General features: G+C 40.3%; 2 protein-coding genes across 3 annotated transcripts; both read right to left on the bottom strand.

The window, feature by feature from the left end:
* Nucleotides 1-13,401: 13,401 nt before the first annotated feature.
* On the bottom strand, nucleotides 13,402-49,146 carry IL6ST (interleukin 6 cytokine family signal transducer). 2 transcript variants are annotated; one of them, XM_074855471.1, is made up of 16 exons: nucleotides 49,046-49,146; nucleotides 42,106-42,186; nucleotides 40,704-41,015; nucleotides 38,713-38,845; nucleotides 37,286-37,446; nucleotides 36,806-36,957; nucleotides 34,293-34,452; nucleotides 29,090-29,172; nucleotides 27,784-28,003; nucleotides 26,512-26,688; nucleotides 25,711-25,812; nucleotides 25,038-25,184; nucleotides 23,987-24,127; nucleotides 21,800-21,896; nucleotides 20,351-20,432; nucleotides 13,402-19,516 (listed from the first exon to the last, which is right to left on the bottom strand). In XM_074855471.1, the coding sequence occupies exons 2-16, from the start codon at nucleotides 42,170-42,172 to the stop codon at nucleotides 18,791-18,793; spliced, it is 2,760 nt and encodes a 919-aa protein (XP_074711572.1). In that variant the 5' UTR covers nucleotides 42,173-42,186; nucleotides 49,046-49,146; the 3' UTR covers nucleotides 13,402-18,790. The 2 variants fall into 2 exon arrangements, with proteins under 2 accessions (XP_074711572.1, XP_074711573.1); XM_074855472.1 differs by lacking the exon at nucleotides 13,402-19,516 and adding an exon at nucleotides 19,875-20,076.
* A 28,907-nt stretch (nucleotides 49,147-78,053) lies between these two features.
* Nucleotides 78,054-127,473, bottom strand: ANKRD55 (ankyrin repeat domain 55). Its single transcript, XM_074855953.1, has 11 exons — nucleotides 127,144-127,473; nucleotides 120,423-120,545; nucleotides 118,474-118,604; nucleotides 116,264-116,373; nucleotides 112,808-112,868; nucleotides 109,081-109,209; nucleotides 97,216-97,400; nucleotides 95,333-95,500; nucleotides 92,938-93,602; nucleotides 85,995-86,096; nucleotides 78,054-78,811 (listed from the first exon to the last, which is right to left on the bottom strand). Exons 1-11 carry the CDS (start codon nucleotides 127,181-127,183, stop codon nucleotides 78,543-78,545), a joined length of 1,983 nt encoding a protein of 660 aa, XP_074712054.1. The 5' UTR covers nucleotides 127,184-127,473; the 3' UTR covers nucleotides 78,054-78,542.
* Between the last annotated feature and the right edge of the window lie 7,358 nt (nucleotides 127,474-134,831).

Raw genomic sequence — 134,831 nt, 5'->3', positions numbered from 1 at the left:
TGATGCATCTTAACAGTTGTCATTCTTCTGTCCATCATACAAATAATTCCTTTCTGACCTTAAGGCTTATGCCCTGCAAATTATTAATAAGTCATGTTTTTCACTTACCAGATTTTTAGCTAAATTAGATGTTCAGTCTATTGTTATGTGAGTTAAACTTCCCAGAATTTTGAAGTCTTTGAACAGGAATCCCACCAACTCTATGGTGTAACAGAGTAACCTATTATAGGCAAATTTTCCATACTACATAGCCGATCATATTTCTGTGTTCCTCGTGCCCTTTGCAATTGCCCAGACAGGGGGAAAACATATGTTAGTGGTTAATGCAGTGGAGAAGGAAGCTTTGTTCCTCCAGTTAGCACTCACTTGGTCAGTGAATGCTCCTCCATAGATGATGTGGTTTGCTGCTGAACAGCTACCGCAGACAGACTGCCAAGGCGTCTGACCTAGCTGGTGCTATTCAGTGTTTATCTGGCCACAATGCGTATTTCATTACAGATAACATGTTGTCTTTTCCTATTCCTGAAGGATTGATTATAATAAATAGATGTGTCTCTTTAAGATAGTTGATGGCTTCTCAAGATAGATGTTTCAACTTCTGTTCACAAGTGAGAACTTACTTAGAAGAGTTGCATTGCTAGTCCGAGTTTGGTATCTCATATAGCAGAGGTAAATGTTTGCTTTCCACAGAGCCCTAATCTGAGCACAGAGTGTGTCTGGGACGTGCAGCTTCTATTCTTGCTCAGCAAATAGGTTCATACCAGCTTTGCAGTCATTGCAGCAGTCCTGCTACAATTCCTTTTTACCAGTTTTGCACAGTGATGCCATAGGCTTTGTATTTGTATTTTGCTTTGAGACTTAACAAAGGAGTCCAAGAAGGCTGGACATTCTTCAAGAACAAAATCTTAAAGGCGCAGGAACAGGCCATCACAATGTGCTGAAAGACAAGCCAGCAGGGAAGACAACCTGCCTGGCTGAAAAGATTTGGCTGGAACTCAGGGAAAAAAAAAAAAAGAGTTTATGGCCTTCGGAAGAAGGAGCAGACAACTCAGGAGGACTACAAGAATGTCATGAGGTTATGCAGGGAGAAAATTAGAAGGGCCAAAACTCAACTAGAAATTAATCTGGCTCCTGCCGTAAAAGACAATAAAAAATGTTTCTATAAATACATTAACAACAAAAACGGGGGTAAGGAGAATCTCCATCCTTTACTGGATGTGGGAGGAAACACAGTGACAAAGGATGAGGAAGAGGCTGAGGTACTTAATGCCTTCTTTGCCTCAGTCTTTAATAGTAAGACCAGTTGTTCTCAGGGTACGAAACCCCCTGATCTGGAAGACAGAGACAGGGAGCAGAATGAAGCCCCCATAATCCAAGGGGATAATGGTCAGCGACCTGCTGCACCACTGAGATGCACACAGGTCTATGGGGCTGGATGGGATCCAGCCAAGGCTACTGAGGGAGCTGGTGGAAGTGCTCACCAAGCCACTTTCCATCCTTTATCAGCAGTCCTGGCTAACTGGGGAGGTCCCAGTTGACTGGAGGTTAGCAAATGTGACGCCCATCTACAAGAAGGGGCGGAAGGAAGATCTGGGGAACTACAGACCTGTCAGTCTGACCTCGATGCTGGGGAAGTTTATGGAGCAGATCATCCTGAGTCCCATCATGTAGCGTATACAGGACAAGGTGATCAGGCCCAGCCAGCATGGGTTTATGAAAGGCAGGTCCTGCTTGAGCAATCTGATCTCCTCCTATGGCAAGGTGACCAGCTTAGTGGATGAGGGAGGGACTTTGGATATTATCTACCTAGACTTTAGTAAAGCCTTTGACACTGTTTCCCACAGCATTCTCCTCAAGAAACTGGCTGATCATGACTTGGATGAGCATACTCTTCACTGGGTAACAAACTGGCTGGATGACTGGGTCCAAAGAGTGATGGTGAATGTAGTTAAATCCAGCTGGTGGCCAGTCACAAGCGGTGTTCCCCAGGGCTCAGTTCTGTTTAATATCTTTATCAATGATTTGGACTAGGGGATCAAGAGCAACCTCTGTAAGGTTGCAGATGACATCAAGTTGGGCGGGAGTGTTGATGTGCTTGAGGGTAAAAAGACCTTACAGAGGGATCTGGACAGGCTGGATTGATGGGCTGAGGCCAACTGTATGAGGTCCAACAAGGCCGAGTGCCAGGTCCTGCACCTGGGTCACAACAACCCCATGTAACACTACAAGCTTGAGGAAGAGTGGCTGGAAAGCTGTCCAGCAGGAAAGGACCTGGGGTGTTGGTTGACAGCCACCTGAATATGAGCCAGCAGTGTGCCCAGGTGGCCAAGAAGGTCAACAGCATCCTGGCTTGTATCAGAAGTAGTGTGGCCAGCAGGACTAGGGGAGTGATCATCCCCCTGTTCTCAGTACTGGTGAGGCCGCACCTCAAATACTGTTGTTTAGTTTTGGGCCCCTCACTACAAGAAAGACATTGAGATGCTGGAGCATGTCCAAAGAAGGGTAACAGAACTGGTGAAGGGTCTAGAGAACAAGTCTTATGAGGAGCAGCTGAGGGAACTGGGATTGTTTAGTCTGGAGAAGAGGAGGCTGAGGGGAGACCTTATTGCTCTTTACAACTGCCTGAAAGGAGGTTGCAGCGAGGTGGGTGTTGGTCTCTCCTCCCAGGTAACAAGGGATAGGATAAAAGGAAATGGCCTCAAGTTGTGCCAGGGGAGGTTTAGATTGGATATTAGGGAAAATTTCTTCACTGAAAGTGTTGTCAAGCCTTGGAACAGGCTGCCCAGGGAAGTGGTTGAGTCACCATCCCTGGAGGTATTCAGAAGACATGTAGATGTGGTGCTTAGGGACATGGTTTAGTGGTGGACTTAACAATGTTAGGTTTACAGTTGGACTCAATGATCTTAAAGGTCTCTTCCAACCCAAATGATTGTGATTCTACAAGGTGCATGCTAGATATAATCCACTCTGTTGATATTACTTATTTCCTAGGGCAGACAGGAGCTCAGAACTTAATAAGCTCTGAAATTTAATCCTGTTATAGACTTTTTGTAAGTACACCCATGCATACCGGTCCTGAACACAAAAATGACTTTAAAATTATCTTAATGCTTTTTAATCTACTTGACACACTCATGTCTTCCTTGTTCTGAGCTTCTTGCCAGCTAGTCTTAAATTACTTGCAGGGGCATTTTGATTTCTCCCCCAACCCCTTAGTTGTCTCCCTAATGGTTGTTAGACTTTACGTGAAGATGTGTTCAGAGTTACCACGTTATGCATATAGGCTTGTCTTTGGCCTGTATGAGAAAACTTAAGTATCCTTACATAGGTAATGGAAAGCATATTGTGCTGTTTTTGTGCACAGTATGATTTTTCCAGTGTGATAGACAGTCACAGATAAGGAAAGTGCAAATGTTACATTCATTGTTTGCTTCCTTCAGGGTTTGTGCAAGCAGAGTATCTTTAGATGTAAATTTTAAAGAGAAGAGGAGGTGGCCCTGTTGCTGCTGCAAGTTGGTGTAGATTCAGCAGAAGTGATGCAGTTATGCAGAGCTGTATCATCTGTGTAACTACACTGATTCCTTTGAGAAACTGCCTGTTGAAGTGTTTGTGCATGTGTGTGCCTGAGCCGAGGCACAGTGATGTATCATAATTAATCTAGAGTTTGTGCAGCAATATCTGCACAGAATGAAGTTATTTATGTAATTTATAGTGCTGCTCGGTCTCATTCATCAGCATAGATGAGATTGCAAGCTGCTTCACTGCTGGGGTTTTCTGTTTTATGTAGTGCATGGAGTCTATCATAAGAGCCCACAAGATACTGGCCCTTGACCAGAAATCCTAACCTATGTTTTTACTGTCTTTGTTGCTGTGCTTTCAAATTGACACTTCTTGTTTTAGTCTGTGCATTGCCTTCATGTTTGAGTTTCCCATGTGAGGAGGTGACTGGCTCCCTCCACTCACAGTTCAGTGCAAACCAGCACTTAAGCAGTCTGGATGATCAAGAAGCTTGAGACACAGGCAGGCTCAAGTCCAGGACTACAGTGACAGTGTAGGTATATCTTCCAGTGCTCCCATGGTACAGATAATTACTATGATCAATAGTAAGATAATAAGTTTAAATGCCTAGGGATTGCATCCATGATATACAAGGCAACTGTCATGGATAGATATGGATAGATGGATAGATATAGCAGATATCTGCAGAAACAAAGATCTTGAGGTATTAATGTTGGGCTATGTTTCGTACATTTCAAAATGACACTGAAAGGCTGGGTGGAACAAATCATAGAATGGTTTGGGTTGGAAGGGACCTTAAAAATCATCTAGTTCCAACCCCCCTGCCATGGGCAGGGTCACCTTCCACTACATCAGGTTGCTCAAAGCCCCGTCCAACCTGGCCTTGAACACTGCCAGGGAGGGGGCAGCCACAGCTTCTCTGGGAAAACTGTTCCAGTGTCTCACCACTCTCACAGTAAAGAATTTCTTCCTTTTATCTAATCTACCCTCTTTCAGTTTAAAACCGTTATCCCTCATCCTATCCCTACACCCCCTGATAAAGAGTCACTCCCCATCTTTCCTGTAGGCCCCTTGAAGTACTGGAAGGCCACTCTAAGGTCTCCCTGGAGCCTTCTCTTCTCCAGGCTGAACAACCCCAACTCTCTCAACCCGTCCTCATAAGGGAGGTGCTCCATCCCCCTGATCATCTTTGTGGCCTCCTCTGGACCTGCTCGAGCAGGTCCATGTCCTCTGTATGTTGGTGGCCCCAGAGCTGGACACAGCACTGCAGGTGGGGTCTCACAAGAGCCGAGTAGAGGAGTAGAATCACCTCCCTTGACCTGCTGGCCACACTTCTCTTGATGCAGCCAGGATATGGTTGTTTTTCTGGGCTGCAAGCACACATTGCTGGCTCATATTCAGTTTTCCATCCACTAATACCCCCAAGTCCTTCTCCACAGGGCTGCTCTCAATCTGCTCATTGCCCAGACTGTATTTGTGCTTGGGATTGCCCCCACCCATGTGCAGGACCTTGCACTTGGCCTTGTTGAACTTCATGAGGTTTGCACAGGCCCACCTCTCCAGCCTGTCCAGGTCCCTCTGGATGGCACATCCCTTCCCTCCAGCATGTCGACCGCACCACACAGCTTGGTGTTGTCAGCGAACTTCCTGAGGGTGCGCTCGATCCCACTGTCCATGTCTCTAACAAAGACGTTAAACAGTTCTGGTCCCAACACCGACCCCCGAGGCACGCCACTTGTCACTGCTCTCCATTTGGACATTGAGCCATTGACTGCAACTCTTTGAGTGTGACCATCCAGTCAATTCCTTATCCACCGAGTGATCCATCCATTAAATCCATGCCTCTCCAATTTAGGATGTTGTGCGGGACAGTGTCAAATGCTTTGCACAGGTCCAGGTAGATGATGTCAGCTGCTCTTCCTTTATCCACCAACACTGTAACCCCGTTGTCGGGGGCCACCAAATTTGTCAGGCATGATTTGCCCTTAGTGAAGCCATGCTGGCTCTCACCAATCACCTCCTTGTTTTCCATGTGCCCTAGCATCGTTTCCAGAAGGATACACTCCATGATCTTGCTGGGCACAGAGGTGAAGCTGACTGGCCTGTAGTTCCTGGGTCCTCTTTATTGCCCTTTTTAGAATGGGGGTTATGTTTCCCCTTTTCCAGTCAGTGGGAACTTCACTGGACTGCCACGATTTCTCAAATATGATGCATAGTGGCTTAGCCACAGAGATCATGCTATCTCCAGCCTCAGACAAACTGTGGTGCATGCAGTGTGGTATGGTCATGGAAGTGAGGTTTCAGCTGGTAGTTTTTGCAGTTGAATGGTACCAAATCCTTTGGCCTTATGTTGTCAGAGATTAGAAGTATTACAAGAAAAGATAATGAATCAACTGTGATGCTCTATTTCAAAGAAATCTCATTTTAATTTTGAAATCTCCCTTGATTAATTTGAGTAAGAGGGCTTTGTTATAACAGGGGTTTCAGGTATTAGGTTGTAATGTTTTAACTTTGCTAATTTGGATGTAAAGAATATGAAATATTGAAAATTCAACAGCACAATGTTTATGTAAGAAGCAATGCAACTCTAAGTCTCAGTGGTCATGCAAAACAGTGTTTTTAATAACAAATGGCACACTCCATAGGAGTATAAGAGGTAATTTGTGAATATTTATTCAATACCTTTATATTCTACTAGCAGCTATTCTGAAATACTCAGGTAAGATACTCTGCCAAAGGTTACTGGGCAATAACACATAGAGTTTATACAGCATAAATGATTTGAGACTATGTAAAACTTGTTTGTAAACAGGTGAAATGTGTATTAATTTGAGTTCCAAGTTGTTTCACTCTGGTTTCAAATCTACTGCAAAGATAGCGAAAGACTTGTTTTGCTGCTCTGTGTTAATGTTTCTCATATTGATAGCGGGAAGCGAGGCCATTCTCAGTGTAGGTAAGGCTTGAGCCCATAAGTATATGGACTTACGGCAAGTTTAGGTAGTTGTTAATAGCAACCTCTTCTGCCTCCTGGCAAGACAGAAGTAAAATACACAGTGGTCTTATGGTGTGTTTGTAGCAGGGCTATTTATCAGAAAATGTGCTATCCTTGGCTCAAAAATAGAGCACACCTAAAGCAATTGTTTTGTCCTGTATATGAAGGATAGCATTTGTAAATGGAGCTGAAAGAAAAAACATTAAGCATTCTTTTTGTAGTACAAACTATTCTTAGTCATGTTTATTAGGCATATTTATTACAAAATACTAACTGTATCCTTTTTGTGTATGTGTTATGCTTCCTAGTCTGATAACTTAGGAGAGAGGCTCTAAGCAAAATATTGTCTTTTTAATCCTTTATGTCTTTCAGTTTTCTTCACAATTTTCCTACTTAGCAGAAATTCTTTTTTCAGGATTTGACAAAAATGTAATTACTGTAGTGACCTTGGATTAATTTGCCTGCTTTTTTCCTGGGCTTCCGTATGATTATTTTGTTTGCCCTTTTTTCCAAATGTAAATAATAATTTCATTGCCACCTTGCTACTTAATTCAAACTATTGTTTTATCTACATCTTTTGAACTCAGAACATGAACATGAAGAGTGACAATCCAAAAGCTGGAACAGATGTTTGACTAACATGTTCTTCTGTGAAATGAGATTTTTCTGTAATAGAATATCAAAACGTGAACAGAAACAAATGTGTATATGTATAGTGTAGATTTGTTCTCCTAACTCTGTTTAAAAACAGGATACTTGACAAGTGAGCAAAGTGATTTTTCACGATCCCCATTTCTATGCTTTACTTTCTTCTGCTCTTAAAAGACAATGCATGTGTTGAAAATGGTCTCCCCAGATGGAAGGGAGAATAGTTTCAAACCAGTCACGTATCTAAGTTTGTCTGAGAGATTAGTACTTCTGGGCACAGGCTGCCCTGAGCTGCCCCACCTATAGCTTAATAATGTCTGTTCCCAGAGTCCTGAGTTATTCAGGTTACTCAGGTGAGCTTTGGGAGCAAGGTGGAGGGTGGGGGATTACCCTGCTGCTCATTTGCTGCAAGATGAGGATGCTAGGAGAGTTGCTGCAGCCCAGTGGGTCCTCATTAACAGAATAGTCCATCTAAGCCTGGAGTGGGGTTGCGTTTCCCAATTCAAGTGGCCAAAGAAACTATGCTATAATATGGTGTTTTATATTTCAAAAGTGAAAAGTGCTTTTTTAATATTGACTAGTCCTTTTGAGTAATGAAGTCAACACTTTCAAGTTTGAATGTCCACCGCCAGCATTTTTCTTGAGCTCTTAGATTTTCAGGCATTGCTCAGCCCCACACTGATGAGCTAAAAGTGCTTTATAATTGCTGAAAGCCTGCTGAGGCAACTTGTATATTATCTAGATTTCAGTGTCGGACTTGACAGAACTGAAGTTTTGAAGGGAGTACTTATTCCTCAGAAAAGCAGCCTTATTTAGATTTCCTGGCTCTGTCATTGCTATCCTCAGAGTGCAGTGCTGACCTAGCCAAGGGTAATGTCTGCAGAATTTTCACCATTACATGAGAGCAACTGTATGTCTAATAGAGTTCGATGAAGAAGCATGTTTCACAATCATGGAAAGATTACACAATAGTATTCAGGGATGCCAGAAACAATGAGCATAAGATTATAATCAGGGTAAATGCTCTGGAATGCCCACTTTGAACATCACTGAACTAAAACCAACTCTTTATTCTGAAAAAAAAAAAAGAGCTTGAAAGGCTCTCTAAAATGCTACTACAGGAAATTATGCCCTAATGTAAGAGGATGCAAGACACTTCTCCTTAATTCTACCAAATGAGCACAGCACACTTCTGAAATGAATCTTCTCATAATGTCTGCTAAGTCTGAGCATGGCCTCTAGGTTGTATTTCTGTCACTGTCTTTAACTCAAGCTAGGGGATTTTTGAGCTGGGAGGGGTTTTAGTTTTTGCTTCCTTTTCCTGTTTTTTTGTGTGGGGTTGTTGGGTTGTTTTTTTTTTTTTTTTCCCCTTCTAGGAGTAGGAATTTATGCTAGCATTGTTTATGAGCTACAGACATTTTTATTTACAAAATGTGTTTAAAAATCCTCTGAACACAGGAAGTATTAAGCGCAGGGGACAGTGTCTTTGCTTTTAATGTAAAGCTTTTTCATAACTAGCATACTGCCCAGAAATGGTTCTATCCAGCTGCCTTCATGGCTTGCTGCCTTTGCTGTCTGCTTCTCTCTCCCATGAGCTTACAACTCCTTCAAACACGCTCCCTGCATTTGCTTTCAACTCCAGTGATTTTTTTTACAGTTTTATAACTTGGCTCATGAATAGACCCTGAGTTTTACTTGTCTTTAGGGACTGCATCTCTCTTCTGCTTTTGCTTTTATTTTCAGAATGGCTTAATTGCTTTTACACTTCTGATGAAGGGTATCTGCAGCTAACAAGCTTTCACGTCACCTGAGCTGTGAAATGAAGGAAGCAGGGAAGTGTTATATAATTTTGGGTGAAAATGGGCACACAGGAGCTTAGATTTTGCTAATTTTCACCTTTCTTCCAGCACACAGGGCTGGTTCTCTGTCTGTAAGTACTGTCTTTATAAAGCAAAGGATAATACTGGTTATAAGCTGTGCATTATGTCTCCTGATATACTGGGGTGGGAGGGAGAGGAGATGCATGATCTTGAATAGAGATGACCTTGTCCTTTTACCCCATCCCTCTTCACCCTCCCTATGCACATTCCTACTTTCCCAGGCCCATGTCCCTAGGGACATATAAATTTTTTGTGCCATAGGTTTGTGAGGCTATCTCAATGCAAAACTACTGAACAAGTTTCTGCAAAGTTACCTAAGCTTTGGATTTACTAGTGGATCTGATAGTCTGTAGAAATGGCCCAGGTTCCTGATCTGAGTTTAAGGTAAGAGCAAGGTAGCTCATTTCTCAGTGAAAGTGAGCTGGCAATGCTGCATCTAATATGGGATATGAGCGTAGGTGTGTGTGGAAAATGCTTCATGTCCCCCTGCTTGTTTTGTGGTGAGTGTTTTTTGTTGCCATGTCCTCAGATAAATAATTGGATGCATTGTCTTCAGCTTGTAGTTGTTCTGGTCCCACCACTGAGGTTTAGTCTTGTAAGGACTGATTTTTTTTCTTTAATGATAGGGCTGGCTAACTTGAATTTCTCTCTGGGCAGAAACACATGTCATGTGAAGTATCTCTATTTACTCCAGCTTCTGTGGATAAGTCTTAGTTTCACTGCCTTTAAAGGAGTTTGTGCTCTGGCAGTGTTTGTTTATTTTTGGTGTTTCTATTTTGACATTTTTATTTAAATTACTCCACATGTTGCAGTCTCACAGAGTCTTGACCTTTTTCTTGCATTGCATGCAGGCTAATTTTAAAGGCTGATATGAGTTCCTTTATTTTTTCATACTTACATAATGATTCAATTTAATTTACAGATGTGTATCTATGCATTATCTATTTAAATGTTATTAATTTATATTAATAAGTAAAATGGAAAGGCTCTCTGACCCAGACAGACAGGAGTGTTACTGGTTTCACTTAAAGAGGAAGATACCCAGCAGACAGGTGAGTAAAAATGCATGCAGCAAGTGGAGCATAATAGGGGCTTGCTGAAAGAGCTGTGCCCTGAGCACTCTGGAGGCATCTGCTTTTGTCTTGGGGCTAGCAGCAAGTGCTTGTCTAGAAAATGTCTGGGAGGGAAGGAGGGAGCCTCTTCAGGTGTCTCTGACTCAACACAGGGTAAGCTTCACATAATCCATGATACATGGCAGCTGGAATATGTGTTAGTGGTTATTATTACAGTTCCCCTATCTAGGAAAATTTGTCTTAGTACCCAAATAGTGTCCTCACCTTGTCCATAACCGAGTCCTGCACTGGTGGTGGAGAGGGGCAGTGTGCACGGTGGGGCAGTGCCCATGGCTCTTCGCTGCACACACAGCCGTGCATGCTCTTTCTCCAATGCTGAATCTCCTCAAAACGGAAAAAAGCTGCATCCGTTCAAGCAGGAAGAGTTTTGCTGCCATAGGTCTGGTCCAGAAATGGTATTCAAGAGCCCCGTGTTTGTTCCTAAAGTGCATGGGAATGTACACTGGTAACAAATGAAGGTCAGTGGGGATTACTTATCTGGATGGTGCAGTGCAGTGATTCAGGCTGTTGCAATGCATGAGAAGAGGCTTCCTATTAGCAAATCCCAGCATGTTTTAGTCAGCCCCTGGGGACAAGGAGCCAGTAATCTGGGCCTGTTTCGTGTGGATGGGCTATTGTGTGGCCCCGACCGACGGGACTGTGAGCCAGAGGGCACTGGGAGGCTGACCTGCCTGGCAGCGTGCAGGCCCTGAGCCTGCCCATGGGTCTGGATTTAATGTCCCACTCAGGACTGCGGGTGATGGAAGCACGAAACATGGAGCAGAGCTTTTGCTGATGAAGGGAGAGGCAGGAGAGAAGCCAAGGGGTCTTGCTAAACCATCAGAAAAGAAATATTAAAAAAACTACATGAGTAATTTGGCCGCGGGTAGGAGCTGGGGCTGTGTAGGAGCAGCCTGTCCGCCTGTTGAAGGTGACATGCTGCTGCCATCTCCTGGCATAGCCCCGCTGGTCTGAACGGGCTCTGGGGTGCTGGGGCCAGGCTGGGCTGCCCAGGACCTGCCAGAAACGCCCCTGGAAGGCCAGGAGTGGGGCCATGCTGTGCTGCTGAGAGCCGCGGATCCGTAGTGCTCTGGGTCCCCAGATGATGTCCAGGCTCCCGCCCACAGCCCCAGCGTCCTCCCTCACTGGTCCCAGTTATCTTTGCTGGCATGTGTCTACTGCTCAGTTGCATCCTGGAGGTAATGAGTGCCCCAGGCACTCACAGCCTTGAAGAGCGTTTTCTGAGGAGCTTTCTTTGGGATTTTGGTGCCCAGAACCTGCTGCATGACAGTGTGTGCTCAGCGTAATGGGCTGTGCCAGCAGCTGCCGAGGACCAGTTGAGTGCTGGTGGATATGGGTGGATGGTTTCTACTGAGTTGTGCCCTTGCTGAAACCTGTCACTGGCCCCTGACCCAGCTCAGTACCCAAGTCCGCAGTGTGACTTCTGTGTTAGCTTATGTGTTATTGTAAAAAGAAAGCCAGTGTGATGCCTAGCACATCAATGCACAGTATGTTTCCATTTTGCAGGCGAGACTGGAGTCAGATTACTCACTTTTGAGTTTCATCCTGTACCTCCTGGTTGGGTCATTTGTGCTCAGAGTCTCCCTGGCTGAGCCAGAAATTTCCTAGCACTTTGTAGGGGGTGGGGGGGATAGTTTGGCTCTGCTAGGGTTCATGATAGTTGGAGACTACTGGGAAGATGAGAAGGTGCTGGATTGCTCTACCATGAACAGCACAAATGTCTGGAAAATACATGGAAGATGCTTTTGCAGAGAGGTTCAATATTAATAACAATGATCAAATCAAAGCTGTAATGCCCCAGCAGCCCTCCAAATGCATCGCCCCGAGGTGCACAGGGCTAAGCAGGGCTCCTGAACAAGCGCTCTGTTGCTCCGGGGCTGCTGTGCTGTGTTGCTGCCCAGTGGCCATCCTGGCTGGCCAAACCACGGCTGCCCCAGGGCTCGCCTGTGGTTAGGCACATCCCCAGCTCCTCTGCCGGTTCCTCTGGTCCCCAGCCACGGGGCTGCACAGCTGTTCCCAGGAACCTGCTACCTTCTGGTGTGTACCCTGCACAAGTACATGCTTCCTGTAGAAAGCAGGGCATTCCCGACATTCAGTGTCCAGCCCTATTTCCTTTTAACAGTGACAGGAAGCAATCTTGCTCTGCAGTGGGGCAGTCTATAAAGACAAAGCTGCTGCCTCCTCTCCTGCATGCAGTTCACCCCACAGCTGTGAAGCACAGCTGCACTGATGCTCAGCAGCCATGAGCTCAGGTGAGGAGGACATGCAAAAACCCCCTGCTCCTGTAGAAACTTCAGGGGCCTTATGTGAAACAGTGGTAAGTGAACTACTGTGCAATGAACTAAATTAGGTAGAAATAGAACACTGTTAACTGGTGTGACATGTCTGGGATGGCTCTTCTGTCTGTGGCAGTGACTGGAATGATTTTTGGTGCTGGAGGTGACACATAATGTAACACCCCCCTTCCCACCCCCCTCCCTTTTACATGGGTCTGAGTCTGCCTATACAAATCAGAACTTTAGCCAGGAGGGAGAAACCGCTTTTCCTTGGGTGCCACCCTTGAAGCCTTTTGCAGATGTGACCATCCTTTGAAGATCTGTGCTTTTTCAGTGCCAAGATGCAAACTCACTAAAGGCCTGTGAAGGTCCTCCACCTATTAGAAACAGAAGAACCAAACCCAGGTGAAACTAAGGGCAACATCAGCTGTAGCCAGGTCTGTGACTCCTTTCTTGGACATGAGTCTGTGTGAGTAGACAGCATCAGACCCTGCTCCTCACTCCCTCAGTGGTCCTCAGAACCAGATTCTTGGACACTACTCTTCCCCTTTTCAACAGGCCTAAACAGGCCTGCTGGAGCATCAGTCCTATAGGCATCTTCAGTGCAGGGAGCAGCAGGCAGGCACAGGCAGCCCTTCCCTGACAGGACATGCCCATGGCCAGCAGTGGGAATGCAGCCAGGGCCCTGGACCAGGACCTGTCTCACTGCCAAGGTCAGGCAGTCACAGCCAACACCTACAGACAGGAGCAGTTACAAAGGAAGGACTAAAGAGCGTTCACCTGCTGATGAACTCACCCACATACCCAGCTATGTTGTCTTTTGTCCTGGCATACCACAGTCATGTCTCTATCTGGGAGTCTCTCTCCACTTCTTATTAGGTACTGCCCACTCTTCTCCTTCTGTGGTTACTACTCAAGTCAGCCTTACAAAACACCAACTCCAGCACACAAGGTAAGTATGGAATTCTATTTTGTTTTCTTTTTGTATATTATGTACCAGACAAATGCAACATTCAGGCTCAGTTGGGTAACAAAGAGGAAAACATTCAAAACTGACCAGTGAATTGTAGAAAGCAGAGTTTATATGACAATAAACATGCAGCTTGCAAAAGAATGAAGATAGTGTACTGGTATTAAAACACATTACTATATAGAGACAGCTTATGCAGCAATTTACAAGTTTAACCTTGGGCCAGAGTATGCAAGCCCTTTAAAGCTGGCATTCAAATTACCAGTAGCTTAAACAGCCATACTTAAAGTACATAGTAAAATCTGACTTAGTATTTACATTCACTAGCCATCCAATCCAGTATCAAGGCACTTTCCTTGTTAGTATGTCTGTCCCTGTGTACCATGCATCTGCTTATCTAGATGCATGTATTGGCACAGCAACATTCGGTGACCAGTGACCTTGACCATAGGACTCCTTAACCCCAAATAAAACTCCTTAATCCCAAATAAAAGCACTTGGTTACTAGACAATCCATCGCTGTATTGAAGTGTCAGGCTATACGTGACACTGTAAACAAGACTGGTATGTTAAAAAAACAGCAAGTTGACTGGATCCATTAACAAATGTGCTTTGATATGAAGAAAAGCGATAGGTGTTACCAGTTTCAACGCTGCAGCGAATGCTCATCAACCCCACCTGCACTCCCCAAAGAAGAACAGCCACTGCAGGGTGCAGAAGATGCTTCAGTCTGAGCAGAAGGATGTCCTGTCAACAGTTGTGCCATGCGTGTTTTTCATCTATTGTTACAGAAGTGTGCTTCTGCAGAGTATGAATGACTATTGCGTTTATCCCCTTCAAGGTTGTCTTTGCAAACAAACACAAATACTGGCTAAAGCTGCATTCCGGGAGGTACTTACTGCCCACCCTCCCTCTGCATTAAAATTAAGAGGGGCAGGGGGAAGTGGAGAATTGTTGAGATCTGGCCCTTAGTCATTAATTTTAAATTTGTATCAAATCTTGTGGCCTTAAAATGCATCCTTGTGCATTAAGTCAGCACTGCTGTCATTTTCAGGAATGGCTCAGATAGCACAAGTACTACAAAGAAAACAACAGTGAAAGCAAACACATATGCATTTTAGCGTCATCCTTTTTTTTTTTTTAAACTGACGCTTTCACTTTTAAGAAAGAGAAATGGGAATTTGTAAGTCCAACACAAGATAATTTTACCCTTCTCCAGACTTTTGCACTTACAGCTCCACTTACTGCACTTCTCTGGATCAAGAGTTGAGCTGAAGACTGTAGGGTTGGCTGTAATTCCTAGACAGGTGTTTCATGACAAAAGACAACATTTCTGTTATAGACTGCTTCCAAGTAACATTAAAAGTGACTCTTTGAATTTTTTAAAATGGCTATATGCATCCATCCTAGCAAATAGACAAGAGGTTACAGGGGATTAATAAAGTTTCATAATGTCTTAGTGAGGAGAACTTTTTAACATAAATGAATGTATCCAAATAACAGTTAATCTCAGTTACAACAACTGTCTTAGGGAAAATAAACCAGTATATTTAGTCCCATTTAATGCACATAAATTGTAATTTAAAATGGGTATATCCTGGAGTGGAGCTGACTATTAACAATTTGACAGTTTTTGGAGTTTCAGATCCCACTGTGAAGTCAATACCGTAGCAGCATATATTGACATGGGTCTTGGATATTCAAGACCTGGCACTAATTAAACAAGTTCAGTTACTGAAGTTAAATCAGCGTGGGGATTCCCACATACTGGGCACGCTAATGTGAGTTTTAACCATCTGGTGGTGCTCATGAGTTACAGTCAAAGCTGAAGCTGCAAACCCCATTCCAGGCCATGGGGCTTCTCCAGTGCCCAAGAACAGGACTCAGCCTTCACATGAAAACTCCTTCCTCCTCCCAGACCAAAGTTTTTTCCAGTCCTGGTAATTAGCATTTTGCCAGGCTGCTGTAGCACAGATAGGCACACACTTGGTCACAGACACTCCACAATGAAGTTGAGAAAAATTTTTGCTCTGCTGTGCTTTGCGTTGTCAGGTTAAGGCTTAACAGGCAGTTTAGTTTACTACAGTAGGGCATATGAAACCATCCCCAGACTTTCACTTCAGTGGAGGAGGATATTCCCAGACCAAGTGCCCTGAAAGTGAGCCAATACAACCCAGGAACAACCTCAACAACCTCCTGTTCTAACAGAACTACACAGATAAATTCACTTCTCTTGTAAACAGAGGAGCAGATAGCCAGCCTGCACTTAAGAAGTGTTTCAAACATGCTAATACAGGAAAAATACTTATTTCTACTAGCCTCCCTTCCCTGCCACCAAAGTAACAAGATCTTTACAGCTGTTCTCCCACCCCTACCTGAAAAATTCCAGTCCATGAAATCAAGATGGACATGAAAATGTCAATAGTGAAGTGTGATTTTATTTTAATAATGCCTTTATTTTGTAAAGTGCACCACAGTTACTGGGGGGGGGGGACAGGGAAGCTTTAATTACTATGTTAGGGCCAAGTTAAGAGAATTTCAGTGGACTACTATAATTATGTTACAGACACTCTAAAAACCTGTATGCAACTGTTTGATACAATTAGATTGTTATGATCCAAAGTACAAAATCAAGTTAACCCTGAACACTGCATGATATAATATTTGGCACATAGGTTTATGAACAAGCTGTAAACCTGTTATTTATATGTATTGTGGCTTCTACAACCTGCTCATCCACCAGTATCTCCTGCTTAGTCCTGAGTATTTTAGCCCTAGATAAATGCACAAGCATGAAAGATGGAATATAACTGTCAGACTGACAGAATTTTCTCTAGGATCTGCTCCTGTACAATTCTGTGAGTTTATTACCACTGGCCCATAAACACAAAGAAAGAAAGATGCCAGAAGTGACAGGCCAGAAGTCTTGTTAGCACAGACCTTTAAAAATGAGAATCTCTTGATGCTGTTTAACGTTGGAAATGGTCCATAATTAACAGCAACTGAGAACCAAATGCCTTCCCTTTACACAACAGAAAGGCAAATAGTAACTTCAGGAATAACTGAAGTCCCTCAAATATGACATATGCTATCAAAAGTTAGTATCGCTGGATCACAAAAAACAATTTTAAAAAAAAGGAAAGAAATCATCAATATGTTTTTGACACAATGTTCAGAGTAAGTCGTCAGGTTGTGGCTCACAATATTTCAGAGATGAGCAGGAGGTGGATTAGATACACATGGCTGCAGGGCAGTTCTAAGAGGCACTGCACTGCTCAGCAGACTTTCCCTCTTACATGGGGTTTCTACAGTCACAGAGATGCCTACATAGAGAAGACAACCCATCCCCCAATAAAGAAACTGCTATTACTTTCCCAGAATAGTGTGTTCTAATGAAGGAACACTCCTTCAACCTTTGAAAAAATGGAAGATGGTCTCCACTGTCTCATGACAGCATAGTTTTCATTATACCTCTGCCGTCTGGGAAGGAGTCTGACGGTGCTGAGGTGGAGTAGGGAGAAAAGGAAGTGGACTGGTTTGAAGAAAGGTCTAGTTATAGTAAGCTGCAACACACCCTTTTAGTTTAAAAGGGCCCAGATACAAAAAAATACTGTTGTGAGAAAGGTATGGAATACTGAAATACTAAAGAGTCTGCATTCTTTATCGCTTTTAAATAGTCCAGACTTCAAGAGGCAATCTTATGAATTTACTCTAGCATTGAAGTTGTTTGTAACAAAAGTGGAAGACACATGAAATTTATATGTATACCTGTCCTTCCATGCAAGCCGGCAGACAAGGACAGGGGAAGGTGAAATGATACTGACACCTGCCTTTCCAGGGTCATTAGCAAGTGCTTTGCAGAACAGCAGTGCCACAGGTCACAGCACAAAAGGTTTCCCGTTGTCTTAAATACATAGTTCTTTTGCTGAAGGAGAAATAAAACCCTTGTTTTATTCTCACAACACAGTATTTAGTGTTTTGAATGAAGGTTTTATTAGTGTCAGATTAGAAACCTGACTAGACTAAGTTAAGGTTAAAAAAAATCTGCAAGAGTGCCATAAAACTTCTAGTTATCATTAAAGAAGGGGTTTATCTTAGTGTAACTTCATTTTTCTTTAAACCCTGGTAGAGACAGTCCCCAAGAAATGTATCTTCTTCAATAGAATGCAAACTGTATAAACAGGGAAAAAGTGAGACATAAGAAAAAAGGAATTTTAACAGCCATGTGTGTTATTTGTGGCTCATGATTGCTAATACATACATACTACCAGTAACGTTCAAATTCAGGGTACAGGTTTTGTATTTTCTTTTGAGAGTTTCAATGACTTCAGTGCTTTGGTTTTTGCCACTTTCAGTTTCAAGGAGGTCCTGTGGCATTAGCAGTGGGGTTACAGCACACTAATCACTGTAGTCAATCAGGAAGGTCATATTCCCTTTCTCCCGAGCAGTTAGAAAAATAGTAAAAACTTACAGCTTGTTACTTGCCTCTTAAGCTGTATACAGGAAAGGTGCACTTACTAAACAAAGGCAATTTGTATGACCAGAGAGGTGTGGTATAATCAGTGATCTGGGTACAAAACATTTAACTAACTGTTAATCTGTGTTTTCATCTGGATTTTTAAACTTTTGAACACGAGACTGAATTGCTGTGCGTCAAGTTGCAAGGCACATTTTTAGGCCAAATTATTATATAGTTCATGTGCACGCATATCTAAATGTAAGCAGAATATCAATTACTATAGTAGCATTCAGAGTCAAGCAATCACGGTGTTTTCTTATTAGCACACCATAGCAAGTTCTATTTAAATTTTTATAATTTTTAAATGGGGTTGAACATGATTTGCATGTCTGGTGAGATGGAAACTGGAGACACTGGGCCAAATCAAAATTCAGAAAGTCAATCAAGCTATTGAAAAGTATATGACACAAGTATCCTTCCACATTAGAATACTAAGCTTCAGCCTTACTCTTGCACAAAGATGCTCCCAACAACTACAGCCAGCTTTTTAGGCTTGTACACTGTCACAAATCAATTTCTTCTGGGAGGTCTACTGGCTGATGTGATTAACTGAAACTTGCCATTTTCAATCACATGTAAGTCTGCTATGACAAGACACAAAATCCCCAATGTAGCACAAAGGCTTGTTCAGCTATCCAGACATAAGATTTTATGTAGTGCATAAAAGTGTAGGTCTGGACTGCAAATTTTTCACAAACACACAGTCCTTATTGTACTTTGTCAAATTAGTTGTCACTTAATTTCAATATTTCTATCTGCATTCAGATAAAAATACCTAGCTTAATTTATCAGAAACACAGGAGAAAGTGTGAACAGGCACTAATGAAGGCCTAAACAGAGCCAGTCTCTTCTCTCACTGAGGCATATAGCCCCCTTGTCTCACAGTCTGCGGGAGGTAACTTTTTGGCATTTCATCAACCAACATTGGATTTCCTTCCACTGTTTCAGATCTCACAGTTTGTCCTTCAGTACTTTCCTGTAACACATCTGATAGAGCAGCTTCCTGGGTATTTTTTTCCAGCCCAAGGCCCAACGGCTGTGAACTCTGACCTGAGATCTGCAACTGTGCAAATCCAACAAGATCCCCCTCATTAGCATGAATAATTTGCTTTGTTCTTTCAAAGCATGGCCTGTCTGTGTTGGTTTCATCCTGACCACCATTTTGTTTGAAATAATGCTGCCTCTGTGTTGTACTGTCACCTCCTCCAGCTTGATCCTCTGATCTCTCTTCTGAATCTAGTAGTGGCTGAGTTGACTCAGACCTTGAAAAGACTTGTACAGGTGTTTGGTCTCTGTAGCCATTAAGTACTACAGTTGAATACTGTACAGTGCTTGAAGTGTTTTGTGTAGTTTCACCTTCGTCGCTGTCAGAGACGCTTTGCCTAGGAGAAGACATGCACGAGGATCCTCCAATACCACTGCTGTGCCCTTCTGAAGTACTTTTTTCCTTTTTAAGCAAGTCAAATGGTTTTAGATCTTGTTCTGAAAAAGACTTCTTGTCATCAGCTTCTATTTCTACAACGCTTACATCTGTAAAGCTGCCTTCTGGGTACATCTGATCTTTGGAACTAAAGTTATGCTGAAAGAAAGAGATGAATGTTGCCTAAGAGGAAGGTTATTTAAAAATCAAACCCCCCATTAAATACAGGAATTTTTATTCTGTAATTGTTTCAAGTTTCTTAATATAAGTTTTCTCCTTACTAAGTTTGGCAGTATGTCCAAATTATCTGTTACAAAATGAAGAATGTATTTTTGTTCCCAAAACACAGTCTTAATTATGCAGCTATTCTAAAACCATAGTGGGTGTGCAAGCTTTGTTCTAACTGTAATTATTCTTTAAAGCTGTAAACATAGAACCATTTGCTGTGTAGCACAGGAACATTCTTTGAGGCCATACATACATTACTTCCAATAATGTATTCAACATCACAGCAGTTCTTTATAGAAGTTAGCCACAGTTTATTGCACAGAATTTGCTATGTCATTCACCCCACATGGGGCAGAAATCTTGCTGCCATCTCCTCATCCATGAGGAACTCTTAGAACTTTCTCTCTCATTCATGACATAACTGTGCAAACAAGTCACTTCAGGGTTTTAAGAATGGGAATCATGAATACTGTTTACTTAATCCTGATTTCCTGTAAATGAGTAACATAATTAGGACATGACCCTTCCAACTGGTAAACTGAATATAATTCACAATGCTCTATGCTGTGAACTTGTGCTAAGGGCCATGCATTTCTAATCTATTGATACAATAAAGTTTTCTAACCATATCATAATCGCAATGTCATGAAACTTAACACTGGGTTTTTTTCCCTTGAAATCCATGTGTGCTAGAAGACAGAAGACTCCCACTGGCTAGTCTGAGATGTTTATATGGCTTATATAGTTTATAAAGATGAGCATTACCTTAGCTGGAACTTGAGGAGACCACTGAGCAATGTTACTCTTGGATGGATCAGGGACAATAGGCCAGATATGCTTTTTAATTCTGTAAAGGATTAAAAACAGAGTAACATTACAAGATGAACTTCCCAAATTCCTATGTTGATAGCAAGTACTGCATAATCCAGAACACCACTCCCTTACACAGCAATTTTGCAAGAGTATTTATTTCCAAATAGGAATTCTTCCTGCACTTCTTTACATCTTTGTATGAAGCTGTACTACTTAGCAAAACACAGCACTGCACTTGTGACTCTTTCACACATTAGATATAGCCATCCAACACAAAGCAAATCAATAAATGTAACAGTTAGTGAGGGATTTTCAAATTTACAGCACTCTAGAATCTACAGAGCAATTATTTATCTAAAGTTTATGATGCAGGTCAGTATAAAAATACACTGTTGCTTATTTAAAATAACGATGAATACCACAGCTGTCAAAATCTAAGCCAGCTTCACAGCTAAAAATAAAGTGAAAGTATTTGAAGAAAAACTTGCTTGGTCTTTTGTAACTCTAAACTCTAAGAATGTAACAACTGTTACTTAACAATAAAAGTTTCTGTAGAGAAATCACCCCCAACCAATCTAACTTTGAAACGGATGTATCTCTCCTGCTCTCTTATAAACAGGCTCAACAACAGATCCTCTGTAGTAGAACTCTGAAGAACATTGCAAGATGGGCTTTTCAACTGATTAAGAACAGATTTTAGGAGCAGCAGGGAGGTCAGAAGGAAAAGAGCACAAAATGCCATCTTTAATTAGAAATTAAAGATAGTTCAATGGGGACATGGGAGAGGTGATACTCCTTACCAGGGAAAACACTTCAGCAGTAAGCTCTCAGCTAAAGCCACAGACAAGATCTCTGGGGTAGAGGGAGCAGGAGGAGGCAGGATGTTTCCCAGCAGATAGTAAACAGACACACAGTTTGACTGAGGTTATGCAAAGCAGGTAAATAAGATGTCTGCCTACTTTTTTTGGCTGTAAAGCTTGCTAACACTGTAAAATTAAATAGCTCAAATACAGCCAGAAAACAGATCTTCTGTGCTTCACAAACTAGAGACCATCATTCCACTCTCATATGATGACTAAGAAAACACCACAGACAGTATATCCTGATCAAAACCTAACAAACCTAATCCTGACCAAATCTAGCAAGAAAAGCAGCAATTTCCTCGCAGGACTGAGTCATGGAACATTTAGTTTGCATGTCAATAGTTAACAGTAAGAAATTAGTATCAAAAGAGGCCCTGACTTCTCAAGGAAAACAAGAAATACACCAATCAATGTATGCATCTTTTACCTTCTTTTTCTGATCTAACTGTAGATTATTTACTTGTTTGTATTGCATTATGGCCACCTGTTATGCCCAGAAATATCATAAGTATAAGAGAAAAACCTCATTTATACTTACAAGTCACGTTTGTTGAAGCAGAACAAAACTCCAAGGAGCACAATCAACAGGAATGCTAGACACACAGGTACAACTATGGCTTCAATTTCTCCTTTCCCTGAAGAAAACAAAGAGAAACAGTTATAGCCCATTTTGGCATCTAAGGAAAGCAGCAGCACACATTCCCAAAGGGACAAGGAGAATCTGGAACTGAATACAGCTGCAGCACTCAGTTTTAAGCTTCACCTTCCAATGCATCTTTTCACTATATAAAAATAACCTGTCGGTAAAAACATGAAAAACTGTTGCAACAATCTAATGCCTTGCATCAATAAAAAACACAGATTGCTTTAGAAGCTGTAATACTGATGGAGTAAGTAACTTTACAGTCTGAGCAGATATGACAATAACATCTATGTGAATTCATGTCTGGTCCAGGTGTTTCAGTGGCCTACTGGTTGCCGTAACAATATCACATTCAAATAAGTAATGTCACTAGTCATCCATCAGTTTATTCTGCACATGAAAATATCCTTTGCCTGCAAACACTTAAGGTTGCATTACTGTTATTTATTTCTTCCAATGTTATACACATTGCCATGGTTTGGGCCCAGTCAGCCTAAGCACCACACTGCCACTTGCTTACTCCTCCCTGTGGTGGGATGGGGCAGAGGAAGTATAACAAAAGGCTCTTGGGTTGAGACAACAACAGGGAGGGCTCACTCAACAATTATGGTCACAGGCAAAACAGACTCAACATCAATTTAATTTGTTACCAATCAAATGAGAGTAGGACAATAAGACATAAACCCAAATCTTAAGAACTTCTTGCCCCCACCCCTCCCTTTTCCTAGACTCAGCTTTGCTCCCAATTTCTCGACCTCCTCCCTCCCCAGCAGCACAGGGGACAGGGAATGGGGGTTGTGGTCAGTTCATTACCCATTGTCTCTGCTGCTTCTTCCTCCTCAAGGGGAGGACTCCTCACACTCTTCCCCTGCTCCAGCATGGGGTTCCTTCCCACAGGACACAGTCCTGCACAAACTGCTCCAGTGTGGGTCCCTTCCACAGGATGCAGTCCTTCAGGAACAGACTGCTCCAGCACAGGCTTCCCATGGAATCACACTGTTCTTTGGACACATCCACCTGTTCTGAGTGGGGTCCTCCAGGGGCTGCAGGTGGAGATCTGCTCCCCCGTGGACCTCCATGGGCTGCAGCAGCACAGCCTACCTCACCATGGGCTGCACCAGGGGCTGCAGGGGAATCTCTGCTCCAATGCCTGGAGCAACTCCTGCCCCCTCCTTCTCCACTGACCTTGGTGTCTGCAGAGTTGTTCCTCTCATATCTCACTCCTCTCTCCACTGCAGCTTTTCCCCTCTTAAATATGTTACCACAGAGGTGCTACCACCATTGTTGATTGACTTGGCCTTGGCCAGAGGTGGGTTTGACTTGGAGATGGGGAAGTGTCCAGCAGCTTCCCACAGGAGTCACCTCTGTAGCCCCTCCCTTGCTACTAAAACCCTGCCACACAAACCGAATTCTTAATTAAACCTTACAGAATGCTTAGGGAAGAGCAACACTATACAGCAAAAAAATATAAAAACCTGCTAAATCTAAAGTGCTTTGCACAACTAAGTTCGGTTAATGCTGTTGCTTTTACCATTACAAATAGGAAGCTGAGCATACAATACATTTAATTATTCAAAATGAGTCTCTGCAGAGAACTGTAGCAAACTAATAGTGGTATGAATGAGAATGCAGAAGCTGAGGAAGGGTTTTAAGAATGGCATGTGCTGACTGGCACCTAGATTAGCAGATCAAGATCCCAGCACACCTCTGCATCTTCTCAGGACACCTGTATCAGGATAATAGAGGCCAACCTACCTTCAGATTAAAAAAAAGACTCTGTACTCTTTGAGACCAGGGTAGGAGCTATCAGACACCAGAACAGATGACAAAGGCACTGTCCTAATGACTTTACACAAAGTTGGGGCAAAAGAATACTGCAACCTAAAGTATACACAAAACATCCAAAACCACCATGTTTGCCAACATAAAAGAACAATCCAGGAGACCTGCAGAGGACAGCTTGTCCTCTGTACAATCAGAAGAATAAAAGCACCTTCCCCTCCAATCAGATCTTGCACAGAGCCTTGTTATACTGCTGTAACATTACTTCCTATTTCTACTAATTGTGCTGCTCTTCCTTACCAAATTTTTGTGTAGTAAATGTAAAATCAGGGCCACTCCTGCCTCCTTCATCTGTGTATGCCATCATCCGCACAGTATACAGTGTGTCACTGGTTAGAGAAGAAAGGGTATACTCTGTCTTGGAAGGATCCACTGTCACAGCTAAAGAGAGGAAAAAATTTATACTAGTTTTCTGCACAATTTATTACATCTCCACAAACACAGTAACATTAGAACATCATGTCTTCAGATGTGCAAGAAGTTTTAGTAGAACGCATGGCTGTATGGAACATACAGTACACAGAAAGACCACAAACTTACAAACTTGTACAAGAAATGCTGAAATTTGGGTTTTTTTCTGCTCAAGTGTTTGAATTTAGTCTCTTTCTTGATGATATTTTACATGTTAATTTCCTGGGGTTCTTTTTCCCTCAGAATGCAGCTAAAAACTAAGCTAGTAGTAAAGTTAAGGCCTAAAGGTCTCTAATAAGCAGACTACATGGCTAACCAGAAAAAACCATGGTTAACTAGAAATTACAAGTAGGGTAGGCACTTCCAATTTAAGCAAATCTAAAAAGAAAACTTTTGATAGGTCTAGCTCTCTGTTAAAAGCCTGCAGGTCATACACATTACTGTGGACTAAAATGCACTTCAAACAAGATGTTTTATACCAGTAATATATTGATCTAGACTTCCAGGAGGATTAAAAATCCCCCCCTTTTTTAAGGCTTTATCATAGGTAAATGCAGTCAACTCCTTTACATCTTGAACAGTCTTGCTATACCAACTCATCCTGTATTTAGAAAGAAAGATGGAAACACAATACCCACAAATCAGCTTTCATAAACTAAACTCAGTACCCTGTTATACACAGACCGCATGGTGTGAATTCTTTGTTAGGGACTTTTTATGTTCAGTATGGAGGAGAGCTATGCCTCAGACATCAGCCTGATGTCATCAGAACAGACTGGCATCCATGCTCGATTATGTATCTTGTTTTCCAGGAACATGTATTAGGAAGGAGACAGATGGAATACTCAATACCACAAAGCACTTCTCTGCTTTCTGTTACCTGTTTCGTTTCCATCGACAGTTTTGTAAAATATGGTGTAACTTCTGATAAATCCATTTTGTTCATCCACTGTGAGATGGTTCCATGTCAGAACAGCTTCAGCTTTTCCTACTTTTTTGGTCTGAACAGTTGGTCCCTTTGAAGGACCTGTAATGGGGAGATGAAGAACAGTTTCTGTTGGGCACCCTCACATCCAGAGCAGCAGTGTATTAATGAGCACTGAATTGCTACTGCATAAGAACTTCAATGGAATAGCTGGACTAACTCATCTGCAAAGCACTATTTTCAGACAACTTTAAAAGAGAAACTTCCAGGAAAAAAAAGATATGAAAGACAGTAATCAGACCAATTGAAGTTAACTAGTCTTGGCTTCGTGCTTGCAATTTAAAATAAATCAGCACAGAAATTACTATACTGATAACATAAAAACTCATGCCAAACTACCTGATAAAGGTTGGAAAAATGGGAAGAGCCAGTCACAGATATCTGTTTAACTCCTAAATACTGTTAATAAGCAGAATGGATGTTAATAGAAGGGACAAGATGAATTATATCAGATGACCCTCAAGAGCAGGAGCAATTTTCATTACACAGTCACATTAAAGCAAAGGTCTCATTATGTTTAGTCAAGAAAGTCAGTTTATGTGCTCCAAGATGAGTATTTTGTACTTACGATCCTGCTGAAGATAAGCCTTCACAGACTGTCCACTTCCCTGACCATCAGCGTATAGAGGGTACACAGTTATCAAGTAACACTTGAATGGCTTTATATCACCTAATAAAGGGAATTTAAAATGTGTTGTTTCACAGACAGTCAAATTCCTCACCATCCTTCTCATTCACTTCAGATACAGGGTTCTGGGTTTTGGCTGTTTATCATTAGATGCACTTGCACCTAGTGCAGCTGACTATTTTTCACAGAGCTTATTGACATACTGCTCTAAAATATTAGCTACAGTAACAATATAATGGTTCACATTCAAATGTTGAATTTAATAAAGAGACTTCATACAAATATGTTTTTTTCTGATTTATTTTAAATAAAAAGCCTTTGTCTGCAGCACTGAACCCCAAATTTATTGATCTAAGCTACTGATCATAATCTGAAAAGAACTGTAAAGCTGATCAAGTTCCATTGTTTGAACTGAAAGAGGGATCAGAGAATTTGATTTTGAAGGAACTCAGCCTTCTCACTATTTTAATGGTTTCCAAGAACGAGAAGACTAAAAATAAAATGCAGATAAAACCCTTGCTGTTACATAATAAAAGTTTCAAAATACAAGATACAGTTTTGTACTTGCCAAAAATATACAGATACTTTGACACGATAAACTAAGAGAAACTCTTGTCGTTATCCCAGGATACTGTTCTACAACACAATTCTAGTCAGCAAGAGGACGTTCCTCACTTTGAGAATACTTAATAGGTCTTTAGAGTGTTCTACAAAGTATTTGTAAACTTATAAGCTAAATACCTTTTAAGTATGTTCCTTGAACATTTCCTGGTTCATTCTGCCATTCTATGATGCAGTCTGAGCTGTTGGACACCAGACACCATTCAATCACATATTTAAGAACATAACTGTTAGGAGCAGTCCACCCTACCCACAACTTGCCATCTTTAGGTAGTGTTCTAACACTCTTCACAGGAGCTGTGATGAAAGAAAACAGAAAAGTGATATATATTGACAATTTCTCCACTAGATATTCATAATAATAGCTAGTTTTTCAAACACGGATACTTTTTGGTTATTGTAATAGTGACAATTTTACAGAACCTAAGTAATTTTCTAAACTCTGGAAGCTTACATCTGAATCTTTATATCAGAGATCCAAAATAAGTAGTATTAGGCTGTTTAAAAACTGGAAATTAGACTCAGCTTCTCTGTTCTCGAACACAGTAAGCTGACTTAGTAAAGAGACATTACGTTGCTTGCAAAAGAAAGGTTCTATTTCAGAGAGAAATCAAACCTTGAGACACTTCTAAATTCCCATTCTAATCCTCACACTCATGTACCTTACCAAGTACTTCTGGCTGCACTGCTACTGTGTTTGAATTAGTTCACCTAATAGTTTTAGAACCTGTGGTTCTCCCTTGGTGTTTACATTAAAAGCAGCATCTGTCCATATACTTATTTTTTGCTTCCTGTCCTGGTAGTGTTTGGATTGTCTAAGAGGAGGCTGGAAGTAAGGAGAAACCACAGCCTGTAGTTACTACTACTGAGCAATGAAAGGAACATAATAAAAAGGAACATGAACAGTAGGGAACAGTGGAAGCAGGTAACAAAGCAACCAGGAAAGATATTGAAAATGTGGGAGAGTGAGACTGGGACAAGAACAAAAAAGGGGCAGGGAGGAGATCGAAAGCAGAAGGAGAACAATGGTAAGATGGTACATACATGAAGTAAAGGATGCTTGCTTCCCCAACCCTTTCATTTTTTAAAAAAGAAAATAAAAACGCCTGCTATGTTAAGAACAAAACAACAGGTAATATACTGCACAGTAGCTCCAAGGATCAAAAAGAACAGCAAAATAGCAGCCACAGCTTCACATGAACCTGTGAATACATAAATTCGCACACTCCCTAGTTTACAAATGGTAGTATAATTATAAGGCGTAAGACTGTAGATACATTCAGTAATACTTTAATTATGTGTCCATGTAAAAAGCTACCATTTTGCAATACTAAAGATTTATAACAAAAGCCATGCAGATGCATTTGAAAGCAACATTACTAGGACACTAACCTTTTGAATTACTTGCTGGGATAAGTAAAACTGATGGAGGGGATGCCCCAACTCTGTTATGGGCAATCACAGTCACTTCATAAGTTCCATTTGGCAGCTTTAAGGTAAGGTTGGTGGTATTAACATTGTATTTCTCTGCTAGACTGGAGAGAGGTGATTTAGATCTGACAGTTACTTCATACTGGAAGATTACTCCATTGGCTTCAAACGGCTCCAATGCCTGTTAGAAACAAATCTTTGATTAGACTGATACTGAACAAACGTGACTTCACCTTTAATGTCTTTGATGCACAATTTAAAAATCTGAGAGCAAGACAAGTTACATAGACCAAACAGCTGCATATTTAAGGAAAATGCAAATAACCTGTGTTCCATTTCTGTGAAGCAGTAACGTCCAGAACTATTTCTCGTTTATGTGACTTTACAACACAGTGACATAAGAACACAAATGCAAAACAGCCAGTTTAGTTTTATTATACGTGGAAAAAATACTGTTTCTGTGTTATCTAATAACACAGAAAAATACTATGTTTTTCTGTAACATAGTTTTCTGTTAACTGTAACTTAAGAGAAAATTGTTGAAACTGTAAAGTAACACCAGTTTTCCAATTCTAAGCTAAATAATGTCAGAATTGGCATGTGGCATATGAGTTACATAAGAAAATGATGCTGCATCAATATACATGTAACTTCACACAAGCCATGTAGTAATAGGGAGAAAGTAATAATAAAGAGACAGCTAGATCAAATGTGACAAAGTTCACAGACCAAAAGAAAGCAGGAGATGGGGACTGACCGTAATTGCATTCACTTTCTCAGCTTGGGACTAATCAGGCAACTAGACACAGCAGACTACTGCATGCAAACATGCAGTGCTGTATTTAATAAGTCTGGCCTCTGGAATTTCCCTAGGCTTGATGGATTTTGCAGCTGGAGTATCCCTGTCCAGACAGTGTTACAGAAGTTTCAGGATACAGCAGAAGGCATAACATGAAGGTTTACTTTGTTCCAAGTGAAAGTTTCTAATTCCACAGACTGCTTCAGGACAGCAAGCCAGGAATCTGAAAGTGGATTCTGTATACACTGGATCACAGATATGTGTCAGTTAACTGACAGCTTTTACATCTGTACTTTTAATTTTTCATAACTATTTATTTTAATAGTACTACTAAAGTAATTTCTCCTATCAATATAACCAGTACTGTCCCAGCTACCTACTCAAGTTTGTGAGGTAAATTTTGCCACTTAAAAAAAATCATGTTTTTAAAAGAATGCTCAATTCCTGCAACTTATCATGTTGCTTTACCTTCCACATCAGATGCACAGTCCAGAAAGCTGGTGAGTGACATGCAGCAATGCTCCTCCATATAGGTGGTCCTTTAGATGGCTCTGATGAAAGAAACAACAGTTAATAGTAGAAATATTTTTATTTAATCTGTTTGAATTCATAAACTGACTATCATTAGATGCTTACTGCTTTTTTTTTTAATAAAAGCATGTACAAGCAGTGTTTCCTTAGTTCCTCAAAGAAAATAAGACTTGGTATATTAAGTGGAACACATGCATGGAAAGACTTCCTGAAGGGATAAGCAAAACACCAGTTCTGCTTTAAGTGTACAGTTTCAATATAACTGAGAGTCACCATGCTGACCATCTGCAACAACAGGCTTACGATGACAGTGCTGAATGAGGTATGACCAAACCTACACCATGCAGCCTGTGTCCAGAGGCTCAGCCCTGCACATCTGTATACTGCAAGCATCGTTACGGTCTGTAGCTGCAACTCTCCCTACCCCTCAGTATCAAGTCACCTAAAAAAGGAAAGTGCAGAACAAGGAGACAAATTTCTCCTGCCAGAATTCCCCAAGTTTCCTATATCCTTTATACTAAAAAGGGTAACAGAACTGCAGTACCTTTGTGCAGTACTACAATACCTTCTGGCATCAGTACTGTAAAAATTTCAAGTGGTATGTCCACTATAAATTTCATTTCGATGTAGAATGAATCAATCTATTACAGTGCATAAAGCAATAAGAAGTGGCCAATCCTTTGAGAGGGCCTTAGCCCTAATAGAAAGATGATCTTAAAATGCATTTACATTTATAATCTTGCTAGACTGTTATCTTCTCTGAGAGTTCTTTTATTTCATATCAGTCATGAGTTTTTGTCTGTTTTACCTCCTAAAAACATTATCAAGTCTACAGTGTGTATCTTGTCTCTTACGCTTTACTTTAGGAGGGGAGGAGAAGTGGAAATTGAGGCAAAGGGAGCTCTTAACCTCATTGGAGTATCCTGATTTGATTCATGTGAAACAGAAGCAATTGTACATCTTGCTGAATATAGATGACAAATGCAACATGATCGGCCTCATGTTCATTTCCTACTATAACACCTTTGTTCTGAGACTAAAATAAAACACAGGTACTTAATCGCTCTAGCAGTGTTTTTGCAAAGCCAGCCATCACAGCAGAACAGCACCACAGTCTAAACAGGCAGGCAGTCCCGAAATCCTCATTGCTAATATTGAGATAGTAACCACAGAAAACAAAACCATAATTAGGAGTTGAAAAGAAGTGACTAAAATATTGAAAGAATATTTTAAAGTATCTCCCCTAGAGAAAGTGAATTTTGTGTAGAGCAGAAGAAATAGCATTATGCACACATAAATTCCATTTTGTTTAAATAAGTAGGGTATACACTACAATCTTTTTCTTACTTCTACAATATAAGATGACATGTGAATTCAATCAAAACTCATTGTTGGAAACTCAATTAGGGTAAATACGGAAGGATTTCTGATCTAGCATGCTTAGTTAAAGCTCCAAGCATAATGTGGTGTTTTGACAATGAAACCTCTATTGGTTTAACTCTGTTTCAAGATATGCACTGAAATGCTGCACTAAACAGACTGTGTAAGAACAGGGCACCCTGGAATGCATTAAGAAACAGACAGGATGTTACAGAAAGGAATGCAAGCAGTAAAGGCTAAAGCACATTTAAAAAACCAACAAAACCAATGAGGCTGACTTAGAAGCTAAACAGATATCACAATGTATTTGTAGTAGTCAGAGGGAATAACAGATTCCCTATTGGGTATCAAGCACACAACCAGAAGGTCCATTCATTGGTTCCATATGGGGTAGGATCAGTACTGGCCAGAAACAAAGTCAGTCTTGCAGGCTATCAAAGTAGAAATGAAAGTAGAAATGAAATGGAAAAAGGCCCAAGCTAAAGTAGTTTCACTTCTCACGATACTAGAATTGGAAGAATTTCTAACTGATAATAACCAAGTTCCTGGAAAAACAAGACATAAAATCCCCACATCATTTAAATCTCTTTAAAGTCAGAAACTGGCAAGTGATTCCCAATGTTGCTGCTACTGATGATTCAGGAGGAAACCAAACAAGCTTTTAAAATCAAATCCTTAATCACTATTTGGAGGTACAAAGTAGATGTTTCCTGATAAGGATTATGTATTAGAACAATTGCCAAAAGATTTCAAAACTGCCAGAATGTTTACATTTCTCTTCAGCATCATGACTGTACAGTTTCTGCCTTTGCATTTAAGGATTCCGTTGAAACTTCACTTGATAGTTACAGTACTTAACACTTGGAAACATAACACTTGGATAAAACCGAATGGAAATACAGAAGTATACCTTCCTGAATACAGTACTGGTAAATACACCTGTATCTTGGTAGCTTGCTAATGAGACAAACACCAAATCTTTTGAATGCAAGCAGATGTGGAATCTCCCAGGATATAGGTCCAACAGTCTTAGACAAAGCACAACATCTGAAAGTTTTATAATTTGATTGAGGGCAATAACAATGGTATAAGTGTCCAGTGTCTGCTTGTTCAACTTAACCTTTGCAATAGGCAACTGTACAGCAAAAAACATGACTAAAATTTTGGTACAGGTTTTGCCAAAATTGCAACCTGAAGTCCCTTGTCTGAGCCTGACACTTTGTAGAAAACAGATCAGAGAACTATGGACCTTATGAGCTCCTTTCCTACTTCAGTTATCCCACTATTCTATGAATTTGCAAGTGTATCTAGGCACTGACAGCAAGACGTGACCACACCTAAACAAACTTAGCATAGCAAATTATTTTACTGTCAACTTATAGCTACAATAGCAAAAAAATGCTAACTGATTAGCAAGCAATGCAGAAAAAGTATGACTATCCTGTTATCATTAGGAAAGGTAGCTACAAGAATTTGTTAAAACGCTGTTCTACCAGCAGAAACCAGATTGTATTTACATTTGCAGTGTATCACAACCATGGCACAGGTATTCATCAACAGCTTATTGCACACTGAAATTCGTTCATTTTAGTTTTAGCAGGAAGCAAGACACTAATGTAGGGTGTTCTGACACCAGCAGAGGTTCATATTCAAAAAGATACCAGTTAGCACTTCTCAAGCATCTATTTTAAGATGTTAAATTAATTTCAGTTCGTCTAAGTGGGCTTTTTATATCAATGACAAAAGAAAAATTGACTCCAGAAATGTAAGTTATACAGCAAAGCCTGGGGCTTTTATTTAGAGAGCAAATTAAAGGGCCAAATGCACAGGTCTTAGTTGTGTTTTTATATATACGGCATGTATTTTTGTTTTGTTAATGTAAGAATCCACTATTTGAGAACAGGATTTTTCATACTCTAACAAATGCAGGCAGGGGTGTGATTCTAATGTTAGTGTTCCAACAGTTACTGCTCAGTTACTGTTGCATAACTTCATTCTGTGCAAGTTTACAGTTGCTGCAACACTTGCTAAGTCATGAAATGCTGCAAAACAAAAACAATAAAACAAAGTAAAAATCAGTAACAGAACACACTAAACATACTCAACTCATGGTTTTGGCACAACTCTGGCAGAATAACTGTACTTAAGAACAAACCTGCAGAAGAGCCTCTCCAGTGGAGAAATACTGCAATGACTTCCATGAGCTGTGAAGTGTATTAAATTCATAACACAGAGTTGTAGCTACTTTAATGTCACAGCATATTTCAAGCAATGCATGTGCTCATGAGCAACTGGAAGCAATCAATAAAGTTAAAAAACATGCTGTGGAATGCAGTGGACAAGACACTAACTGCAGAAGCAGTCTCAGTGCCAGTGGCCTGAAGGAATATGAATGAGTCCAGGGCGATACAGCACACCTGCAGAACATCGAGTTCAATGTAATAACAGCTGACTGGAACTTCATAAGGAATTGAAAGGCCAGCCAAGTTGATGAGCTGGCTGTGGTGTGAACACATTTGGTGCATGTCAGCAACTTTGCAATACTGAGGATTTGTTCTACAAAGCAGTGAAGGCTGACACTTCACTGATGCTCTTGAACATTTGTTTTTTCCAAGGCTGTGAACTTAAAGCTTAACCTAGTGGTTTGCTATCTTTTGTGTGTCTTAAATAGTAAGTTTATACTTTGAAGTTGCATACAACCTGCTTGCAAAGTCCTTTTGTGCAAAACTAAACACAATCCAAATACTGCCCCTGAAGAGCTGATGCCGGTAAGAAGTTTTCCTCCTTAGATCATGACAGCAGCAATTCAGTGTTCACCTGACTGCAAAGGGACAGGATATTACAAGTCCAGATCTACAAGACAACAACCCCAATGATTATGTCATCAAGAAGGGAAATTGTAAGGAAACAAGTGATTTTTGTGGTTAAATATAGCCTAAATAAAACCATTTTCCACACAGACTCAATCCTGTATAAAATCAGAGGTTTATAGATGGCATTCTCTTTCTTACTCCTCCTCCACTGACAACCATTCAGTGATAAGCAGCAAGACTCTTGACTACTGTGTGCAGAATATTGTAAACAAGTGGGTACAAGACAGTGCAGAGGCTTGTCAGCCACTTAAAGCTGCAAAAAAATGTTGTAGATGCAGAATACCTTGGGAAAAGGTAAGAGTAAACCAGTGTTTTATTTAGAAGCCTTGTTGCATAGAAGGCTACACTTCCCATATGCACCAAATTTTTATCATTGCAGTAATAATTTTGTGAAGAAGTCAATGTACCCTATATGACTGAAGTCTTCTGTTCCACACTTATGTTTGTTCACCTATGAGTTTATCCAACGGCCTCCTAAATACCAAATTGTTCATAAACTAAGGTAGGCAGTCTGTCTACCAAAAAACTTTCACACAGGCAGAATAGCTTGTTACAGAAGATAACCTTCAGAACAAAAAAAAGCATAAAGCCTACATCTCTTCCAAAAGACTTTGGGAATAAAACTTTCTGTGAAGAAAGCTTTTCTTCCTTACCTCCCATTTTAGCTATTTTCAGGGAGCACCTCCCTTCCTTTATGGGAAGCTATTCTCATGTTACTTGGAACACATGGGTCAAGTTGGTCAGTACTGAAGGTAACTCAGGAGATCCTTGTTGCATGTATAAACAAATAGTTCAAACGAGGATACAGAGTTTCAGCTGGCTATGGCCAAGCTGCTGAGCACTCACACATTCTGAAAGTCGGCAATCTACTTTCACATATTACTTACTATCTTCAGTGGTGACCCCAGTTTTCTCTTCACTCCAGTCACTCCAGTAGCCCACTCCATCTTCCTTCATGCAACGAATTGAAAAGACATACTCTGTGTACGGTCTGAGCCCTTGAACACTGAATGAAGTTCTTGGTGAAGCTGTATCTTCAGGAGGAACCTGTAAATGGGAGAAAGATTTTAGAGGCACTGATCAAAAATTGTAAAGCTGAGTTCTCTGTTACTACAGCTCCCATCCAAGAGGGCTCCCCACTGCATACACACCCAATACAAACAACGTAGTTTTTCTCCCCTCTTATTTCCAAGAGTTTCAATCCTCAACTGTAGTTTGGTACAAGTCAGTCATAGTTGTGTGTATTTACCAGGTATAATACAATACATACACTAGAATAGGTAAGCAGTTATCTCAGGACAATCTCTCATTCTCTTTTTTAACTAGTTTATGTCTACCTCTCCTTCCTTCCCATATAATTCCTCAACTTATTGATCCATAATATCCCACCTCACATTTCAGAAGTTTGCTAGGTTATCTGCTTGATTACTGATTGCAAAATACCTGTGCTAGAAGCCTCTTACAAAGCTAGAGAATCCAGGATCATTGCTTCCACTGATACAGAACAGTTTTTCTTAACTGTCATTGGAAATAGTTTGTTAATAAATGAGTTTATTTTTAAAAGCTCTTTCCTTTATCTTAGATGAACAACTGAATGCCAGAAAATATTCCTACTGCATAGGTACAGAAACAGATATGTGATGTAGATAATAGATATACATAGGTACACACACACACTGACTCCATCATGCATTATTCCACTTGCAACTAACGGGTTTTTATAGTGAGCAACTCTGCAAAAGGAATGACTGCAGATTAAACACACATGCAGGACACTCAAGAAGTTAATCCTGAATGCAAACATTTGCCAAAGTAGTCAAATTTTACCACAGCTAAGCAAGCTCCGTTGTTTTGAAAGTTACTATTTCAACGGTCTTGTGCACATGTTAGATGGGCAAGACAAGTTAAAAGGACTTAACAGGAGTGCTCTTTAAAATATCAATACAGATGACCTTAGTTATTAATCTCTGCATCTGGAGCTCAAAAAGTTCTTCCAAAGGAATACACTACATTAGTCACAAGCATCTGTGTTATGCTACCTGCTTCAAACACCCTATTTTGGTAAGTCAGAAGCAGCCTTCCTTTCAACAAATCATGAATTTCAGAATACTTTTACACCTCTGTACTGAAACAAAAGATGGGAAGATCTTGATGAGAAGAGGGTTTCTGGTATACTGCTGCTCAGAGAAGGCTTAAGAAAGGCAAAACTGAGAAGCTATTGAAAATATGTCCACAGACTGATGTAGAAGACAACACCCACAACTCTTGATGATGGGAACATACTATAGTGCACTACAGGTAAGATCAAGTCCAACCATGAACTAACACCGCCAAGTTCACCACTAAACCATGTACCTAAGCGCCACATCTACACATCTTTTCAATACCTCAAGGAATGGTGACACAACCACTTCCCTGGGCAGCCTGTTCCAGTATTTGATAACACTTTCAGTGAAGAAATGTTTCCCAATATCCAGTCTAAACCTTCCCTGGCACAACTTGAGGCCATTCCCTCTTGTCCTATCACTTGTTACTTGGTTAAAGAGGCTCATCCCCAGGTCTCTGCAACCTCCTGTCAGGTAGTTGTAGAGGGTGATGAGGTCTCCCCTCAGCCTCCTCTTCTCCAGACTAAACAATCCCAGTTCCCTCAGCTGCTCCTCATAAGACCTGTGCTCCAGACCCTTCACCAGCTTCGTTGCCCTTCTCTGGACATGCTGCAGTACCTCAATGTCTTTCTTGTAGTGAGGGCCCCAAAACCAAACACAGTATTCAAGGTGCAGCCTCACCAGTGCTGAGTACAGGGGGACAATCACTTCCCCAGTGCTGCTTGCCACACTATTTCTGATACAGGATGCTACTGGCCGCCTTGGGCACACTACTGACTCATATTCAGGCAGCTGTTGACCAACATCCCCTGTCCTTTTCCATCAGGCAGCTTTCCAGCCACCCTTCCCCAAGCTTCCAGCATTGCATGGGGTTGTGACCCACGTGTAGGTACAGCAAGTTCAAAAAAAGCACCCCAGCACTGAACAGTGTTTTCTCAAGCTTTAAATGATGTTTAGATCAGAGGTTTTGCAACTGCACAGGAAGATGAAAGTTCATGAATGTTTTAGATGTTGCACGTACAGAATAAAAATTCAAAATAAACATATTGCAACATGATGAGGAAGACAGCAGAGAGCCCACAAAGAGAAGATAAGGTCACTGTAGTCTAGATTGTGCCAAAAAACCCTAGATCAGAGCCTTCAGGAACAGACCAGATAAACTTACCTTGGGAGGCCACATAAGGCCTAAGGATAATAAAGTGAATCTTCTGAACTGCAGCAGTGAGGGTACTTCTGCAGTTTGACAAATGGCTGAGTTACAGCAGAAGACTGACAAGGGACATTAGTGGTATTACCTGCATCCAGTTTGTTTCACCAATGATCCTATAACGAATATTGAATTTCAGCTTCATCACAGCTACTGAAATCCGATTCTCCCAGGAAAGCTTCAGAACAGTAGGCAGTATTCCTGAGTTGACTGATAAGTTGTGTGGAGACAGAGGTTTAACTAGAAGAGAAGGAGTTAGAGTCAACTCTACAGTTGTATTTTATCATGCCTCTAGCAGTTGCTACACTATGCTGTAACACTATCATTAAAGCCTTTCACAAGCTCAAATGGCTGCAACTTCACACCAGTTTCTAAAGTGGACTACTCAACAAGAACTTGCTATCTGAATTGTGATCAAGTGTCTCACCTTCCCTACCTTTGTTCAGCACAGTTCAATATTCTGACAGCATTATTTTTTAGTGACACAACATTAACATACCAACTGAACAATATGCACAAAAGCAGCAGTTATGCACCACTGAAGTTTTATTAAGAAGAACATAGTTACCAATCTCAATGGGATCAAGTACAAGAGGATCAGATTCAGCCTTCCCAAGAGCATTTTCTGCTTCTACCCAGACCTCCAGGTTAACAAAGAACTGAACATCAGTAATCATACAAGAATTGTTTACATCTTTTGGTATACAGTCAGGAAAATTCTCTTGTGGCCTAAATAAAAGAGAAGGAAAAACAAGGTATAAAGCAGTAAGTTTGGTTTCCTTTAGAGAATCTTTTTAAGTAGATCAGAGCGATCAATCAGTTTAGCAAGTATGTTTCCCCTCTGCCATTATCTTTGTAAGCGGGAAGAAAAGGTGAAGAGGTTAGAATGGCTTTTTCAGCCACAAATGCGTGATTGCATTCGAATAGAAACTAGAATAAAATCTCTTGAATTCAAGTCACATATCTTCAAGAGCACAAACCATGGGATTGTATTATAAAGTTTTATAAAACCTGCCTTAGCTTAAAAAATAAAGATCAAGAATCAATACATTTAATCAAAAGCAATATGGCTAGTATATAGAAACATATTAATGCATTAAAAGACGTAGTCAGTGTTATCTGCATACCTGTCAAGAATACAGTGTTACAGCTGCAAAACAATAATTTCTGTTTGGAATCTTCTGCTACACTAACAGCAGATAGTTCTAGGGCATCAGGAGATTTACAAAACATTAAGGTTTTCTATCTATCCATGCTTTCTGCTACCCTTGTTACCAAAACACTAGTGGAATGGGGTAGATGGAAAGCTGTAGGCAGTCATTCCTGTTTCCAGAGCAGAGCAACAATTCTGTCTACTCTATTTTAAGATGTCTACAAGAGACCATCCGAAGAGTTTGAAAAAATACTTAAGTTAATTTGCTTTCACAGGAGAAATACTTTGGCTGAAGCTTTCATGTTATGATTAATCATGGACGAACACCATTCTGAGTTCTTAAGAAATACAGAGTAGATAATACCTCTACAGAATCCAGTTGCTATATGTTGGTTTCTCTACTTAGAATCATGGAATAGTTTGGGTTGGAAGGGACCTTTTAAAGGTCATCTAGTCTGACCCTCCTGCAGTAAGCAGGGACATCTACTTCTTTAGAATGGGATAGAACAGTCACCACAGAAAAATGTCAAGTATATAATTTGGGTACAGTCATGTAACGATTAGGTGTACTGTACTCAAGCCACACTAATCATGTATTTGAAGAATGGAAAAATATGAGATAGCTGTTATTCCAAAACAAGTGCAGCAACAAAATTTCAAGTCTGACTTAGAATTACTTTAAATGTGAACTTCTTTAAGTCTTCCCTTCACCCCAAAAATAGACAGCAATGATTCAGAAAACTTAAGAACTCTTCCAAAGTATCAAGGAATTTTAAGGAAGTTTGGTTTAGCCTACAAGTATTCTTCAACGTTATTTAGATCTTCTATAGAGGGCTACTTACCATCTGTACTTCAACCTGAAGTGAGTGTCCAGGAACGTAGGCCTTCCAGGGTTCCAGGTACAAGTCATAGGATATGCAAGTTTTGACACCTGACGCACAATGCAGCTTAAATTCTTGGGCTTTTCTGGGGGCACTGTACAGAAAGAGTTAGCAATAATTATTCTATACACACATTTAGATCAAGTAAGACTCATGCTAAGTGTCCCAACAGAGCAATTTCAGTGAACATCGTAAGTATTTATAGTCAGATTTGTTTCTAGAGGAGGGGGCAAAATGTGCTAGATACCATCCAGCAATGGCATTCAAGCAGCTTAATCAGCTGCTCTGTGAAACAGTAGGCTGTATAAGGAATAAGGATCTGACAGTATGGAACAGCACAGAAGATTTCTCATTCTTTGAGGAGAAACCCTGATATCTACCATCCCTCATCTAAATCTACTTTAATTCACACAGAAAAAATGCTAATGAGCACTACAGCTGAATTGGCATATGTTGACTTTGCAAATAACCCGAGCCCTAAGGCAACTGGGATAGGTCTTCACTCCCCCACCTGAGCCACAAAAGAAGGATGCTTCAGCTGCAAACACCCCCAAGACAGATAAGGGCTCTTCATCAATGCACTTTAGTATTGTGTAAGAAACTTTTTTAGAGTCCAGCTGAAAAATTTTTTCCTTCTTAAATTCAAACCATAGTATACAAAGAGTTTGTTTCTTGCTTTTAGAATATCACTTTTTGTAAGAGTATAATGTACCTGAAGAATCTTATTTCCTTTCAAGCAGAATGCTATTTCCAACAGAACTACCTTATATTTTTGTAAGTAAAAACCTAGTTTTGTTCCTGAATAGCTGTATTCTTCTCAAACCTGTTGTTCTTCTGTTGTTCTTATTGTTTACAGAATTTTTCTTGAATTAATAGTATGAGAATACAGTAGCTTTAAATACAAATGCATCTCAAGATTCATATGTGAACTGCAACTCTAGAATGTTATCTGTACTGTCATTCAGTTTATCATCTTAGGTTATTATATTTGTCCTCACCTTTCCATGTATTTTGCCTGTCACATCTTTTCTGGTAAGAAATTTACTCCATAGAACTTTAAATAGAAATACTGTTTGTGAAAGCATTTTGTAACTTATGCTTCTTAGAAACACATTAATTTGAATTGCGAACTCCAGCTAGCCTTCTGTACAGACCACACAACAATTACAATACCTTTTGCCAACACTAGGAGGAAACAATCAGCCATTCATACTCCGATATTAGGACACTTGAACAGTTATTTTATAAACAGTCCACCAACTAATTAAGTAGTAGTATATTAAGTTATCCATGTTACTTATTCATGTTACTTTTTCAAGATCTCAGTCGTCTCAAAGAGCACTTGCTCAGAACTATGCAAGTGTGATCATGCTTGAACAAGGGAAGTTTATTAGTTAAAAGTATTTTCTTATGCATAGAGGTAGAGTAATCCAAATAGTATGTTCCATCCTTATGGCAGTTCAGGTTAGTTTTAGTGATACAGATGGACTAAATACTTCTCAGTCCATTAATGAAGGAAATCTTAATTTCACAGCATTACTATGAAAGCAGGACATATGACCTTACTGTACTTCCTTGAATGCTGAAACAGAAGAAAGAAGTAAGGAAAAGTTAGTTTATCTCCTAGGATCTATTTCAGTTAAATTCACATCATCTTCCTGTAACTCAATTCCTCCTGCTTCAACATTTTTCTGTTGTTCTGTTTTCTTCTTATTTCAACACTGAAATACTCCAGGATATTTTCTATTTTGTAGAGAACTTTATTCTGTGCATATTTACCAGCTTTGATGGTATGTAATTTGACAATGTTTTTATACAGTTATCCAGGAATTTAGTGAATGGAAACAAGTGTCTCAAGATGGGCACACTTCCTATTGTTTGCATTCTCTTCCCTGTTTCTCAGAAGCAATTTTCTTAAGACCAGAATAAAAGGCAAGAAAAATGGTACTTACAGCCTACTGTAACTGTAATTCCATAAATGTTCTGCTCAATCTGTCCATCTGCTAAAATGTTGCATGTCAGAGGATTAGCTAGTGAAGAAGTGTCATTAAATGTGACACTGGAAACTGTTCTGTTTATTTCACGATACTGTTCTTTGGGTACCACTCTATTTTTAGTTTTCCAGATAATTTGATTAGCATAGATATTGCCAAAGTCAAGACAACTCTCATTCAAAATGCATAATGCTGTGAAACTGGAACCAAGGGTCAATACAGGAGACTCTGGGATGATGTGACCACATGACTGCACAAGTCCACCTGAAACTAAACAGAATTGCATCTTTATTAAAAACTACAGAACATTCCATAATCAGTACTGCTGATTATACATGAGTGTAATGTTAAAAATACTACATGTGTCTATGCAGGAAATGAATTAGTTACTTGACAGTTATAAAACTGAAACGCATTAGTGGACCACCAAGCAGATTTAAGGGGCAAAACCAATGTAGTGTTCCCTAGGCTTTGCAAAAGCCATTTTCCCAAGCAAGAAAAGCTCTATTAGTAAACAGGGGCCTTTAGAAAGAGGAGAGTCAAGGACTGAATGCTTAGTATGTTTTGAAGGAGGAAGGTAATATACTTGAGGCTACCCTTGCAGTTAAAAAGGTATTTTCTGTTGAGAAAGTTAACAAAAAATTGGGATAAGCACACACTTTTGTTGTGGTGGACTAGTTTTAGAAGAACTACATGCAAACAGTTAAATACTTGAGTTGTCCACTTCAAAAGCTTCAGTGTGTATACCATAAGCATATTTGGGAATTACAGTGAACACCGCACATTTGATAGTTCTTTTTACAAAAGAACATAAACACAACAAAATTGTGACTATTGCTACAGAGGCACATAATGAGAAAAGTGGCAAGTTTTGAAGATGAAATAGGTAACTTAAATACTGCCTTGAAACAACAGTCATACTAAACATCTTGAGGATAATCATTTGCTACACAATAGCAGTGGCTCACAGCTCTAACTTGATCATAGAGTCTACTACACTAGTTCATTGGTAGCTTACTGCTTTAACAGCGTTTAGTCTAACCAAGACATGCTTTTGGCATATGTGATATTAAACTCAGTTTGCTACAGTGACCAGCTCCAGTGATGTCAGTGGAACCAAAGCAACCTTCCACTGACTGAGGTTGCTCTTCACTATCTCTGTACGCAGATGAGCCATGAATAGAATTATTGGTTTAACATGCATTATTTTACCATGGTATTAAGAGCATAGACTAGGTCTTTCTATCCTAATACACCTTGCTTTCTGCCCCCACCCTGCAGTATTTAGACAAGAAGCATGTGCTTCAAGCATCTGATTAAAGATGTTCTACAAGTCTCATGTCTGAGACACAAGTCTTACCTCCAAGAGAACAAATATTCCAGAGCAGATACAAGCCATGGGCCACCCAGTTCCACCCAGAAAACATGCTGCACAGAATTCCTGTAACAGAGAAAGATACTTGCACTGATATAAATGCTTCGCACAAGGTTCAGAACAACTCACCATAAAACCATGTGTCTCATTCACAAGAATGACTGAAAATACATTTAAGACTTATGAAGCACAATGCTTCCACATCAAGAACTGTTGACTACTACAGAAAAAGTATTAACTCGCTCTTCAAAACCTTACAAGGGAGGTTGTAATTCCTCAAAAGCTGGAAAGTTTAACATCTTGTGTTCTTTATTTCTGTCTTGCAGCAGACTTCACTTGTTCTCTGTTTTGACAATTCTGCAAAACAGTTTAGAGAAACTGAAGCATTCACAGAGTAGCTTCCACTCCAGTTGTTTTGAAGCTACAAAGTCTCTTCTGTATTTCTCAACTTGCAGTTATAAAGCAGCCTTGAATCACTAAAAGCAAGTGATCATTCTCTACTACGCATATGAGCTATATTATTTTTAGTTACATTCATGCATCTTTACAGGAATAGCTAGACTGGCTTAGTCAAATAGGGCATTTAGTCCACAGCCTGATTTCTAGAAGTAGACTTCATACTGTTCTTATAGCTAGAAACTAAACACAGAATTTCTAGGTTTACTAAGGTTTGAGATGAGATTTCCTGTAGCAAGCCTGCTTCTGAAGTTTTATTTTCACTGACCTGATGAAACTTCTTTGGAAATTGGTATTCTGAGCTTTACCACTACTAAAGACAACTTAAGAAGTTTAAAGGAATTCCACATTATTCCCTAGAAAGGGAAATTTAAAAGCTACATTTACTATTATCAGAAGGAAAAGAAACTGCAATTTATCACAGGAAATACTCATTTGCTTTGACTGCATGTAGTTTAGAATAATGACAGGAAGACACAAGTCATTTCACATAGATCAATAAAACTAGACAAGACATTTAAGCATTGATATATCAATACCAAGCTAGAACCTCATTCCTTAAGCATCAGCACATTTAAGCCATTCTTTTTATCAAATCAAGGTAACTAGCATAGTGTAAAGAAAAATCTCTATTCACAAGAATTAGAACCCAACAACTAAATGAAAGCCAATCTCAAACCTTTACAGCAGAGTCTTTATAGGGCTCACCAATGTAGTCAGTTAGGACTAAAATAGCCATCAGAATCACTCAGCAGGATCTTTATTTGCATCTATACTTGCGAGTTCATTACTCAAAGCCCACCAAAATTTCCTATATAGAAATTTTATAGTAGAAATATTGCTGATTAGAAGACTTGACAGTTATGTTAACAAACATTTATATTTGTCATTAGAGATTATTTTGTGTTTTTTTAACTAAATAACAAGATTTATTTATAATCAGATTGTAGCAGCATGGAGCTGAGAATTAAAAAGCTACTCATTTCTTCTATGTTACACTCAAGTACTCTCACTGGGCTGGATATGAAAACCATCATACAGTTTTAAGTGCAACACATCTTTAGATATTTATTAAAAGCGTACAGTAAGAGGACTAAACCCACTGATTCTTCCTTATTGTGGATGTCAAGTCTTCCAATATTTGAAAAATAAGGTTTCTACCCACCCACACCTTTCTGCATTTTAAAATCCCAACTGGTTTCACAAATTTTAATTAATTCATATGGTGAATACAATCAAACTCAGAAGATTACTTTTGATTTAGGTCTTTAGGACACTGAATAAAAACAGCACACAGGAATTTATTTTAGTGTCTTGACTTTAACATCTATCAGAAATACTGCTTGCTACCTAAAGCCTGTTGTGCTCTATTAAGGATAGAACTTAAGGTTTGTTATTTTAAGCAAGATCCATTTAAAGCTATTTAAGTTGAACAATTTGAGTTGCAGAAGATCTGAAACCCATGAGAACCCTGAGGGCAACTACAAGCTAGGTGGAAAAAAGCAGCAAGCCTCACTTGCCTGCTTATTGCCAAAAGCTGCAGAACAGCAGAACCAGCTTCCAGACTGAAGAGGAAAGAGTGAAGCAGGTGTAAAAAGGCAAAAAGGAAAGTTGTTTAAAGAATGTTCAATATAGTATTTCTCTTCCACATGGTATCACAATTGGGGCCACATTAGAATAACGGCAGTGTCAGGTAAATTAAGTATTACACCACTACAAAGTTACTGGTTTTCTTTTAGGTAATGATTTATTTCAGGATGAACAATATTTCCACTAAACTATTCAAGAACTGCTGGTGTTAAAATCATATGAAGTCATATTAAGTATGGCTCAGGTTAATAAAAAAAAAATACTGTGAAGCACCTGAAGAAACATAAAAGCCAACACTTAAAAATCAATAACCAACTCAACAGAAGTAAATGATAATATAGAATTATAATGTATTTTGCTCTAAAATAGAATGTTTTTTTGTAAGAAATCAAACTGAGATGACTTAATCTTTTTAAATAAATGCCATTTCTACATTCAACTGTCTTCCAGACTTGGAATGCAACATTTTAGTTGTCCTGAGCAGATTCATTTACACATGGGAAGCTGAAGTACAGATCTCTACTACTTTGCACTTTGGAAAATTTAGTATCTGTTTTGAGGGAGCAGAGAAACCCTCCACAGTTTATAACACTTATGCCACTGCACACAGCTCCTGGAAGGCAGGCGAACTGAGACTCATGATCCATCACCTGCAACAGAAATTAAAGTGGAAAGCCCACCCATCTATAGTACAGGAAACAAGCCGTTGTGACTGTAGTGTCAAAATCATGCTACAGTTCAGCACTGATCGGCTTTTAGGCTGTTCTGATGTATTTTACTTTTCCCCCAGCTAATCAGTGCAGTTTGAAGATGACTGAAGCTACACATCTCTGAACTCATAAAGGGGCTATTGCAATCCCTTCTAATGTGCGCTGGTTTTGAAAACATTAGTCTCTCTGGCTTTTAAAAGACTGATTCTTAATTGAAATTTAGTTCTATGGGAAAGAACCAGAGTTACAATAAGCACCTCCATCCATCTTGCCTAGATGAAAACTGTAAAAAGAAAAGAAATAATATGGTGGGGTTTACAACTTACAAAACAAGGAGCCATACTTCAGATTAGGTTAAGGAAAATACTTATATGGAAACTAGTGTTTCCTAATCTGAGCAAAGACATTCAGGTGCATAAACCCTGCATACAAGCCGTACGAAAACTTTAAAACATAGTTCCATCATTCAAAAGAAATGCTGCTAAACACCAGTTGTTCACCATTTAACTACTTTAAGTCTGAATAAATTGCAAGCCTGCACAACAGAAAACTCAGTAGTTTCGGCGATTATGCAGCACAGCCCGAAGTCTTGCATTTTACAAACTGGTGTAGGGTATTAGGAATCCACAGTGAAAGTTCAACCTGATGCTGAACTAACACTGAAGTAGCTAATTGGTTCAGAAGCTTTTTTTTTTCTTAAAAAAAGTCAAATCAACATTTTATTTATACTACATAGTTGCTGTGGACCACTAAGTGAAGAGGAAAGGGAGACACAGAAAGAAACTGATCGTAGAAGTCTGTCAGGTTACTTTCATAGTTAAGTCTGTCAAATAGCAAAGGACCAAAGTCCATCAAAATACTACACAGTAAAAACATGGTCAATTTAGAACTGCAGCTGGTGACAGTCGTTAATTCACAGAACGTAAGATACCTTCAAGAAGAAAAAAAAGCCTGTTAAAATGCCACCATTACTTCAGTAAAGACAGGCATATAAAACTCATATGCCATGAGACCACATCATTTAATCTCTAAATCATATGGGATTTCTATTATTCTTCATATTCTGCTACCGTTTTGAAAGGAAAGCAGTAAGTCTTCATGTCTGAACCTTACACTGATGCTTCAGGCAGTGTCCTATGAAAAACTAATAATGACCCTGAAGTCAAGCTTTATATGCACAAAGTAGCAACAGCATTGAGTTTTATGACTAATCTGTGGATAACAGTTTTTGAAGAAATGTCAGGCATTCATGTGAAACAGAAATCATTACTTATTCTGAGCAACAGAGAGAAGTCTTACAAAATCTTATTTCATAAATCATGAGAACTACCCCAACATGAATACAGGTATATGTCATATGATGAGTTATCACCTCTCCATTTCAGAGAGGTGACAATTACTGTTCAAGTGACCTATAAATGACACTTTCAGTTTAAGAGACTACAGCCAAATAACAGGTTCTTGCCAGCAAAGCCAGCTTGCAAGTGAGGAAGTATAGATAACACCACGATCACCACTGGAAGGTGTTAGGTCTATTAAGGCTCATCATCATATCAATCACAAAAGCCCAAAGATTGCTGGCAAACAGATTTCTAGAAATGCCTCAAACAAATTAAGAGCTGAATTTACAGCTTCAAGTGGTAATCTCACTAAGAATCCACATACCTCAAGCAGATACAGCCAGGAACCAGCACATAAATTGATACTGCACACAGCTGCTACTGATTGAGGTTTTACAAGCAAGGTAGTACGTAAAGTCCATCTAAAAGCTGTAACTATCCTCAAGGAATTTTGATTACTCAAACTGTAACTGCTTTCTAATTAGGAGTAATTCATCTGCAAGCTTCCTTCCTTCCTCCAAGCTTACTTCCTTCTTCGAAGTATTTATGAGACTCAAAAAACCCCATGCACCTCTAAGAAAATCACTTGAAAAGTCTTAAATAACATTATATGCAAGAATATTTTGAAATAATTTTCATATTTAAAATACCTATACACAAATGATATCTCTATTCCTTTCAACAAATAGACAAGTCATTTCTCCACATTACTCATTCCTTTGCCTCTAGGAGGAGGCTTCTCCCTACCTCTGAGGTTTTAGTATAGCACTCAGAATAAAAAACCCAAAGAGGCACAGATCAAAATGATCAAAATACCTCATCAGAGGTACGAAATATTTTGCTTTCAAGAATTAAGTTCTTTCTGTATCTTCTTAAACTGCAGATCACTTTCTCTGGAACACTTCAGATTATTTTTGAAGCTAGCAAGCGGTTTTAGTCTAAAAAGCAAATGAATTGATACAAAATAATCTTAGTATTCCATGCTCTCACCCTGAAGTCAAACCTTCAACACTGACAACCACCAATACTGATTGTTAAATTTAGACAGTTCTTGCTAATGTAAAAACTTGTCCAAGAGGTTTATTTATTTTCATACAACTGTGCTACTGCTAATCCTCCACAGAAGCAGCATGGGAGACACTGTATCTCCATTTCGTGTACAGTCCCCACCTCCCCCTCCTCCCCAAATATATAGGCTTTACTTGAAGAGATCACATTTCTAGACGTGTAAACAAGATCCAAATATTTATTATTCATGCTTAACTTGTAGGAAGTAATCCCAATTTTTCATCATCCTCTCCTACTTTCCTATTGTGATACACCAACATATAGAAGTTTGTTAAGTTCAGAAGTTTGATGCTTTCAACAGATACCTTTTACACATCACTATTCCTCCAAAAGTAACAGTATTTAGAATGACAAGTATAAATTTTATGTTCCGTAAAGGAAAAGAGGATGAAAGAAAAAAGCCCTAACTCCTCAAAGTATCTAACCTCTTCAGGTTGTGGATGTCTTTTTTTTTTCCTCCCCTTCTCAGTGACAGGACAGATCAGCAATGACAAAACTATAACCCCACATAATTCTATTACCAGGTTTCTCCTTTAGAAATGCCTCAGAAGTAATGAGCAGTTGCCAGCTGGCAATCACCTACTCTGCCTAAAACAAGGATGAAAACTGAGACTGGGATTTATTCTCCTCTGCACTGCCAGAACACTTGGCAGACCTCTTTCCTTTGTGCCTCAGTTTCATCATCTGCAAGATGAAAATCATGACACCGTTTTTCTTTAGGAAGAGCGTCAGAGACCCACTGCAAGGATGACTAAAGCTCTGGAGCACATCGGAAGTTAGCAGACAACCCAGACTGCTCCCTGTACCCGCTTCTCCCCAATTTCTCACGGAATCCCTCCGGTAGTTGAACCAGGTGTAAAACAAATTGTGCCTTTATTTCAAGACCAGCACCCTTCCACCTTCTGGTCTACAGCCAACAGGAACAGACCACTTGTGGTGAAGGCAACAAAACACAACGCTTTTCGACAAGAAACCGCCTTCCGATAATATGGTCAAGCTTATCGGAGAGTTGAAAAAGCCCGAAAGACACGTGTCCAGTGAGGGTCGCAGCACCTTTATTAATTACGACTGTCAGTATTAACAACCACGGCACCAGAGGAAAAACCCGGATATCTTCACTCTTAGCCTCCGCGCCACGCCAGCAGGTCAGTAAAACCGCATCAAGACAGGGGAAGGGCTGTGGATGGGGCATCGCCAGCAGCTGGTACTGCGCACACCGGCAAGAAAAGGGACTCGACAGCACTCAGACCCCATACCGAGGAGGCCCCAGGCGCCCCGGCAGCGGGCAAGGCCATATTGCATTTAAGCGCCACCGCCGGGCCCAACTCCGTCAGCGCCCGCCGAGGGGAGGGGAGGCGAGATGCCGCTGCGGGGAGCGGGTGGCGGCACCCGCGTCCCCTCAGGGCCCGCCGGGCCGGGCCCGGACCCGCTCGGGAATGACTGCTCACGGCCGCGGAAGGCTGCAGCCAGACGCCCCCGCCGCCGGGGGGAGGGCGAAGAAGGATCGACTCGAGAAGCGAGTGGCGCAGCGCTGCCGTCCGCCCGCCCTGTCTCCCAGTCAGACCTGGCCGAGCGCCCACCCTCCCTCCCCGGCTAGCGGCGCACGGCCCGGCCCGCCGAGCCCAGCTACGGCCCGGAGGAGAGGAACGGGCCAACGCGGCCCCCGCCGGCGGACGCCTCTCAGGGAGAGGGGAGGGTAGCACAGGGGCGCTTAGGAGAAGGGGGAAAACCACCTACGGCCGCAAACCTCCCAGCCCTTACCTGCTGCTGCGGCGCTGCCGCCGCCGCCTCACGGCGCCCCACCGACAGCCCCTAAATAACGGCCCCGCTGCGCCGCGCCATCGCGCCGCCGTCCCGCACGCGCGGCCCCACGCCCGGTCACGCTGTCCCCCGCCCCCCGCCCCAAGCCCTTCCCTCCTAGAGTCGCGCCGCCATTGGCGCGCGGGGGGGGTGACGCCGCCGAAATGGGGCGGGGGGAGGAGCTTCCCGTAACGCGCCGGCCGGTGCCAGGATCTCGGGCGCGAGGGGCGCGGGCGGCGGGCGGCGGGCGGGGGGGCGGGAAGGGCGGCGGCCGTCTGTGAGGGGAGGCGGGTGCCCCCCCCCCCCGGCCGCCGCCATCTGCCCGGCGCTCCTCCCCCTGCCCCGGCGGTGGCTGGGCCCCTCCCTTCCCCCGGAGAAACGCTCCCCGCAGGGTTTTCCCCTCAAGGTGTGCTTCAGGCTGCGTGCGAACAGACTAGGGGTTGGAGAGTCCCCGCTTCCCTGGGCGCGGTGCGGGAGCGCGGTCTGTTGCTCCCCCCGCGGCTCTTACCTGCGGGTCGGCGGCAGCCGCGGGACCCCGAGCTGAGGCGAGCCAGCCCCTGCCCGAGCCGCCGCCGGCGAGGCCTCTGGAAGATTCTCCCGGCCCTTAGCCGGCCGGGCCTGCTCTACCTGCGCGGTGGTGGAGTCCTCTCGGGCAGGCCTGATTGCAAGGCTCCACTGGGAGCACGGGCGGCTGGGGAATTTATTAACAGCAGGGTTGCTGGCAAAACGCTGTTATCGAGAGCAGTACCTAGAAAAGGTGTTTGTGGAAGGCTGGGTTGCTAGGACATGGTCCTTAATATAGATCTTTCATGTGATCAGGAGCTAGGGAAGGGTCTGGGTTCCTTTGACGGTTATCCTTGTATGTTCGTTCATTCAGTAACCCTGAAAAACTACTTTTGTAAATGAAACTGTCATATGCTCTAAGATGACCTCTTCAATTCCATATTTTTTCCCGTTCATGAGTGAAAAGGAACACATTTCAGTGCCACATCCACAAATTTATACTGTGCTAAGAGTGTCAAAAGTAGGCTGTTTCTAGTCAGGAAAGTACCAGACATCACTGATGCGTGCCAAAGTTGCTTCTTGCTGTGAGTTTTAAGCCTTTGCCCATTTGCTTCTTACATTATCTTTGGGCTTGAGTGGGATATGAGATACATTATATTTTTAGTCACATCTTTAGGGGAATAGGCAGATTGTCTAGACAAATAGGGCTTCTACTCCAGTATCTTGTTTCAAACACTGCCTGGCATGAGCTGCTAATGAGAAAAGATTCAGAACTTTGGAAAAGACAGTGGAACATAACCTATTTCTCACGTGTTTAGCACCAGTCTCTGATTATGTTTGGTGTACTTTCTGAGATGGCTTAATATCGCCAACAAAAATATTGTTGTTACTAAGTCTGTTGTGTATTTTATACATAACAAGAATAAAGTGCGTGGGCACTTCAGAGGTCATTTAAGTTCCTCTGCTTTCCTCAAGACAAAACTGACTATACTTAAATAGTTTCTGATAACTATTTATGTAACCTGCAGATGAAATTTATTACTTCATGTCCCTACTCAGAGCTGATGCTCCTTCTAGCAACCTTAGATACTTGTAGTGTTGCTGTTTCTCCCACTGGTGATCTCTACACTTGATGGACCTGGTCCTTTCCATCTTCAACGAGTTTTTAATATTCAAACCCTTCTTAATGTATCAGGACAACTGACATCTGGGGTATAAGTTTCACAGTTTTTTCATTATGAAAAAAGTACTTAAGCATTACAGTTTGACACTTTTGCCTTCTCTTCAGATTATGGTTGGTGTGTTTGTGCTTATATTGATGTAGGATTACTGTTTGAGAATCATGTAATTGGTAGATTTTCAGTCTGTGCAGATACCCCTACTTCAGTATCCTCAAAAAAATCGGGGTCTGGCAACAGGTTAAGTGGAAACAGGCTACAACTAGAGGGACTGCAAAAATAATGTGGTTTTCCTCCCCCTCCCCCCCCCGACCTGTTTTAGCTTATCTTCTGTGTCCTGTAAGATCTTTAAAGTTCTGCTGCTAAATAGACATTCCAGGACTAGAGGCTCAACTCTCCCCCCTCCCCCCAGCCAACAGAAAGCGTCTTGTGACATTCTCATTCCGAAATCCGATAGCCTGAAGCTATTCCTGGTTTATTGCCAGAACTTGTAGAACAACACCCCCCCTTTCAAAACCAATCCTGTCTCAGGCCTCACTTACGTATGACATGTATTGTAACTCTTCAAATAAGCAAAGCTCTTGTATTTCACAGGCTATTTATAGATATAATGTAAAACTATTTCCACATAGCTGAAGTTGCACAGAACAAAACAATTTGTTTGCAATTATACTTAATTTTCCTGTATTGACACAAAATATCATTGATATTGATGTATTCGGTATTGTTTGAGCTCTTCTAAAATGATTTGTTTTCCCAAAGATTTTCTGCAGGTTTGGAAAGTGATGATAGCATGCTTGCCTATATACCTTCTCTCCCCTTCAGAACATTTGACAAACTCTAGATGCATGGAAAGATATCTCAAAAGTATAAAGAAAAAGCCTTATGGACAGACTGAGTCCCATTTCTCTATGGTACCAGTCAGCAGGCACAAGACAGTCCTGTATTTTCCACCAACCATAACTGGCAGCAGTGACATGGATGGTGTGTTAGCCACTCTTTGTGGGTGACCTGAAGACAGTTCTAATAGCCTCTGTTGATCACTTTGTTGATCTTGTTGATCTTGTTAGTTCAGTAATTCTTAGTCAGGGCTGCTGTTTGGCTTGCCTTATGCTACTCAGAGGGAATAATTTGACATCCACGTTGCAAATGGAAGTAAGTGGAATTAAATGTGGTAAGATATATTTTTATTAAATGATCACCATCTACCCCAAATGTGATTTGTATTATTCTTTTCCTTCTTTCACAGGCATGACAATATTTTTGGCAATTATGCTACATCACTCAATGGGTTGAGTTTTGTTTTTATTATGAAACCTAGGGTTTTAATCTGACAGGAGGATTGTTCATGTTGCAGTGATTTCTAGTTCTGTGTCAACATCTTCTCTAGTAATAAATGCTTCGTTTTGAGTATTGTTGGTGAAGGTGAAACTCAACTGTGGTTAGAAACACTGGGCCAAAACCTCTGCTGGCATAAACAACATGGTCCATGGGAGCTGTAAATGCTTACATTCTGGCACAGGGTCTTGTAGCCTGGAGTATAAAATAAATTGTCTGGACTGTGGCCTTTTAAAATACACAGACTGTACTTTCAATATCACACAAAAAATCTGACTGTTCTTATATATCATTAGAGATTTTCTGGTGCAAGCAGCTAAAAACAAGTTAATAACGTTATGACTGCAATTTGATAGAATCAGGACATTTGGAATCCAGGTAAATAAAACAATTAAGCGCTTCAAGCACATTGTGAAGTGCCTTTTCTGCACATGGACAATTTCCTGAAAGACTCTTTAGTTTGATTTATTGCATTATATTCCTGCCAACTGATGCACATTATACTGCTCTATACTGTACTGTATATGCAGTATAGTACTGATATATAGGTAATATAAACATTGAATTATGCATTATATGAAATAAGTTAATCTATTGAATTCACTAAATATGAGGCAAAAATAAAATTAAGTTAATTGTCAGGAATTGGAGAGTCTTTGAGATGAATTATCTATCTGCTCATTTGCACTGCAATTTGTGTCCTAACACAGTGCTCACATCAGTGCTATATAGGACATTTCCAAACTCCCATGATCCACAGCTAGGGTGTAAGTAGGTGGAGCATGCCTTCACACCCTCTGTTTTTTCAACTGCTGGAAGAAGGGGATAGCCTGGGAATATGGGCAGTAACAGCTGGAAAACATTCAGTGATTGGCAGAGGTTTCTGGGTGACTGCTTGACTGTGGGAGCAGAGATACTTTTAGAGGTGCTGTCAGAGATTGCCTTGGAACAAACTTAATGGATCATTTCAGCAGTTTTGTAACAAGTTGTGACAAAGTTTGCAGTCAATGCAAAATTACTGAATGCTACAATAGATGTGCCACAGAGAGGAAAAGATCTTTATGGAAAGTATTGTTATCTTGGTATAAGGTCATGAAGCATCCCACAGATACATCAGGGATGTGAAAAGATTCCTCAGTCCTGGATACATGTCGTTTTGTTGGAGATGGGTTGCTGTCAGAACAGTGATTTTGAGAAAGGTTTTCAAAGTCATGGAGAAGCTGAACAGCAAGACCCTTTAATGGCAATGTTCTGACTCATGCAAGTTAAAAACATTTCCTGTGAGATGGCTGAATCACTATATCGAACTGTTCATCTGGGAGGTTCAGTGATGTATCCAAAACTCTTGCTGAAGTGATGATGTTATCTCAGCTTGTATCACTGTTCTGAAATTGAACTTACAACTACGGGTGTTCAGTGTCTTTACACTCAGGAAGGATGTCCATCTTCTGACATTCTTTAACAGTAAGAAGAATCAATTTATTTTTTTCCCTAAGAGTGGAGAGGACTGGTCCTTTGGCCTGGGTGGCCAGAACAGTAGCAGACTTTTGTGTTGAAGCCATAGTCTTGTAGGTCATGAAGTAATGGTAAAGTCCCCTGAAGAAGAAGGGAGGAGGCAGGCTGGGAGGCAGCAGCAAAGAAACAAATACATGATGTAACTTGGAAACAATTTAGTTAGATTTCCCAGCTTTATAACTGCTCAGTGGCAGCAAAATCCAGGCTTGGTAATTCATTACGTCCTTTTGAGGAATATTGGAGTGTATTGCTTTCTCCCTAGAGTAAGTAGGTGTTTGTGATCCTTGTGACAAAGGGGTAAAAGTTCACTGAGCCAAGCAGCCACTATTGCAACCAACCCTATATGTACAACCTAGGCAAAAGCAAGGCCACTTGACACTTCATGGCACATGTTACACCAAGCAATGAACGATGCATATGGCAATAGGGCTGTCCTCAGTCTTTAGTACTGCTATGCCCGGTAGGTTGCTAAAATCTGAGACTTGGGACAAGGTCTTGCAAAATTCAGTCAGGGTCTGTAGAGCTGTAATTGGGCTTCAGCAGTTCAGGAAAATCTTGTGATCATCAGAAGAAATTAGAAATGGGGATAGTTTACTCCTCCATGTGTGATAAGCTTGACAGGGAAGCTTTGGGTTGTTGAAGACTTGTCCCAATTCTTTTGTTGTGATGCTCAGGAAGAAGAATAGCAGTACCATGAAGCTGCAGCAGGGCATGTGGAATAGAAAGAAGGTTGGTTATAGCCCACTGAAAAATAAGGCACATCTGACAGAGTGGTACAGAACCTAGAGATCTGCTTGTTTTTCTGGGGTGGGAATCATACAGCTAAGGTCATTTAAGACCTAGGCTGATCGAACTGATCGAACATGTTGCTAGGTGGTGTTTTTTTCCCAGAAGCAGTGGGCAGGACAATCAGAAAAAAAGGGGTCTGACATTCACTGGAGTAACAAGGCCAAAAGTGAGACCAGAAAAATGAAGAGGCTTCCAAATCAAAGAGAGCAAATACAAAATATCAGTGAAGATAAAGTAAAAATACCAAAAAGGATGAGATTAATCAAACATAGAAATTGCTTAAGTTAGAATGAGTAATACAGTGAAATTGCAGTTCACTGCAAGGAAGTGCTGATTCAGACTGGTAGCTAAGATGAGCTGATGTTGTTACAGCATGCTGCAGTCACTTACGCCTCATGCACGAGCTGCCCATGAGTTTAGTATGCTTTTGGCAATTTCTAGAGGTAAAAAGCCTTTGGAGTGATTCTGCATACACAGCCTGAAGTGTAGACATGTCCTTGGACAAACGCTTAAGGCAGAACTCTTGGAGAGTGGACAAGAAGACCCAAGTGGGATTATCTGAAGATGGTTAAAAAAGAGAGGAAGATGCCCTCAGAATGAGTGGGATTGTCTTTCCTACTTGGCCACAAAGACTTTAAAGAGCAGTATGGCCAGTCACAGATACGCCAGAAAATGTCAGTCAGAACCTGAATATGGGCTGACAGAAGTGATACTAGCAACAGAAAAAGGCATTCTGAAAACTCAAAGCTGTGGTTCAGTCTCCTTTGTTATAGGGTGTATATTCACAGCCAATCTGGGTTCCATAGATGTAATTGTGGATTCCTTTTTGATGTCGACCTCTACAAAAATACATCTAAGTGGCACTTCCTGTCCTTTCCAGTGCTCAAGGGAACGGTCCTAGTTAGACAAATCGTGACTGGCCACGGTTATTCAGGTCTTCTTTGTGTTTTGGACAGGCTGTAACAATGTTCCAGTTAGTGCAGAACCAAATCAGATGACATGCCTCTTCAGATTGAATGATAATTGGTTTACAAGGCACAGAATTTCAAATGGAGCTCATGTTCTTGGTCCTCAACTGCAGAGCATAGCAGGGACAGCACAGGGCGTGCCTGGCTCCAGACACCACACTGTGGTTGCTCCATTGCACAGTGGAGCTCTCCACACTAAGGCTAAAACTTTTGTGTATGAGGGCTGGTCTTAGTGGAATGACTTTAAACGTGAAGAGCTATCGATTGCTGACCTCTTCATCCTTCCTCTAAGTGCAAGGTGTACTTCTTAATTTGTATAGGAAAGCCAGGTCACAAAACAACAACATTAAAAAAATTACCATAACTTAAATAGGGAGGTACCAGCTAACACGTTCCTGTGCACAAAGAGAAGCTATAATAGCAAACAACAACAGTGCTTTAAGTTGCTGTGTTTCATAAGTGCTAGTCATGCTGTCTAATACTGGAAAGTGCTCAGCAGGGTGGTTGTGGTATAAGTACCTGTATGCAGTAGAAGATGGTTCAGCCTGACTTTCTTTAACAACCATAAATTTGCTTCCTGTGAATTCACACATCAGGGTGTCACCCAGCTTCTGAAGACCTATTCTGTTGTAGCATGCTGTGTATGAATTAAGCTCTGGTTATGGTTGAAAACATTGGTTTTCTGATATTACAGCTTCTGACTTCTCAGTGTAGGATGATAGAGACTTATGAAGAAACGGTGTATATGGAGCTTACAGAGAAGAAATCTGCTACAGGCAAGCTACTAACAAATCCTTCTTGTATTTTTCCACGCTATACCTACTGTCAGACAGAAATCAATACAGTGAGATACCACTTGATTTTCAGGAAGAGCTATCAGCAATGATATATAGTTAATTGCCTTAAAGTAGCACATTTTAAAAAAGATCATGACAGCTTTGTGCTTGGAAGTTTTCTGCTTGAGCTGTTACAAAACACAAAAGGCTGGAGCCCGTTGCTACAAGTAAAGGTTGTGGGACTCATGAGGGTGTACATTCTCATCAGTAAAACTGAAGCCAAGTTCTGTATTAGAGAACCCCTCATTCACTGCTGCCTTATAGTTAAATTGACTGATGCTATTCAAAGCACTTAAGGCTATGTGTAGAAAAATATATTCAGTTCTGAGTATTGTACTGATACAGTAATGTCACCAAAAGTGAGTGCATTTGTGAGAAAGAGTAACAACTTCATATGATGAAGGAATGAAGACTTGAGAATAGGAACAATTGAAAAACCAGTAACAAAATTCAGCATGCCAGGTATATTTGTGTGTGAATGTGTAACTAAGAAATACAAGAAAGAATATAGGAATTTGTACATTTGTAGCACAAAAGGGTTGTATATATAATGAAGTAAGCAACAGAATGAGAGAGAAAAAAGGAGAATATAGGCTTTTGGTAATAATTTCCCATTCCTAAGACATACTAGACTGTGGTATAGCTTCCATCAGCTACAGGTCTTAAGTAATTTATATCTGGAGTGAACAGTATGTTTAGGTACCTAGGAAGCTTATGCATTCACTGGAAAATAAAAGAAACAATAATGAGTTGTATTAGCTAATTCATATTGCAACTTTATATATGGTACAGAGATACAGATAAAATATCTTTGCTCCATATGCTTCACTACCTTTGAGGTTCTACTTTGCATTCTACATTTCTGGTCTCACTGATCTATATTCTCCTTCCTCTACTTTATCATTATACTTTACCATTTATTAAGAGGTCTTCCTTTACCTCCTTGTGGTCTTTTTCTCTTCTTCCGTTGCCAGTCTTACTTTCATATGTTTTCCTCTTTTCTCTGCTCCCTTTAGCATTACCTTAAATACAGCCATTATATTTACAACTTGTCCAGAATCAGTCCGTCAGAATAATTCCTTCTAGCGGTCATCTTAAGGACAAGGTTAATGTGATAAGAGTATTTGTGTGCCATATTTATACTATCACTCAGCTGTAGAACAAACCACATTCTGCCAAAAATCTGAAATTACAGAGTTCCTTTTCCTCTTGTCTCACCACCTGCAGTAACAAGTGCTTTGCAGTCAGAATTTAGCAAACAAAAATGATGGTGGTTGTGCATAAAGCATAGCAAAATCAAGCCCAGTTTCTCAGTACTGAAACTCCTCTCTAGTGCCAACAGCAGTAAAAGCTTGCTTTAATAGTTAAACCAGAGCGATATGAATCATAGCCTGAAAGCATCTCCTACAATGAGCTGTGAAGCATTCTTTCTAGAGCCAAGGCCCCAATTTAGAAATTGTCATTGTTACTTGAAATTCTGGTATGAATATTTGTAATCAAGCTTTAACTTCCAAGAACACAATTTTGTAGTTTTTGTGATTTCTTTTTGGTTTTGTTGCAGCACTCAAATTTCCCAGACTGGACTAGAACCTCTGTCTTGCTGGTATATAAACATTTGGAAAAATGCAGACCTTCTCCCAGAATCAGGGATGCTAAAAGATTAAAGAAAATGGCAGACAAACATTGGTGTTAAGAGGTGTAACATACAAACCAAGTTGTTATCGTAATCCTAGGCTAATGGTCCTTCATTCTTTACATTAGCGTTGTCTACTCCTTTCTTTGTCACTTTCCTGCCTCTTTTCTTTTGCCCTTCCTTTCTTCTGTAACTGGGCCCACTTGTCATTCAGCCTGTAAAGGTTGACTTAAATATATTTTGTCTATAGTTAATTAAGCAGTGTGAGAATTTTCTTGCAGATAGGTATGTACTCAAGATTGAGTTCAAGTCATGTCAATATCATGTCAATATCAATATATCCTGAAACACATAGGCTGCTCCTGTTCATATTTTTGTGCCCTTTATGAATAGGTCCTTTATGAAACTGCTGGCTAGTATTTGCTCCAAAGTTCTAGTTCATAAAATATTACTTGAATTTTATTATATGACTGACTGTGATAATACCAACTAAAAGATTAATTCATTCACCAATGTTAGTGTTGAACAAGAGGCATTAACATTTTCACTATCCTGGTATTTTACACGCAGTCCTTAGCAATGTGAATAAATGTATTTCAGAAATGCTTATAAATTCTTATGTTGCTTGGTTAATTGCCTGATAAGCCTGAATCAAAAGGAGCCATTAACAAATTACTTTTAATACATTGGATTTGATGAAAATTTCTCAGATTACGTTGACATTCTCCTGTAGGTCCTGTTGTCAGCTTCATATGCTGTATTATATGCATGTCAACATGTAATGGCAATAGTATACGCAGGTTCGTTTAAACTAAATGTTTGAAAAACATTAGCGTGAAGTTGGATAATCTCATTTTTGGATGTGTTGAGTGCACTCTTCTCCCATGAGCTGATGGTGGCTAATACAAGCTTTGAGAGGAGGGTTGGACCATAGTGCTTTTGGAGCTTTCTTTCTAAATGATTTCCTAAATTATTTTACAATTCTATGGTAATCATTAGCTTATCATTGAAGATCATTCCATTAGTCCAATGCATACTATTTATAGGTTTACTGGAATGTATTCAACATGTCTTTCTAGATTTTTTTTAATGTTACATTTTTGCATGCATACCTTATTACAAGTTTAATTGTGCATCACTGAGAATATGCATACTTTATAGAGACTCAGATGACCATTAATGCTTGGAAATACAGCAATACATTCACAGTAAGCACACATCTACTTTGGAGCGATTGCATGTTTAGTGTAAAGATGTATTACAAGTCTCATTTTGAAAAAAGATGGCCTATAGTGCCTTCATGTACCACTCCCACCCCTGGGACAGCTCCTCAAATGTTGTCTAAGTTATGGTCTAAAGTTGCTTTGCAGGTTATTTGTAGTTCAAGGTTTCTTAGAACATTTAGTGTTTTCAGGAATGACTTGGTAGTTGCTGTCTCTCTGCTCTCCTGCAGTGTTTTAGGTGTCAGGGTCTCCTTTTCCTGCCTTGTATTCCTTCAGAGCTTTTTTTAAAAATTATTTTTTCCTTGCTTGCTCCACTACATTTCCTTCTCCTGACTGTTTTTATTTAGTGTTGTCCAGGGCACGTCTCAGTGTCAGGAGGCAAATTTGGTAAGGTGGGCTGGGATACCAGCCTGTGATCTATGGGAACCCTTGCCACAGACAGAAGTACTAGGAGCAGATACAGGCAGGGAAGAAAAGGCAGATGTGATTAACAAGCTACTGCCCTCACTGCCTGAGTTAGGCCTTGCTGGCGGCCAGAAACATACAGATGAGCTATTGAATGTATGGTGATGGGACCTTGCCCCTTGGGAAGCAGCAGTTCCTGGCTCCTGCTGAGTTTCTTCCAGCAAATTCAACCACTGACTTAGAAAAGAAAAATACAGTCTGACATATAATCCATGACAAGTTGCTGACCCTTGTATCTGAGGGATGAGAGGAAACTATTCTCAGTGTTCACACAGTTCTTTTCTCTATAAGCAGTAATTCTTTGTCCACAGCCTTTTAAAAAAAAAAAAAGGTCTGGGTTGAAGACAGAAAGTTCAGTCTCATTTCTGTGTGTAAGAAGTCCCTTTTACAGATGATTGAATTCAGCCGTGTCTGGGGTGAATGTAACAATTGTTTAATAATGTGAAGCCTTAAATTATTTCCAGCTGATTCTGTAGGGGGATTTTGCTGGCAGGAAGAAGTTAATTATCCAAAACTGGATCCAGATCAAGATTAGGCTTACTGGCTCACACACTGTAAGCTTGATAGCTCTAAAGTGGTAACTGACATACTTTTTTTTATATCATTTGTGAATATGTGCTATGCTGTAAGAAGGTACTTTTCCAGCCAGCTCAAGAAACAACTTCTTGTCTGCTCATTAATCAATTACATATTTCGTGAGAAAAGGAATGTAACCTAACATAATACTCCACCAGTTAGTGCAAAAAAAAAAAAAAAAAAAAGTAAGTAGAAGCTTTTCAGGTCATGATTTAGGGTTTTCATATCATGGACACTGGCTGTTAGATGAAAAAGTTCTTTTGGTAATGACCTTACAACTGTTTTGTTTTTTTTTCCACAAAACTAGTCAGAGTCAACATGACAAATACATTTCAGTGTTCTTATATGTAGTAACATGAAGTCATCATGACAGTATGAGTATATTGAAGAATCACAGCTTGATTTTCATCATAATTAAGGGCTAGCTGATTTGGTTCCTGAACTGTGAAGTGAAATTTACTGATAGAATTCTACATCAGCAAAGCTAATGAGTGTTTTATTATTGATCCTGTAGGGTAAGGATGTTCTCTGAGGAATTAAATCTTCAGCCACTATTAGAAAGTTAAGAATGACTATGAATGTATATTAATCCTAATTCTGATTTCATTTAAATGAATAGGAATTTGCTGCTGAGTTCAGTAACTGTTGGACTGTACTCCCGTTGTCAAATTATGCAGGGTTCTGTTGACCCCTACTAGCCCCTCTTGTTTATATGAAACCTAAGTGATCTTTACCATGAATTTATAATGATTTACAGAAAAATACTCAAGAATATGAATTTTCATAAGAATTATCTTAATCTTTAACTTACAACTTGACTCAACACACCAGTTAAAACACTTTAGTGGTTATACTCAAAGTGAAGATGGTATCCCCTTCTAAAGTAACTTCAGGGAGAATGAAACTCAGACTCATGAAGGAGTGGAAATAAACCTGTCACTGTGCTCTTAGGACAGGTTGCTGCTTGGAAATTAATAAGAAGAAAATACTCATTTGCAATTATAACAGGCAAGATATTTTGAATAACTTACAGACATATGGGATCATTATGAAAGTATCTTGAACTATTCAGAAACTTTATAAAATACTGCTATATAAAAGTGAAGTTATTCCAAGATCCAGTTAACTGAGGACAAAAAGTGTTCTAGGATATATGAAGACTGTATCTAGTAAGAGAAATCCTTACTTCAGCACCAACCTTCTTATCCTATATGAGACTTTATACTGTTAATGCAGTGCATCTATGTTAAATGTATCTGTGCTAGTTTTGTAAACTATTTTTCTGCAGACAGAATTCATTCTCTGCAAGGGCATGCACATCTGTTGTGTGCACAAAAAATGTAATGCCCAAATAATGTTTTGTGAAAGTTGCTCCACAAATGGAGACTGGAAACCAAAGTTTTCTTGGAAAAGCTCAATGTATAAAAGAAGTGGGAGGAAATTCTGATCTCACTGAGATTGAATTTTTTTCATTGTCTTTTAAAAGTTCAATTTTCACCTTCAGTTTTCCAAAAATAGACTACTCAGGTGAGTAAGTGAGATCTAACCAAAAATGTAAAGAAAAGTTGCGGTAACATTTTGAGCCTTTAACAGTACATTTTTTACAGTGTGTATCTTTTCACTTACTGCTGGTTTTTGAAACATATCTTGATTTTTGAAACATTGATGACAACACTAGTGTCAATTCCTTTATGAAGTGAAGCTCCAATATAATAGTGAAGTGAAATGGAAAAACAAGAAAACAAGGACAGGATGCTTACTGTTTGTCTGACTGACACACACACAGCTTGAAAGGAAAGGAAACACAGCAAATCCACTTCCTATTTCAGTCAAACCCTACTGCTAAAAAAAGAACTAGGGATAATAACAGCAAACTAAGTTGTCTGAAAAGGGCCACAAATTGTCAAGGTAAAAATGAGGAAGATTATTGAAGAGATACAGAGAACGCCGTGGCTCTGTCAACCATATTTTGGGTAGTGTATAAATTTTAGCTCCTGCAAAAAAAGGGGAAAATATCTTTTATTATTTACCTTAAACAAAGAATGTTATAAATTGCTTAAAATAAGTTGCTTTAAGCAATAAATTACTTTAAAATCCCACCAAATTTCAACACTTCACTCTTCTCTATTTTTTGCACTAAAACCTCTGAGGTTTCTGTTAGTTTTGGATTACCTTTGTAAAATGGGCATACAACTCACTCTCCTGTGAAAAACAAACATATTTCTCTAATTATTATTAATGTGTTATATTTCCTAGGTCACTTCTTTGAATTCTTGCCAATGATATTACTTGCCCACTTTTCTAAAGTATCTAAAGACCTGAGGTGACTATAGTAGGTACAGCAAACGTGTTGTCTGATGTTGGTATGGGAAATGCTTCCTAGCCCAGCAGCTAATAACACTAGAATGACATTCGGTAGTTCTGTTATCTTGGTCTAATGTTGGTTGTGGTCTATTAGTAGTAGAGTCAAACCCTGCGTCGTTCCCCTCAGATACAAATTTGTTAAGGCTTTTCCTAGCAGCCTGTATTTCCTAGGCAACAATCAACATTTAAGTGGGGTCTGACATGCATTTAAATGAAGGGTTTGAATTTGTGAACTAGACTGTATAAATTTACTGACTCCAGACCTTTCAGAATCTGTAAAATTTTCATTTTTTTTTTGAGACATCTGTTATTTTGCTAAGCCTGATCATCAAGCAAAGCCCTTTGTGTTCTCCACTAACCATGATTAACCATCTGGCAGCTATCTGTAGATTTAGTTTCCCAAACCATAATTTCTCTCTAGTGCTAAGCCTAGGAGGACGACTAGGGGCCTCCACTGGCGTCTGCTTTTTTGTTGTTTTAAAAAATTACTTCCAGTATTTCTGCCCAGTACTTAGCATCCTTATTTACTTTAGAGTATTTCCAGCAGATGGGGAGGAATGTTCCATTTTCCTCATATTCAGCACATTTCAAAAGAATGCTGATTTCTTTTTTTGGTCTGTAATGGAACAAGATACCACTGGAATAATATGTTTCATAATGGGTTTCTTTGATGGTTGCACTTCCTGATGATCCCAGAGATCTGTTAGATGCCACTGTTCATCATCTTACGTCGTGTTGCTTCAACCATGCCATAAAAGCAGAAGTGTAGTCTGAAGAGCCAGTCTGCTCTGAAGTACTCCAAGTCTTCTCTACTGCCTCTTACAGCTCTGCATTCATGAAAACCATGCTAACCATGTCTGACAATTACAGTTTAGAAAACAAACAACTGTTCCAGGTTACAGGAAGAGCAAAATAGTATTCAATTCCAAGATAATAAGAATTGTTTAAAAAGTAAGCCAAAACAATGTTATCTATATTTTTTCTCCTGGTTTGGAAGAGTGCCACATTTGCATGCCATGGGGGCTTGTAGAAGCTTTAAATTATAAAAACTAAGTTTTTGGTAGTGCTTTGTTTCAGTGGCCTGGCTTCCACACCCTCTGCTACAACATACAGGATTTATATTCTAAAGATATGAATCAATATCATTGCAAGGCTGGAAAGCACAAAATTTCCATGCACTTAGCAGTGTTGTGAAACCAGTGAAGCTATGTTAAAGGTACGTTGACACTGAAGTGGTTTACTGTTAAGGGTGATGAGGATGGTGGTGTACTTCACTTTTGTAATGTAATGTCAGAAAGAAGAAAAACTGCTCCTTTCCACTATGCATTTTGTGGCCCACTCTCAAGTTGTGCCTAGGTAAGATTATTTTAAGGAGTGTTCTCAGCAGCCAGATTACTACATTTGCAGTGAAACAATTCTGTTCCAAGCCTACGAAGTACAGATAAGAAATAAAATAGAAACATTAATCTAAACTTTGTGGTTAAATAATTATTGGTAGCAGGAAGTCAGCCTTCCCAGTTTTTTTCGTCAGCTAATTCATCCAGATTAGGTTTTACATCAGTTCCAAACAGACTGAAGGCAGTGTACCTTGGAAAGCTGTCACAGGGGTTTCTGAACCTTTTCAATCTATCATAAGAGAGGCTGTGGGTAGTGTAGCTACATGATAGGCCTCTCTGTATGTGCATGGAGAATTATTATGCAGGACACAGAATAGGCTCAAATAACATTAGTGGGGAAAGTCCAGGGAAGGACCATGGGAATAGCTCACAGTTTTTAATCCTTTCAGCCTGCAACACAGGCACAAGCTGTTTCAAAGTGTATTCTGGAAGAGAGGGTGTGGAAGGTCGTGCAGTCCTCAGGGAGCTCATGATTTGCCAGGTGAATTCCCCCTTCACGAACATGCTCATAGCCTGTAGCTTCTGGCATCTTGCCTGTTTTTCTGGTTTGAAAAGGGAGGGGTGAATTTCCATGTATAAGAGTACCTCTGTCTACAGTTCAGCTCAAACAGTTGTTGAGCAGCTGCCACACTTTCTAGCTGGCCTTAAGCCTTAAACTCTGTGACAGAGAAACTTTTTTCTAAAAGCACCAGGGAACATAAAATATCTATTTTTTGTGACCTTTTTATATAAACGCTTGAACTACATTGAAATATTGTTCAGATACAAATTGGACTTTGTCCTAGAGAGGACGAGAACTACCTGGGGAAAAAAATGTTTGTTTTTCTGTTTTCACTTTCTACATTAAATCATTCAAAGCTTGTGGGTGCTGATTATAGTATTTCCTCTTTACTTCTTGTAATGCTTTTCTCTAATACACTCATGTAAGCCTTGCTGCAAATCGGTCTGTCATGTATTTCTTTTCTCTTTTCACCTCAGGAGTGTAAATGAGTAAAAAAAAAATTTAAATTCTAAAAATATCAGATATTTAGAAAAATACTTAAAATACTTTCTAATACTAACAAAACATCAATAATTTATACTAAATATATCTTGAGGCTCTTGTGACAAAAAGGGTTCTGAAAGCTCTGCTGCTCTTATCTGCTGATGTGTCTTGCACTCTAACAGCATCCCAGAGCTCTAAAAATGTTATTTTAAAATTGGAACATTTGAACGTAAATCACTTACTTGATTCTGACTGGCTCAATGTGCATCTACGGTGATTTCACACTAGCTTATGCAAGAATCCAAGCAGCTGTATTTTTCAACTGGTGTTGTTGTACCTGTCCTACACCAAAGGCAATGTTCCATTTTAGAGAATATGTTTAAATCTCTGGCTTCTAAAAATAGTAATGGGAATGAGGTAAGGGTAAGAGGTGCTCTGTGGGAGGGTTAAAGAGTATTCTGTGTAAAGATCCTTTGAAAGAGTGAAGCTATGTAACTGTTGAAATAATATGGATTTCTTAGCTTATATACATTGCTGACATGTTTGGAGGAGGACAGGCTGCTATCATTAATGTAAAAATAGCTAATACTTAGAGAAAGCCTAAGGAATTATGCATATGTGATGATTATATTTTGTTCACTGCTAAAATGCAGCCCCCTCCTGTATGTATCTGTGTTAATAGATCCATCCTGTCATTTCACAGTGAGAAAGGTGAAGTTGTATGCACAGTAAGTAACCAGGAAGGACAAGCAGTGCATATGCAATGTCTGTAAAACACTGATAAAATCTCACATTCAGATAAAATGAAAATATGAGAATATAAGCTTATGAAAATCAAATAGCAAGCATGTTAATCTTGTTTGGAAGACTCTATTGCACTGCAATGACAATATGAAGGGCTTCAATCTATTTGAGAATTAAAAGACCCTAAGAGAGTAGTGCTACAGGGAAAATAGCCACAAGAGGTGTAAGAAAGAGAAAGCAGACCTTTCACACTTGAATGGTTTCATCAAAGTGTCATTTAAAGCATCATTTATTTCATTCCTGAATGTTGTTTCACAGAGCTCATATAAAGAAAAAACACAGTGAGAAATGAAGTTCATTACTTTTATGATTTTCTTACCATAGTTCTATGGAGAAATGGGTAAATTTTACAACATGCTATCAGCAAATGTGCTTTCTGATTCATAGATATCAGAAATGGATAGCTTAACTTTCCTTTCTCCAAATAACATGTCTTTCTTTTATAGCTGGAGGATCCCAAGCAAAGAGATAAACACTCCCTGCTACTCTGTAAGCTTCATTTCCTGCTGTGCCATTTTGAAAACCAGAGGTACTGATATTAATGGATAATGACATGAGAATATCACCATTTTCAGTCATTAACTACAAACAGGAATCATATTGTCAATTTTGGAAAGCTACTAACAATACATATGGCTGAATCAAGAAACCAGCCAAGACATCTTCACTGTATCACATGGACCAAATTGTCTCATTTCACCATTGCTGTTACTCTTGCTACTCTATGTGTAGCCTGCTTATTTCAGTTCTAAATTTTGGGATCACAGGGTCTATTTCTTGTAATGTATTTGTACAGTAAGGAACACAATGAGATTTAAATCTTCACTGGAATGTCCAGGTGCTACTTTGATATAAGTAAATCAGTTACAAACAGTTAAATAAGTAGTCACATCTTAAGTATAACAGATGGACTTTAGTGCAATTAGAGTCTAATGGAACAAGAGTGAATAGCAAAAGATTTGCCTGCAGCTTGGGAGAGGACAGATGCAGTCTGAGGCAATGCTGGCTTCTGCCACAAGCTGTATTTCCAGTTATGCTGACTGCAAAGTGAAAGAATATTTTGCATAATGGAATTTGCATTTTTTTTTTTTTCTGTTTAAGCCAACCACAGAAATCACACCCTAAATGGTTTCTCTTTTATAGATCCCAGTACAGTTTACTGTCACGTGACCCACTGCTCAGTGACATTCCACTCTCTCATATACGTATTTATTAGTTACTTTCTTAAACTCTTGCTAGAGGCTATTAAGAATACTTGCCAGTAAGATCTTAATTTAAATTGGATAAGTATTCCCAGAAAGTCAGAACTGTTAGCACAGACCTGGCACTATATGGCACAGCTGTACAATGCTGAACAGATCACATGTATATAGAACACATTCCTGAGGTGATGCCTGAGCCAGCTATGTGGATGCTGGCTAGTATGAACGAGTGGTGTGAAAATCAGTGTATCTTCACAGCAGAAAGTGGCCAGGAATCCACAAGAAAAGGGAGGGTCACTGTTATGATGACAATGGGAAGAGAAGGAATAAGCTCCTCTGGCTCTGCCTGGAAAGCAGGTTCCCATTTTTGAATGCAGAAACTGGAACTGTATTTTGGTGTATGTTCTTTGCATGTAGGAAGCATAACCCTGCAGATATTCTTGAAAAATAATCAGATTAAGTCAGAGACCATGCTGCTACTTCTCATGAATATATTTTTTTGATTTATTTGCTAGTCACTTAAGATCCAGTGGCAATAGGTGCTTTCACAACTACTGTGAATACCTCCTTCAAGCTCTTGATTTAGCTCAAATCACATCTAAGCTTCACCAGGGAAATCTGGCATCTTGTGGTTTTCCTCAGTTCCTTCCTTCCCCCTTGGCAACAGCTTTCCAGAGTGCCTCTATGTGGGCACACAGGACTCAGACCTCAATGTATTGTCATCTTTCCTTCCATTTTGTTGTTATGCTGCTCTGTTGTAGCTAACTAGACACTGCCATTTCCTCTTTGCAGGGGTTTGGGTTGGCAAGTGTAAGTCTCAGGAAGCAAGTTTTGATTTAAAAATAATGTATCTTACTAATCCATCAAGAACACCACTGAAATAAGTGAAGGTAACATAACATTTTTATGAAGAAAGTGGCATTTTCTTCAGAGTACACAGCAGAAATGAACTGGTGAGCTGAGATAGTTGGTTTTATTTTCCTAGAATTTCAACATTCAGCTGACACTCCTTTAACATTAACAACAAAACAAAAAACCACCCAACCACCCCAACTCATCAAGTATTCAGTGTTTTCTTACTCACTGTACAGACAAGACTACACGCTCTGGGAGACCTGCCCAGGAAGATTGGGTAATGAGTTTAAAAATTACAGACTGACAGTTTTAGTCCAAAAAAATATTGTCTGCACAAGTACATGACATTACTTGTACAGGTGAACACCACTCTACAGGTGGTACACCATACCCTGATGTACTAGAACTAATTACAGTCATTTATGTTGTGACATGGCTTTTTGAGAGTTCATACAATGCAGTGTGTTATCATTTCCAATAATGCATCACATTGCTAGGTGTTGATGGCATTGAGGAGTTAACACTGTTCATCTTACCATGTGGATAACATTTCAACAGATGGAGGGTCAGTGCTGACTGCTTTCAGGGATCTCTGGTAAACAGAAGAAAGTAATACTCCCCAGCAGAATTCAGACTGTTGAAGAAATCCAGATGGCTGCCAAATCATAAATGTCATTAGGATGTTTCTCTCCCTAAAGATTCTCTCTTGAGCTATGATTTCTGTTATGAAAATATATTTAAAAATAACTTGAGAGTTGGTTTCTCAGACTAAGTCTAGGATTGAGACTGTTGGTAGACGTGCTTGAAAGGAAGTAGTTTACACCTGTGGTGGCATTTCTTTGAAGGTCTCTTTTATTTAGAGAACATTTTGACACAGATCTCTGACATCTCTGAGCTTCAGGCAGCTGAAGAATTAAAATTTTTCTTGAAAAATGTTTGAAATAGAAAAAATCAATTTGACTGTCAATGTAATACTGTTACATAGTTACATAATACAATGTGGTTATGCATAGCAACCAACAGAAAAAAACCCAAACTCTGTTGTGTGGAATGCAGAATTTGTCACGCTCTTGCAGACTGTAAATTTGCAGAAATGCTCATGAATCGGAGAATTAGCTTGATGTTCTGACAGAGTTGAGAAGATGGGCCAGGAGATAAGTAAAGCTTCTACTCATGTAATGACATATTCAGAGAAAACCATAAACAAGTGAACGTTAGTTCAGAGGGTAATGTCTACAGGCTTTATTCACATTTTGAAATAGGATAATTTTAAGTCATCACTTGAAACAATTCATACTTGTTAGTTTGAACTGGCCCAGCTGTTGAATTTAGCCCAACATTTGTGTAAGTAAACTAGGATTATGGAGTTTAGAACATTAAACAAGGGAGTTATGCTACTGTGGATTTTATTTCCATGGTGTGGTGGTGCAATTCCTCCCCCACTCTCTTTGCTAGGTCACTTGGTGTTTGGTGCAATTCCAACACCTCCCTGGGCCACATACCAACCTGAGAAGGTAAGGGCTGCAAATGACAGTGAAACAGAGTGCTAAGGCACCCCTTTGATGAGCCTGACTCCTGCCCTCCCTATCTCTTGGGAACAGCTATAACAGCCCATCACCCTCTGACAGCCTGGTACGTCTGCACCTGGGATGTGGCCGAAGGAGAACAGTAACAGAATTGCACAGCCATCAAGCTCTTGTGCAGCTGGTGGAAGACACCAGAATACTTCATTGTTCAAGCTGGGCCAGAGTGAAAAGCACCTGACAAAAGTCAGTTATCTCGGACCCTATAAATAGTGACCGCAAGTGAGACCCTTTGAGCTCTCCTGGACTGCAGCGGGCCTGTGACCAGCATCTCCCCTCAGCTGGGACACCCCTCAGGTACCAAAACCCTTAAGGCACCGTCCATAGAGCTGACAGGAGGCCAGGGCGAAGTCGACCCTCTCAAGTCTCAATTATTGCCCGTTGAGGAAAGCTGATGCATTGTGAGTATTTAAACTCGAGGAGAGGGAACCTTTAACTTTGAGCTAGCTTCTCTTTCACCCACTCTCTGCTTACCGATGTGTTTGGGTATACACTGTTATTTTCACAAGTGTGGGGGGACACATATTTCACTGAATCCAAATGCTTTTGTCTGTCTGTGTGTTTGTACATTTTGTGTTTGTGAATGTGCATGTATATATGTATTGATTTAAGGTACCCTATAGTAAGTTAGTGTGATTTTGTCATCTTTGAATCTGTAGTTAAGTTGCTGTTTTAATTTTAACATATTTTAGTGAATTATTTTGTAAATCTTTAAATTGGTTAATGATTAAGTGCTGCTAGTCATTAATAAATCTTGATTTGTTGCTAAATCATCACAGTGTTAATACTTTCATTTGTGATACATGGCTGCATGTATCTGGATGGCACAGTAAATACAAGAAACTTTTAAAGAGTAGACTGCTGGCTGAAACAGAGCGTGTCAGTAAGAACTGAACTCGGTCCTATAGCTTTCCAGTGGCCTCCATGGTCTGAGCTGATGATTTTGGTTCAGGTCACAGAAGACAGTTTTAAGCACTGTTAGCACTGGCCTTTTAAATCTTAAAGGCAAGTCAAAGAAAAAGAACAAAGAAACTTTGATTTAGATTCTACTACAAGAGCTTTCCTTTTGCTACAAATGGAGAACTTGACAACCCTCCACCTCTTCAGCACTTACCTGTGGTTAACCTGTAAATATAGCTCTTCATTCCCGACAAAATGGTCACCCACCATTTTGTTTGAGTGAAAATGATGTGCTGAGGTGCCTACCAAGTGATGCTGCCCAAGAGAGGCTGTGCTGACCTCATGTACCATATTTCGTGTCCCTCCAAGGGCAATACAAGAGGGCAGCAGCATTTTGATTTTAATCACAGAATCACAGAATCATCTAGGTTGGAAGGGACCTGGAAGATCATCTAGTCCAACTGTTAACCTAACACTGACAGATCCCAACTACACCAGATCCCTCAGCGCTATGTCAACCCGCCTCTTGAACACCTCCAGGGATGGGGACTCCACCACCTCCCTGGGCAGCCCATTCCAACGCCTAACAACCCCTTCTGTAAAGAAATACTTCCTAATATCTAGTCTAAACCTTCCCTGGCGCAACTTGAGGCAATTCCCTCTTGTCCTATCACTTGTTACTTGATTAAAGAGGCTCATCCCCAGCTCTCTGCAACCTCCTTTCAGGTAGTTGAGGAGGGCGATGAGGTCTCCCCTCAATCATCTAGATCATCTAGAGGATGTGAAACAAAACCGTTCTCAGTGAGAATGGCTACAGCTCTCCTATGTGGTAACAGTCATTGTTCAGTGACTACTGCAGAAAACCTGCTGTAGGTATTATATGATGAGTTTAGTTAGAATTCACTGTCAGGAGAGCAGCTGGAACATGCCTTTTATGTATTAGCATGTTTAATCTCTTTTCTGTTGTTTGGGATTGCAGAGTGGTACTGTTCTCTTCCATCCTCTAAGGAGATTGAGGAGACAAGAGAACAAGGAGGATCAAGAAGACAAAGGAAGAGCTAACTTCATCTGACAAATAATTTATCCAGTGCAGCTCTATGCCTTTCCTAGTCCTGGCAGTAATCACACTAAGTAACTGCCATGAAGAAGGTTGTTAATTTTCCTAAAGATAAAGGTTCTTTGTCAGTCCTTTACTATTGCTCTGGGTCTGCAGTTCCTGGCCAAAATCCCCAGCATCCTGCATGAACTGTCCATAGCCATGGGTAATCCTGCTTTTCAGACTGTCAGTGATAGCACTGTGACTACTACACACTCCCCAGGAGGAGCTTTGCAGCTGAGCTGGCCAAGGTGGTTTATGGCCAACAATAAGCATAGGCCAGTGGCCAGGATTTGCTGTCAGACTCTGACTCTCTGCACTGTGCCCTGAGGAGAGCCACTTATAATCTTTATTCTTCAGCCCTGAATTTGCTTCCTGCGTTTCTCCACCTGATTGTCATAAATACTGAACGCTCACAAGCAAGTTCCTGTAAGGAGGGAAAACAGAAGTCACATTTTGGAGGGTTAAGACCTGAGCACTGAAGATAACCCTTTGACCCCAGTTCTCAGAAGCCACTATTGGAAATTTTGTGTCTAATCTTTCTGCCTTAGTTTCATCATATGTTACATTGGGATAATATTATTTACTAGTCTACTGGAAAGGTTTCAATGATGGAGTGATTACTTTTTGTTAAGTGCTAAATTTCATTAGAATTTATAAAAATATCTTTCAGTTTGTGACAAGATCTCCATGGATTTTAGTAACCAGGTGCTATCCTCACATAAAAGCTGAGAGGAGAATAAGGCCTTTGTGAAAGCAGACTATCTTCCTGTTTACCACCTTACCAGAGAGCACCAGAAGTGTGCAAAAACTGGTGCATGCTTTTTTCCATTTAGATAAAGAGCTTGCCCTTTAGTTCCTGCCACAACTTTACAGTCTGTTTTTGACACTTGTCTGACATGTGCTGATCTTACATTTACAAAAATAACATTGAAAACTGACATTGATAGATCTGACAGCATTGATGTCAAATGAAATTTTCTTTGTGAAAAAGCATTTGGAAAAGTATCTCTTGCTGTGGTGAACCAAGAGACTTAGGACCTCACAGTTACCATGGTTAAGACAGTGGTGTCTGAATTCTCAATGACTACTCCAAGGAAAGGATTAATATAGCTCAAAGTCCTGACACACTGATTTTTGCATTTCTGAAACTAAAGTAGTATGAGCTCTGCATCAGGAACAGTGTAGGAGAGGCTTGAGTTGTGCTTTTAAAGTGCCTACAAATGCAGCATTTGATTAAATGTACAGTAGGCATGTATGTAAGAGTGAAAACAATAAAATTGTGATGTGGATTCATCAGGCATAAAAAACCCCAAAAGAACAGAAGGAAGTAGAAGGACAGCAAGGGCATGAACTGCTCCTCATGGTCTATGTCACTGAAAAGTCACTATATCTCTGAGTGGAAATTTCCATGCATATTAATTATCATGAACCCTTTTAGTGGGCATGATTTTGTGTCTCATGAAGAAACCTAAGCAATGGCAAATCAGAAGCAGCTTTCCCAAGATATGTCTTGGAACCCACAATGAAAATAAGATGGCAAATTATTTACAAGAAAATCAATCTTTTAAAAATGTTTAGCTGAGAGAGAAAGACCGCAGGGACAATGACAAACTTCAAGTGGCTTTAGTCTGTAGTTTCTAGGACATACTGAAAAAAATGCCCAAATGAACAACTGGAGGAAAATCTAAGATCACAGCATAGTGAACTGTGGAAAAAACACCAGACATTGTAACAGGAGAGGCCAAGGTCCAAAAATATTTTTAGAGTTTCAAGTATTAGAATTTTCAAAAGCATCCAACCCCTTTCTGACAAGTTCCCTACAGGATGTCTCTTTGGGCCAACAGCTGGAGGGGGAATGAACCTTTAAGAAGCTCTAGATCTCCAGATCAGAAAAAAGTACATCTCTCTGGTGCTAACAGTCAGACAGAATGGGAGGCAGAGCCTCCTTCTCGTTTAAGTCATCATTTAACAGTTTGGTTTAGCTGTTCTTAGTAATAAATATCTGCCTTATTACCAAAACTCTATTACAAATAGTCACTTCAGAAATAGGACAGGATTGACAAATTTTAGAAACTGAAAATGCAGTCTTTACAACTATATATTTAGTATAGCCTTTCTGATTAGACTTCATATTTTTTCCTTCCTCGGATGATATTTACCCTCAACTTCTGTATGTGAAAGATGCAGTCCCATTTCTTTTCAATCATTAGTGCAGCTAACTATTCATGCACTGTGGGAAGGTCTCCCTTCATAGTTTTCAGTATGAAAAAGCTACTTTCAAGCTACTTTCAGCTCAGTTGACAAGGTGAAATTATAGCTGAAGTTTGTGGCACTGTGTGTAATCAGGGGATCTGCTTCTCTGGCTCCTTCCCCTCACTTGTCCTCTTACCAAACTAATCTTCCCAATGCGATCTTGATAGGGAAGGCTATGACTGTGTGATCTTTTGTAGTGCTGGAGATGGCTACAGAGATGCATTGGAAGGGCTGGACCAAACCTTTTCTTAGTGCACTGATGTGTTCAGACAGTTTCAGTCTGCTCCTGTGTGATAAAAGGAACTCCACTACATCCTTCTTCCAAAGCATGGGATCCCACATGCTGAGCACAGAAACATGCACAAAGATGCAGGAAGGCACATGTGCATAAAGTACTCCTCTCGGACAGATATAAACACCCCCTTGACTCTGCATATTCTTTCTGGTGTTTGCAGAGCAGCAGGAGGTCACACCATGATGCCAAGTACCCTAGAGCACCACAAACGGTGAGATGGGGTATGGAAAGTTACTGCAGGATCTGTACTATGTAGGTGTCTGCAGACCTTACTAAGCTCAGTAGCAGCTGCAGAAGGCAGGCCCTTGACAGTGTTGTCTGACAGGGAGAGAACACTTAAGACTTTAGTATTCTGATGGGCCTGGGTTTTATTCCTTGGCTCTGTGTCAACTCTTTCGCAGCAAGTACTACTCACTGCCTTTGGTTAGAGGTGGTTTTGATGCTGAACACCTGACAACCTCTGGTCTAAACTGCCTCTGTCATAATGCTGAGCTTTTCCACCAAGAGTGACAGCACAGGAAAATCTTTGCTTTCTCTGAAATTAAGGAACATAGGAAAACCCTATGAAAATAATGAGAGAAAAATTCCACTTTTAAAATACAAGGGCAAATAATATACTTTCTACACTTCTGTCTTCTTCTAAATCATTGTTATAATGCAGATGCAGAGTAAGAGGTCTGATGACTCGTGATGACAGTATGATCAGATGAGCTCTTATAGCCCAGTTAGAACTGTTTGAAAAGTTGCTGTGCTTTTATGTCCTGAAGTGGTAACTGTGATTCTTCTTGTGTTTTGGAGTGGAAAAATATATGGATTGTCCAGACTCCTCTTTGGTGATGGTAGAAGAATGCAGTGTATTTGGGGTGAAAGGACAGAGATCTCCACCTTTGGCAGTGGTAGGGGTGTTTAAAATGCCTTACTGGGGCTGAATTTTAGAGGAGATAGCTTCCTCTTTATGCAAGAAAATTAGCCTGCTCACCAGATACTCTGCTCATCAATAGAATAGCCTTTGAAAGATCCCCACAATACTGGATGATCCTTTGTTTTACATATGAACATTTTTTTCTGTTTTAAATAATGGACTAATGCTAACCTCCTGTGCAGTTTACTCCTTACATGATATCAATGTATAAGTAAGTGGTTTTCTAGATTAAAAGCTAAACCATTTTTAAAAGCATTTTAAAATTCTGTTCATCAGAATGATATATGGAATGTAGTGCGTGTTTCAGTGAGGAAGTATACTGTGTTTTGGTCAGAAAATATATCCTGTATGTATATATATTTTCTTAGCTTTCTGTGCCAATCTAAACTCCTGAGACACCCGAGTACTGCAACGCTGTATGAGTTAACACTCAACTAGTGCCACAGAAGAATGTACCAGAGATATTTAATCACTAGACGGAGGAAAAAAAGTCTCTGTCATGACCTACTGACCAGACATTTCTTGGCAATTGCTAATCAACTGTGTTAGCCTTTTATTGTCTCTCCTGCCTTTTTCTTCCAGGAAAGGTCAGATAAAAGGTCAGTGTAGCTTAAGTAGGTATTGGTTCATTTGTTATCTTTTATGCAGTATGCTGCAGTCAACAGTCTGTGCTCTTCTGAAGGCGAAAGACTTCAACTTATTTTAACTGGTTTATTTACTGTAGAATTTGGCTATCAAACCCAAAAGATAATAATAGTTCCTGGTGGGAACATTTCTGAGAATAATTTTTAGTGCTTTCTGTGAGCATTAATTTTTAAAAGCTCTATATTTGGTAAATTGTGAACTACTTCTTTATTGACAGTCTACAGAAGAAACACACTAGAAAAGTGCCCTGGATCTTAGTTCAGGTTGCCATGCATTTAAGACTGTCTCTGTTCAGGTAAGTACTGTATTCTAGGCTTACCTTTGAACAGGCAATTAGACTTGGATTCCTTTCCTCAAAACTATTTCTTGGGTTGGAGACCCAGGGAAAAAAACCATTCTGTCCTAGAAAAAGATGAGGAAAAAGGGGGAAATGGTAGCAAAGAAATCAGCAAGCAGATATCTCCTGTCACACAAACTGATTGTATAGAGAGGAAGCAGTGGTAATGTGTGTTTCTAGCTTGAAGTGACTGCACCTGAAATTCTGCATTTTTTAAGAAATTTCATTTGAAAGACAGTGTTAGCTTTGGTCAAAAATTGTTCATTATTCAGTTCTGTCCACGCATGCTGCATTACCAAAGCACAGCTGAATAGGATAACCGGAAAGCTGATTACTTCCTTTCTGGGAATGGAAGTGTCTAGCCTAAGGCGTGGGGGAATGTCTCTCCCTTTCTCTCTTGCTGTAATACTGGAAACATTTGAAATTTGTTCAAGCCTCTATGGGAAGCCAATACAGACTTCTCCTGTATCTTTGTCTCCAGCATGGAACCACAGCTGGCAAACAAATGGGTGCCACCACAGCTTTTATGTGATTGCCATTAGGCAGCCCAGGACTCTCCTGTTCCCTGGACATGCAGAGTAACACAAGAGATGAGAGAGATTCACCCTCTCTCTCAAAGCCAATAATAGCAACGAGGGTCCCCTTTTACTCAGGAAAAAATGGAGTTGCAACACCTGACCCGCCTCTTTTGAGGCATCCCAGTTGATAGCAAAATGCTCGGTTTTCTTACCCACTCAAAAGAGCTAGAGTGGCAATGGAGTTACAAACATTTGACCTCATTGGGATTTTCTTGCTGTGCCATTTGGTCTTCTCTTCCTTCCACACACTGTACCCATTCCCAAACAGTGTGTTAAACTAAAGATGATTAATCTCTGCCAGAGTAGTTACTTTGGGCTCTCACTCTGCAAGGACAAACCTCATTCTTGTAATGCCTACACCGACACTCAGGGTTAACACAGAGTTATTCACTGCCAGACAGAGCTGTATGAATTAGTTTTTCCTTCTTCTCTGTGCGGTCTGCACCAAGACCATCTGCTCTGTACTGTTTGATAGTGGCTTAAGGTCTGCACTGAATCTTGAATGTTTCTAGGAACTGACTTGCCTCTTGTGTGAGGCCACAGGGAGAGGTAGAAAAGGGCTGGAGTCAGAATACAGAACTTAGGGGTTGCAACTGGTGGAGGTCCAGGGCAGAGAAGCTATGGGGCTCTGGAGAGCAGAGCAGCTCAGGCAGTGACCCTGTGGAGTAAATACCAGTCTGCTACACTGTAGGAGTGACTCTGGACTTTTCAGTGAGGCTGGACTGAGCAGGACTGGTCAGGTGCAAAGAGCATGCCAGAATTGATTTTTCTTTTAACAGAGCATGCTTCTGTCATGTTGTATTTGAGCTTTATACCCTGACATTTGAATTAGATGTTAGAAATAAAATATCCTTTTAACTGTGTTCAAAAGTTCCCTCTTCCCTCTGTTGTGTCAGAGCAGCTGTTGTTGTGCACTGCTTTTTTCTTTCTGTGACTGTCTGTGATAGCCACCAGCCATCCTTCTATTTACAGTCATTATGGCAAGGAAATTGGGAACTGCAGCTACTGGGACAGGATTAACTTCTCTTTCATGTCAGGTTTGTCTTTTACTGTGACACAGCAAAAGAAATGTTTGTACAGCTAATAAAACATTTATCTAGAGATAAATAGAAATGCCATGTCCTGGCTGAATGAGCTGCTGATGTAGAGCTAACTGACGACAGGTTTGCTAGCAATGGTGATACAGAAAGAGTGACAAAAGGGGACTATCCCTCCCCACCCACACCCACAGTAATGCCCACAGCCCCTAATCAGAAGTGGGGAAGCCTCCACAGAAATAACAGCAAGATTTAGATACGAATTTTGGAGCAAGGAGAGGTTGGCATCTTTGTTGGCCTCTAGGAAAGGACAGTATTGTGAAATGTTTAGTCAAAGGCTTATAGGACTTGCCAAGGCTCTTGACTGTACAGCAGTCTAGTTAGAGTTCCTTCTTCAGTTCAGTGATCAAAGTGATGAAATAATGCCTAAGCTCAGGACCATGCTATCCTTGTTTTAGGAAAATAACAATACACAACTGCATTTTTGTCACTGAGGAATATGAAGAATTAAATGGAAGAGACATAAATCTGTCAGTGCAATGAACAGTTTTGAACAGTGTGAGCTATAGGCCTGCCTGTCCCACAGGGATTAGCATTTCATTGTGCCTTTTTAGCTTGTTGAATTCACAAAACCCACAAACTTACAACATAGAAAATATGTGAAAAACAAAGATCCAAACCCCTGCATTTGCTAAAACTGCCTTTTATTTTGAGCTTATTGTTTTAATCTTAAAAAGACATTTTTGGTGGTACACAGCCTCAGAATCAGCACCTTTGCATTTACAAACTACAGAGAATTCCTATCAATTTTTGTTTCCCTAATTTTGACTTTTAAAATCACACAGAAAATCTTACTCTTTGTTCCTGTTTTCTATGAAAGGCTTAACAGCACTTTGCTGCAACAAGATTGCATGTTATGAGGATTCCATTCACAAAATAGATTTACAACACATTAAATATTGATCGAGTAATTTAATTGTAAATAAAAACTATAATGAAAATGCCTATATAAATACACAGTGCAGCTTTTGTGATGTGCTACCCTTTCTTGTTTTTTGTTCATTTACACTCCAGTTCACAAGAGCATCATTAGTGCAAATTAATGAGATTTTACTGTACAGTTATCTTGTTACAAGCTCTTAGATATATTTCAACTGATTGAGGCCAGTGTAATGAGTTAATTTTCAGCATCTGATTTGGTGAGAGATTTTTCAAGCTCTTCTGCAGGGTTAGATTTCTTCTGACTTGGGATAGCAGGTAGGACACGGCTTGTTTTCAGAGGCTCTCCTGATATACCAGGCAAGAGAGAATAGAGCAAATGACTCTGAGAATGTCCCCTTTTCTGGGATGTGGAGGTTGGGGCTGGTGGGAGAATAACTGCACCAGTCCTTAGGGAATTTAAAGGCAGGGACTTAAACTTCTTAGCACTCTGAGATGATAGCTGAACTAGAGGAAAAAAAAAAAAAAGAGAGAAAGAGTGCACAGAAAGTGAAAAGCATGACATTTTGACAAGTGAGTTTGCTACTTTCTTTGAACTGTTGCTTGTTTGTCTTGTGTTGTGTGTACTCAAACCTGCATTTGAAAAATATGATCAAAATATAAGGAAAAAATCACTAAGGCCTGACAGGGCTAATCTTCAACTGAAGAAACAGCTCCAGTGTTAATCAATTTACTTACTGTTTGGTGATCAATAAGACTTGATAAGTTCAAAGGTTTACTTTTGATAAGCAGAGAGTCTATAGTTTATCTGAAGGAGACTTGGTCTGTTTGGAGAGATTTCCACAAGACATTTTTTCATCAAAAACCACAGGCTGACTGAAACAGAAATGTTCCATGGAATATACTATTTTTAACAGAAACTTTGTGTGAAGATGCTCTATTACCCAGGGTAAATTCTGATCAAAATCTTAGGAAGAGGAAATGGAAGAAAGTGGGACACTGTGTTTGGGTTGGTCTAGGCACAGTCAGTCATGAAGACAGGTCCATATGTGCTCTGCAAGTCACAGGCCACAAAAGTAGCCCATTACCCTGTAGCACATGAAGACCCGCACTGAAACACAAGAGCCACAGATGTTGTATATCTTGTGTGTGTCAGCAGACTTGTAAGAAACTGTGGATTTAGATCATTCTTAATCTCCACCTCACACTTAGCAGTGTAGCATTGTTTGTGCTTTAAAGTTAATATAGTTCTATATCTTCTCTAAATTGAAATCCTCAAGCTCCTTCATTCAGGCAACATGTTAACTAATTTCCTATTTTTTTTAAAAGGAGAATGCAAAACCTTAATTGTAGACCTATTTTTCTCTGTCTTGGAATTTATTGTGAATTACATTAGCTTCTCTTGATTCTCCATTTTATTCACAACCTCTTTGTGTGCAAACAGTTTGGGTTTTTCAGTCTAACCATATGAAGAGTTCTCTGCTGGATTAACACCATCTCTATTTTGGCTAGAGAATCTTCCTTGAGATTTTTCACATTAATTTTTCCTTGGTTGCATTCTCCGTCCATCTGTGATTTCCTTCCATCTGCATCTGTTGTGCAGAATATATGAGAGGCTATTAACTTTTTTCTCTGAGATGTTCTAGTTTGAGCTTCATCTTACTAGTCATGGCAGCCTCCAGAAGGTTATTTGGATTCTCTATTTTGCTGGCTTCATCCTTTGAAACTAACCACAAAAGCTTCCTAGTGGTCAGGTGTTAAGAATCATCCTCTGAGCCAACCTCTTGTTCTCAGATTGTATCATGCTTGTGTCCTGATTCTTTACATTCAGGAAGAAACCTGCTATAAAGCACTCAGCTCAAAATGTGACCATCTCAGCCTGTCTTTATAATTCCATTTCCTAGTCAACTCCAATGAATACCTGAGTGTTCATGTTTGCATTTTTCCTGGCAGCCCCTTTGATTATTCCATTTTCATAATCTCTGACAGAAATTTTCCTGGTGCATGTTCAGAGAAATTCTACAGAAAAGATGAATGGAGAAGAATATCCTCTCTTAACCCAATGAAAATCCTGTGTAATTCCAGAGAAACATTTGAAGTCAATCTAGATTTTGATCATTTTAATAGAGGATAAACTGATAAATGAACTAATTTTTATTAGAAATAACAGACTACATAATCAACTGGTATGAGCTGAGTAACTACTGCAGTCAATGCACCTGTGATAAGCTGACATTACAAGTCAATTTTGATCTTAAAAAAATCCCCAAACCAAACTAAACATTAAGCATGCTTGAGGAACTGATAGAATAGTAGAAAACTTGTAGAATAGTGGATGGAGTTTCTTGAGGGCTGTAGAATAAAAAGACAGGAAAAGAGCACTTAAGGAATTTCAAGTCAGTTAACCTAACCTAAAAAATCCTAAATACCTAAAATTCTGCCCACATGTTTCTCAGAAGTGAATCTTTAAACCTATGAAGTCTGTCTTCTCTGCAGGAGAAGTGAGAAATGATGTAGTTTTAATAAGGAAGGATTATTAACTGTTTCACAAATTTTCATAAAATGTAAGGTAGATCCATTACTATAATGTGGACACACACCTGATGAAAAAAAAGGCGCTCAATGTGTAATTTCCTGGAGAACAGGTTTACAATGCCAGATGACCTTGACAAATTGGAGAAACAGTAAGAAATTCAGATCATGAAACTCAGCAAGGGCAAATGCAAACCACTGCACTTATGGAAAACAAACAGTCCAAGAAATCACAAACCACCAAAAGTACAAATCTAAGATGGGGAATAACTGGCTAAGCAGGTGACAGTCCTGCGAGTAACTGGGGACACAGACTGTGCCTGAGTCAGAAATATATTGAAGAAGTTCAAGCAGAAACCCTGCAGCTTCCGTGCCTGGGCAAAGCAGAAGCACACCAGTCTCGTCATGCAAGCCCTTCTGTGTCTGTAGCTTTACATTGTATATAATTAGTAAGTCAGAAATTTGCCCTGTTGAAAACAAATGTTACCTCTCTAACGTCTGCAGTGTGCACTAAAGAACTTTGCATCTATGTATTTTTTAACTATATACATTGTGCAAAAGAGGCTGAAGTTCTTGCCTTCTTCTCCTGTACCATATGCCATATATTTGTTTCATCATTCATCATCTGTTTATCAGGAGCTGTAATTCTCGAAGACTCACCAGGTATCTATTTGGGGCAAAGCAGAATCTTTATAAAGAGGATTTAAAAAATTGGTAGATTTTCTTTCTTTTCAGGCTAATTCCAGGTAATTTAAGTTGTGATGGCCTGAGGACGCAGTGTTTACTAGAACTGCCTGGCCTTTGGCAATGTAGTGTATTTTGTAGGTCATATTCAAGGTTCATTCACATTCAGAAGTTCAGGAAATCACTTAGTTCTCCTTTCCATGAAAAAAAATAATACCATTAATACTCTGTTTTCGTTCATATTGAATTTGTGTGAATCAAACAATGCTAAATGCAATAAATGAGCCTATTTCTTTCCTGGCACATGATAGAATGCTTTGAGTTCACTGAAGTTTTGGTGTGTAAACCAAATTCATATTGAGAGGCTCGTTTCCCTCTTTGGAGCATAAGCATATGTCTGTGCAGTCAAAGTTTACACCTGTGTAAACTGTCTCCAGAATACTTTACATCAGTCCTTAATGATGGGTTTAGGTAGGGCAAAAGCAGGGTAGTTTAACTTCACCCCGATGACGGGGTAGCCATCACAAACCGATGCTCATTCAAAGAAGTGAAAAACAGCATCCAAATATCAATGCTTTCCACCTGGTTCTACATAATGTACTCAGTTTAGGATTTTTGATAAGGATTTCAGGACTGATACATGGATGGCTTTGAAATAATACATATAGTGACTGGTATTAGTATATATATTGAAACACATGAGCCTGGACCCAGCACTAGGCTCTGTGAGAGACAGAACCCTTAAGGCTGGCTCCCATACATCCAGAAGCTATATACAGCAAAAGCACCAATAATTATTCACATTCAGATGGCAAAGTCAGCTACTGAAGAACTAGTGATACAATAACAGCTACTAATTCAGGGAGCCTTTTTCACTCAGTACTGACTCTTGAGTGGCTGCTATTACAAACCACAGAGGCAAGAATAAGGCTGTCAGGGAGGCACTGCCCAAGGAGTATGTACTCCAGAAGAAGGGATGGCACTTAGGCTCTCTTTCTTTGGCAAGCAGTGGACCATGGTAGCCCTCTGCAGAGAGGAGGGTGCTTTGTGGAATCATTTGGTGTTAACCTGGGAAAGAAGAAATTTCAAATTATGGTGAATAACAGCAAAACCAACCACTGATCCCCAGAAAATACTGTTAAATGACCTGCAGAAGTGGATCTTCTTTTTTCTGTTGTTCAACAAGTAATAATGTCACCATGGCTTCAGACCTTCTACCACATGAAGGAGTGAGAGCAACAGAGAGTTCTCTAGAAGTCCCATATTTATTTGGAAAATTATTCTGGCATTGTGTGAGCTGTGTGTGATAGTTGTAAGCCTGTTTTCCAGGGGTCCTTGGAAGAGTTGTGTGATGAGATAGAAAGGGTGTGCTGGGAGTGGAGAAGCAGCATGCAGAATAACAGAGATGCCAGGCTGTGCAGAGGCTACTCAAGAAGTCATGTGATGGACCTCTTTGGCCCTGGCAACATCTGGAGGGTGGGGCTTTATAAACTATGGCTTCAAGTCACTCAAGTACTCTTTTCCTAGGCTACTGTTTCATTCCTATTATTCTCTTTCTAACTTGTATTTTTAAATGTTTTTGCCTAGAGATTAAAGCATCTCTTCCTTTTTTTCATTGCCCTTCCTTTTTTTGGGAGATGTTTCTTCTTTCTGTTAATCTCTGAGTAGTTTCAGTTCTCTTTCTAATTTATGCTTATTTTATTGTTCCAGGTCCCGGATTGCCTTTTTTTTCCCCACTGGTTTTGTTGCATGTTTTTAACACACAACTTGTCTAACAAAAATATTAGAGAAACACAAATGTTTATATTAAAACTTTGTTGCTGGAGCCATTTGCCTGGATGAAGGATGTGTCCAGAACAGTAATATTTTTAGGGCTGGATGTCGAATGAGTGAAATCTTGTCTCTGAAGCAGTTATTTGGAAAGCTCCAGGATCAAATGTGTCATTTGTGTTAACAACAACAACAACAAAAAAGCAATCTATTTTGCAAATAAATTTGCTTTTCTGTTACTGGCTTGAACTGATGTTCAGGCAGTAATAGCACGTAGATAAATGTGCTGTGAGTTAATTAAATCATGATTATTAACTGTGATAATTGTATCTTATTTGTAAAACACAGTTTTTTGGCAATGAGACTAGAACTAAAATCCTGGCTGCTTGTATGAATTACTGCAAGAACACCAGTGATTTTTTTGAGGATTTTGCTTACAACTATGTTTTAACTAGAAGACACAGAGAACATTAGTAGAAAGCTTAAAAATAGAAGCCTTGGAGCTGGGGTTTTGAAAGCAGTTAGATTATTTTTTTTTTTCCTCTGAGCAGATAGAGAATACCACCTCAATTTTCCATATATGTCTACTTTTCTTCTTCCTCTCTTATTTGCTGTGCAGTAGCAGTGCAGGATTCTGTATTTCCCCAACCCAATCTGATGTTCCCTATAAAGCTACCTCAGCTGTTTCGTTTTTAGTAATATTGTTATAGCTGCAGAATTTCTTCTGAACTCAGTTCAAAAGAGGCAATGGATCTTAAATTTAACTCTGAAATGTGAATGCTTTAGGATCTGGCTGATCTGCAGGATTACAAATAGTAAACTTGCAGATCCTCATCCAAAATACGTTGGTGGATTTGCACTTAGTGGAACACAAGAATGTGAGGGCGGGACAATGCTTGGGAGTAGGGCTAGTGTTTGTATGTGAAGAACATCCCAGTCACTGGCTGGATCCAGCATGGTGCACTCACTAGGTCTTGACACTCTGCTGGGGCTGTGGGAGCAGGGTGAGGCTTCCCCTGCTCTTTGGGACCTTGCTTCTTACTGCCTTGGGAATGAGGACCTGGCTGAAAGTGCAGAGGAAAAAAAGGTCTTTCAATCCCTTTATTGTAGCTCCTGTGTTATAGAAGCTACCCGAACCAGTTGCTGTTAGCACGAGAGAAATGAAGATTCCCATCCTCACATAAAAGCTAGTCTATCTGCTGTGCTTGACAGAAAGAGATAGAACATCTTTTCACCTTTGCAACATTCAGAAAATGACAGTTTTTTGAAACCTGATGATCTTGTTCTAATCCTCTAATTTTTGCTAGCAAAAGGATACAAAAATCAGTGTCATGATATTTTTCATGTTGTCTGCAGAAGAGTCATTCATTATCCTGTCTTTCATCTCACATATCCAACCTTTCTCTGCCATGCAGTCATTAGGGTTTTGTCATCCATCACTTTACATCCTGTAAGTCACCATGTTACACCATGTCCTGCCCCCTATGAAAAGCTATCAGAGTCATACAGGCATATGCAATCAAAAGTGAAACTGGGAGTGAAAAGTCCTGTGTCTGTAAGAATTCCAGTCACCTCTGCTCTGGAAAACAAATGTAGAATCAAACTCTCCTCTATATTGACATACATTGCTTCTACTAGGTGAACTCTATGAAACTCATTGGAGAAAAGGGTTGTGATCAGCAGCACAAAGTCCAGCTGGAGGTGGGCCAGTCACAAGTGGAATACTCTAGGAGTTGATACTGGGGCTAATACTATTTAATGTCTTCATTAGTGACTTGGATGATGGAGAAGAGTGCAGCTTCTGCAAGTTTCCAAATAATACGAAACCGGGAGGAGTGGCTGATACAGCAGATGGGTGTGCTGCCATTCAGAGAGACCTTGACAGGCTGGAGAAATGGACAGACAAGACACTTACAAAAGGAAATGAAAAGTCCTGCACCCGGGGAGGAATAAATCCCTGCACCAATTCATGCTGGGCATCAAACAGCTGAAAAGGAGCTTGTCAGAAAGAGACTGGGGGGCCTTGATAGACAAGCTGAATGTGCCCTTGAGGAAAAGACAGGCAACATCATCTGGGGCTGAATTAGGAAAAGTGTTGCCAGCAGATTGTGGGACGCGATCCTTCTCCTCTACTCAGCACTGGTGAGACATATCTGGAGTGCTGTGTTCAGTTCTGGGCCCCCAGTACAAGAGGCAATTCCAACAAAGGGCAATGGAAATGATTAAGGAATTGGAGTGTCCAACCTCAAAGGGAGGCTGAAAGAGCTGGGACTGTTCAGCCTTGAGAAGAGAAGGCAGCTCAGGGGATCTTGTCAATATGTATGAATGCCTGTTTGCAGGGAGCAATGAAAAGGGAGCCAGACTCTCCTCAGTGGTGTCCTATGAAGGGAAGAGAGTCAAAGGGACAAATAAGCAAGAATAAACTTTTTTACTCTGAGGGTGGTCAAACACTGGAACAGATTGCCCAGAGAAGTTGTGTAGTCCCCATCCTTGGAGGTATTTAAAACCTAACTGAATGTGATCCTGCTGTAGGTAACCTCTCTATGGGCAGGGGGGTTGGACTAGACAATCTCCAAAGGTGCCTTCCAACCTCAACCACTCTACAATGCTGTGAGAAAGGAACGTGAAATCTCTCTCAAGCTCTCAGATGCCAGTGATGGAGGCACACAGTATGATATTGTCACTGAGACTTGCCTGTACTTACTTTTGTGAGCACAGTGGTTGGGTATGGGAGCTAGGCTGTTTCGTACAGGAGTAAGATTTTTTATTTTGGGTTGGTCTATGGACATCTGTTGAAAATTTTTACCTGTGAAAGAAAAAGATAATCTGTTACCACATGAAAATAATTGTAAATAATACAGTGCACTGTAGATCTCTGGCTTCTAGAAAAAAAGAAAACTTACTTAGACCAGTCAGTCTTACCTCTGTGCCTGGCAAGATCATGGAGCAGATCCTCCTGGAAACTATGCTAGGGCACATGGAAAATAAGGAGGTGTTTGGTGACAGCCAACATGGCTTAACTAAGTGCAAATCATGCCTGACAAATTTGGTGGCCTTCTACAATGGGGTTACAGCATTGGTGGAGAAGGGAAGAGCAACTGACATCATCTACCTGGACCTGTGCAAAGCATTTGACACTGTCCCGCACAACATCATAAATTGGAGAGGCATGGATTTAATGGATGGCTCACTTGGTGGATAAGAAATTGACTGGATGGTCACACTCAAAGAGTTGCAGTCAATGGCTCGATGTCCAAATGGAGAGCAGTGACAAGTGGCGTGCATCGGGGGTCGGTGTTGGGACCGGAACTGTTTAACGTCTTTGTTAGAGACATGGACAGTGGGATCGAGCGCACCCTCAGGAAGTTTGCTGACGACACCAAGCTGTGTGGTGCGGTCAACATGCTGGAGGGAAGGGATGTGCCATCCAGAGGGACCTGGACAGGCTGGAGAGGTGGGCCTGTGCAAACCTCATGAAGTTCAACAAGGCCAAGTGCAAGGTCCTGCACATGGGTGGGGGCAATCCCAAGCACAAATACAGTCTGGGCAATGAGCAGATTGAGAGCAGCCCTGTGGAGAAGGACTTGGGGGTATTAGTGGATGGAAAACTGAATATGAGCCAGCAATGTGTGCTTGCAGCCCAGAAAGACAACTGTATCCTGGGCTGCATCAAGAGAAGTGTGGCCAGCAGGTCAAGGGAGGTGATTCTACTCCTCTACTCGGCTCTTGTGAGACCACACCTGGAGTCTTGTGTCCAGCTCTGGGGCCCCCAACACAAGAAGGGCATGGACCTGCCTGAGCAGGTCCAGAGAAGGCCATGAAGATGATCAGGGAGCTGGAGCACCTCCCTTATGAGGACAGGCTGAGAGAGTTGGGGTTGTTCAGCCTGGAGAAGAGAAGGCTCCAGGGAGACCTTAGAGTGGCCTTCCTGTACTTAAAGGGGGCTACAGGAAAGATGAGAAGGGACCATTTACCAGGCAGTGTAGTGATAGCGCAAGGGCTAACAGTTTTAAACTGAAAGAGGGTAGATTTAGATTAGATATAAGGAAGAAATTCTTTTCTGTGGGGGTGGTGAGACACCGGAACAGGTTGCCCAGAGAAGCTGTGGCTGCCCCCTCCCTGGCAGTGTCCAAGGCCAGGTTGGACGGGGCTTTGAGCAACCTGATGTAGTGGAAGGTGTCCCTGCCCATGGCAGGGGGGTTGGAACTAGATGATTTTTAAGGTCCCTTCCAACCCAAACCATTCTGTGATTCTATGACAATTCTCAGAGATATGTAATAACAAGAAACCACCAACTGAAAAAAGCTGTTGCTTTGGTTCTCTTTACATTCATTACAAAGAGTGATGGATTTAATACAACCTTCATTTGTACCCTTATCACTTCCTCTCGTATAATGCAGTAATTCATCTTAAAACAGGCACAGTCCACTAACTAGGTCTGTGTAAGAATATTTGGACACTAAATTTGTAGAAATATTCAACTAGATGGATTTGCTTTCAGAATCAAAGCTTTAGTTTGTAAACTTTTCTAATAGCGTCTTGGCCTTTCTAAATACTAGAACATGAATTCAGCTGCTGGTTGGAAAATTAAATGAGTGGAAGTCTATCAGCAGTAGAGATGAGCTTTGAGAGGGCTTTGCTGCAGCTGAAAACAGCAGAACTGATATAAACTGATATTGATTCTTAGCAAATGATGTTTATGGCAGTTTCATTTTTAACAAGAAGAATAGGTAGTGGAAAATGAAAGGTTGGCTAACCATGGCATTTCACTGGCTAAGATTAAAGTTAACTTTGGTCTAGTACTATTAAAAAAAGTATGTTAGATGATGTAATGCATTTCACTACATAAATGACACATCAAATACTATCAAAAATGTAGAAGTTCAAGCACCAAATCAACATTTTCCCCAGATTCTTTTCCTGATTTGATCTTAATCTGTGATGTTTGAGTCCCTCAAATTTTTCTTTTTCGTTATCCCCATATCTGAGATGAACATTGTAAAGAATCTTGAGTTGTCTTGCCAAACAGCTGCTCATCCAACATGGCATTGCAACATTGCTCATTGCAGAGCAAGCATATGCTCTGTTGGCACCCAGAGACAAGGGGAGACACAAGCTGGATGTAGCAGGACATCTTAAGCAACAGGAAGAAATGCAATTATATAAATTGCCTCTGTGGCTTTGTAGTTGGTAGTTGTATATACCTATGTATTGCTGGTCTGTGCAAGACAAAGCTATAGGAAAATAGTTGTAAAACAGTTTCCTGGAGGTGTCCTGAAGTAGATGTCAAGACTTCAATACTGCTGTTGCTGCTGTTACTGACTAAATAAATTCTGTGTGAAAGTAGCTAAAGTAGTTATCAGACAAAGCCCATGTTGTAGTGCAGCCTTGGTAGTGCAGCATGGAGCAAGATTCTGGTCCAAAGGCCACAGCAGTTGATAGACATTGGATCAATCTACTGGATCCATGGGTAAAGCTGATGCGTATTGGGCTAAAGCATGAAGAATCTCTTATAGATGAGCTCTGTTTAATAGGAATAGACTTTGTTTTCCTTTTCCCATGTTTTACGCCTTATTTAGTCTTTAACACTTCTCCAGTGTGATCAAAAAGGGGGTGTAAAAGTTGTTAAATATCTTCTCTAGACATCGCATCCACTGTGCACAAATAAATAAATAAATTGCAGAATAGCAGAGAATCAAGCTTGCTGCTCCCTTTAATGCAATTCAAGTTATATTGTTTTCAGTAATGCTTATGTGGAGAACTAATGGCTTATTATGTATGTATCATCATGGCTTTGATGATTGGAAGTTGTTTTTTTTAATCAAGAGATACAGTTATTTCATAAATGGGGATATCTGACAGCAAAACAACAGTACAAAGCATAATCATGTTTGTAAGGCTGATATGAATGCTTGGAAAAGAATCCTTGTTGTCTAAAAGCTCTGGCATCAAGTGGAAGCATTCTGCTCTTCCTTTTTATCTGTTCCACATGACATCAGAGAAAAAAGTTTTTCTTTTTTTAAGACATCATCTTTGTCATCCCTGAGAGCATATTTGTGACGGCATTTATTTTTTAATGAAATGGAAAGGAGGCAATTTCATTACTACAAAATGCAGGACTGTTGTGCATTTCGTTTACTGACTTTTTTACAGGTTGTTCTTTGATTTTCCTTTGCATTTAGGTAGGTGAACCACATTGTGGTGCGTTTTCTGGAAAAGTTGTAAATGTTATGATGAATGTCCCACTGTAAATCAGTCCTTCACTTTGAGAAAGAAACAGCCACACCGATCAGCTTTGCTCTACCCTTTCCTGGTCAAGAAGTGATTCCTGTGGGACTATACCATACTGCTTATGCCAACATGAGCTTAATAATAGCCTGTTTTTACATTACCTCTTCAAGCAAATAGAAGATACTGGGCTGCTGTAATAAAACCTGTAATAAAGTATTGCCTTAGGCCTGGAAGGTTAGTAATCTGAAAGATGAGTTGGTGATAGAAGGAGACTCCATCTGGTCAGAGGGTGCTAAGAGCTGCCTTATATTTGAGACAGGCTTCCTTTTACTTTATCACTTGGAATTTCTCTACTTACACCATTTTTTCCCGTGGAAAGTAGATGGCAGTACATTTTGCAAAAAGACATGATTGCAAAGCTCATAAATACAAAATGCTTCAGATTGCAGATGCCAGCTCAGCACTGTGGCTGGCAAGCACTCTTGCAATACTGACAGTAGTGTTTGGTATAGTCTATCTTTGTTCTTCCCAGCGGAGACAAGACGAAGCCGTTATTCCGAGAGAAACCAGTGGCATGATAGTAAGGTAAGTCTCATTGCTACCCACAGCAACCTCCCCACTTTGTGTAAGTGCTAAGGCTCAGCTAGTAAATTGACTCATCTTTCATTTCCAGGAGCACAGAAAACAGAACAAAAACCCTCAAAAAGTCCCCATCTATGTGCCAGCTGCCTTAGTAGCAGCAAGCAAAAATTAGCTCTGACTTTAAAGAAAGACATGGTCATGCAAGACAATCAACATTGTGTGTCAGCTGAGAAAATAATTTTCAAATTGAGTTCTCCTAGATTATTGATACCCATAATCCTACCCTGGATATTCAGTGATTAGGCAATTGTAGCCCCCACAGTCATGACATGAGAAATGGAGTATTAACACTTCATTATCTTTCAAAGACCAGATGTTTTTTCCCTCAGCTAGGCCTCCTCAGAAAAAAATGACGAGAAAATATCTTCCCTCAGAGAGAGCTGCCTGCACATCACTGCCAGCTGGGCAGGAGCCAGGCTTACTTTGCTTCTGATCCTGTAAGTCCAGCAGGCACAGTGCACTGGAGACCTGGAAGCCCTGGAGCTCATACAGTAAATACACTTCTCATTCACAAGTCAGGTGGCTTTAATTACAGGGGAGACAGATTTAAACCACACACATAGGTGTGAAGAGGGATAAGCAGATCTTTTTATCATGAAGAAATGTTAGACAGTATCTGGGTTGTGCAATGTATTCCTGTCAGACACTCTCTGCCTCCTTATAAGTTTTTAATTCACATGCTTCAGTGGAAGTCCTTTTTTTAAGCTACGAGAATCTTTTTACTGTTGGAAAGTTTTGTTAAACGGAGGTGGTGCACAGAGAACTGGGCTTAAAGCAGACTCAGGCTTTTTTTTTCTCCGAGGGAGATAATAAATTTTCAGAGATAAATTGAGTTACTTTTCCATTGGACATACAAATACAGCTTCCATTGTAACAATTAGAAGATTTCCCGTAATTGATACAATTTTGCTCTCATTCATGCATTTAGACTGCTGGTTCTATACTGAGTCCCCATGCAGATCATGGAGCACTGAATGGATGCATAGGGTCCATCCTGACTCAGCTGGTTGCAATTTTTTGTCATAGGATTTTCATAGAAAATCACCTGTCCTTCTGTCCAGAGCAAACGAGGATTTAACCACGGAGTATTCTAGTCTTAAGGAAAATAGATAGTCACACTTTAAATAACATGGTAGTTACTTCCACATCAAATGTATTTATAGTCTAGCTAATTCCACCAAGAAATATTTCCCCAATGTTGTCCTCAGGCTTGGTTTATCCAGTTTGAGTTCATTCCTCCTCCTACTGTCAACATGAATGATGTCAGATATCTCAGCCTCACTGTACCTTATTATATTTAGGTTGTAAAGAAGCCCTGCAGGTTTTCTTGTCTTCCACATGTGAGCTGAACCTTGGAGAGTTCAGTGTTGAAAGAGTCGTGCTGGAGCAATCCTTGCTAGCCATGTGGAGTCTGGGGTTTGTATGGTTGAATGAATAGCTGAAGAGTGCACAGTGAAAAAGTAGTGACACCTATAGACCAGGTCTATCAAGCTTTCAGGAAAATGGCCTGATGTTCAGGAAGGGGAACATTTTGAATAGCTCCTTTTTACCCTGAAAGACTTTTTCCAGACCTGTCATTCTGAAATTGCCACGTCTATTCTCATTATTAGAGATGTGAACAAAGATTTGTTATTTTATAGGTCCCTTTGCTTACAAGTCAGTACCGTTTGCACTATCATGCAAGCTCAGATAGTGACCTGACCTAACTGAGGGTTCTCAGACAGGGTTTCTGTTTACTCCTCTTTCCACTGGAGGATAACAGCTCATGTCTGTTGGGGTGAGGGTAGATTAACTTATTGTGTAATATTTACTCCTTGTAATGGTGTACTGGTAAGTTTGGGGATTGCTTTTGCTTGCTTCATTTTCAGTTGGAAATTACAAGGGTTGGAAAGCATTCTAGATGTGTTTATTTCTGGCATGGAACTAATCCCAAAGGAGTTGAAGTTGGAGACACTGATATGTTGAAGTAAACTCCAGCATGCAGATCAGCCAGCCAGCCAGATCATTTAAACATGGATGTGAGTCAAACAAAGTACTAGATCCCAAATTTTGCCAAACCCTGGTTTTGAGTTTACTTCAGAATTCTGATGCTCTGCTTCATTACTGTTGCATTACAGTTTCCAAACCACAACATAAAAACATTTACTCCATCTCCGTAAATCTAGTAACCTGAATTCAGCTTTGGAGAAACCATAAGAACAGCACATTAGACCAAAGAGCTGGCAGTCATGGTGGGAAGAGTGGGAAGGGGTGACACTAGAGCCTGGAGTCAGAATATATATATAAGGGGAAAGTGGCATGGTGCAGAGCTGTCCAGCATGGCACATGTGGACTTACCTGTGGATCCAGAAGCAGCTCTCAGCACAGTTAGAGATTTGAGTGCAGTACTGTTCCCTTGCACATCTAGTTCCAGGACTAAATGTGGACACAAGGCAGCCGGCATAGTACTGGGTGTTAACATGCGATTCACAAAGCACATATATAATCTGGAGGCACTTACCTTGCTAAGGTACCTTACATGCTTCCGAACTACCTGCCTTTTTGCTTACTCATCAGACTTACTTAAATCTCTTATTTCCCACACCTAAGCAGCTTGCTTCAGCTATCAGCTGATGTCCTGTCCATATGCTCTCTGTGATTGCTACTACATACAGGGAGAAAAACATATTAAAGAAATAGAAATGTCATGGGTCAGACTTACCTATTTTTTCTGACTCAGCTTGCCACATCAGTAGATATTATAGGGTTTGGGAGATAGAGAAGAATTAAATTACCTGATGGAGAACTGGGAAGTGAGGGAAGGCGGGGAGGGCACAAAAGCACGTGGTGAGATCTATCAGAGTTTAAGCTATTTATCAGTTTGTCTGAAGGAGTCCTAGTACAGACTTTGTAGGAGAGTAGTTGGTTAGAGTCTGTGTTCCAGGGATCATCCAACAAAGCTTGACAGCTGCTTCTGTGGACCAGCAAGTTGTGTTCACTCCTACTCTTTTGAGACTTGTATGCAAAATGGTGGGTGCTGGTGCTGGAAGAGAAGCTTGACGTTGTGCTCTGGGAAGAAGTTAGGAAGGAATTTCCCAAAGTGATTGGGGGCAGGCTCTGGGTTCTGATAGGCAGAAGTCCCTGACACTCTGGTTGCTTCTTTTCTGGTATGAGGTACTTTGTGTCTGCGCTCCTTCTTTTAAAGTCAGCGGTGGTCACACACTCATCTGGAATGTCTTTGCAGTTTGTGTCCATAATGCAATCAAAAGTTGTGATGATGTCATCTACTTCTGAGGTCTCTTGTCTAGGATATTGGTCTCTGCTTCTCTCCTTCTGACTGGTTTTTGGATAATCTTTCTTCTTTTTGCAAGAGAAGATGTGGTTCAGCATACTGAATCGTCCTTCTTTCTTTAGGAGTCTGTTGTTCTGGGAGGGAAACTGATGAACTGTCTCAGATCTACTGGAAGCACAAATCAAAATGTGATATCATTATTACCAAATAATGAAAAAGATACTGCCTGTGTTAGCCCATGAAATGGGGTATATATTGTTCAGATATATTCCTGAGTGGGGCGGTTCAAGGAGGCAGAAATTAGGACTCCAAGTTTATAATTAACAAAGGCTGAAAATTATACCGTGCTACTTCACTCTTTCTTGTGGGGTTAATTGCCTGGCACTCATCTTAATGTAGACTCAGTGCAGCTATCAGGAAGACAAACAAACTTTTCTGGCTTCAGCATCTACAAGCTGCAGAATCATTATTCTTAATGGTGAAGCAAGATCCAATAACAATAAGAAGAACGTGCTGGGATCTTTAAAACCAAGTGGTCTTTGTATTATGTCATATTTGGAAAATGCTATTTCCAACAGCACAGCCATTGCTAACGCTGTAACAAAGGCACTAGTTCACCATTCCTTTTCTTGCTTTCCCTTTCCCTTTCCCTTTCCCTTTCCCTTTCCCTTTCCCTTTCCCTTTCCCTTTCCCTTTCCCTTTCCCTTTCCCTTTCCCTTTCCCTTTCCCTTTCCCCTTCCCTCTCCCTCTCCCTCTCCCTCTCCCTCTCCCTCCCTTTCTCTCCCTTTCTCTCCCTTGCCCTTGCCCTTGCCCTTGCCCTTGCCATTCTTTTCCTTTCCCTTCTTTCCCTTCCTTCCCTGCTTTTCCTTCTTTCCCTTTCCCTTGCCCTTGCCCTTGCCCTTGCCCTTGCCCTTTCCCTTTTGTCTTCCCCTTTCATCTTCCACTTTTGTCTTCCCCTTTCATCTTCCACTTTCATCTTGCCCCTTTCCCCTTGCCTTGCCTTGCCTTGACTGTACTAAAGAATCCCAGAGAGTTTCAGAAGATCTGTCAAGATAATGACCTACACTGGTGCTGTAGTGGTTTTTAGATGAGATTTTGACTAATCAACATTTCAGACCTACTCAGACAGGCAAAGCACAGGAGGAGGAGGAGAGGTAATGTTACCCACATCTCACAATTTGTAACACAGGAAATAGTACTAGCTGCTGACTGGAAAGAAGGGGAAAGCACAAAGAAGTGTGATGATAAATGTCTTTGTAAGTGAATGATCATTTACCAAAGTTGAAGAACTGAAGTTAATTCAATGACAGCTGCTGAAACATGAGAAATACAAAGAGAGAGGAAGATCATAAGCAGTAGTAAAATCATTATACTTTCTAACAGAGAAGAACTCAGAATAAGAAGAGACAATCAAGGTAGAGAACTAAAGAAGGCTAGGAAACCACTCCTAAACGCTTACCCTGAGGATGAAAACTTGAAATTAATTTTATTATCTATATAGTGAAGCTGCCTTTGTGTTCAGTCTATCCCTCTGTCTGATTACATGAACACACAGCTAGTGCACAGAGATTTCAAAAAAGAGGAAGGCATGTATCTGAGGGCTGAAATTTTCTGTAAGATAAATTTTTTGAGAAGGTGACTGAGCAAGAGCTATACTCACATCTTCTTGGTTCAGAACCCTCTGCTATCAGCAGATTACCACTGTAACCACAGTGATGAGTCTTCAGAAGATGACTAATTCTAATGTTGCTATTTTGGTGGAAAACTTGAACTGAGTATTGCATATGAATCAAGGAGACATCACCCAAGGCTTAAACCCTTCAGTAGCATACAAAAAGCTATCAATTTGTTTTCTAGTCAGTGGCAACATGTGAGCAAGATGTAAATTTTTGCTTTACCTGCTCTCCTGAGACAGCAGCTTGATGCATGCTGTGTGCCCACAGTACACTGCATATGTCAGAGGAGTGTTTTCATTGATGTCTCGAGGGCTGCTGTCTATCCCCAGCTCTAGCAGTGTCTGCACACAGTCAGCTTTCCCTGCTGCTGCAGCCCAGTGCAAAGGCGTCCTACAGAAAAGTGGGGAAAATCATTAAAATAGATTAATATATTTACTATCGAAACTATTAATGATATAGTGCGGTGTCCTCTTACGCTATTTGTCCAGATTCATTACATCCATTTTAAGGTATTCTCCAGGAACTTATCCCACACTGATGTAGCTGCCACTGGTGGCAGTAAGGGCATAGATTGGCATCTATCTATGTGCATCTATTTAGCTGTAAAGTAGACATGGGTCTTCAGAATGCCTATACATTCTATATAATAGCATCTCTTTTGCTGCTGGGGTTGCAGAGTGGGAGGAGTGCCTGAAGTTTTCAGAGCAGAATTTGAAAAAACTCTTTGTAGTGTCCACTGCATAGGGACAAGCTCTTCTCATCTTTACACCAAACACAATTAGCAATGGTTGACTCAGGGCTTCTCCATGAGGGTAATAGGAGAAGAAGTTTTCCCCAGCTGAATGTGAAGGACTGGACACATCTACCAGACTGTCATTGCCCCTTTGCCAGTTTCTGTGTTCTTTGGTGGGCACAGACTGGAGCAGATATAATTGTCTTGAATCTGTGCAGGAGAATCAAACTGATTTTCTCCTTGGCAGAAGTTTTGCGCCTTGTCTTTGGAAACTTTTGTCCAGTTTCCAAATTGTAATATTTTGCTCTTGTGAAAAATCTGAAAGCACAGAAAACACCATAAGAAAACTGTGCAATAATAAAAAATAAAATTGACTTTTCTCTGCCTGTTTCTTTACAGTCCCAGTGACTTCAGATGGGTACAGTCAGAAACACAAGAGAATGAAAATTTACTGTGTGTTTATAGTGAACAGTTTATCTTTTCCCCTCTTCAAGTATAATACCTTCTATGGAAATATCTGAGAACATGTAATAGGAGGTCATGTCTTACTGAGCTCTCAAATGTAGTTAAACTCCTCCCTTTGCCCTTCTTTCCATAGAAACGCAGCCTCCTCAACTACATTTTACTGACGTTTAGAAACTTCTCCAGAACCCTGTTGGTTTTATTTCTGTTCCATTTTATTGCACTTTTCCATGAAGAATGCTATTATTTTAAGTACCTGAAGGCCTAAGCCAAGAAAACCTTGGCTTTTCTCCACTGAGCAGGATAATCAATGCGAACAGTCAGTTGGTTCTCTTTGCATTAAATAAATTTATGAGCAAAGTTCCAAGGGAGGTAGGTGTGGGGTGAAAAAGAGAAAGAAGATGACTCTTCTGCACTTATAAGGATTTCATCCTGGAAGGACTCAAATGCCTTGTTGGAGTTGAAGGAGAAGGTCCCCTGGTCCTATAGGAATACTGTGTAAGCATCTTGAATGCAGCAAGGGAACATTGCCATTTCTTAAATACAAATAGCAGCAGGATCCCAGCTTCAAGTTGTAGGATCCTGTTCTATTGTTTTGAAAAGAATGTTCACTTTTGATTGGAAGGAGTTAAGTCAAGTGGTCACAAAGTCCTTTCACACATGATCTTATCATTTCCTAGCAGAAACACAAAGCTAAATAACATTCTTACTAGTTAGTTTTTACACTAGATACGATACATGTGAGCCAGACTGCTCTGCAGTGTTTCTGAGCAAGCATGGTTCTCTGTAAGTGCAGTTCATTAACTAGGCCATGGTCTGTGAAACAGGAAACGATTATAGAATAAACAGAGCTAGTCTCAGGTTAATAGAAAGGAAGCAGCAATTTCAGTTTCAGCATTTCCATGGTTACCTGTCATCCACATCAAGGGCCTGCAGGTTGCACTCCCGGACTTTAGCCAGCTCACTGATAATATCACTGTAGCCTGCAGCAGCAGCAATGTGCATACATGTTTTGCCATTCTCATCATCATAGTTTATTATTGATGGTCCCTGGTAGTGGTCCAGAATGATGGAACACAGAATTCTGTTGCCACTCTGGGAGGAAGTTCAGAGAAGAAAATAATTTTACAATGGAGCTCACACTGAACTGCATTTTCTCTGCTAGAGAAGGCTAAATACAATAATGTTATTTTGTTTTGTGTATACCAGACTCCTCAGGTGTGAAAGCCAAAGCTTCCAATCTCCTGCTGGGAATTGGGTTTGCTTTATGAATTTCCTAGAACACTTAAACACTGGAAAAATAATAAATAATGTGCCACTACAAATATCTCCAAAAGTTACAGAGTGTAAATTACTCAACAGCTTTTTCAGAAATAACTTAGGGTTTTTGCTGTTTTGCTAAGCCAGAGTCCAAAAAGATACAAGCCTATATTTTCTCATAGAAATTTAGGGTTGGAAAGGACCTCAAAAGACCAACCCACTTCTGTAAGCCTGTCGAAGTACACCTAGAAAAGCCATGTCAAATATTTGTTCAAGTGGTCCTTGAAAACTTTCTTAGCTAGTTTGCTCCAGTGCTTCAGTGTCTTAGTAGAAAGTTAACGTTGTTCTCTAACCTGCAGATGATTCTGAACATTTTATATTCTAACTTGGTGGAAACAGAGAAAAAGAATTTATGATTTTTTTATAACAACATAGAAACACAAGACTGGAAAGATCTTTCTAGATCATCAGAATCAATCCCTGCAATCACTTGCAGCTATGTTACATCATCCCTTTCATAAACTTACCGTGCACATTAAAAAGAATTCGGTTTTTTGTCCCCATTACTCCCAAAGGAAGGCAGTTCAATGTTTGCTTTAATGATTAGTATCTCTAATTCCTATTCATACTCATGGCTGATTTATATCCCTTTGTTTCAGTGCCAGCATTATTATTTAGATTAAATACTTCTTTCCTCTAACTGGTATTTGTTCTTCAGATGTATTTATAGACAAGCATCATATCCCTTCTGAGCTGTTCTCTTGCCACTCTAATCAATCAAGGTCTTTAAAGTTTTCTTTGTAAAATATATTTTCTGTTTCTCTCATCAGCCTACTAACCCTTGTCCTTTTGTGTTTTAGTTGTGTATCCTTGCAGAGGGATGATTAAAATAGTACCTAGCCTTACACAGACATTTTTGCCAGGTGACACTAGCTCTTCCCTATTTGTGTTAGAAATGCCTCTTTTGGCATGTCACAGACAGCATTTGACTTATTCACAGCTGTGTCCCATTAGAAACTCCTAGTCATTTTGGAATAACCCTTTAAACCTCAGTACTTCTCTTCCATAGTAATTTCTGAACAGAGTTTCTAGGGAGGACCTTCTGTTATTAGTATCCAAGTGCATGACTTAGGTGTTTTATCCTATTCAATTTTGTCACATTTGTATTACTCTAGACTTGAAGGTGATCCAGCTTCCCCTATATGATATCCCCATTCTTTTCTGTTAATGTCTTCCACTCTTTTGTTATTGGAAGATTTCATCAGAAAGCCCCTGTACTTTGTGCCAAGTTATCATGAAAATATTAAGTAAGATTGATTTCAAGACTTATCCCTGAAAGTAATTTAATTCCTTCCCCTATTCAACATTTAATTATTACTCTTCACTTCTTGATTTTGAGATATAACTTGTCTTGCTTCTCTGTACTTTTGCCTGTTATTTTGTAAGATGCCTACTGATTCTAAACATATCTTTTAAAGATGGGTAGTCAACCATTGTATCTCAAGACTCTTCTACACATTTTTCTTCTCTGCTCTTGGGATACTGATTCTTGCTACATTTTGCACCATTGACAGGATACATTCCAGGTCCCTGGAACCTGCTGGTCCCAGAGCTTCTCAGTCCAGCTGAGAGTTCCCTTATTTTACCAAATTATGTCCCTTGGAAATCAGGAATTTTGTTTTGCATGTATGCTTTGTTTACTCACCTGTTTAATTTAGAGTCTGCTCCGGATCATGCCATCCAAGCTTATTTTCTAAGACCAGGGATTTTATAACATCCTCATTAGCCATGTTAAAATTGTTATTAATTTATAGTTGTCTGAATATTTAATGAAAAAAGAGTGTTGATCTTCATGTTCAGGAATACTGAGATCCTATGAATAATTGTTGGTTTTATTCTCCAGTCCCTATGCCAAATGTCAATGTTCTCCATTCTAGCATAATTCTCAGTTACATTTTTTGGTCACTAACATCAGAGAAACCTCTAGTCACATTCATGGCTAACCAAATCTGGAAGTTTATTATATACTTCTAGTACTACCACTATAAACATCTAGTACTACCACAATAAACCATCCTTCTCCAAGTTAGTTTTGATACAAAAAATTATTAACATGCAGTATATTACTATTTCTGTATTCATGTTCTAGTGACATTACTATTCCTCTAATTTTATACTGTCTTGTTAAGTCCAAATTCCACATCCTGCACCTGCAGTTTCTGTCCCTCAATGTTCTTGCACAACTCTTAGCACTTGCATAAGAAATTTCCCACTGTTCTTACTGGCATTTTATACATTTGCAGACTGTTCATCTCCCACCAATCTTCCATTTTCTAGACTAAACAAACCATTTCAACCTCTCTTCATGGGTCAAGTTTTTCAACCCACTTATCATACATGGTGCTTGCTTTTGGCCTCTTTCCAGTTTGTCTACAGCTTTCTTCAACCATGACACCCCAAATGACATAATTATCCAGCTGAGGCTTCTCTCCTGACATTGAAAATGACATTGCTACTTCCTGTAGCCCACCATGTATCACACTTCTGTTAATCCATCCCAGAATGGTGTTTGTGTGTTTTGTATCAACACTGTAATTTAAACTCCTACTCACTCTGTAATCCACTAGCCTACTAGTCTACTAACTCTTCATTTTGTGCAGACAGCTTTAATTTTTCACAGTTCTGTACACAGTGCTATTTTATTAATTTCAGTTCATTCCTACAATTTATCAAATAATTTTGAATTTCATCCTGACCTATGAAGTGTTTGGTGTCCCTCTAATTTGGTTCTAGCTGTGGGTTATATACATGTTCTGTATTTTGTCACCTCATTATGCAACAAATGAAAACATTATTATGATAAATCCCTGTTTGGACTGTCTGTGAGGTGTCCATCTCCAAAGCTTGTTTGAATTGTCCTGAATGTGGCTGATAGAGAATATATGATGTGTGATATACATCCCTGGGTTGATTTTGATGGCATTACTCCTTCTTCCGCACTGTGACATTCTTTCTTTGGATTGAATTCTGAGTCCATTATAGCAGGTTGTGCTTATACAAATTGTGCTATTGACATCATTCAGTGTGATTAAAATTGCATGTACCACTCAACCCAAAAAGGGACAAAAATTGGACTTTTTATGATGACCCTATTCACCACCTGCTTAACAATCTTTCTGTGCCATGTGATGAACTTTATCTTGTTGGCACTTTTCCAGTACTTCTGTGTTTTACTACATGGTATTAAACTGATTAATTGACATTCAAACATACTACACCCAATAGCTTCTTATCTGAGGAAGTAATAATTGCTTTGAAGACAGCTATGAAATTTCTGTCCTGTTTTAACAATTCAGTCAAATTGTTAATTACATTTTCTCAATAATCAAAGGATATTTCCTAATATTTTGAACCTTTTGCTGAAAAAGATCTCTGGCCAACTGCTCTATGGCTTTCCAGGTCTCTCTTCTTAGGAGTGCCTTCTTATCTTTACATTCATCTTGGCTTTTTTAAATTACACAAAAAACTCTCTTAAAACGCTTACACTGCCCTTATTCTTAGATTGATAGCTTTGAGCTGAGGTCACCAAAAATGTAGTCTTCCTGTGGTAAATTTACCATGGACCACAGTACTATTGTTAGACCAGGATGTTCAGTGGTAAATTTACCATAGGAAAATTACATGGTTTTGTAACTTTACTGTATGTATCCCTACATTTCATCTTCCCTTTTTGTATTCAAATTCTTTTCAGCAGTGTTCTCAGAGATTGTTATTTTTGCTATGTGTTTCTATATAATTCTGTAGGGCTCCCCCCCAGATTGCTTTACACTTTTGTTCCATCTCACACCTTTATCTGCTTTCACCCATTATTCAGTCTCTTCAGTGAACTTTTCTTTCTTAGATCACTCATCTAAATTAAACTTACTTCATGAATAAGAAATGTTCTAAAGACTTCATCCAGGAGCCGCAAACTCTCATTGTGCTTTATGCAAATTTTTGTCTGACATCTGTGTCATCTCTGGACAGTGGCAAACAACAAATTCACTAAACAGGGTCACTGTCACTTGATTACAACTCTGTTTTCTTTAGGTTGGTTAATAAAAAGCCCAACTTCTGATAGTTGCATCTCTCAGTGCTTTCAAAATAAGAAAATAATTCTTCAGGAAGTACCCACTGAATCAAATACCACAAGGACAATCCTGCAAGTTTGGGACATGTTTTTGGTTTTGACAATATTTTCACCTATGTCTACTCAATTTATCCTCATTGTTACTACAGCTATTGTTCTTATACTTCAGCCCTTTGTATGTCCCACTGATATGTAGAATGATAATTTTACTTGGGAAGTTTATTATCACTTATGTAGTATTCTACCATAATGTTGCATTTTGTTCTGTCAGGTCATGTCACTGCACTGTATAGAGGATTAATGTTTTCCCCTTCCCAGAATACTCTAATTAACTAGATACTTTGATGCTAAAGAGAAGAATCATGTGAAGGGAGTCTGCTAAGCTGGCTTGTAGCTACCAGTAGTGTAGAGGTAGGAGTGGGAAAGAGATAAGCTATGGACCACTTAATGGTTTTCAGGAAACCATGATGAAGTATTTTTCTTCCAAGTGAATGTCTCTGGAGATTATGTGGTTAGGTTGTATTAGTTCACCTGTATTTTCTGTCTGTTTGTACTAGTGTGCAGTTTAAAGCTTTCTGATATCTATAGCCAGCTTTGCTGTATGGAATTTCCCCACTAGCAGCTCTTGATATTGCTTCTTATCATTAGCATTGTAATTTAGGGCTGTCTGTGTTTTCTATTCTACATTCCCTCCTCTTTCAATTCCACACGTGTGAATCCAAAGTTTTGACATTGTCTTTGATGTCCTTCTGCTCTGACCCTGAATGGCTTGACATTTTAACCATTGTTTCACTCCTCTCTACAGCAACTAGCAAATACTATTCCCATTGTGCTGCTCTGGGAGGTAACTTATACAGAAGCAGCATAAATTACTAGAGACGAAATAAAATTTGCATCAGTATTTCTGTCTTCCTTCTGGAAACCATCTTTGTGCATCATTGGATGCTGTTTCAGTTTTATGTTACAGAATGCTGTCTCGTGTCCCAACCCTTTTATCTTTCCTCTTATTCTTCAGAAACAGACACACATAGCATATTTTACTATGAAATTGACTGTAACACCAACATGCCTATAGAAAAAAAAAAAAGGAAAGATCTTTTTCTCTTTTGCTGAAACGAAGAAACATGAGCCATTTCAAGTATTTGTTGAGCAACCCATAGCAAAATTTGAACAAATAACTTATCTGTGGACTTTTTTTCTTTTATAACTCCAGTTGAGGTTATTACATTGCTAATTATGTCTTTCCTTTCAAAGTCACCTTTTTTTCCTTTGTGATTCTGAAATTCAGTATTTACTGACAGCAAAAACCATTCTCCAGACTCTTCCCGTATGGCTCTGTTGGGTTGGGGTTGATCTTTGACTCAAGGCTTTGCTGGCAGAAGCCCTGCATTCAGTTACAGCTAGACTGGCAAAACTGAACTGTTCCTCCAGTCCATCTTTTTTCGTAGGGAATTCATTTCACTGAAGGGCAATTTTCCTCATGTTCATGTTCAGAGCACCATGGCAATGTATTATGTCATTACCTTTGCTGTAACACAAGTTCAGAATTTCATCCAGAATCAGAGCAAGACAAATGTTAATGTTGCATTAACAGTGAGGACACATCTGGTTGGAATCAGATATTAAGGCTGTATCAGAACAACACATCCCCGTCTTGTAGATGCAGTGTCTGCTGTTTGAAACATGGAGAATGCTAAACTCGAGAGCAGAGATGCTGTTCTTTCTAGTCTGCAGCAAACATTGGGCAATGAGAAATGTCCATGAAGCTGGCAACTTGGGTTGCTGAAGAGTTTTGCACACATGGGAGCTTTCTCTCATTGTTAAGGACTTCCAGCATCCCCCCTCTGTACTGCAGGCTAGGGAAATCTGAGGAACGGAAGTGTGTTCACCCTACCTCCACTGCTGCCATGCCCTGGCTGCCAAGATGGCTGTGTTGGCAGTGGAGAACCAGTGCAAAAATTCAGAGTACCCTGTGCTTTCTCTGCCCTCAGGGGACAAAGACAACTGGACCCTGTGCTGAGGAAAGGAACAGTCCGTAACACCATCTTCAGCTTTCCTCCTGCCAGGGAAACTTTGCCAGAAGTTGCCTGGATGCAGCCCAGGCACTTCGCAGGGTGTGTTTCTGATGGCAAACCAATATAAATTAACAACAACTCTACTGACGCCGCTGTAGTTACATTGGTGAGACTCAGCCAAGTCAGAGAGAAGCTCGTTTGTCTTCTCCTAACCCTAGTGCTTCAGCCTCAGACACCCACTGAGACAGTGTCTCTTGCAGACTCAGAGCGACTCAGCTTGGCTTGACTTTGTGGTACTCTTGGAAAGAGAATGTGTTGTTGTTGTACAGGATACTTTGTGCTGTGGTCCTCAGAGCACTGCTGCCTCTGGTACAAATAGGGGACATGGTGTTTTTAAAATATTTACCCTCTCAGCAGCCTTAGTGGGTGTTGGAAAAAGCTACCAAATGACAAAGGCAGCCATGGAGGCATACCTCTCTGGCTATCATATGACCCTGCCTCTCTTACCCTCTCTTTGCTCAAACAAAAAACTGCATGAAATACTGGCCAAATCTCTCTGAGAATTTATTTTCACTTGGAGTCTTCTATAATAATTGCACATAATTTACTGTGTAAATGACTATGGCTATGACTAAAATTACTTGGCAGATTTTCCCTGCTAGTACATTGTTGTGAGAACCGATTTCTCTAGATGAGCTGTTTATGTGGTTTGAAACAGAAGTAATCTTTTATTCCGCAGTAGAATAAGGATTTATTCCTTACTACTATCAGAGAAATGGAAACATTTGTCTTCTAGTGCCTTTTTGTCAGGCTTAGGTGATCAGGACATTTATAGATATGCAAAAAGTGGGGTGAATGTACATTACTCATGTTCTGGCATCCACTTGTAGAGTTAGACACAGACTGTGTTGGGAAGAGGTCTGGCAATTACCCTGTACTTACAGGTTTTGCCTGAGACAAATTCCTACTAAGCTCAGTGGGAGTTCTGCAATTAATTTCCTTAGAAATTTGATTCACATGAATAATTACATTATCAACAGCATGTTCTTACTTGAAGGACTTACTGTTTAACAGTCAATCATTTCAGGTAAAGGCAGTTTTTCTGATGATCTGGTTGTACCGATGAGTTTGCATATCCATACTGCTGTACCATGTACAAGTCACAAAAGGGGCTTTGGCTTATGAACTGACATCAGTGAAAGTGGAAAATCAGGTTAGAGCTGTGTAAAAAAACTAAGTAGCACTAGGGAGCATCCCTGAGCATTGGAACTCAGCTGACTGTTTTAAAATCCTGTACTGTAAAATATTTGAAATCCCTCCTGGCATGGTTTTGCCTTGGGTCAATTAATACTTTCCCCACCAGTTCTTGGACTTAGTTCAGGAGCTAGCATGGGCCACAGACCATTCCCAATAAGTGGTCTGCATATGACCATCCTGTTTTAGAGAGAGAGTTTGTCAGCAGAGATATAGGATGTCCTGTGATAGTTGGTCTTGGTGCTAGACCCAAGACTCAAGCACATTTCATTTGCTATTGCAGACATTGTCGCAAATGTTTCTTCTGATGGTATTGGAGCAAGTTTATTTCTTACTCAAAACTATTTGCGAACTCTCTTCCTCCTTGTTTTGCAACTTGACAGCTCACTGTAGAGCCCTGCTGCTATGCAGTGTTTCAGCCTTCACGAAAAACAGCTGTACCTTTTCTGGAATGACAATATTTACACAAGAAAGTGATTTCTTAAGGGTATGCTTAAAAATGCAAATTGATCTGTTTTCATTTGTTTGCTAAGAGTCAAAATTGTCTTCAAAACTTAGTGACATAAAAAAAGAAATCACTACCCTCCCTTTCTAGCTATCTCTAGAAAACTGTACGAAACAAGGAGAAAAGAAGTACAATTTTGCAGTGAAAGAAATCTGCCTGAAACCAATCAGACTGTAACTGTGCCTAGCAAATACACCTTTTCTGGCCTATGCCAACAACAGACATGTCTGCCATGGAGAAACACCCACTAAGAATTAAGAAGTCTTTGGAAGTCTCTCTGAATTCTTCCAAGAAAAGGCAGCCCACAATAAAAAAACGGAGTGCTGGTCAGAAAGAAAGAGCGCAGTGATCCCCTAGGAGAGACCCTGGCCCTGAGCCATCACTGCCTTCCCTGGCCCCTTCCTCTGCCCTGGTGGGGTGGCCAGTTGTGTCCTCAAGATGCCCTGAAGCAACACAGAAATTCGTTCCTAGAGATCCTGAGATTTAAGTGTGCTCTCACCTTTCAGGTAATTACAGAGAGGCCACTAGGCTTGCTCAGCCAAACACAAATGAATAATTGCCTATGCTTTGCTTTTACAATGTGTTTAAGACATACAGGTATTTTGCTCTGCTCTCAGGAAACAGGGGAATGAAATAATTGCATTGTTGCTATGAAGCAAATATGCAGGCTCATAATTTTTTAAAACTTTGCACTCTGAATCAACCTATAAAAAAATCATAAGCACAATTCCACATGGCAGAATATTATTTTTAATGGCTTCTTTTTAGTTGCCTTCTTTTTATCCCTAGAGGTTTGCATTTCTTCACTTTAAAAGAAATCTTTGTTTGATTGTTTGTTTATTCTTTAAATGAAAGCTGATATTTTTATATAATCGTATGACTGGGAACCAGAGTTTTAAGAAAGAGACAAAGAAACTTCTGGTAAAAATCATGACAACTGGCAAGGCGTTGCAGGAAGACTCCCAATCTTCCCAGGCTATTTCCAAGGTACTACTAATACTATTATGATACAGCAGTATGTAGTAGTAAGATAGCATATATTGTAAAGAATATACTGTATTTCACTAGGATTTCAATGATGCCATGATCTAGAAGTGTTAGAACAGCTATACACTTTGTTTCAATATCAGTTAACAGTTTTCTGGTATGAAGATGTTTCCTTTGATTACAGCAATTATTGCTGGCTGCAATGAAAGGAGAGAAATACCTCCTAAAACACTTCTAATATAGCCCTATCTGTACCAGCTCTTAAAAATATTGCGTGTGTAAAAGATGTGACATGATATATTCTCACTTCAAACCAGAATGATATGTGTTTTTGACACCGATGTAACACATTTTTGCACTGAAGGTGTGAACTTGAGTGGCAGGAGGTTTGAGCTTTTGAAGAGTGGACAAGGTCTGTCTAAGTTACATGGCAGGGACTCCACAGCCACCGTTTGTCTGATGGGAGACCAAGCACCAAACGTAGTTTTTGAAGCAGCCAGTGTGAAACAATTATTTCATGTGAAACATGCCTGAGAATTTGGTTTCGAATGGCAGGCAATGGTTTTTATGTGGCCCTGCTCTGTGTTTCAGCCCAGTGTGCACGAACTGCCTCTTTCCTGCAATTTCTGAAACAAGTTTCTGTGCAGTGCCTAGTCTTCCACTTGCTGCATTTTTAAAAAATGAAATTAAACACAGGGCCCTATTCAGTCCAAAACAACCCCTGCAGCTGGTACTGCCTGAGCTCTGTGAGTCACTTGTGCTCTGAAGATATTCACACAACTCTTAAAGGAAAAATATCCCCTTTCTGGTAGCCATGGAAGAAGCTATTAGACATAATGATAATGCTAACCAGCAGAGCTGTTCTCTGTCACAGCAGAGAAAGTCATGCTTGTCCAGAATATCTATTTCTCCTGGGCCTAATAGGGCAGCAGAAAGTATTTTTTCTTTGCCAAGCTTGAGTAAGAGAAATATTAACAGATCTATTGCATGATCTGGTATTTCAACTACCCCTTCTGGACCTAGAATATGGAGAAGTATGTGGATGGAAGAAGCAATTTATAAGGCTTCATAGCAAGAATCTCTCAAGAATTAAAAAAGGGGAGTCATCCTGCACATATTTCCTCTGATTTCTGGGAGCATTTTAAAGGAAGAAGAGGGATTTGTGATTTACCTCCACTGAAGCCAAGTGGGTTTTATGCAGTTTTAATTTCCCATATTCTCAAGCGTTATTCTGCACATTTGTGAGAGAAAAATGGAGGTAGGACTTAATTGTGGAATTAAATAATAAAATTTACAAAATACAGAATGATGGAAAGATTAAGGTATGAGGGGTACTCTGATGGTCCTGATACAAAGGGGATTCCCTTTTGTCTTTCTGTTTGAGAGACAGCTTGTTCCCAGAGCTATGATCCAGACAACTCCCTAGCCTGCAGGAGCTTGCGTGAATTTCAGAGATTTCCCACTGAAAGCAGCCTGCATTGGAGTAAGCCTAGTAAAAATGCATAAGAGGTTTTGGAGTAGATACCAAAATAACAAAGGGATGTTATTTAACAAGGCAAAATAACAAGGGACGTAGCCCAATTTCAGACTGATTAGGATTAAAGAAGAACAAAACTAGTGTTGAAATAATACCAGTTGCAGAGGTCCAAATATACCTCTACTTTAGAAAAACAGAAGTTGAGCCTATTCTACACGAACCACCTGTGGGAGGCTGTGGTTGAAGGAAACAGGTTATTTGTTCTAGATGTCCTTACTCATTTACAAATATAGTATGTGGCAGTTTAGAGCTTTTAAATTTCTTTGTTGACACATTTTTTAAGATGAGTGAACTTAGACCAAAAGGTGAGGATGCAAATATTTAGTCATTCTAGGAAAATGTTACTGCATTTTCATGCAAGTTCTATTTCTGCTTCTCTGGTGTGCAGGTGTTTTGAACATTGATACCAGAACTTGCTATGGCAAGTGAGCAAGTAAAAACATATTTATATAATTCCATCTGGGAAGTTTTCTGCCGTAAAGTTCAGGCATAACTTGGTAAATTACACTACAGTTTAGACCACTTACTACCAATTGCATAATACAGTGTTTAATGCCATGTTCTGTTTTTCTTCTCTAATGATGGCTTGAGTAATTTTTAGCAATTTGACATTTTTTTTGCATGGGAGATAGGAACATACAGCTCAACAGGAAATGTGTTTGGCTCCTTGTCTTCCTTAATCTCCAGAGAAATAGGTCCTCAACCTTCAGCTAATTATTTCACAACTATAGCTATTTAAATAAGTTTTAATTAGTGTTTACATTATTTTAGTCCCAAAGGCCTTTGGCAAGATTGTTTAAGACGCTGATTTCTGCAACCCTGATTTAGCAAAAATATTTAAGCATGAGTTCAACATGAAGTATACACATAGTCCAAGTGAGATAAATAACTTTGTTTAGGGCAGCAGCGCTCAGACTATAGTAAATATGCCTTGCTCTCTAAAGAAGATGTTAGATCCCTGATCTGTGCCCACTGGCAAAATGCTGGGACTGTTAGTGGCCAAAATAATTGTGTTTGGAGTGTTTAGGACACCACAATAGCCAGCTCAGCTCAAGCAACTGCCTGGTGAAACCGTGGCTGTGGCTCACCTGTACTGCCCAGTGCAGAGCTGTTTTGAAGTCTTTGTCCACCAGAGTCAGGTCTGCTCCCTTGTGCAGCAGAGTCTGGGTGTGCTGGGGCCTGTTGTGGAAAGCAGCCCAGTGAAGTGAAGTCATTCCCTGAAAGCCACAAACCAGGAGAGCAAATAATTGTCACTCACAGAAGTGCCCTTCAGGTCTTGGTTAGATAAGCTAGACAGTTCTGAAACCATTTGGGACTGACAGACTTCCCTCTCCCTCTTGATTTGGAATAATTAGTAACAGCTTCTGAATTAATGAAGTTATAAGGGGGAACCAAACAATTAGCTTTTTGGAATTATTACAGAAAATGGATACAAATATGAATGCTTCTTTCATATGTGACTATAGTCTGTTATAAATAATGTGTGGTCAGGACCACAGCAGTTATGGGATGGTTCCTCACTGCTCAGTTTGGAGGAGCTCAGTTTGGAGTTTGTGAGAAAAGCCTGTTTCAGACTGGTGCTTTGACATGACATAGTGTGATGTTTATTTTAGTCCTTATCTGTGATCCAAAATAAATATTATAAGCTAGTATTCTAGCTGGCTCTAATCAGCAAGCTAAGGAACTGGCCCAGTGATGTCAACAAAAAAAGTCACAATATAAACATATTTACTGTTTAGGGAGAAAGCAAAGCAAATGATAAGTTATTGACTTGCATTTTCATTCCATCTTAGCTGTGTTTGGCTTTGGTAGATCAGAGAATTCATGGCCTGTATTTGCACCTTCATCATCATTGTTATATACACCTATATTTTACTCTACATCCATATTAAAGGTTTTCTGTATGAAGTTACTCATTCAATGTGTTTCTTAAAAATTGCTAGTGTTGTTCAGATGTTGTAACGTTTTACTTTGGTCAGGTGTTGTTTACTGTCTCTTATCAGGGAAAATGCATTTCAAGGGTCTTGCCTGGTTTCCAAAATGATAAAAAACAGAAAACATAGAATGGAAAAGAAATTAAAACTTGACATAGAACCCCATAAAACCAATTGACAACAACTCAGGGAAGGCATGAGCTATAAAACATTGATGCAGAGAGCTTATCAGTGCATTAATAGTGGAAGTTGTAAGCAGTGATTTTCTAATTAAAAGCTTGAATGCCCTGACATTAATTTCTCTCACACATCAGGTATCTTATAAGGCTTTTCAAGTCCCCAGATGGCTTAAGCATAGGTGATGACAAAATAGAGCAGTTAAACAAAAGCAGTTTTGGTTTTAGTTAGGGTTTGCAAAGCTTAATCATAGGAGTTTTGGTTTTGTAAAACCAAAAACAAGGGTAAAATCCTGCCCTAACTGAAATTAATGGGAGCTCTACCATTGACATCAGTAGACCAAAGTTTTGACCCAAGAGACTTAGTACTGTTGATGGACACTCGGTATCTGTGAGTGCTGTGAAGTGAGGCTTCAGTGAAGTGATTTCCACCTGAGAAATGTGTCCTCACCCCTCGTCCTGGAGAGCAGGAAAAATCACTGAAAGAGGAAAAGCTACAGTGTACCAGGCCAGCTTTCTGTTATCCACTCTCAGTCTGTTGATATGGACAAAAAAAATCCCTGAAAAATCAACTTTCTCTCTGTTTCTGCTGTGGTAGCCAGCAGAGTCAGCTGTAATATAAGAGTGTGAGAACTGTGGAACTGTGGATAGGGATCAAAGAACTCTCTAGTACAGGTTCATAGCTCAGAGAGGTCAGCAGCAGATGCTTAGGGAGAAAATATAAGAAACAAGGCTTGATGATATACGGTCACCTAACATTGGGTAATCAGGCTAAAGACTTCCTATGACACCCAGACCTCCACAGGGTAACACATTTTTTGAAAATGTGATTCTTTTCATTTTCTTTAAAACTGCTGTCTGATAATTTCTGTAGGTGCCCCATCATTTTAGATGTAGGAACCAGTTAATAAGAATTCTCTTTTCATCTTTATGCAGTTTGCAATGTCATGGACTTGTATTATATCATCCGTCTGACATAGTTGCCAAGCTGAAAGTACTATTGTAGTTAGTTTGTTCCAGTTGTTAGCCTGCCCATGAAAGAAAGCTACTCTACAACTATTGCTATCTTTGTAGTCCTTTTCTGTTCCTTTTCTTGTATATCCTTTTTCAGATTACAGCCGACATTTGAGGTGCGGGTGTACCAAGGGTGTCCCAAGGATTCAGACAGAGCATAATGCTGCTTCCTGTTTTGTTCTCTATTTCTTTTCTAATAATGCATACATTCCACGTGCCCTTTCAGAGCACCCAACTGAGCAACGAGCATTGAGCTGGTTATAGCAGCAGCTCACATGTGTGGGCCTGTTGCAGCAGGCAATGGCTGTCTAGCCCGCACCCATCTGATTTGTGCATGGCGTCCTTGAGTGGCATCTGTAGATAGGCTATTGTTTGTGAGAGGAAGCATGAGAGTGATATCAGAACTATCAAAGCTGAAGATCCAGCAGAATATAGTACTAAAGGTGAGACAGCCAAACAATTGCACATTTATAAAAAATAAGGAGCAACAAGGGACATAAAAAGAATAAAACCAAGAAATGGCTGTGGGAAATACAGTGTGGCACTTGTTTTGTCCAGATTTGAGGTTTTGTCAGGGAATGTTTCTTCACATTGTCATTTCATAGGATTCATAAGTAAAGCCACAGAAAGACACAGTTGTGGAAACTATGAAACCTCCAGATGTATTTCTTACTGTTTACACGTTCATGTGTTTGTTGGGGTGTTACTCTCAAGTGTAAGATGGGAAGACTGAAGTGTTTTATTTATGCCAAGAGAACAGCTCTATTAGCTGAAATCATTTGTGAGGATCCACATTTTTCAGCAAACATGAATATTCAGGGATTAGTACTGACACTTGAACAAATATCTTCTCAGTGCCAAATGACAGTGAGCTGGACTAAAAGTTCCAAATTGCATGTAGTGATGCATTACAGCAAAACATTACAGCTTGAAATTAGGATTCATGGTTCCATGTGATTCATTAGCAACATAATTCTACACCAAGACAAATTATACATCTGGTTTAAGTTGTTGTGAGCAGGGTCTGCAAACCATCCAGTGGATGAGGAAGGTTCATGGGAAGAGGGAAAATGAACAACCCTGTGGCGGTTCTGGCACCATGGAGAAGAGACACATCCTTGAGAAATTGTTCGAGTGAAGGGAAACATATGAAAAGACATCCAAAGTCTCTTTTGTGTCTCAGCTTTTCTATTTGGAGAATAATACATCTGGGACATTAACAGTCTCTTGTCTCTACTATATATATATCTTCAGGGCACAATTCTTTAAGGATCAGAGGATAGCATAAAATTTTGTAGCTCCATGGCTGTTCTGTGTAATGCCAGCTTTCCGATATTTTTCTTGAGAACAGTAATTTAATGATGGGATGATTGGTAAAGGTGAAGATTTAGTACAATGTCTAACTTCAGAAGAATCAAAAGCAATTAATGTCTTGGTAAGTGAGTCAGGAGACTGATTCAAGGTACCTCATAGTTGGTGGTATCTGGAGAAGGTTTATTTGCCTCAAGGTGCATCATGTATAGTAGGAAAAATGAGATAATGCTTTGCAGAGTTCAGCAAAAGCATTACAGAAATTTTTGACCAGTGCATAGTCTCATCATAAAATTGATAGTACAGTGAACTCTTTCTGAACAGTATGACTTGTATCCCCCAGAGCCTGGGACTGTGACTTGTAGCACAAACTCACTCACCTCATTGTCCTGATGATTAATTTCACCAAGATTTGACTGCTGCAGAAGCACATTCAGAAGCCTGCAGAAGCAATGACATAATCAGTGTGTGCTGCACTCCTGACTAAACCTGAAAAACTGACATTTTTTGAAAAGTAAAACATGCAATTTCAAGAAAAATCAGTGTTAGTGATGGGCACAGGTCAGAATCTTAGTTCTGAGCTTTGTCATACTAGAAAAGCAAATAGGACTTTATGGCTTACTGTAACAACACAAGTTTAGTGCTAGGAATTAAAAGCAGATCCACTAGGAAGAATTGTGCTTACTGCCAGGCTAGAATCAGAGTATGTAATACTATACATGTGTGCAGTTTTTGGTAGCTTAATAATTAATTGTCATCCTGTTTTATAAAGTTTTAAACAAATAGAAATGCTAATGACCAGTTTCTAAAAGGATTTTTCACTCTCCTTAACTTGGAGTAATGTGATGCTGTGTACATGTTTGTGTGTGTTTGTGTATGCATGCATACTAAATATTTACACACACACAAACCGGTAGTATTTTACAAGGTCTGTGTGTCTGCTGGGATAGGTCCATTGTATGGTATAAAATATAGCAATGCATTGGTTCACATTTTATAGAATATCAGACTACAAACACTCCCCTCTGGTGGAGGGAACAGTTACAATAAAATATTTACATGAAATATTATTCAAGTGCAATAATATTTTTAACACTGCATGAATTTTGCTTTTCTTTTCCTTTTGGTATCTTATGAAGATGTTCTGAAATTACTATAGGTTTGGCAAAGATGGTTGTGTTTTATAGTAGCATGCTAAGTGTTCGAATTGTATATATGGGTGGACCATGGAAATGAAGAGGACCATCCTGTCACAGGCTGTAACAAAGCCACATAGCATAGATTTAATGTGAATGTACAGTTCTTACGATTCTAGCAAAAGAATCTATATCCTTAAAAAAAAAAAAAACCAAACTATATCCTTAGTGGATTCTGAGATAAGATCATAATGCAAATCTGTGGCTCATCTGAAGGTGTGAATTTGATAGAAACCTTCAAAACATGGACAATTAAAAAAACATGCTGTTTTGCAAGGACAAGATGATGAAGTGTCAAGGAGGAACTCTGATAAATGCACAGATAATGCACACTTAAATGTATATAACCATGCATTTTTTCCCATGCACAGGAAACTGAATGAAAATATTTTGTTGCTTTTCATCAGGACAATCTTCAACAACTTCCATTATGTTTTCTGTATTGAACTGTGCTTAGGTGTGTGGATCAGATCAAGCTAAGAAATTATGTTGCATGACAAATTTGTTCCCCCCACCCAGTAATAAACAACTAGATAATATAAATTATTGAAAGAAAGACATTTACAGTTGCTTAGGCCTGATTTGGGCACTTCTGCCGGTGAAAAGCTTATCCATTGGTAACGCAATCTTCAGGTGCCAGAAGTCCAAATTTAATTTTTTTCTAACTAGAATATACCTAAAAAGGGTGAAGACTGGGCAGATCCCAGTGCTTTGCTTGGATTTCAAATGCATTTGCATATGGATACAAATACTTGTAAAAAAGGGGTGTTATACCTCCTCTTCTGGATCACACAACGAATGGCATAATGGAGTCATACTATAGGAACTCTGAAAAGGATGACATTTTACGATTGCTGTGATTAGTTTGGTAATAATTTGTAAAAAAGAAGAGACATTTTGTGGTTGTTTGGCACAATGACTCAGAATCTCAGAAATTTAGTATCTGAAAACAGGTCTGGGTAAGAACGTACTGGTGAGCAGAGAGAGAACCATAATATGCTTGTAAAACACATTTATCACATAGTTTTATATTTTGATACATGGTTCTGTAGTTTAACCTCAGATATAATCAATGAAACAAGTCTATGTGAAGGAAATCTCATTCTCTGAGTGTAAAACCTCTATCCACAACAAACTTTGGCTCACTTACGTCCTTAGAATATTATGACAACATAAGTGCTACCAGTCAAATATGTAGATATTCAGCCATGCAGCTGAGATTTCTCTGATACCTACTCTTAAAGGCATAGATCAGGAAGTCCATGTATTCTTTTTCCACCTTTTCTCTTAGGCTCTGTGGAATGCACTGAAGTACATAAATCAATACATAAATTGGCTGATCACCATCTCTGTCTTTCATGTGGTCAATGTGCTGCCTCTAGCGTATTAGGTTGTAGCAGCAGGCTGCCAGCTTTCAAACTTGACTGAAAAAATGTTTCATAGATGGCTACTGCATATACTTCTTTGGCAACTATATGGGATTCAACACAGTGACAACTGTGATGGAAAAGCCTTCCACTCAGTGCTCCAGGCATGTCTTGGCATGGGGCAAATCCAGAGACAAGACAGAGGAAAAGGAATTGAGCAACTAGAAACTCCTGTGCAGAGCAAAGGTTTGCCCATATCCATGGACAATGTGAAAAACATTTAGGGAACTCTGTGTGCTGCTGATAATGTAGATTACCATTCCCTTTCAAGTAGCAGCATGTGCAGTGTTGTACAAACATTGCCTTCTTTCTGTGGAGGCTTTGCTTGATAATAGTGACTTGTACTTTTTCAGAAACCTCAAACCATATTCTCCAAGTGACGCATGAAAAGCAATGATAACGTGAAAAATGAATAAAGCTGTTAAAAAAGGCTGAAGAGCAAGTTCAGCAGAAACACACAGAGGTCTGGGCTGGTCTGATATGGCAACAGTGGCAAAACTGCAGACTCAGTGATTAAGTCACATGAGCATTTTGCATGTACTGAATGTTTTACCTGTCTCTAATGCCTTCCTATTCCTCCAGACATGATTTACTTAGGAGAGTTTTTTGAGTGAATTTTAGATGTACAAATCAAAATTTGTTAAACTTTCCTCTTACCATAGGCTGCAATGAGACAAAGAGGATCTTTCTTAAGACTCCTTGTGAAGACACTCTGTAATTGTTACTCCACCTTCAGTAAAAGTAGTTAAAAAAGAGCCAGTCCACCAAACCTCTGCTTCCCTTTTACAGTAGGGACTCTCAGAGAGGTTGTTGTGTGGAAAACTTTTCTCACATTTATTGTGCTACTTGGAGCAGAAGTCCAGGGAAGGAGCTTCTTGTAATATGTCTTGTGGAGAGGTGGGAGAAAGGTAACTGGTCAAGGGAAACCCAGGGCTTCAACCTCTCTCATAATTTTTTTTCCTCTCCTGCTGTTGTGATCTTAAACTTGGCTCCTCACTTTACTTGGCCATATATCTCTGTTACACAAGTGTTGTACAATGCTTTTCCTTCTCTCTACCCTCTTTATGATAACCACTGAACAAAGGAACAAGTCACAAGTGTAATTGTCACAGCTAACCTTCCTGACTCCGGCTCCCCTTTGGGCTGGGTAGCTTGTGTTGGTGACTACCTGTTGAGATTCAATCAGCAAATGCTGTTGGAGCCTGGGACGTACCTCACATCAGGCTCTGCAGTAGCAGCATGTAGTGGCAACCTCCCATTTTTGTCGGGTATGTTTTGCTTAGCACCGTTTCTGAGCAGGCTGACACAGCCTTCCAGCCAGCCCTAAAAAAGAAATTAGAGCATGTCAAAGAGGAAAGTGAAATGTATCAGGCCAGATATTTGTTTGGTGGTTCTGGCATCTGTGTGTGACTGTAGCTGTTTCTGCCAGCAGAGGAACTGATCTTTTGTTTCCGCAGTGGAGGTCTTGCAGCACTGAGAGCAGTTCCCCCTTTGAAGTCCAAGCCTCAGACTAGCTAGGTCATTCATTTCTGTGATAAGGTGTTTTCTTTACACTGCATTTTGGGTTTTCTCCAGCTGTGGGCAAGTACCAACTGAGTAAACAGTGATTAAAAACCTGCTAATTCCTAATCACTAGCAAATGCTATGCATATTCCTGCATGTGGATTTAATTACGCTAGGTTAAACCAAGAACATGAGCACTTAATCTCATTTCTTTTATGAGATTTTAACAGGGATGACAAATCAATAGTAAAAAGCCTTTGAGTGTGGTCATATAAACATTGTTGCAGCAGTTTGAATTAGTGACAATGTTAGGCTGAAAACAGCACCAGAACAGATGGGATGAATCAGTTCTTGGGCTAAAACCTTCTATTGATCACCTCAACAGAAAAGCAAGTAAACAATCTGGTTGTGACTGCATAAATCTTTCAGTGTATACTTAAGTCCCAGGGAAAACAAACATGTGTTTTAGTGTTTTGTTCAAACCTCAAACCAATGGCTAAAGACTGTTCCCTCCTGTATGAGCTACATTGGATTTGGATTACCCGCATTTATAGGGAAAAGGTGTGGAATGATGGAATCAGAACATCCCTGTTGCAGCCTCCGGTGGAAGTACAAGACCATTGAATTCTGCATGTGATTATGACTGTGGAGCTCTGCTGAATTCTGTTCTCTGGACAGACATCACAGTCAAATGTTCTCTAGACCTCTGATTATATCCATCACAGAAACAGAAATGGAAACTTTGAAGCCTGGGTGGTTTAAATCTCTTCCAGTCATTTCTTTTTTTCCAAAGAATATTTTTTCCCCTCTGGGAAAAGAGGAAGGAAAAAAGGAGCATGACACTAATTATGGGATTTTTTGAAAATATCTGGCAGGGGAAATGTTTATTCTCAAGTAAGTGGGGCATGCTCCTTGCACTGAATGAGACTGCCTGTTTTGTTATTTTCTACACTTATTTTCTGGCTGAATATTGCATAGCTGAGCAGAAGCATTGTTTTTATCCTGAATTTGCAGGAAGAAACTAGATGCAAGGGATGTGATTTATTTAGGTTGCCACATTATCTGTTTAAATGCACTGGTGATCATCCAGCCATAACTCATACTATGCAGCATGGGTGAACATGCCTTCCTCCTTTCTGTCCAACTAATAATGGAAGCCCATGGTCAACCCGTCTGCCCAACTAACTTGGTCTCCATCCTCTCTCTGAACCCTGAATTCCCTCCAGCCAGGAGTAGAAGACTAAGGAGAAAATGACCATCCTTGTGTGCTTCAGACAGAGAGCACCACATCTCCTTTCCCAAGCTTTACAATGGTGTGTCTGTCCCTACTGTCACTTGCATGTGGGCTAATTGGGCGATGGGGTTGCTTATGATCTGAATATCTTCACTGGCACCTGCAGCACCTTGAACTTAAGTTCTTAACCTGGTCATCTGAGGTCCAGCACTATAGTGAAAAAAAGCAATGCCCTGGCTCATGTGGTGTGCAGGAAAACATGCCAGCTGTCCACCAGAATTTGAGATAGGAATACCCTCTCTGGAACATAAATATCTGATGCTGACAGTGGGAGCAGAGAAGTTAATCTGCATATTAAGAACAAGAGGGGACTTTCCAGTGTACAGAAACAAGTAGGTTTCTTGAAACCATGCAGAGGATGCTGGATCTAGTGAGATCCCCATACCATGCACTGTTTTACAACCTGAAAGAGAGAAAAGACACTCTGACAGGAGTGCTGATCCTTTTCTATTAATCATTGTTTCCAGCTTTGCATTACAGTAAGGTTTACAATTTCACTGTTGTCTAGAACCAAATGTTTTGTCCTTTTTTTCTTTCTGTAGTATAAACAGAAATCTTATTTGGTCTGCACATTTACTCCATTCACTCCATCTATCTTTCCACCCTTCTCCCCCACATCTTGGTACCAGATAAGTTGCCAGAGATAAACTGGTACGTCCACAAGCATCTTGAGTATTAAGATTGGCTCCCATCTTCAACAGAAGCTTCACTGTATCAACCTGGCGTCCTGATACAGCATGCATCAAAGGTGTGCAACCTGGGGAAGAAAGTCAAACGTTCTTTTACAATTTTTATTTTGTCAAAGCCATAAGATAGAGATATTTTCTTATTTGGTAATGTTAGCACTGGCAAATTAACAAATCCTTTCTCTGACAACTGTCCAGCAGTTGTACTCAGCTTTTTGTAGGCAGGAAGTAACTACTGTGCCAGTTACTGACCACTGATTTTTAAAAAGAGCATGATTTCATCAGCAAAACCCCTGCCTCATTAACTCTGCTTTTGGAGGGAAAAGTGTTTTTCTGTTGACGAGCTCCCAGTATGAACCATTGGTTTTGTACACCATTTTGGAGGCTGATATTTTTCAGAGTGACTAGCAGCCAGATGGTGCTTGGCTAATTTTCTCAAACCCCAGCTTCATTCTGTCTCTGTGTATTCAAAAGATTTATGAAATCAAGCCCTGTCCCGTGCAAAGGTGTATGCGTGTGAGTTGATGCTTTATGTAGACAAATTATTTTAAAGACTGGATTTGCTCTAGATTATTTTCTTTTCTGTTGTCATGAGAACTTTTTTTTTATATTCTGAAAACAGTTTCTGTGCTGGAAAAAACATGAAAACTACATTCAAACCTAATAGTCAAATTTCATCATGAAGTATTATGATATCTTCTAATTATTTCCTCTTCCTTTCTGATTCCTGCAGAATCTGACAAAGCAATTTAAAATGACTGAGCTGGGAACAAACACGAATATTAGAAGCTGTAAAACTATTAGAAACTTCACACACAACTGAAGAATAATTATTCTTACTGGATTCAATGAGACTGCTGAGCAAATGCATGCTACTCAACGTGAGGTTATGCAGACTCTGCTATATGTGCAGGATATGAGCCATATGTTTTGTCTTGCAAGACTGGTCTTTAGTTACATTTGTATGTACAACCTAGTAAACAAGTTTATTCTGGAGCTGAAATACTTCCATTTGCTGATCAGTCTATCTCTACCCACTGCCCTTCATACTTAGTCCCTCTCCCATTATAGATGTGGATTGAGAACATTTCAGCCTGATTATGCATTTTTCCTACTGACCAGTAGAAGTTTTAAAGATAACAGTTAGGATTTCTAGTTTAAAGTTAGGAAAAATTGGTAACTTGTTAAAAGCTGGTAAGGATTAGAATAGCCAGTGTTTATATGGACCCTTTAAAAGAAGCTGAAATAAAAAAATACTTTTAAATAAACAAAGTCTTCCTTGAGAGAAGCTTCCAGAGATCTGTGGCTCTAATTCACTTGGGAAATAGATGCATATAAGACCCAGACAACGGACAACACTTTGTAATAACAGTAAATAGTAACCTGAACACAAAATGAAAAGTCTCACAGATAAAACAGATTATTTAGATCATTGCACATTGTACAACCAACCCTTTAGCAAACAATTACTTGACAAAATCATTCAAATTGTGTCTGTACACATATTTTTAGAGTGCAAAAGACTGGAACCTTCTACTCTACAGATTTGCAGAATGTATAGCATTTGACTTTGATAAAAAATATTCTTTTTCTTTCCCTGAAATGACATCAATTTCTCAGCATCTCCCTAAAGAAGATAAAACAGATTAATGATAAAGTACTGTCTGATTATAGCAAAATTTATTTGTATCCATATAAAAAATCTTACAATGGGAAAGAAGTATCCAAAATGAGCATTTCCAGTGGATGTTCCAAAGAATAACTCAAATTTCCCATATCCTGCTACTAAATATAATTTACTGAACACAAAAATCAGGATAAAAAAGTGGAAAATTTAATTGCAAGCTGAAGCAACTAATCCCATGAGAATAAACTCAACCTTCATTTACCCTCGCTGTCGCAGCACTCCAGGATGGAAGGATCTTCTCGAATCACTGCAGTTAGTGTGTTCACATCACCATTAGCTGCTGCTTGGTAAACCACAGTCAAGTCAATCTCTTCCGCTGCATCACCTGCAGGGGAAGAGTATGTTCATGAGTAAGCAGAAAGCAAGTACAAACGATTAACAGTGAAAATAATGACACTTATTTCACTGCGTTTTTATGACTGTATAACTTGAGGTTGAACAAAGTGTATCTAAACAGCACTGTGTTTTTTGTTAGTCATCTGAAACTTGTTTTTCATCATAACTTCTTCCCAAAACTGTCAGACATGGACACTGAGAGGACATAAGAAAACTTCTGGAAAGTTTCCACCTCTCATAAGAAATCATACTAACATTAATGTAATGTGACTTGAGAAACAATGAAGTAATAACTGAACTAGCTCATAGTATTGCTGGCTACACTTTTATGAGATAGGATGAAACCAGGACACAGGTGTTTTCAGTTTCAGTCTTATCCTTGCACCAGTCAGAAGACTGAGGCCTTTCACTTCCTTTCCTTGCAGTGTCCAGGGGAATTCTCAGGAGAGTGAACTTCTAGCAGCAATGGTTTGTGCTAATAATTCCTGCAAAAAGGAAAGATGGACTATTGCTTGGAACCCAGGAGAGGTTTATTTTGATTGACAATTACAGTGTGAGATATTATTTAAAGCAGATGCCTTGCAGGACCTGTTCCTGAACACTCTTCAAATTTTTGATTCTATAGAAATTAATGTGATGATTCTCTCTCTGCTTCTTTGCTTGTAACTTCCTACCAGACTGGTGATCCCATGCTCCACATGCTTACACCTCCTTTGACTTCAAGTGAACTATTAACCTGTTAACGCCAGGAGTCAGAAGAGTTGATTTTTTGGTGCAGGGTCAAAACTAGATGTGTGTTGTCGGTCACCCACAGTCTCATGTTTAATTTTAAAAAGGGTTTCTGATCTCACTTAACTCAAAAAGAAGTACAGCTGTGGTAAGCTGTGCTGTTTGCTGTGGCTTAGAGTCAGAGCTACAGACCATAACATTTGTCTAGCCACTGCACTACCTTGTTAGCAGGAGAAAGTAAAACTGACACCTAAGTCATACTAGAGAGTTGATCAAAGGAAAGACAGATTATGCGACTGATGACTTATCCTTACTGTCATGTCTTCTGGAGATAGTATAACTACATAAGCTGTGCAGAAAAAAGGGAGATGGTCTAAAGATAATTTGAAAAGTTAGTAAAAAGTCTTTTTCATAGTCAAATAATACATTATTATTAACATATTGGTATAACATATTTTAAACATTGTCATATATATTTTTGAGTGACAAAAGGTCTTTAAAGATAGTTTTAAAGTATTAGATGTACTATTCACATTGTGATCAGACGTTGTCACAGCTGAACCTGCACGAGCTCCACGCTGGGGTTTACAGCCCAGTGTAATTCCCCACATGTGACCTTCTCTTCCTGGGATGCAATCATCACTCTCAACTTCAAAACTTGAGTGCCATGGAAATGCAATTAGCTCTTACCCTGGGAAAGGTTAGTCTGTCAAAGCTGGAGCTCTGGTTGTGGGCTTGGGAAAACTGGAAAGCTGATGTTAAATCTGCCTTCACTAGTGCACAGATTTCCTCTCCGTCTCTACCCAACTGAAGAGAATTTAATTTATTTTCTTTCTTCTAGCTTGTCTTTTAAATTACACATTTGTTAAAATTTGTAAGTTAAACATGTTAACTTGATTTTTACTCTGTTAGGGAGTCTATTGCTGAGGGAACTGTTCATTTGGCTCAGAAGTTTTGACCTGTGTGCTTGGGAGAGCAGGAGAGACCAAGAGTCATTGCCTCCTGAGAGTCATCATCAGTGACTAGTATATGAAAAGAAGTGACTTTACCACAGGCCCATTAATCAGATTTCCTTATCATGCCAGATCTGCAGACTGCTCTCACAATTGGTAAACTCAGCAAAGACATGTTAATAACAACCTCAGGTCTGAGCTAGTCCCTTACTCAGAATGGGCTGGGTGGAGGGCAGGGAGACCTCTGTTCATCTCTTGTGTTGCTCTTCTTGCCCAGTCTCTGGAGGTACACAGGAGGTGCCAGCCATGAGCGCTGACACAGCCCCTGTTACAGCTGCATGTGGTAGTTATTATAAGGGAACGGTACAGACAAGGTGCTGCTGGCATTGGGAAAGAAACCATTGGATGTACTGAGACAGACAGTGGATCAAAGGGGCCCTCCTCTCCTTTTATGCATTATGCACGTAAATTTTGTATTTTTTGCCTTTTAGCCTTGTAAGTACTGTTAAATTTTCTTGCTGTGAGTCAGGAACAGAGCAATCCAGCCACAAAAAGAACCTCTCCATGTCCTGAGCAGAGCAGTTGCTTACTCAGAGGACAGGATAGCAGGAAGATGAGGACACGGATGCACACCTGCCTGTGGGTCCCTGACTCTCTCTGACATTTTTCATCTAGCTAAACCCAAAACACCTTCTTCCCTGCACCTTTGCTTGTGCTGGGCTGAATCTGCTTTCCCCAGAACAATTATCCTCCTGTATGAGGAGAGGAAGCAAAACTCGGATGGATGGATGGATGGATGGATGGATGGATGGATGGATGGTTGGATGGATGATGAACGAAGTTTTCCCCATGCCTGCTCTCACAGAACATGGTCTCCACGCCTTTTAAGGAATGGTGGCGTGAAGCCACATCTAAGATTCACACTTGCCCACCCATGAGTCCTAGCTGCCAGAGCAAGCAGAGGCAGGTGGACCAGGCTGTCACCCTGCTGGCGAGGGTGCACCCATATTGTGCATCTGACATAAAGTAGACTGACACCAATTCCATTTCTGTAGGGTGACATGATTTTAGCTGGGGTGCTTTAACATGACCTGTGTGGCTTTGGGTGGGGGGCGAGGAGTATGACAGATGTGTGGTCTTCTGATGCTTCACATGACAGGGAGCAGGAAATGCCAGGAGGGATTGAATGTCATTTATGCTGGCAGCACTTGACTCCAGGTGACACAACATCTCCCGCTTCATCTTCCTCCAGCTTACCATGTCAAGGAATGAGACTTGGGTGCAAAGCTTTTAGGCCATTTCTTTCTGCAGAAACCTTCCTGTACAGAAGAGGAGTGGTTTGGAGAGTGGGTGTTCTGCAGAAGGTGACAATTAGGTATTGAGTGTTTGTGTTCCCCTCTGTGAGCTTACCTTGACAAGGAGCTTGGCTGCAGCTGGGACACTAGCACCACATTGGATAAAGTGATTGTGAACAGCCAAATGCCTGACCCTCCATCTTTAAATGTGTTAGCATTACTTCATTTGTTATATTGCAGTTCTGTAAATGCCAGTGAGTACTGGTGCCATGTCAGATACATTTTACATTTTATTTTGGAAAATTGTGGTGCTGCTGGTGAAAGGAAGCTGTCAGTCAGCTTCAGGAAGGTGGGAGGTCCAATTAAGAGTCTGGATATGGAGCAAGGGTAGGCAGAAACTGCAGTCTGACTGCAGTGGTGTAGAAAGGTCTGGAAAAATCTTGGTGAGCAAAGACCAAATGATATACAGGGTTGTGACATCTCTTGTAGGTAAAATCCTCAGAAAAAAATCAAACTTAAAAGCCAATTTACCTGAAATAAGATGCAGTGTTTTAAAAGCGTGTAATTTCTTTAAGACAAAGTAATTGGTTTTGCTTGGAAAAGAGGGTATATAAAGAAACATGCAGAATGATCACAGGATTCAAAGCAATGAAATTACCTTGATTGCGACATTAATTGTCCTCTGACTCTCCTATGAAGAATGCATGTTTTACACAATCTGCAATGCTGGCACAAAGTGCACGTTAGATGTACGTAAATGCATGTTTTCTCCGGCATTGTTTTTTTAAGGTCTAAATAAATTTGCTGTAGTTTAGTGTATGTGGTCTTGACAATGACTGATTTAGACCTTGCTAAAACACTTAAGTTTTGAAAACTGAAGGCTGGATAACAGGATAATTTATGTTCATTGTGAAGAAGAAATATTTATGCATATAATTTACTTCCCTCTTTCCTATAAACCTTCTTGTCTCCACCAGCAGCCAAGTGCCTTATGTGACTTCCCACAGCTTGTTGGCAGGACGCAATACTAGGCAGTATATTTGATTTCAGCATGTCAGTGTCAAGGGTCAGCAGGATGTGGATGAGTGCAGTTTTTGTAAGTTGTAACTCTCTCTCTAATATTATGGATTCATTGATTGCTTAACAAAGTAATAATCCCTGTGTGTGCCTGGCTGTGAATGTATCACTCTAGGACTTTGTCCAGCTTCTCCGTTTAAATGGTGAACACTTGAAGCCACGTACAGCACACATTTAAATTGCGCCAAGTAGTATTAGGAGGGGAGAGGTTTCTGATGTTGTTTGGCTTCTTTAAGTCCCACATTGCTACTGCTGTTATATTGGTAAGTATTACAAGATATTACTGAGCAGTACTGCAGTACTGCAAGTGTTGCAAAGAGACAGTATGATTTTCAAGCCTTGAATGATGTTTTTTCGATCTGTAGCTGGGATAGTTTTCAGATGTGTGTGGTGGAGAAAGCGTTTGTAGGGAAGGTTGTATTATTTTATTGAACCAACAGGTATTGATCTGGTGTGTTTGAAAGCTAGTTTGTATTCTTCCATTGTTATAAACTGCTCCAATGAAAGATATTCCCCTTCTCCTTCCTAAAAATTATTACGCCTGCTTAAATCAGTAATGTGACATTAACATGCTATTTAGATAAAATCCACCATACACTGTACATTTTGAATAGAGATTTCTTTGCATGATAACCAATGAGTTAAGTGTCTCATTACTGTGTGTTGTCTGCTCCTGCTCCCCATCCGCCTCCCATGCAGCTCGCCGGGAAGGCAAACAGTAAGTCACAAATCATCTAATGAGCCAGCATCCCTGCAAGTGGTGGTGGAGGGGAGATGATGAATTTATCTGGAGGGGACCCTCTTGCTGGGGAGGTGCTGTGAGTGGAGTGTAACATGGGGCTGGAGATGATGCTGTACAGGAATATGGGTCAGAGTGGAGAGTGGTCTGGCAGGAGGAGGGGTTGTGGATAAGAAGCAAGGGGAGGTACAGGCAGATGTTGCCTCCCAACTCTTCCACTTCTATCCAGATAAGGTAGCTTGAGTCAGTCATCCCCTGTATTGCTGTCTGCCCCCTTACCTGTCTGGAGACTTGACATCTCATTCCCCTGGCCTGGTCATATTCCAGCCTCATTCCCAACACCACTTCCATTGGCTTCCTGGCAGCCATCCCCACGGCACTGAGTGTGCAAGGTTTCCCCTTTCCTCCCCAGCCTGAGCACTGCTGGGTCAGCCTGTGGCACAGAGCATACTTCTAGTGCCTGCAGAAGGAGACCTTGAGAACTACTGTTTGGAGCTGCAGAAGCTCAGTCAGCCCCATACCTCTGTCCTGTTGGGGACAATGTTCCTTACATCATTTGTGCATGACCTAGGAGCACCTGTCTCTATCCCTGCAGTAGAGATCCCACTTCTGTTGTACTTCCCTTTCTCTTTTATCCTTGCTGATTGTATTTTTTGTCTCTCATCACTCAGTTCTGCCTGATGGCTTCTCAGTCTTTCCCACCTACTCAGGGTGGGGTCCCGGCTGGGTTGGAATAGGCCAGTATTGTCAGGACTTGCTTCAGCCTTTGAGCGCTATGGTGGCTGAAAGGCAGCCATAAGTCCACTGCTTTACATGGAGTGTATTTACTTTGAGTTCATCAAAGAAGTGTAGGCAAGCACAAAAGCACAACCTGTGAGACCCATCCTCCCAAAAGGTACCGCAGCATCTATCTTCCTCCTGCCCTTCATCTTTTTTCTATAGTCAGCACCTTTGTTGTGGGGCCAGCACAGACATGTCAGCTTGGACACTTTGGAGGTGTGCACTGGAAACTGTAGCCACCACACAAAAATTATTTCACAAGCTGACTTAAAAAGAAATTTGTTACAACATGGATAATCAAACAATGATAGCTTCCTGCTTTGGGAACATAAAACGAATGCCACTACATTCCTTATAGTGGATTAAGTCATAAAACATAAAAGCTTCTATTGGCAAATAAAGACATGAAATTCAACCATTTAACTTAAAAACAGACAACAAAGAGACATTTGTATTTCCATAGCAACCTTACCATGTAGAAAATCTTAATGCTGGGGCTTTTAAATATATCTTAAATTCAGAATTATGGCAATACTTACCTATACAGCTAAGATTTGCTGAAGCAAAGTTGATCACTTGTCAGCATCTAGTCCTTTTAATGTATACAAATGAGCAGACTTACAAAAATCAGCTTTTCTTAAATTTTTACTCCTTTTTAAACTGCTGTTTGCTCATATTGCAATAGTTTTAATATATATAACCATAAGAGGACCAATATATAATATAAACAATAAATATATACATACATCTCTCAATGCTAACCATAAGAGCAATCAGATGCTGTTGCTATTCTACTGAAAAATTTAATTTTAAAAATCACTGTAGCAATAGGCTGAAACATCCATGTCTAAAACTGATGGAAGAAATTCCTTCATGTGTAACCAAAACAAATCTCTATGAGAGCTGATCTTTTCCAAAAATTGTTGTTATTAATTCTGTCATGTAATCTTAGTATATTTGCATGGGAAGCATGGGAGGACCATAGGATTTTGAAATTAGTAGCAGGTATCTTACCTTTGTGCTGATCAAACACTGATGAGGAACTGAAATCCATTGTGGTCTATCTCATTATTTACAACAAGACCAGACAAATGCCATCTCCAGGGTTTTCAGGGAAGAATCCCATATATTACAGTGAACAATGCAACGATAGCTGTCGCCAATTTTCTTGTCAGAGAATTAAACTCGCTTTACGGCTGCAGGTTGTTGTCAAGACAAACACATTTTCACTAGCCCAATGGGAATGGTATATTCTGTTTGTTATGGACTCTCTTAAAATGACATCCCTGGAAGCTTAACTGAGCTTCTGAAAAATGTCTAAGCTTCAGCGAGTGAAACTGCCTATGAGCTGCTCTGAGAGATGCTGCAGCTCATCCAGCCTCAGCAGCCGAGCACTGCCCGAAGACAAACAAGCCTTGGAGGGTGAGTGGGACTTGGGTGGCAGATGGAGCATGTGCAGAGCTGCCAGCGCAGGTCGGGTGCAGACATCCTCGCTGTGCCGGCCGAGTGGCATGTGCTGTGCTCAGTGACAGCCCTGCGGGCAGGCTGCCTGTGCTACTGTGCTGTCAGCATGTGTTTGAGGAGGTTTGTGAAATGATGTTTTCAGAGATTACCTATTTCCTGATTTAACTCCTGCATGGAGAACACAAATTAGCAAGCCATTTCTACCTTAGTTTAGTACTACCCAATTACAGTTAATTAAAGTGCAACATTTAATGAAGGGATAATAACAGAGAGCACATTACCATGGGTGAAGTGGATAGTGACAGCTCCAATAGCATAGTTCAACAGGTATAATAGTTCACAGTGGATACTCCAAACCCAGTGTCTGCCAAACCAACAGTAAACCCACGTCTTCATGCTATTTTTTTTCACTGGGCCTCTGCCTCCCTAATTTGGGAACTCAGACTCTGTACTATAAAGGGGAGGGGACCCTGGTGAGCTTTGTTTTTTGCTGGGTTGTTTCCATGGAAGAAATAACAATAAATAGGCTGACCTGGAATTTACCTGGAGCAGTAGATCACTGGCAGTGCCTAGGGGCTCATGGATGTGAGAGATATAACAAGTTTAACATGAGTGCTCTGGAAGAGACATATCATTACTGCTGAAAAAGGCAAGCAAATACATGAAAATTAGGAAAGGCAAGACACTTTTGGCCCAAAAGCACAGACAGGACCTATATTAAGGCTAGGCCTAAGTTTGATCAGCCTGAGAAGCCCCTAGACTTTATCCACTGTATTTATTCTATTTTGGTATTTTGATCAATCCCCGTGTCTACAACAGATGCTAGAGACGCACTGTACATGTGGACACTGTAGGAGTTGATTCACATGCCAAGCATCTGCTTCTAAACCTAAATCTAAGCTATGTGTTTGGAAAAAGATAGCATGGTCCAGGAAGCAATACAGCCTCAACAGCTTGAAATGGAAGACCAGAGATGAAATTCCCCAAAATGTGTCAGTGTGATCTGCTCAAGGGTCCTTAACTGTGGAGAGGCATGTGGTGGGACTGTGGAGCTAGAGATTGGCTCTGTTTATATTCTCTACTGCTGACTGGTTTGTGCTTTGGCTCATCTCAGGCCTTTTTTATATTGAGGAGGGATCCATCATGTGGCAAGTGCTGTCTACGCAATCTGGAGGCAGAGTATTAGTTAGGCAGACAGCTCCTAACTGGCATCTCCTTGCCAGGAGGGTGGTTCAGGGGGTGACACCAGCAGGTTACAGTCCAGTCTGTCTGGTCTAACACCCTGGCCCTGCTCAAAGAGCTACCATGGCTGCTGACTTCATGGATGAGGCACTGGAGCTGGACACATGTCTGCGGTCAGGTGTTTTGAACTGCAAAATACCACCCTTGGTGATCTTAAAAAGACCCCGAAAGTGGCCTTTGCTTCCTGCAAGTGACAAGAGGCCCTTTGTACTCTGTATATGCAGGATTTCTGATCCTGGGTACTACTGCAGTACAGGTTACGCAGTTAGCTGGCCACTCCACTGTCCTCTACCTAATCCAATCAATCAAATACTCACAGTTTTACCTGCCCATTTACTACTGCTTGTCTCTGTCCTTCCATTCTGCTCCTGAGATGGAGGTAATGGGCTTTGGAAATTACTGGTCCAGTCTCACTCATGCAGTGCATGAGCCTGGGAACAAGGTGCGTTGCAGGTACGCAGCCAAGAGAATTTGGGGGAGAAACATCTGGCAGCTGATTCCTTGTGGGTCCCACATGGGGCACAATATTCCCTATGGCACTGTGTACCTTTGCCAGGGCTCAGCTTGCCTTCAGCTATGGGAAAGCCAGGCACCTCCTCTGAGATAGATGTCCACAGCCCACAGGGACAGAGTATGTTTGAGAGCTGGCAGCTCCTGCCCTCTACATCCATCAGAAGAGAAGCAAGGCCAATGCTTTAGCAAAACACCTTTCCCCATGTAGACACAAGTACCAGGTGAAAACAATTTTGTGTCTCAGTTATGGTGGACATATCAGAGCTCAGAGGCTGCCAGAAAAGCTGAGATTTAGAAGTTGGACTTGAGTCGCTGACTTCTCTCCAAGTATCTTTTTATTGCTTCTTTAGAAGAATTGAAGGAAACGTCTCCAAATTCCTCAGGGTCTCCTGTGCTCAGTGGCTATGAAAGCAACCCTGGCTAAGGACAGCAAAGACACAAAAGAGGTAGAGCTTGGTCTAGGCAGCAGATGAAGATGATAGCTTTAATATTGTTAATTTTCATTATTCTTTAATTTAAGCAAAGTGTTCCTGACTTTTTATGCTGTAAGTGGTAGTTGGGTTTTTTTGGAGTGTTTTTTTTTTTTTTTTTTTTTTTCAGTGGAAGAAAGCCCTGGCACAGAAAAGTAACAAAAAGAGAGTAACATAAACACAGAGCTTTTTTTGCATGTATTTGCCCACATTTGTCTGTACATCAGCATTTGGCTGTATGGGGGGTAGTTAACTCTCTACCTTCTAACTGTTGTTCATGAGGTGAATGCAAAAGTTTTGGTGAGACTACAGAGATTGGTCAAAACATATCTTCAGATGCTGTGTAAATGTTATTTCCTGGGGTGCAGAGCAGGGCCGAAAACTGGCATTGCAGAAACTGCTGAATCATCAGTGCTTACAGCTGACAGCACCTGCTCTGTGCCACGTTGCCACCGTGAGCATAGACTCTGCTTACATATCTGCTCTTCTGCTGCCCCTGCAGAGGACATTGGCCAGTGGGCAAGGGTTCTGCATCCATTTTCACCTTGACACAGTCAGTGTTTTGGAGGAAGGATGACCTTCTGCCTTTGCAAAGCACCTGGAGTAGCAGTGCCCCCAGATGTAAGGAGGACTGCCAGCAGCCAGCACTGCAGAGACACCAGCTCCAGGTGTGAAGTGTTTCCCTGCTTTCTTCATGGGTCTATTACAAGCCTTGGTAAACATGTAATCTAGTGAATGGAAGTCAAAATGAACAAAAGAATACCATCAACCTTCACTTTCCATTCCTAATGAAATCCAGTAATGATAATTTGATTATAAAGTACTTCAAGTACCATGCTATATATAAACTACTCCTGACTGGATTTGGAGCTCCATCCTCAATGTTGGGAATGTTAGCATCAAGCCCAGACATGTGTGAAGTCAGACCCCTACCCAGGAAGAAGGATTCAGCTGTGCTTTCTGGTGGGGACTGATCTGGGGTCTACCCAAAGGAGTAAATCTCCATTAAAATGCCAGAAGATAAACAGTGACTAGAGAAAGGAGAATAAAGTCACAGCTACATCTTAGAGGTTTCCACGTGAAATGTAAGACAGAGTGAGGATCTGTTCTGCTCCCTGCTTTATAAGGCCAAATATATCCTCTGCTAAGTCAATATGACTTTTTGCCCCTGACTTCCATGGGATCAGAGCATCTGATTTATTAGGATATCACTAGCATCCTGTGAGACAAATTTAGTAACAAGCCAATCACACCCAAGAGTCCACTCAATAATTAGAGTAGGGCTGTTAAACAGTAACTGGTTTTATGGGTACTGTTTTCACAATTTATAATCTGTTTGTAATTAACTAAACCAAATTTAATTTTTTTTCTGAGACTGATTGTTGTGTCCACCTCAGAAGGAGTGGGGAGTCTCCCACTGAATTTATCACCCTTACCATGCTGTGGCTTTCTCTCGTTACCCTCTGAAGACTTCCTCATGATATTTTCAGCTCTAAAACTGCATTCAGTACTTCTGGCATGGTGTAAGGCTTGTTTGCAGAGCCTGGTGGAGTGGATAAACCAGGTGTATATGTGGAAGAACAGATGGAGTGGGAGTGGAGACCTGCTGAGTCAGGAGAGTCAAGGTGCAGGTGTGTCTGTCCTTGGGTACACACCCCTGTCTGCGACACCAGGGAGCTGGGGATGGGGCATGTCACATTCGTGGTATTACACTGTAAAGTGAAATTTATGGGCCAACCCTCACTTTTTAATTTATTTTTTTAAAAATTCTGTGATTATTTGTTGTACAAGGTATCATAAGGGAAAAAAAATGTGCCTGTTCCAGGTGTGGTTGACAGTTCACCTTGCCTGGTAATTTCAGTGTTTAAACAGCACTCACCAGCAGCTGTCAGGCAAACTGCAGGACAAGTGTGTAGTGGTATTTCCTCTGAGCACTACCCTAGTCTCCAGCCTTTTTCAGATTGTGGCCTGCAGAGCGAAGTCCTGTGATTCTCCAGAGTTCCAGTAGATGGTGGGGTGGGATCAGCATTTGGCTCTTTGAACCAGCAGAAGCAGCTGATAAGTAGAGACACTTGCATTGTTTTTCTATTAAATCCTTTTAAGTGGAGGAAGAAAAGTTCATTTGTGGGAAACCGGTAATCTCTGACATTATGCAGTGCATTAAGAATGCCTGCAAATTAACGAAGTCCCATTCCAGATATCAAATAACAGTACTGAGCATGACTAATCATCTCTGAATGGTAAGCTTTGAGAGCCTTGTTGTAAACCTTTGTGATAGTAAATTTGCATTGGCAAAATACAGGAAAAGCTTAACATGTGTGTCAGGGTCACCGTTAGCCGGGGTCCTTACTTCTCCATGCGGGAACAGGAACGACACAACACCAATATGATGATCAGATCGTCCGTTTATTTCCCAATCCTTGTTACATTTATATTCTACTAAGTTCCGTACACGTGCTCATCTATCTTCTAGTAGGCTACAGGTTATCTGCACGTGCTGTTCATGCGCCTCTACAAGCATTTGCCTTGGTTAATTGCAATTAGTACGTAAAGCCCCAAACTTGCCAAAAACTCCCTTATCTCATACCCTGTTCTGCTCAGACTTGTGTGCTTTTGCTGACCACAGATGTTTCTCACTTCTCTGCTATCTTGTGTGTTTTTGCCAGCCTTATTTTGCTGGCCTTGTCTTCGTCCTTGCATTCTTCTGCCTGCACTAACTTCCCTCCAGCGCGGCCCAGACTCCTACACATGTGTTTTTACCTCTTTAACTACAAAATGCTCCATCTTAAACAAGAAATGTTAGTCATTTAAAGGTAAATAGAAAATTACAGGTGGGCTGAAAACAGTATCGAGAAGAGGGGATCAAAAAGGCAAAACTGACTGGTCTATCTCTGCAAAGTTAAAAGCTGAAGGGAGGAAGTCACCCCTTGCAGCACTGAATCAGGAGAAGGCAGCTGCCCCTTCCCCAGCAAATGGGGATGTACATATTAAGGATCCCACTTTTGCTGTGCCACTGACTTGGTGGGACAGCTAGGTCAACCCAACTTTGCACTGGATTTGGAGTAATAATTCTCTGAATTAATGGATGTGTGACGGTCTTTTCAAGGCTGTTTGCACCATTCTGCTTTTGTGTGTTTGCTGTACCAGTTTTCCTGTGAGACCCCCAAAACCGGGCTAGTGAGGGTGTGTCAGCTGCTCTGGGAGGACTACCTGCCATAGCAGTGGTTGTGTCCAGACTCTGCAGTGGGACACGTGGATGACACTGGCAGTGTAACAAATCCAAACAGGCACAACTAAACAGAAAACACGAATTTTGATTGAGAAGTCAGTTCTTAGACTTAAAAAATAAACTAGTTCATCCCCTCATTCTGAGCACTTTTATATTATATGAAAGGCAAATATAAAGCATCCAGTCCAATTAGCTTTGGTTGTAGAAACAGGAATCTATTTATAGTGTCATCTCCTCTGTTCCTCATTAATGCTTACAATATACTAATAACAGCCAGCCATGCTTCATATTTTTTTCTGCAGCTAGCCATGGAAGCACACACCTTCTTTCTAGTCCTGTTTCTTTGAATTTCTTTCTCTGCTTTTTAATGCAGAAATCAGAGGACAGTAACCATTAAATCCCACACCTGTATTTTTACGTTGTGTTCTTTCTAACGATTTCAGTTCCATATAATGGTTTTTCTGTGCCAGAGTAAGTGCATGTCTTTGGGATGATGGCCCCTCCTGTCTGACCTGTGAAAACTCAGAAATTGCTTACAGCCCTTACCCTGATATCTCATGACCTGGCTGGGGAGGTAGCATGCTTCACGGAAGCTGGCTGGCATAGTGAGGAAGTTGTGAAGGCATGGCTACTGTCAGTGTCAAATCAGATTTATACATAAGAAAAGTGAAGTGGTTGCTGGAAAAAATAGTAACATGAACAAAAGCATTTTGATGGGGCCATGTTGCAATGGCAGATGTCATTACAAAGTTGAGCATCAGAGTTTACACAGTACCAGGAGAATAACTTTTTGCTTCCTCCATTCATGTTTTGTTATTGTCTTATGCAATTTTTCTATTTACAACTACAACATGGAACTAGTTTACCTTTTCAACTGCTTATCATTTTTCTATTGCACATTAATTCCAGCACGTGTAAGCAAAAGTAAGTACAATGCAGTGACACATGCCAGACTGTTACTTGTACAGCTTTACCAATGACCAGGTTAGTCCAGATGTAAATAGATATATAACAGGTAAATAATGCAGCTGCCTAATATTGCATCAAAAGCTGCTCCTCTGACTCTCTTCAGTGTGACTACAATGAAGTGTGTAATATGGAGTGAACGAGCTGAAGACTTCAGTCTTTTTTGTGTTTGGGGTAATTGAGGTATGTGTCCATTAAAGTCTTTGATTAGCAATATTTTATATTTCATTGCTGAGGTATGTTGAAGCCCCAGATATGCGAAAAAAAAAAAGGTGTCTGTAACATACAATCTTCAAACTGCAACACAAAATATTTAGTCCTGCATTCCTTGCATACCTGGGACTCCTGTTGATAGCCCAGATTATGAGCTTTACTTCAGGTTTGCAAGGTGACAAGTGCATTAATAGTAATGGAGCACACATGTCTGTGGTTTGGTATGACACTCACACAGAAGTGGCAACTTAACCGTGTGCCAATGAAACTCAAACAATAATGCAAACATTTAACTGGTATCTCAATATACATAGTGCACTCACCGTCAGAACTTGAAATAAGCAGCTGAGTAGGTCACAGCACCAGAGGTAGGTTCAGAAGAAAGCCAAGCACATTGGGCAAAACAGTATCCTTTTGAAGACTTACACTATTACAGCTGCTGAAGGTGTACCACATCTGCAACCCAGCAGGACTCCGGATTACAGCAGCATTTACTATTGCTTTGATGTAGCCAGTGGTTTCCAGACTTAGAAGACCTATTTATGGATGCTCCTTCCACCTGTACAGTAACTACTGTAATTATGAAATTATGGTGGTACTGGGAG

Source organism: Strix uralensis, chromosome Z (genome assembly GCF_047716275.1).
Source record: "Strix uralensis isolate ZFMK-TIS-50842 chromosome Z, bStrUra1, whole genome shotgun sequence".
NCBI classification, from domain to species: Eukaryota; Metazoa; Chordata; class Aves; order Strigiformes; family Strigidae; genus Strix; species Strix uralensis.
The sequence above is the reverse complement of the archived record's forward strand: the minus strand, read 5'-3'. Positions and strand labels throughout refer to the sequence as shown.

What these genes read in the sequence shown, in the direction of transcription:
- ANKRD55 (XM_074855953.1), bottom strand. Translation starts at nt 127,183, where the DNA reads ATGGATTTCAGTTCCTCATCAGTGTTTGATCAGCACAAAG. An exon ending in ACTTCCCAGTTCTCCATCAG is followed by an intron (nt 86,097 to 92,937) that starts GTAATTTAATTC and finishes TTTCTTTCACAG; the next exon opens with GTAAAAATTTTCAACAGATG. An exon ending in CAACCACTGTGCTCACAAAA is followed by an intron (nt 78,812 to 85,994) that starts GTAAGTACAGGC and finishes TTTTTCCTCTAG; the next exon opens with TTCAGCTATCATCTCAGAGT.
- IL6ST (XM_074855471.1), bottom strand. Translation starts at nt 42,172, where the DNA reads ATGTTTTCTGGGTGGAACTGGGTGGCCCATGGCTTGTATCTGCTCTGG. An exon ending in TTCAGGTTGAAGTACAGATG is followed by an intron (nt 37,447 to 38,712) that starts GTAAGTAGCCCT and finishes TCTTTTATTTAG; the next exon opens with GCCACAAGAGAATTTTCCTG. An exon ending in GTGAAACAAACTGGATGCAG is followed by an intron (nt 34,453 to 36,805) that starts GTAATACCACTA and finishes TCCCATTTACAG; the next exon opens with GTTCCTCCTGAAGATACAGC.